The sequence below is a fragment of the Trachymyrmex cornetzi genome, unplaced genomic scaffold (genome assembly GCF_001594075.2).
Source record: "Trachymyrmex cornetzi isolate Tcor2-1 unplaced genomic scaffold, Tcor1.1 scaffold47, whole genome shotgun sequence".
Classification (NCBI taxonomy): Eukaryota; Metazoa; Arthropoda; class Insecta; order Hymenoptera; family Formicidae; genus Trachymyrmex; species Trachymyrmex cornetzi.
In genome coordinates, this window is record NW_017299509.1 from 678673 (window position 1) to 822851 (window position 144179).

Consider the following 144179-nt stretch of genomic DNA (forward strand, 5'->3'; position numbering starts at 1 on the left):
AAGTATCACTACTTACCGAATCCGTAGCATGTACATAAAGGAGATCTTTGCGTTAGTACTTGAAGATTGGAAATATTTGTGGACTTTTTTGGAGAATCTTCCGTTAAATCTATACCGCATAGCGCTACAATGTTACCGTTTATGACATTTAAAGCTCGTGATGCAGGTATTCCGAATAATCGTTGTGGTATAATGCACAAGGAAGAAAAGGGTGCCCTGTAAATACATATCAAGACATTCACATACTATCATTATTTAACATTCATATACCAGTAAGATATAAGATGTACAAGATGTATACTGACGTATAGGGCACTGCTTCGTTAATATTGAATGAAAGTTCTGTGTTGTACTGGCTGAAATAACAAATGTTGAAATTAAAATTATGAGGTTTTTTTTAATAAAATATGAAACAATGTATACAGTTACTTACGGGGAATCATTTTTGTCGTGCACAATACTGCTGAGATAAGATAACATCGCGAGTTCACGTCCTTGATATGGTGTTATGTTTAACTCGTTTCGCGCTGCAGCCTCCGACTGGGAGTAGATTAGGCACAAATCGTGTTCACACGGTCTGTTCCAATCGATGAATGTCTCGTCGCAGAATGTCCACGAACATTTCTGTTAAACGTCCTTCTCAGGAATCGATTGTTTAACAATACATACTTTATTATCAAAAAAGTTGTGTATTACCTGATTATTTACAACTGCCGCACTAAGAACGTCGTTATAATTATTCTTCTTTGTTGACGACATAATCTGTAGGATGATTGAGGGCCTGATCAGTTTTATCGTGAAGATTATAATGTTCCAACCGAGATTTTTTGTAAAACCCATTGTGTTCACTACAATAGGTAAACAAGACAGGATGGGACACTCCTTCAATTTCTCGATCAACATCTTAATGCCTTCCAGGTAACGCGTAACGCATCGGCTAACCTCCACATCATCAATGAACAGCTGGTAAACTGGTGCTTTTAGATGTGTGAAATTCGGTCCCATCAACGGCTCCTCGATCAAGCTGTACGAGATACATCCGGGCGGTGTACATTCCGCCTGTCCGGGATCTACATCTATCAAAACTACCTTCTTCGACGTGCCCAACAGACTGTTGATCAAATATCGCATACTAGTGGATTTGCCGACGCTTTTACCACCAGCGATCAGCGTGCAGGACCATTCATTCGCGCGCCAGCGATTCAACATCCTCTCCGCAATGTCCGTGGTGATACAGGAATCAACGACCAACTGTCTACAGTTAAAATTGTATTGCTCGAGGCGCAGTTTTGCTTGTAGCATTATCTCAGCTCGTTTGGGGTCTGTCCATGAAAAATAGTGAGGATTCTTCACGTTTGGAAATAATCTGAAGTATGTGAAATAGGTTTTCAGGAAGAGCGTCAAACTGTTTTCGAAATTCTGCAGCACGAGGACAGCTGTTCCTGGTTGGACGTTGTCAACGTCGATCTGCAATTTGCTCTCAGAATCTCGAGTGATACCTTTTACAGCAAGCGCTGTCCACACATCTTCGACACTGTCTTCCGGGAATTCTTCGCTAGTTTCTATGACGACATTGCTGTATCCACGTGGAGAGTATACTTCTGTGTTATCAATCGACTTGTTTAATACGGAACCATAAATTTTCACAGAACCGTACAACACTTTTACTAACAGCTTGCCAGTGAAACAGAATCTACTCCCGCTTTTCATTATGACGATGACTAAGTTTCTTAGGCAGTAAATTTTCGGTGTTTTCTCATCCATATGATGTGAGCTAACATTTTTGCGCCTTGGACTTCCTGCTTCTGTAGAACTATTATGATCTATATACTGAGGATTCTTGTTTTTAACGTGTTTTTTACGACGATTTCGAATAGGATTGCTTGTATTATTGACACTAGCGGCTTTTAATCTGTTAGCATCTTCGCTTTCATCATTTTTAGTTACATTCGATGGCACAGATGATGTCAGTTCTAAATGTTTAATTTCTATACGGTCGTTGTACTTAGAATTTACAGATATGACATTTTTCATATTGACTCTACCCATATTCATCAATGAATTTATCTTTTCAAGGGTATCATCGCAAATCATCTTCTTATCTAATTTTGTCATTTGTTCAGGTTCAAATATCTGTGGCAGGTTTATCGAAGTGACACCATCCGCCAGTGCGTTGACCACAAAAGGTATATCTAAATTTCTTTTACGAGTCAAATCGTCATCCCTATCCTTTTGCTCACTCTCTATTTTACTCTCAGAATCCAACTGCCAAGTATTTATTTCTCCAATCGTCTGCTGCTCTAGATCATCCGATTCTTTGGAATCAATTGTGAAATCTAAAATTCAAATAATTGCAAAATTAAGGATATTAACAAAAGATACCCTAATTTCATATGAAAACGAATTAGTGGTGATAATGTAAATGAAAAAATAAATTCTCTCTCTCTCTCTCTCTCTCTCTCTCTGCATTTTCTTACATTGAGTCTCAGATGTTTCGTTACTACTTCCTTTATTGTCAGAATATTTCTTTTCGTGTTTAAGGCTGGTTTGTGTTGTTCTTCTCTGTATGACAGTATCTACTGGCTCGTCTAATGAAAAAATATTCTGCATGTCACTAGTACAGGCATCATCTACTATATTTACAGTGGTATCTTTGTTCTTACGAGCGGTACGCATTTTTTTCGAGATTTTTTTTCTCAATTTTCTTCCCAATTTTTTTCTAGAATCACAAACGTGACAAAAATGAAACAATGTGCAACATTTCATGCAATACCACAAATTTTATCACGACTTCAATAGAATTCCGATTAACTTAATCAACAATTTACTAACATCTGTTTTGTTTGTAATTAATCATTTGTTATTTAATATACATTAATCATTTGTTATTTAACATACAAGAAAAGATTTGATTAAATATAACAAATTATATAATCAGAAATTAAGAATAAAAATTTTACATAGAAATTTTGCTTTAAATAATTTGATGAATTAATTAATCGGAATTACGTCGTAGTCTTCGAGTCATGAATAACGTAAACAATGAATCTACGTTCAATCTCGAATTATTTCGCTTACTTTTTAATTTTTTGAGATTTTAATTTAACTGTTTTTTTCTTCGTCCGTTCGTCGCGAATCTTCATTGATAAAATTAATATATTGTTGATTTAATATATACGTAATCTGTGTTGTTACAAAGCTTTGCACATTTAACAGGTACACAGTTTTCACTACTTTACACTCTTCCAGTATATTCTTCTCATTCCGCAATTTCCATGAATTTCGTCGATTATAAACGGAACTTAAGAACAAGTGTTGCCACGTTACCAGCAACAGGCAGCAAGTACCCGATAATTTTCTAGACAGGAAAGCTCTTCGTTGCTGCACCGTGTTACGCTTTCTACACTTAAAATCAAATAAATGTACAATTAGACGTTAAAAAGAAAAAGAAGGAGGACCAACAATGCAAAGAGTTCAGCTACAAAGAAGAAACTTAAGACGTGATAAACCAACGAATCTCGCGTTTCAACTTCGCGCCCACATTTGGTGTAAAACAGCGATTGGCTCGATTTTCCAGCGGGCGCCATTTCTTTTTGCACGATGCGACGCGACGCCCCGACGCCGTTCGCTCGTACCATGCCACCTCCGTTGTCGACGGAACCGACTTGCCACGGGAGATGTACTCGATGCTGGTGACCGACGAGGAAATCGAGGAAATGGAAACGTCAGACTCGTACTGCTTTTGCGGCCGTTCGTTACCCCAGCAGTTTATGATACAATGCGACGTGTGCAAGGAGTGGTACCATGGCGGGTAAGCGTTCGCGTGCACGTCGGGATGTGCGTCGAGGCGCGCGCTTGGAGAGCGACGTCAGTTCTCCCGCGATTTTCCGCGAACGGCTCGACGGACTTTCCACGCAGAATCACTCGCGCGTCCGCGAGCGTCCGCTCGACCCGCTCGCGATCGTCGACGCGACGCGGTCTCGACGGTGTCGCGTCGCGGACTCTGTTTTTGTTGACGTTAACATAACCTGTACCGCGCGTCATTTCGTACTCGCGTTTGTTAATGCATACGCGACGTGGCGAGAACGCTTGAATCGCACCGACAGGACTTGCTCCGCTCGATTAAAGTGCCGATCCGTGTTCACTTACGATTTTTAGATCTTTGCGTCGTGTGTTGCAATCGACACTTTTTCTTCTGTACTAATCAAGTGTTATGTTATTGTTTTGTTTTAGGTGCGTGAATTTGAAGGAATATGCGACTATAGATCTTGACAAGTACCACTGTCCACGATGCGAGCCCATGTGTGGCCCTTCACTCTGTAAGACCGTTGATTTATTTAATATTTTATATATATTTTTACACTCTTTAAAACTTTTAGAGTGAATTGTCATTTTGAAGAATAAAATGTTGCTCGTAAAGATTGAAAATTGAACCTCTTTTTCAAGACTAGCTTAATTTTCATTTTAGAATGAGATTCTACTCCAAAGAATTTAGAGAGTATATGTATGAAATTCGTTATCTTTGACGTCTATTCTGCTTTATAGTGAAAATTAGAACAAATTATCATAGACATGATTATACTGAACTCGACGCAAATGTAAAGCCAGTTCAAACTGGAACTGCAGTATTTATACGAGAGCTGAAGTCGAGACACTTTCCCAAAGCCGACGAGGTTGTGAAGCATGTGAAAGGTCACCAATTGACTATTCAGTATTTACAAAATAATGGCTTTGAAACTCCTATTATTATCGATGGGAAAGATGGACTCGATATGACTGTACCACCTTCGACCTTTAGTGTTTGCGATGCTGAAACTTACATAGGTAAGATAAATATAAAAATATTTTGGAATAATAATTTATGCCTTATAATTAATTATTTTTCATAATAAATTTGTTATTTTATATTTTTTATACATTTATCTTAAATAATTGTATATTTTATAAATTTACATAATATATATTATTTTCAGGTGGTGATCGAGATATAGATGTAATTGATGTTACAAGCCAAAGTAATCTACGTATGAAATTAAGAGAGTTTGTAGAATATTACAATGCCCCTTCCCGAATAAGAGTATTTAATGTCATAAGTCTTGAATTTACTAACACTGGGTATATCAATATTCATTGATTACTTACTGTATATGGTTTTGCAAATTGTTTTAGGATATATATTTGATAAATTGATAAATAAAACAATTGCAGCCTCTCGCCATTGGTTGAAGCACCATACGTTGCACGAAAACTCGACTGGGCTAATTCAGCATGGCCGCGCGATTGGCCTGAGGATAACGATATAAAACGACCGGAAGTACAAAAGTATTGCCTAATGGGGGTCAAAGATAGTTTCACAGATTTTCATATCGATTTCGGTGGCACATCTGTGTGGTATCACGTGTTGCGCGGCGAAAAAGTGTTTTATCTCGTCAAACCGACGCCGGCGAATTTACAGTTGTATCAGCAATGGATGTGTAGTTCGACGCAAAACGAAACTTTCTTTGGGGATCAGGCCGATGCGTGTTACAAGTGCGTGCTTAAGCAGGGTCAGACGATGATGATCCCTACAGGTTGGATACACGCGGTGCTTACGCCAGTGGATTCTTTAGTTTTCGGTGGAAATTTTGTACACAGTCTCAACATTCAAATGCAAATACAGTGAGTAGAGGAAACTCGATTGCAAAACAATTATAAATCAATCCGTTAAGGAATTTATTATTTATTTTATAATAATGTTTATGTTCTTTTATTTAGAATATACGAATTGGAGAGAAAGATGAAGACTCCATCAAAATTTCAATATCCTGGATTTGAGACAATTAATTGGTTTGCGGCAAAGAAATTATTAAAAGAATTGAAAGAATTGAATAACGATGGGAAGAAATGTCCGCCGTATTTTTTACAAGGCGTGAAGGCATTGCTTGGGATCCTCAAACAATGGAACACAGATAAAGATGTAAGTTTAGAATGTTTATATACGCGCGATTTTTATTTAAAAATATAAAAACTCCTAAAATAAAAGTTAATATATTTCATTCCAGTACAGCATGATTAGTCGTGGTCAGATACCACATACAATAAATAGTCAGAAATTATTAAAGGATCTTAGTAAAGAGATACGGCATGCGGAACGGTACTTAATATCTCTAAATCCGCCGAAACCGGAACGCGAGAGTAAACGAAAAAAAAGAAAGCCATTGAATAAAGATTTCGTAGATTTTGATTATGCCGATAAGATGGCCGATAAGATAGCTTTTAAAACGAATAAAGCCACGCTAAAGGAAACGAACAAAGCGACATTAAAAGAAACGAATAAATCGATGTTAAAAGAAACAAATAAAATGATGTTAAAGGAAACGAAGAAAATGGAACCCGCATTGATTCAACAATCAGCAAAACCGCTCACATTAAAGCTTACATTGCCGAAACCAATCATGTGTCCTTTAGTTAAAACGCCCGTGGCGGAAAAACCCGCCAATAGTAATAAACGGCAATTATCCAAGCCGGGAAAACAGAGTCCTACCGTAATTAGATTTAAGCTCGGCAACAATGAGGTTGTCAGAAGTACAAACGACAATATAAACGTTTACGGTAGCAATATTATGACCGGCTCCTTCGAGACAACGAAGGAATCGCTGCCGTGGAATCAATCGTCATCCGTGTATGATTTTCACGACGGTAGCAACGAGAGCGATTACGGTCTTGTGATAGACGAGTCGCAGAAGCGGAAACGGGCACCGAGATCGAAACGACTCAAGCGCGATTATGACGGCGATGTCGACGTATTAAACAACACGCCGAAGAATGGCATAGAAGAATTGTTGAAAGCGTCGGCGTATACTCTTGGGAATAACACTCCAAGGGTCGATGTCACGTACGTATAAATTCAGATTCATATTGTTGGCATTGAATTGTGATCTATGGTTGTAACGAAAAATAATTTCAGACCATCGACCACAATTCCACAGTATAGTCAACATATGCCGCCGCCCACTGGGTAAGTTAATTCGTCGTGGAATTCTGATCTTTGTGTTTCAAATTTCGTAGTTGTCGTGTTGCATCTCGAAACTTTCCCGATTAATCTCTCAGAGGCGTGATTAACGAAAAGTTTCAGTGAACTTTTAAATAAGTGATTATTGTAATTTAATTATTATACTTTACAAACTTCTCTAAATTTAGTTTTATTTGAAATAATCGCAGATTTGGATGAAATTGAATTAATATAGAATGAATGCAGATATATGGTTCTTCTTTGAGCATGCAAAAGTCTTCAATTTTGTTTAATGCTTATTTAAAGCTTCTTGTAGCTTTAATGCCGTACAAAGGAATGAATTTGATTTCTTGATGTCTTAGTATTTATAAATTGAAAACGGTCAGTTCTGACAGGGCGTCACCGTCCACACGGGAAGCGATCGCCGGAATGTTGTCGTTCAGCCAGCAAAGTTACTCGACAACGAGTAGTTCTACGAAATCGTCAAAGAGATCTATTAAGAGCCAACAAAATGACGACGAAGATGACGATCAGTTGATAGAAAATATCGATAAAGTTCATCAAGACGATGATTTTAGTATGTATATAATAAACAGAATGTCTTATATATTTTACTCGCGATACAATTACTAAATTTGTACTATTCACAGTTTATCCAGCTTTAGACGCTTCTGACGATGAAGATTATATTTTTAAGCCTAAAGCAAAGAGTCAAATCGACGAAGCATGGAATCCGAAAGCTAGAGTAGGCCCTCTTTTACCGAAAACTAATCGACCAGCACGGGAAGGAGTAAAGAAAACGTCTGTGGAAAAGGGTCTAGAAGCGGCTGCGGCGAAGCGAGCAAAGCAATCGGTAAGAAAATTGTTCTTATTTAATATTACTTTGTTTCGCACATTATCATTTCACAAAATACAAATAAATAGTACATTAAGTACTTTCTAATCATTGCCAGACTAATAATAATAATTAATACTCATTAATATTTATGCTAATTGCTATCTAATGTGTAATACTTTTTCATATTTTTGTCATTTATAATAAATGTTTGACTTACAACTTTTCTTAAGTACCATAATTCCGTGTTTCTTGCATATACATTTCACATAGGATGAATACCTGGATAACGACATGGACAAGGTTACCAAGAAGAAATTGGTAGGCATATTTCGATCTCTGCAATTTGATATAAAATTCTGTAGTTCTGTACTTTTTTCTAGCTTTCCAGTACATATATTATAATTACGATCTTATTCTCAATTATAGTCCTTGATTTTGCAACTTATATCTTTGTTGTTTTAGTTACCATTTAATATTAGCTTTCTTTTCACTGCACATATGTAGTGACCACCAGCTGTAATCTGTCACCATTAATCTACAGATTGGATCACTAGAAATATAATATAAAAATTTCTCTGTTCTTGGTGATACTCTACATATCTTCCTTCCTGTGTTCATTAATTTTTTTCATTTTTGTTATGTTATTGTAATAGAAAAAGCTCATAATAATTAAATGTATTTTGTGCATGTAATAGGGTACCAACAAACGTACATATAATAAAAAGAAGCAAAAGAATCCTGTAGTCCCTGCAGTAGGAACCACCGCATCTACCGCAGCTTCTGAAAATGTAAAATCCACCGGATTTGGGTCAATACTGACAAGTCCCAACAGACTTAAAGATGTCAAAGCCAAACTCGCAGCACCCGTTCCAGCTGGTAAAGTATCAATATTTTAATTATATATAAGTTAATTTTTTTATTTGAAGATTAGCAGTTTTATAGTTTATACTCGATTAATAATTGTGAAGAAAAATGGATATTCTTAAATTTTCAGAACGGAAACCGAAGAAGGGTATGAAAACAGCAAAGCAACGTTTAGGAAAGATCCTAAAACTTCATAAAATGATGCATTAGAAACATTCATAAAATGAATATCATGAAAGAAGAAGAAAACATCACGTCATTCTTCATTGTGTATAAAATCATATATTACATCACATTGTACATTACTATGTACATCATATTGTATATTATTATGTAAATATAAGAAATTTTCCATCAAGGTGCGCACCTTAAAAGCGCATTAGTTATAAAAGTTAGCGTCGTTTTCTAAGAGATACTTATATTTATTACATCGTATTTAATTTTAGGCAAATATATATATGTGTGTATGTGTGTATGTGTATGTATATATATATATATATGTGTGTGTATATATATAGACATATATATATAGAACAACTTTTGATATCTTGATATTTCAGTGAGACGATATTTATATTGTAACAATAGATTTATTAATGTGCTTTATGTGATGACTCAATGTAGTACTTTAGTTGATAATGATCTGGCAGGAAAATTAATAATTTTTTTTTCATTATTTTAATAAGATCGTGATTTAATTTATAACTAATAGTAGAGATTCAACAAATTAACGATTAATGGTTTAATTTTAAGGCAATAGATGTTCTCTTTTTTTTAGTGAGTAGTAAGTAAATACTTCACCGTCCATTGTTAAGAACGCAGAGAATTTCTCATGCGTTACATATTTTTGCATTTTTTAGAATACGCAATTAGCATGGCGCAACTATCTGGTGCAGTTTTTTAATCCCAATTGTAGTACAATTCTTCATTTTGATATAACTATAGCATGATATTTTCTTCGCATGCGACAACTGCAATAGTAGATTAATCTTTAATCGATTCTCGTAAATCCTTAAACACCATATTGCGATATGGCACACTCACCCAATTCGATTGCTTATAATTTTCATAAAAATATACATCATAAAAAATTGTTTATTTTAATCGAAATATCAGACATTGAGGAACATAGTGATACCAAGCAGATACATACAGTATATTAATAAAGAAAACTTATAAACAATAGAAACAGCAGTAGAAAAAGAAAGCTGAGCATGCTGTATTGAAAAGATGTTTAAGGATTAATTGAAAACTATCTCCATATCTAAAATAACAATTGCCACATGCTTTTTAAGTAATATATAAATCATTTGTAATTTTTGTTTACATTTTTGTGAGAAAATACAAAAAAAAAACATTACAAATGATGCAGAATCCCTATAAGCAGACAATATTCTTAGAATCTTATATAAATATTAAAATATTAATATATATTACGAGAATACATATTTTTAATTTTTTAATGTTATGGAAGTATTCTATTGATGTCCATTTCATATAATATCTTAGAAATTAATCCTTTAATTTCCATGAAACATTACTGAAATAATTATTAATATATTTATTATTATATAAAACTACAATATGAATTCACAAGTAACAAACTCTTACCGGTATAAGCTGGATCTTAGCTTAAATTATGTTTCGATGTGATTTTATGTATATAACCAATTCTATAACTGCGCATCGAAATCATTTTTAGTCTTTATACACAATTTTAAACCGAATTGATGTAATAGTTTTAAAAATTAAATATTACTATATTTTTTTATGTTCATACAATATTATATTACACTAACATTAAATACTATTATTTTTACTAATCATATAATATTATTAGGAATTGACGTATAATCATTTATTAATATTTCGGGAATATTATTTAATATTATATAATAATAAAATATTAAAATATTTCATTTAATATCCTAAGATACGCCTAAAATAATTAATATTAAGTAATATTACACGCTTATAGGGAATGGTCTGTAATTACCATTATCAATAAATTTATAATGATATAACAATGATTCATTGTTATATCATTATAATTTATTAAATTTGTTCGATGGTATATGTATCAGTTCAGTTTGCATCTAATTTATACCTCACAGAGAGAGGCTGTAGGATATTGAGTTAGTTTTTCATATACTTGTTATAAAAGTAAGAGAAAAAAATAAGATATCTGCCAGCGTGAAAACATTTTATATGTAACTTACAAGTATATGGTAAAATATATTTTGATTGATAATGGAATACTAAGTAAAGAAGCGTAAAGGATATTATCGTTTGTTGTATCGCACAGGAAATTGAGTTACCTAATACACACGTTGTACCTGTTTCCTATGATACAAAATACGAGATATACATAAAAATCCTGAAAGAGCTCTTAGTTCCCTAACATGGATTTTATTTGTAATCGTGGATCCCTTCTACTTAATGAGTTAGACCTTTCGAATTGTTTGATGTTTGGGAATAATTGACAGCTTCGTCGTCTTCGTTGAAAAAATGAAAATTTTGTAAAAAAAGGTTTTCTACTTAATAACTTGCGCGTACGTTAAAATTAACCTCGAAGTTAGATGGTTTACAGACTTCTAACGTCGAAAGATAAACATTTATTCTAGTAATATATTAATGGAATTTTTATTTATAATTTAATTTCTACTAATATAGATTGTGATAAGCATTACAAATTGTATTTAATCCCATTATTATTAGCACTGCGTAATTTATAAGTTGCTTAACCGTGTGGCAAGCAATTACTTGAGAACAATTACTTATAATGTCTGACCACAAATTCTTAATACTGGTGCATCAGTGAATTTTTTTACACAACATCGAATACACATGGATGATACATAATAGATAAAAAAAGAGCAAAATGGTTGCTGTTTTTACATATATTTTTCCTGTAATAACTTTATACAAAGAAATGATGTGTCTATTATATTCTACTATAATTCTTTGTATAAGATTACTACAGGAAAGGTAGAAAGGATAATACTTTGCTCGGATACAAACTAAGAATAGAAAGACGTTTATATACGATGCCTTCTTAACACTTTATGCTTTGGATAAGTTTAGTAGTACTCGCTTTCGTTGTCTTAAAAGTAACACGTTGCTTCGTCCCGCGTTGAAAAGCAAATTCAGGTTATACCTTTATCATTTAGCGCATTTAACGAATTTATGACAATCCGTGTACACGAGTTTTACAAAATTATAATCTACACAATTATGTAAATGTACATGCATAGACGCATGTATATATATATTTTTTCACAGAATATTAATCTTGAATTTTGTGAGTCGTATTTTAATTAATGTCTCGCGTTTTCATTAAATTTAATTGACGTTTCAACGATAGCACCATGTACGTTGCTATCCAGTAGTTCGTACATCGTTAAATGCGCTTCAAGCGCAATAGAAGTTCCGTGACAAAGTCAACGTGCGTCGCGAGATGGACTTGTAGATTTTCGATGAAGGATCGGTATAGTTCAGATGTGTTCATTAAATTATAGATGATAACGCGCAGACTTTCGATGTTCGATGAGAGTGAATACATTATTACGACAGAAGTAAAATAATAAAATATTAAACGTCAGGGATGAAAATAAGTAACGTTTATTTTCAGGATACGAGCTCTTTTATTACGTCGCTCGTAGAAGCGTAGTTAGTATTCTCACGTACAATATTATTGTAGCAATATTCTAAGTGTAAATAGTTTAAGATTGTCGCTCGATTTCACGTGATTTAACTGTTCTAAAGATTTTTAAATGGTTTTCTAATCCCAATCAAAATTCGTCATTGTTCTCATTCCCACGTTGGTAAGAACGCATCGACCCTTTAACGTGCACGATGCATTTGTGAAAAATATAAAAAGTAAATGTATTTTTGAAGATCTTGCCGGCTAGGGTGCAAACGAATTAATCGTCTTTCGAACGCAGCGTTCTTTCGCTTTACTAACATACTTAAAACTTCATCCTTACAACTCGACTTTTTACGACTCTTAGAATTTATCAAATCTTTTACAATACGCATCATTTAAAAAAGAAAAGACTTGTAAAAATACTCGGGATATATTGTAAGTCGATTACAAATATTACGTCGTAAAGCAGCCGAAAGATTTTTTCATCGTGTTCGTATTATTGCTGAATAAAATGTTGGATTCATTTATTGCAATCTTATATATGTGTGTGTGTGTACCTCTTATCCTTTTTCTTCATTCATATATATTTTCCTGTTTTATTTTTATTAATTTGTTACGTTCCAACATTTTGTTCAAAATATTGTTTTCAAATATTGAAAATATGAACGACGTTCATATTCCGAGCAAAATTAAAATTCATTTTAGCTACACATTAAATGTCTTACACCCGCTTTTACACACACACACACGCACACAAAAATTTTGAATCACATCTAATTAATTCTCACTTGATATAATAAGCCTGTTTTTATTCCTGCACTAGAATTTTCTTGCTTCTGCCAAATATTAAACGTATATCTATTTCACTTTAAGTTCTAAAAGTGTATACTAGTTTCAGCTATAGAAAACGGACCTGCGATTTTATTAGGTTTTTTGTTATATAGAAGCAAATCAAAAGAGTAATGTCAATTTTGCTCATGATTTCGCCTATCTGCAACTCTCATTCTTCTGTTCATTAATTCAATATTCAAGAAAGTTGGTCAAAATTTTGATAGTCTATTTCCAGTATGATTCCCTATCCTGAAATTAATATCTCCCTGAACCTAATTATGTTTCATCTCGATTTTTGCGGAGGTCTCTTTGCGAGAATAATCGCCAAATATCAATCGTAAGTTTCTTTCAACATCTCATATATGAAGGCGTAAACCGATCTACAATAGATGTTATGAGCCTTTAACCTTTTACTCTAAATTTTGAAGTATAAAATATTCTTAAAGTACTTACATTAAAAAATTGATATTTTTATCATTATTTTATAATACATTTCCATGTATTTCTATTAGAGTACACATTTAAAAAATATTACTTCTTACTGAAGTAACTTTTGATCCAGATGGTAAACTGTCTCTAATTGTTTTATATTACTTTTAAATAAAATTAGAGAGAGAGAGAGAGAGAGAGAGAGAGAGAGAGAGAGAACAATGTATATTTTTTCAAGTAATAAGAATTACTCACGTACGTGCCATAAGCCTGGATCTACAATAGATTTTCCAGTCTTAGGCTACGTTCCAAAACGTCCTCTCCGAGGAAAATTTTACTCAAAATATATAGTACACGTAACATATATTATAGTAAAATTTTCCTCGAAGGACGTATTGGAATGTAGCCTTAAGCTATAAGAAATTGATGAACCATAGTCAATTATTCTCCTCGCATTTGATTGTAATTGATCAATTTCTTACGGCTTAAGGCTTAAAACACCTATTGTAGATCCGGAGTGAAGAAACAAGGGCTAGGACGATAGGGCATCCCTTGAGGCGCGCCGCGCTCGCGGCGCTTCGCGTCCGACTTCGTATTTGCGCGGCAACGCGCGTCGCCGCCGCGATCAGTTAGAGTCAGCTGTCAGACAGTCAGCAGCCGTCCGCCGCGCGGTATAGATCGTTAGCCGTTGTTTCGCGCACGGAGCGTACAACGAGTGCGTGACACCCACCTCCGTGCGTCCGTCCGTCCGTCTATCCATTCGCGGCGCCGTGGTTTGTGTCGTTTCCTCGACACTCTCTGTCTTGCCCTCGGGTGTCTTCTCGCCGCTCCGGTTTTTTGCGAACGATCCTCCGCCGAGCGAACGCGCGCGCGCTCTTTTTTACCGTCAATTTGTACGAATCGCGGGCGAATCGATAGCGCGAACGATAATCGTTTTTGTACGCGTAGCGAGTCTGTGTTTCGCGAGAAGCGATCGACCTCCCGGTCGCAGTTTTCCTTCGGGAACGAGAACGCATTTGTCGACGCCATAGCGTGAGCTTGACGTTTTCAAGGTACGTATAATATGTCTATGTATATTGTGATATGTAACAGTTTCATATAAAAAGAGAATGAAAACAAGAGAGGGAAAGGGGGGGAGGAAGATGGACGTGATCGACGCGTGCACGCGCGCGAGTTCAAATTCCGCGTAACGGTCGTAAGTGTCAGTTTGAAGTTGAAGTGGATTGAGCCGTAATGACGTCCACGGTGGGAGCGCGAAAGGTGCAAGTGATATGAACGTGGCCGCAAATCGCGCGGAGGGGGGACAAGTTCAGTTCGTTCACGCGACGCGCGACAATGACGACACGTGCTTCTTTTCTTTCCAACTTGCAAATTTTCCAGCGCCCCTCGTGAAGAATCGACATGAAATTTTTCGAAATTGATGCGAAATTTTTGATCGAGTCAAGGTAGAGACTCCGATCAAACTTCGATTAATCGATATATAAATCGTTTTTCATTTACAAAACTCAGGTAATTCTCATTTGTGACGCCATTATTCATTGTCAGTTGAATGCACGTTCCTTTTCTTTCTGACAAGTGAGAATCAAATGAATTTTTTATTACTTATAGTCGGCACTAGCTCGTGTGTTTTATTGAATTTTGTTTACATACTCTCTAAATTTTTTGGCGTGAATCTCACTTCAAAAGAGTGAAATCTCATTTCAAAGAGTGAAAATATTGCCACTCTTATTTAACAAGAGTGGCAGTATTTTCATTCTTTGGGAATAAGATTTTAAACGAGAGTGATCTATTCACGTTGCTTGCACTTTTGGCACTCGACATCTTTGCTTTTTCTCTTTTCAAGGCAAAGTATGTATCTACATCATTTTAAGTGTAAAAAATTTTAAATATTTGGGAATTTCATACAATGCGAACGGAACTAATATTTTCACTCTTGGAGATTTCACTCCAAAAAATTTAGAGAGTAACTTCAGACTCAGTATCACTTGTGTGAAAATAGAAAATAATCATAGTTAACTTGATTGACACCTGTGCTATTTTGCGATAGAATTATTAACTTTTGCGGTATTTTTAACGCATTAAAAAGAACATAAATTCATGGCTAACAAGTTAAGTTTTAGTTAGAAATGTGATGAAATCTGCTTTCAGCGATTCTGCAATTGAATCAATCGCCGATTAGGTTAGTCGGAGTTGCCTGCAATGGCGTCTCTCGCTTTTGGAGTTTCTAGAGTCGTTAGTACTTTAAATCGCACTTTCTTGGACCCCTTACGTTTGATATATAACGGAATATATCCGAAAAGATCGAAAAATGAAGAAAAGAAGAAAGAAAATGAATGCGGAAATGAAGCGAAATCTTGTTAGTATGAATTACGAAATGTTGCTAATTTAGCTCGCGTCGACCAATTTCCGTCCAATCGAGCATCAGCAACTCAGGCACACTTTTTGCCGCATTACGATATTATGATATATATTTTTGCGTGTCCGCGATGTCACGAAAGAATCTGAGCTAGCTAGCGAGAGCTCTGCGTGCGCTTCCTGTTCGACGTTGTTGAATGCCGGAGTAAACAATAATCGATTGTAGAAAAACTCGTATACAGTCTACGTTTTATAAATCTATGTAAATATCTGACGGACAAAAAAGTCTAATTTTAATTATTGCAAGATTTTTTAATTATTTTTTTATTACCTCACTTTTTGTTAATTCATGGAAAGAACGATTTTGCTGAAGTATAAAAATTTAGCTACATACAAATCTGAAAATAATTTTGTTGAACCACTCAAATAGTTACGTAGAAATCCCAAGCATGATGAGTAAAAAGTTTTGATATTCTAGCAATCTATTTGAGCATCCCACATAATTATTTTGATGGTTCAAAAAAATTATTTTCAGATCTATATCTAGCTTAATTTTTTCATTCTTCAATAAATTCTTTTCGTGTTTATTTGTTGTACGGTAATTTTTTTAAATAATTGACTGCAGAATAAAGAATCTCTAGAGGTTTTGAATGAAATATCTTTATGAATATTGTACGTGTCAATTTGAATGAATGAATAATTAAGAGTACATCATACTTTATATTAGGTGTTAAACTTAATTCCTGCCGTTTTTCGTTTCCAAAATTGATTTGTTTCGAAGGGGAATACCTTAATCAAAGTATTATTAATAAAGTATTACTAATTAGTAACAAAGTAGAAGGGAAATTACTTTGATTAAGGTATTCATTCATCTTCCCTTCGAAACAAATCAATTTTGGAGATGAAAAACGGAAGGAATTAAGTTTAACACCTAATATCTTAAAGTTAGAAGGTGAATTCTTGCCAACGAAAGGCGTGAAATGACGGAGGAAAAAAACAGATCGAATGAGTAATCGTGTTGAGAACATTATTTATAAATTCTCTTTTTTTCGCTTGTGCACAAATTTGTTTGCGAATTGCAGTGTTAATCTTGTCGGAAGCGAAATTTTATGATTTCCAGAATAGAAAAAAGAAGGTTTTTAATAAACTCGTAATCGAGCTGTTGTTAATGCCTCATTAAAATAAAAAAATGTAACATGTAAAAAATAAATGAAAATGAACGATCGTCAGCGTGATTCCAACGGGATCGACAAGTTCTATAAATAGCAATATCTCGATTATACATCAAGCAACTTCTCAACAACCAGATCGTATGTCCCATTCTGCCAATTTAAAACTAGTGACACGCACAACTCGTAGTGCATCCCTGGGAATCATCTGAGATCCAATCACACTCTTTTAATCTTTTAAAGTGAATCTTATTCTGAAGAGTAAAATAAATCTCTTAAAGATTGAAAATTGAACCACTCATTTTCAAGACTGGCTAAATTTGTACTCTTTAGAGTGAGACCACTTCAAAGAATTTAGAGAGGCACAGAAATCCGAATGTGCGAGAGAGTTGCACTTCGTTACAAAGTTTTCTCGTCTTTTAGATATTTCCTTTTCGCGAAATTGTTACGCTACGTTCATTAAACTGATCGATAAAGACCGTTGCTCCCGAATTGAAGATAAGATGACGTTTCTCGACGAGACACTGACTCATTGCGTATTCACTGACGCGGATTGCTCTTCCCACTCGTAAATTTGCAAATCACGTGCGTGTCGTAAACGTCAGGCCGAAGGTCGAGAGGATATCAAGTGTTGCAGTTTCAACTTATCGTGCCCGGAACATATAGATTATTATGTGACGCATTCGACTTATCGACACTTATATCAAGAAGAGACTACCGGTACCGACTTTTTTTCACGTAAAACTTTAATAACGTCGACAATAACAAAGTACTCTTGTTTACTTCTTTTAATAAGGACTCATTTGCCCTTTCTCATAACTAGATGCAAATCAGATCGATTGGATAAATACGCGACTCGATGTCTGCGATCTAAAGATTAGAACTCTTTATGAATATCACGCTGACGATCGTTCATTTCTATTCATTTTTTTACATACTACATTTTTTTATTTTAATGAGGCAATAACAACAGTTTTACTAATTTGTTATTTTTGCGTTATCTTCGTTTCTTGTGTATGTTATATGATTATCTTGTTTTATTATTTGCTCGAGTAACAAGATGATGTTTTTACTTCTTATTGATGTTGAAGTCGTCATTAAGATGTTATTTAACGTCATCTTGCTCCTTGAATTAATTGTGTATGTACGTAACAAATTATTATGACTAATTATTATTATTATTATTATTCTCTTTTGCAGTGATGCTGGTTGTTTGGCAAGGAGCTCGCCGTTGCCTGAGTTGCAGCGGGCAGCGCACTAATCAGGGTCACCAATTCCATCAAAAGTCGCACCATCGTCGCGAGCCGATCAGCGAGAAGCTCGACCGGTATCATCTCGTTAGATCCAGGTAAATGAGCTGGTTGTTACCGAGCTTTGTTTCCTTATTATCATTATTTTTCGTTATATAATCAGTATTATCTGTTATTCTCTTCGCAGAAAGATTTTCTGATAAGAAAACGAAAAATATTCTTGATCTTATCGTAACGCAGTATAAAAATAAAACGATATTAAGAATAGATCAATGTAATTCTCCTTCCTTGAATTGTATAAGATTGACTTATTATCTTGAGACAAGAATAGAAATATTGAAAATACATAAATTTAAGTTTATATATAAATCTTTTCCCAATGTTATAATGCATGATGCTTGTGCCATAATATTTAGTACCAAATTGATGTCCAAGATTATTCTATTCCAGATTTAAGAATCTTTTTTTTTTAAGAGTAGAATATTTCACTGTTAACAATAAATATGATGTCCCTATCAGTTTTATTTTATGATGGATTGAAGAGTAATATATATATTGTATCCGGAAATCTTTTCTATGGTGCAACTATACTCGATGAAAAAATTGCGTAATAAATCCTCGAATAATCTAAACAATCCTAGACTATTGTAATATTACATGATAAAATAATTGAAGTAGTTCTGCTGATTACACATCAGTGCATGTGAGGACTTTAATGTAATTTAATTTAATTTTATTATAAATGATTTTTAATCTTTCTATAAAAATAAAAATTTCTAATTTATGGCACGTTTTTCCGCACCCTAGACTCTTATTGATCTCGAATTGAAATTATAAAAATATTTTTGTTCTTTTGTAAAAAAATTAATTAATACACAAAATAATATATGCAAAGCTACTATGTTTTATTGAAGAATAATTAGGGTGGGACAATAAAAAATATAATTATATTATTAGCATAAGATTTTATTGAATGCGTATATTTATTAATTTAAACAGACATCCGAAAGATTATTAGCAATAAAGTCGAGACGGATGTAACGGTTCATTATCCTACCGTCTGCAATCGAACCGCGTAATTGATTGAGCTAATCACGTTCGGTTGAATTTTATACATGCACCAATGTGCATGTATGCGTGTAAGCTCATGCATATGTGTATGCTGATGTACGCGCCTTGTCGCCGGACTCGAATGAGACGAAGTAATTCTCCGATGACCCGACCGTTTAATCGCAGGACATTTACGAGAGGAAAATTTTCCAACGACTCGATCCGAACGACAATTCGAAACACACCCATGGCGTATTTCATGTATTTCTCAGAAATCATCTCACGAGATTCTATCCCGCCGCGCCGAGATATCTGAGTCACCGGCTACATCCGTCGTAATATATGCGTAAAATAAAAATACCGACGAATAATCGGAAAAATTGCACCTGAGAGAGCGCTAAGATTTACTTGCGGGAAATACAACGAAGAATATTAATCATCTAAAAATCGATTGTTCAGTCATCGTTATCAATTTTTAATTCAAGTACAGCGTAATCTTTTAAGAATCACTGAATCCAGAGAAAGTAATGTTATAGCTACCATTTTTTCGGAATTCTTTTTTAATTTTATGCAATTGTTTGTATTATAGTTAAGATAAATATTACTCTTTTTTCCTCGTAAAAATGTTATACTAGCGAGTGAATAATTGGAAAATTTGTACTTGAAAGAGTATAATAAGATTCGCTTGCGGGAAATACGAAAGTTGTAAAAAAAAAACAGTCGTCGAAAAAAATCCCTTTTTTAATTAATTCCCGCCGTCAATAATTTTCGAAGTATAGCGGAATTTTTTAGGAATCACTGAATTCGTGAGGAAGTAATATTATAGTTATCATTGTTTCAGAATTCTTTTGTAATTTGACGTAATTGCCGTACAGTTGATATGAACGTCACTTTTTTCTTTCTCGTAAAAAAAATGTCAGGAAATGCACGCAGATCTGTCGTGTCGCATCGGATTTAATGTGTCATAGTCAATATATGTTTTTACAGTCGACGGCCTTACGATAAAGAAGTGAGTAACACTTAACGTATCAGACACGTGCATAAATGGGGCATTCACGCCGCAGCCACGTGTCGCGTGACATACCGCTATGTGAGCAGATTCTACCTCGGATGCGTGCATTTCCTTTAAAAAAACACATCGTGTGAACGAATTGTGTGACAATTTTCACCTGATTCGACTGCTCGAGCTTCCCATAATCGAGGCACGTAGCGCAGTACGTGTCTCGTGTGGTGTCTCGATCTCTATTATTAGCTTACTGTCGCGTCATATAAATTACATAATATTAATGTTAACACGTTGCGAAATGTTATGTTTAAGTTTATTTCGTGACTGATGTTTCAAACTAAAGAACCGGGGAAGGATTGTTAAAAATAAAGATGGAAACGGTATTTATAGCCGATATTGCCCATTTCGTCATTCGTTTATCATCACCATTATACACCAATTAACGAGTCGGTATCCAGCGTTAACGTCACGCTTGATTGACGCTTCTGCGATAATAATTTGAACACGAAATACGAAGGTAAAAATTCGAGAAGTCGAACAGTGCACTCGCATAGACCCGATGCTAGATCTAGAACGCACTGAAAGAAATGATTGGCTGAATATGGCGTAGCATTTTTAATTAGTTGCAGCATCCAATTAAAAATGTTATGCCATATTTTATCATTTAATTTGCTGCAGCAGCCAATCTTTTCTTTCGCATTAATTGCAGTAATTCATCGCCAATGAAACTTCGAGCTCGATTAATTAATTTCTTCTCATTAGGCAAGTCGCGAGTGCGTTAATGTACATAACGCGACACGTATACATAACACAGCAGCGTTAATAATGCGTGTTTTGCGACGGATCTACGTCGGAGGCAACTTCGATTGTCGAAGTGAGAAATATTTGCAGTCACGTGACAATTGCCGACGAGTACGCCGGCGATTATAAAGCACTTATAAGGCGATTGACGTTCCCAGTGGGTTAGTTTACGATCGAACGTCGACGCGCCGATATCTTTTTGTAACTCACACGTGTCGTATTGTCATAACGTATTGTGCGCTATATTCGAATTAAATTTCACACGTCTACCAGTTTCTTTGCATTTCTTCGCCATCTCGTTGACATGCCTTCGTTATCGTACACCAAAACCGTAGCCGATTCTCGGGAAATTGCATTTGTCACGTTCGAGATAAAGAGAGAAATATCAAACGAAAAATAATTCAAGGTAGTGAAATTTTTATGTTGAAAATATAAAGCACAATAGAGAATCACGCTTTCTTCCGAGTAACTTGTAGAACTATTGTTATACTGATTTATCGTTAGTGGATAGAAAATCTGCGAGAACGAAGTTTAACTTTTTCCGGTGCGCGAAATTCAAGGACTAGGTGTTTTTGTGTAAAAGTTGAGTGTGTGAACTTTACATTGTACGATTTTAAACTAGTCAAATTGAGCTATATTGTAAAGAAAGTTCATTTGCAGCTGCACATCTGTTTTCTTTTGTGCGTCAAGGTTGGGGACAAAGCGGAAAGAATCCAAGTTTACGGTACGTACAAGGTTTTCTCAAGTAGTCGATCGATTGATTGACAGATAGCGATTTATTTATCGAAAGTCTCTAGGCGACTTAATTGTATTTCGCGGTATACTGCATTTCCGCTACGGATACTCGAATTACTTCCGGTACACTTTTTAATTCTTAATTATTAGTACGCTTATCGTTTTTTAACTCTATTGAATAAATCCTTTAAAAATATGATTTTGTGACCATTATTAGCAAGCAGAGATATTTTTAAAACATTCCTTGCACAAATAGAATTAGGATGCAATTTTATGCGATCATTCGCAAAAGCTGCCGCTGCCATCTTTAATCAATTTTTTTTTGTTCGAAAATTGAAACGTTGAGGATCATTGCGATTTTCGTTGACATACCTTCAACATAATTGATTTAAAATAACTATGTACAAAACGCAAAAGCAAGAATCGTCGATAAAATATAATAAAAAATAAGCAATATTACTGCTTTAAGATGAAAACTCTATTTCTTTAATAATTTATGTTAACAAAACTTGAATTATTGCGTGAAATATGAGATAAATATGAAATCGTGTATATTTGTATTTACTCTCGTATTTACTGCAATATTTTTTATATGAATCTGGAATTTATAATGATTGCAGTAGAGCGCACATGGTATCTCTATGGTTAACCGCATTGCAATATGAAGATAGTTTTCTCGTGAATAGGGCTATCATATTTGAATTACAAGAAGAGAGTACATATGTATACTTAAAAAAAAAAAGATAATTCAGGGGCGGAAGCAGAGGGTATAATTTTTTATACATTAAATGTAGGTATTTAATAAAATAAAATTTTGAAAATATAATTTTTATTAACAATTTTTATTAATATAATTTTATAAATATAAAATTTTAATTAATGACCAAAAGTTTTACGATCTTAAAAAGAATAAATGTATTCTTAAAAGAGTATAGCTGATAATCCTATTCGCGAAGTTAATTTAAATAAGTAGGTACTAATATAATATGCAAATCGACAAGTTGGCTAATAACTTCGGGCGCGACTCGAACTGCACAATGGCTCTTTAATGAGATATTTGAGTTCATGTGATTTTTTGCTGATATAAGAGATTGTCACCCTAACCAGACGTAAATAATACGAAGATTTCGAATCTGGCGCAAAAATAGCCAAAGGTTGAAAGTCCCCTCTCTGAATATTTCTTCAGATGCAAATATAAATGAGCACGTGCTCAATAATTTTCGCGTTTCTCCGTCAATCTTCGTCCGACTTCGCGATAATCGCACACTTGACAGCAGTCGACTACACTACTCACATACACCTTGATACATAAAAACCAGTTCATTCCGGGTCGCCGACGTCGCCGTTCAGTATAGACCATGAACGATACCAGAATGCATGAAGTTTTGCTCGTCGAGGACAGAATTAGAGCCAGGAAATTTACTTTGTCTTCTTGTCGATCTTCGCCACGAGATGCTTATCGATTTTACTTTTTTCTGTTTCCTGAAATAGTATATATCTTGAAATAATCAGATCGCTATCTTTTTATTATCAGTACGTTGAACTTACAATAATTTTTTTATTCTTTTTTATTCTTTTGTCTGATTAATTGCGAAAAGTTTTGTATAAGTATATCATAATCTTGCTGTTTTTCTTCTTCTTTCTTCATTGATTTTTTCTTGTGAGGTATAATATTCCTTTTTCTTCTTCCACAATGAAGATTTTACGGAGCGATTTTCCTATCAGTTTATGAATTTTGCGCCTTTAGTCTCTCCTTGAGATTGTGATGCCTTATACTTATTAATCCTTCACTGTTAACTGGGATCTTTAAAGACACCATCGATATTTTGATTGTGAACGATTCGGTAGACAAATCTAAATTTGTAAAAAAATAAATGAAGTTATTCGATCTGACTTCTATGATGGTAAACATTCATTGTTAAAGCTTTGATAAATATACCAAAATTGTTTCACTTAAATTAAATAAGCGTTTGTAAATACACTGAACATATCAGTTTAAAAATTCATCGAGACTGATTACTGATTCTACATTTACAAAAGTTCAAGACATCAAAGACATGACCTTATATCCTCATTAGATTTCAACAGACACTTTTGCTTGACCCCAAACTCGAGTTCAATTAACACCTTTTCCTGCAGAGCGTCGTGACGAATACATCCATCTTCCGAGAAAATAAAGAGAGTAGCTAAACTACATCTGGCCGAGAATGAAAGAGACACAGGACAAGGCTGGCAGTGAACGGTGCAGTGCAGTGCCGGAGTCAACTGCGTTTGTTGCTGCCCTTAAAAAACTATTACAGAGTCTCTTTTCCTCATCGAGAGATGGACAGTCACAAATTGAGAATATCTCGATTCAAAGGAGTGCGCGAGGCTATCCTTTTCGAGGTAATACGAGGTTGCTCGTAACGCGAGTGCGAGTCCGTGCCTCGTGACTCGCTTGGCTTGTACGCGAGTTCGGCCCTGGTTCTGTGGTCAGGAGAGGGAAACAGAGACCCCGACTCGTGCGAATACTACTCGCGCGAGCAGTCAACCAGTCACGTACGTAACGCGGCACCATCGTGAGGTCCACGTTTTTCGTATCTTCTTTCATGAGGGGACAAGTTGATTTCGTCAGCGACGCGTGATTGACCTGATCGACTCTCTCATCTGTAATTTCGTACCCTGCGACACGCTTCTTCTCACACGGCAAACGTGACAAACGTCGCGAATAGTGCGCCGATATAGTGTGACCGCGCGCGAATTTCAGTGAATATCCTGCTCTTCCTCTGTCTTACACGCACACACTCTGCTGCTCCGGCCTGCTCCGTTAAAGCAAACGCGAAGGTACGTTCAGTTTTTAGACGATAGAAGAATCGCGTTACATCTCTCTGACGTGCGTTAGCACGTGTCCGAGAGAACTCCGGAAGCTTTCATGATGAGCATTTCTTGGCTTCGTTGTATGCGCGTGTGTATCTATGTATGTATCTACGGAGGTTTATTTCTTTGTGTTACATAATGCTATGCTAAGTAAAACGCATGACAATTAGAGAGTGGAAATTTAGGACCTATGCCTGTGATATGAAATTAAATTTTGAATTGATTAAAGATACTATGGTTCTGTAAGAATAAAATCACATTGGTAAAATAGAAGGGCTACGAGCCTATTTTATTAAAAACGTTTAATATTTGTTGGTGTCGAAATGGTTGTTGTTTTGTTCATAATGATCATTTTTACATTCAAATGTTAAACGTTTTTAACAAATTAAGCTCGTAGCTATTTTATTTTACCATTGTAAATTTTGAATATTAATTTAGAAAAAAATATTTTAGACTTGTACTATAAAAAGTTAAAATGCAGAATGCTAATTGATGGAAAGCATGGTTTTGCACGTGAAATATTCACTAAAATATATAAAAATTTAGTTAGATACAAATCTGAAAATAATTTTGTTTAAACCATTAAAATAATTATGTAGGAAGTTCAAACTGATTGGTGAAACATTAAAACTTTTTGCATTGTCATAAACGTTTAAGCATTCTACAATAATTATTTCGATGGCTTAACAAAATTATATTTTTAGATTTGTATCTACCTAAATTTTTAGAGACCAGTAAAATCGTTCTTTCCATGTAAACTTACCAGAGATAGAAATAATAACAAAAAATAGACAAAAGATTCTTACAAAAATTTCAAATTTTGTATCTAAAAAATAGTATTTTTATTCACTTGTAAAAATTCTTCTATTCTATAATATTGTGAAATTGTGATTCGAACTACGATATCCTCAATATTATGTCACACAAATGGAGAGAAAATATCTTTTGTGTATATTCATATGAATGACCGATTAAATATTAATGCTTATGCTCTTTTTCAAAATGTAACGTGATGTTCTCCGTCATTGCTAAGAATTACTATAAGAACGCGCATATTTTTAGATGCAAATGTTTGCTCTGTGCTTCACTATTAACGTATTTTGCTATAAGAAGTGAAGATCAGAACATATTGTTGCTAAGAGAGATTTTGCATTTTTTATATCGCGATATTATTCTCATGTCGAATTCAATTCGCATTTCGTTCGCGTGTCCGCGTCGAAGGACGATATATCATTGTCACTTAGTGTCCTTTTGAATACTATTGATGACGCTTCTCGGAAGCGTCAATTCGAAGGTTCTAATTTGCATTCGTCGCGACAGTGTAGAAAACGGTAAATTATTTTAATTAAACTTAAAACATTCTCAACGCGCGGCATCGCAAAACACTCGATCTTACATTTATCGGCAGATCAAAATCTTAAATTGAATTTTCTGTTATCATCTTATTAGATAAATTAGCGTTTAATATTAAATCACGACTGCGCAAGCGGAATATTACTTATTCTTTGTAGCGTAAATCCAGTGATATAATAGTAATAGTTTGAATTAGGCGTAAATCAATTTGCGACATATTCAAACAATGCTAATGATGCCACTAGCCGTGAAACGCAATACGAATCAAATAGTTGTGCAATCGGAATTAGCGGGTCTCAAGCAATTTTACACGTTATTTCTTTAATATATATATTCTTTTTAATTCGTGTAACTAAACAAAATTTGTGAGCAGCAGCCATTCGAACAATTTAAAAAACTTTTTGTAACAGAGATGTTGAAAAGTAACCTTGAATTTTTTAAAAGCCTAGAGGTAAACAAACTTGGGCTGGACGAAGGGAGTAATACGCATGGAAAATTAATATTATGATTTCAGATAATAAATGAACATCTGGATGACATTTATAAATTATAGAATATTCGCTCCACGTTGACGACATGAGACACTCCCAGTCTCATTACTCTAATTCTTTGCATCATGGTACCTTTCATTCTCTTCGTTGCTTATAATTATCTCTGCCACGTTATTCGTTGATCTCTTTCTCCGTAGCGAATGTGAATAAGTATTAGGTGTTAAACTTAATTCCTGCCGTTTTTCGTCTCCAAAATTGATTTGTTTCGAAGGGAAATACCTTAATCAAAGTATTATCAATAAAGTATTATTAATTAGTAATAAAGTAGAAAATGGGGGAAATTACTTTGATTAAGGTATTCATTCATCTTCCCTTCGAAACAAATCAATTTTGGAGACGAAAAACGGCAGGAATTAATAGCTACGCAGCTGAAATTAACATGGGTCCTCGCGAACGAAGAGCACGCATTTTGTGTGTCACATTGACACCGTGCCAGAATTGATGTCGACCTGCCTAAGTAAGTTACAGGGCCACGCGAACGATATTATTAGATAGGTTAGTGCGAAGCACACGTATTTCCTAACATATCACCGACGAGAATCGCGCATAGTAATATCATTTCATGGTCAGATAGAGAGAGAAAGAGATCATTTCTCGCTTTCATTTCGCATACTTGAATTTCGTTTAATAGTAGTAAATAAACACCCATAGAGTTTTTTAAATATCCGTGGACGATCCTTTTTCACGTAACATGTCGACGTCTCTTATTTTTAGTTTTTGTTTAGATCGCAGATATAAAGTATGCAGCAGCCGCATAAGCGCTGCGTCAGCGGGAATGGATGTTGTTTCGTCTGCAGCGAATGCAAAAGCGCAGTCGCCGATTGCGGTTGGGTAATTCTTAAATAACTTCTACTTATGTCAGTTACGAATAAATTTCACTCCGCAAGACGCTTCCGATGTGTTTTTCATTAATTATCACGTTTCTCTTCTGGATAAGTGGGAAGTAAATTAATACCTGGAATTTCCGTTCTACGCGATGATTTGATTTTTTTTTAGAGAGGTCATTTACGTGGAAAGAGAAGAGGGTTTCCTTAAAATTATATTTAACCTTCGTAAATTGAGCAATTTCATAATTCTCAGAACGAGCGTCTGGAATAGAACAATCAAACAATATTTAGCTAATTTAATAATTCGAAAGAAATCATAACTTTCAATATTTTGAATTGGAAGTGAGAACATTAACGTGTAAAAATTACCTAGAAAAATGTACAAATTAAAACGGGCACAATTTGTTTGTGATATATATTTTATTATGTGATAGCGATAGTTACATTGCTGGAAAGTATTTATTGATAGCATAGAAGATCAAACTTCCGGCCTTTCTAGATTGGCGACAATCTCGTTTCGAGGTATAGTCTCCCATTTCCAGTTTCAAAGAATTCGTTCGCGAACGACAACGCAATTTTGCGAGGAAGTTCCATCATCCGGTAGTACACACCTCCGATTGTAAAACGTTGCGTCATGACGTGACGTACTTTTAGTTATCACGCCAATATTGACGGAGCGTACATGTGCCGTCACGACTCGTTTTGATGAACACGCGTGATTTATTGTCGTCATGCGCGTCTTGCTCAAAGTTTGTTCGACTGGCGTAATTATCGGTACAACGTGGAATCTCTCGCGGTTGGTCGCGATAGCGCTGGAGAGAAAGCCAACGATGCGAGGTATAAGGTGCAAGACGAGCCTTCACTTTAGGTAGCTGCGATTCGTCGGTTCGGTAGGCGTTGGTAGCGAGACTGCTCGCGATTGGCGACGAGCCGGTTGGATGAGAGGCTCGTCTCGAGCGGTTCTCATCCTGAGATTTGTGACGAGTCCGACTGGACTGCTTGATCCGGTGTTAAAAGTGAGGATATGACAAACTCTAATTATTATAAACATGGTCTTATTTTCACAGTTGCTCTGTGTCTGCTGTGTGTAATAAAAGAAAAGAGTTCGAAATAATTTTTTGACAATTTTATTGGATATAATTTGAATCCAAAGATTAAATTTATTTTGAAATATTTTAAGAATTTCATTGTTATTATAATTTTAGTCTCTATAGATTAATTGATTTAATATATTCTTGCTTAATAATTGCTACATTTTTTTGCCTTAGTAAAAGGCAAAAATATATCGATGGATTGAAGGCCGCCAAGTATGAATTAATACGAGAGAATGTAAAGATTATTGAATTCAAAATAGACGATAAAGCAGTGGGCCAAAATGATTTTGATAAAATCGACCGGTGTGCAACGGCCTTTAGCGCGTCCAAAGCAATTTACTATCGGAGATCGCCTTCACTAACATCAACTCGCTCGATTACCTCGCGTCATTGGAGACAATGATATTCCCGGTACGATTGTCGCGCAGGAAGAGAATCCCCGCTGAAACTGCGACAGTTATCCAATTATTTACGGAAATTCGAACCGCGTCACGGAAGACATGTATTTTCATTTGATGCAAATGAATCGTTTAGTGACGTGACAATTAATTATTCGCAAACGACGATTCGCAATAATTTCCAGATCACAGTCTACTTTTTTTTTAATTAAATAAATTCTGATTTTCCTAATTTATTATTAAGTGAATTTAAGATTATATATCAAAATAACTGGAAATGGAAATTTATACTTTCCGTATAAAAATAAATTATATATATATATATATGTACTTCCTTTTACTACCCATCCTTTGCGCTAGTAAAAAGAATAAGAAAAAACGCAACGTATTGTGAAAATTGAGTCATAAACAGACAATGGAGAAAAATAACGATACAATTTTATAATTTAAATGAAAATTTTTTAACTTTATCTTAATTATTTTTTAAAAACATGTCTACTTATAAAAATAATTTTTTATTCTGGTTCTAAATTGATATTAAACTTTTTGTATTACTTTCAAATACAATATAGGAAAATTTGTAATTTTTTCATTTTTTGTTAAAAAATGCATAATACATTCTTGAATAATGATTAATAAATACCTCGGAAATTTATAGTTTTCCGAAAGCTTTTACTTCTCTTAATTTTTAATTGTCATGTCAAGCGCTGAAAATAAATCTCGATCTGTTTCCAAAACCGATCTCAGTTTGAAGAATCTATTATTAGACGATTGCTGAAAGAGATTGACGTTGGCGGCTAATTTAACAGTTACACTTTTGATGACATTATTTAACGAACCGGTAGGTCTCGATTGCCGTAACAATTGGAGCAATATACGTGACTTTGACCGATTTATCAATAAAGCGTCCCGGAATGAGTAACACGCGAACCGACGAATCAACCTGCTTGCACTTGATGACTTGATGACTCGCAACGTCACAGCAAGAAAGCCGCTGATTGGATAGATTGGCTGTCGGTCGAGGGGCTCGTCCAACTGGTTCTCAACCCGTTTGTTCAGACTTTGTAGCTTTCAGTTTGCAATTTGTAGACCGAGTCGTAACAGATGTTCTAACGTTATCTTAGAAATTCAGAATGAGTACAAGTAATCGTGATGCCGTTTCTACGATTAAATTTTAATTACTTACATCATCGGTTTTCACAAACGTCGCACTATATCGATATATGCGTAAATGATGTAATAGTCGGATGTACACATCTTATGGACTTTGGCCGCATATTAATGAGATTAGCAAGAGGTTTAGTCATTCACAGCTGTTTGTCATCTGATCAACATTATTATTATTTTTACCTTTGTCAGTTTACTTATTTTTCACGCAATCTGTTACAAAATAAGTCGTACCAATATAAGGAAAATAAATTTGGTGATATGACTAATAAGACAGTCAAAGGTGTTTAAAGAGATAGAAGATTATGATATAACGTGAGGACTTTGAAAGCGCAATGTGAAGTAGCACGAAGATTTACGATCGATCAAACAGAAAGTAGTGCTACTTTTACCTTTGTTAGCGACCTGTGTACCAATATCTGCTTTGGTATTATAGCGTTTCTATCGCTGCAGTTTCATCGATCAGAATCGCGGGAAGACTTTGTGGCATCTACAAATTAGCGCGTAGTTATTAACATTGTACGTATGTGTACCTACATCAAGTTTCGTAATTATCTCGTTGGGAAATATCGAGGACACAAGTGATTATAGAAGCTACAAAAGTTTTCAGGAATAACAAAGTTGCTATGACTGTAAGAATCTTATATCTTATCTTGAGAGAAAGAGAGATATACTAACAAAACGTAAAATGTATTTATTCATCTTATTCCGTAGTTTATTAGAGAAAATTCCTCGCAACAAGATTAGAAATTTATTCGATATTAGTTAATTATGTTACGTGAACAATTACGATTATTTAATATTTTATGAAACAGCACAGTGCAGCTTGTAACTAATTAATTTTGCTGCTTTGTAATTATAATTCTTCGCTCGAGTTGACTTGCAATTCTCGTCAAACGTATAACAACGTATGCACCTGCTATTTGTTTATGGATAATTAATCCGGATGACTTTAAGTCGTTAAAAATGATTCGCTCGAACTTTATTTTTAATAAATGTTGCATATACTTATTTCAAGTCTTAAATAACGTCTTAAGATCTTAAGACGACTCTGTAATTGATTTATGACATCTTAAGACTGTATTTAAGACGATCTTAAATATAAAAACCCACTACATGATTACCAGCAATATATTCAAGAATATAAGCCCAGATGCTTCTAATCAGTCTCGGATTTTCAGAGTGACTCACGTCTTCGCAGAATCACTTCGTGAGCGTTTCTTCATCCAGAATCTGAGAATGATTACATGCAAAAATCCGAATATCTGCGAACGATCGATAGTGATCTATCGATTCACTGCGAATCGCATCCTTATGTGATTCCGTATTATTAGGTGTTAAATTTAATTCCTGCCGTTTTTCGTCTCTAAAATTGATTTGTTTCGAAGGGAAGATGAATGAATACCTTAATCAAAATAATTTCCTCCATTTTCTACTTTATTACTAATTAATAGTACTTTATTAATAATACTTTCCCTTCGAAACAAATCAATTTTGGAGACGAAAAACGGCAGGAATTAAGTTTAACATCTAATACATGCGCGATGTTAAATAATTTATAGTTATAAGTGATTCCTGAACAAAAGCCATTATTGAAATTTACTACAACTTTTAAAATGATTTTCTTGAACTTTTCCTAATTTTCGAATCACATACAGACTCATTGGAAGATGTGTTCTTCTTCTGGTAATAAAATCTCAAGATTTAATTGTCTACAAAATATTTTTATTTTTACAAATTTTATAAATTATAATATAATTATACACAAAAAAAATGTAATAAGAATTATAAAAAAGATTTTTTAAAGATATTTTAATTTTTGTACGCTTTTGATTACAAGAAGAAGGATCCCTCGATCCTGAAATCTCTAAATTCGATCAGAATTTTTTTCACATGATGTCTCACGTTCGTAATTAATCGTTATTGTCGGAGGTGAAGGGTTAGTATCGTCTATCGCCTACGATCGCGAAATCAATGTTAATTGAGCTTGCGCTGATATACCGATTCACTCGTCAATTTCGCCTTGAAGATCGCTCGCGTCTCTCACGCGATTGGCGAATATATTCGTTGACGTCACGCGGCACAATGAAATAATTGCAGACCGGCGTATTCTCTCTCTATTGTGTTCTTTATTATTTTATCTCTCCCCTGCAATTGGTCGAGGCTGATTGGTTCATCGTGTTTGCGGACAGAGATAAAAATTTTCCATGACATATATTTCGCAAATATCGTTTTGCAAATGCCGTTTTGCGAAAAGTCCTTTTTTGTAATTTAAAAAAATAGCGAAGCTATGGTTTTTTTGAGATATTTAATTTGCAATAATTATGTAAATGTAGTTGTAAGTGGTGTAGTTATAAAAATTGGCCAATTTTTCAGTCAAATATTTTCCTCTTTTTCGGCTGTGAGAGATTGGTGAATTCTTAAAACCACACCACTTACAACTACATTTACGCAATTGTAGAATAAGCTTAATGCATACATATCGACTATGTGACGTATATATAGTACTAGCACAGAACGTCACAAGACTGTGCTATCGCATATTTTGCTAAATATACTTTGCGTTTTTTCAGACACTAAATGTACTTTTGCGTTTTTTATTCAAACGCGCGAAACAAATTCTAAACGGATAGGATAAAAGTACTAAAAACACGGTTGCTATTTTTGCGCTGCGTACAGACCATTCGAAATTGCACTAAATGCATTGAAATGAGTTTTACGTAAAATATGATACCTACAGTATACATTATTCGCTAAAAATTGTGCGTGGGAGTTTAACGCAGCAACGGTTTATCTTCGTCAAGAGTGTGACAAATGGACGGACAGCCTACACGTGACTGTCGATCATTCACTTTCGAATGACGCGCTCGTTTGCGAATTTTGTGTTGGCCAGAATTCGGAGAATTCTCTATTTTCGCACGAAGGAATATTCTCAGAGGTGCGTTTACGATTAGTCGAAATGTGACCAATCATAATAGAGCTGCATTTTTGTATAACTTGCAATTATTAATGATTAACAATATTCCATACTTACGAAAATTTATCAACGATTTTTGTATTTCATCGAATTAAATTATAGATAATATTTTTCTTTTTCTCTTTAATGCTCTTTTGTTTTATTTCTTTTTGATGATTTTGTAGTCTATGTGTACAAGCAAAATGCTGTATAATTTTTTGCAATTTGTTTACCGTCTTTATACAATTGTGCAAAGATAAAAGTTTGTATGTTGCAACAGGTAATAATTCACATATTTATCTTTTTTTTACCGGCTGATAAACCGTCGTCTGCTTTATCGACGGCATCTTTTATCGCTGGTTTCTTATCCATCGGTGTGCAAATCCTTTTATCGTAAGCTCGTATCAGAAGATGGCAGTACCGTTTCTTCTCATGAATGAAAAATTTGCATCTCGTAGAATTGATTTGCATAGTTATTTGGATCTAAGAAACCCACACCGAGCACGATGCACTGCGGATTCACGCACTTATATCTGTATTAAGGGTCTTATTCTCCAAAAAATTAACATAAGAAAATACTGAAACAAATCTATAATATACGTAACATCTAAGAATAAAGCAATTTTCACTCTCTCGCTTTTAAAGAAATAAATAAAAAAGTTATGTTTTATTTATTTTTCTTTAAAAAATCGAACATCTTTTTATTCTATAAATAAAGAGATGTAAATTGAAAAAGTATAGTGATTTTCAAAATAAAAGCAATTGATGTAATACATAAATTTTATTTAAAAATCTTTCATTTATACGTAATTCTTTCTGTATATTAAATTAGATAAAATATATACATAGAATCAATGTTATATAAAATATTAAATCTTTCATTAATTGCGTGGCAACAATTTTATTAATTGTATTAAAGAGAAACTGTGTCTTTAATTCAATTTCTCGATTTGTTCGTGAGTTTTTATCATTAGCCTTTCATCTGAATGTGACTTACGATACATATTCATTATTCTCAACATTGCGGAATGCATTATTATCACTCAGAATTATGTCAATCTGACGTTGCTTCCAGGGTTCAGTAGAAACACACAATCACATATTACATAATAAATCTCGCGTACGACATTTATTGCAAGACAAGAAAACCGCGAATCCAGTTTCGCCGATGAAATCGATTGAGCAATAAATTAAGATCGTTGCCAACAATAACAGAATACAGTATATTTCCTATGAGAGAATTTAATTACTATAAACCGGTTAGTCTAATCTCGATATCACGAAACATTCATCTTATTCGTTTTCGTGCGCTTTTTCTTGTCGATAAAACAATTCGCATAATTAAAAATCATACATTGCGTAATCGCGATTTGTCCTCCCTCTTTTTTTTTTTATATTTTCCTCCGACAGCCCGACGACGTTGCACTGTATGTACAAAATGAATTCTCACGCTGCCAGTCAGCTAGGAATGATTAATTCGACGACGAGCATCCTTCGGACTTCTCCTCGAAGGCGGATATGTTCGTAAATCCCCGTTGTTTTCCATTGAATCGTTCCTGAATAGTCATATATTATTTCTACGTGATTTAAATGTATTAGCGATCTTTTTAATCGACGTGCATTGCGTCATCGATGAGTACTGGGGAATGCAAATGTAGGCTCAAATCGATGACGTTACGCTTACCTGCGTCTGATGACACCTTCTTCTATCGAGACTCATCCTATATTCGCGTGAGAAAAGAAAAGTCATTTCCATACTAATTGATTGCTTATATTTTTCTAGTTTCCTTACTATATACTTGTTGACACATTTTTATAACGCTATGATCCACGCAAAGGCAAGGAATGGCTGCATTTAGTAGAAAAAACAGCTTTTCAACTGTTGTAAAATATCTTTAATATTATTTAGTCTTGTCCTTAGTTTTTTATTAGATCTACCTAAGTATAATATGAATTAATCTTATCAAAGAATCAGCTGCAAAGGCTATTTTTACTGAACGTAGTCAATCTACCGCTGTATCAGAGAGATTTAACCGACGCGTGCCGTTCATTGACGTTATTTTATCGATCGATTTTCTGATTAGTTTTCCGACTGTACGAGAAATTGATATCGTGTAGGAGCACGCAATCTCCGACGAGGTGCACATGTATTGAGTGATGGCGAGTTGTATTTACGCAGATGCGTATTTGTACTATATAGTCCACGGAAAAAACGGCTACGTTTGCCACGACCAAAAGTCGCCCATCAATACATTTTTTAGTTATAAGAACTATAGTACGATTGTAATAACCATAAGATTGGCATATCTTAACGGTTATGGCTGTAAAGATATGTTCCATCTTACGGTTATCACAATCATATATATTGATGAGCGAAAATTATCATTATTTCCGGTTGTAGCAACCGTAACATTTTTTCTGTATCGTATTGAATAGATGATGACGAGTTTCTGAATTGCTTAATGACAGTATCGTTACGGATTGCGATAATTAAATCCATGACGCCTCATAGCCGTCGCCTACTGTTATTAATAATTATCCGCTGATCAACTCGACCTTTCTCATTGCGAATTAAGTTCGTTTGCAGCAACCTCGTTCCAACTGAATCAAGTCTGAATCAGCCCAAGTCATAAAACATGACATAAACTCAATTTTCGTGAATCCATTTGACTAAGAAAAGTATGCTCGGATTAAATGTTAATTTATATCATAAGCTTGTCAAAAATATTTTCTTCTCGAAAATAGTTTTTTATACACGAAGAGAAAAAATTTGCTATGAACGCTAATCCTATGTCATAACGGCAAGTTTCATTTGCAAATATAGGGATCATAAATTATTTACAGGTGTAATAAATATTTATTCTTTTTTATACACGCTACAAAAATTATTTGCAACAAATGTAAAATATTTGTCAAATATGCAAATTTTTCTATAAACACCAAACAAATTTGACATTTAAATCTCTTTGTGGTCATAGCAAAATCATTTTTCTCCGTGTATTTTTAAATTAAGCTTACATAAAACGAGCGCAGGCCATACATATTTAACGATATTTTAATTATTCTCGTAATAATCTAAGACTAGGGATGATTGATCACTTTGGGAAAAATAGAAAGACAAAACGTAGTTTGCTCCATAATGCTACTCTGCATAGAAACATCCTTTGGATGTGCGACGAAAATAAACAGGAGTTTTACGTAATCCTAGATGTGTATGTGTTAATTGATGAGCGTGATAGATATTATTCATTCTTGTACTTAGTGACACAAGCCTAAATTGTTGCATCGCACACCTGCGATTCTTCGTCAATTTTTTGCAATGGAAACGCACCCGACTTGAGTGTATTAATTTCAATACATTGAATGTAAAAATTAAAGACACGAAATAATAAGTTAATATACATACTTAAAATATTAATCATTTTAATTATTATTGCATCTGATTATAATTATAATTAATACATAGTATAGCCAACTATTTATTGATTATTGATGATTATATATTAATTTATGTAAAAAGAAAGATTACAATTTTTTAATTACTTTAAAATGTATAGAATATTTATTTAAGGATTTTCAACTATAATATAATTTTTTGCATATGAAATTTATGTATAAAAAAAATAGATATGATAGAAATTTATTAATGCTGATTATTCCAGAAAAACTTGGTATAATCTTTGGCATATCAGTTTTATATGTAATAGATATGATAGAAATTTATCAATGCTGATTCTGTCAGAAGTTGGTGGATGAACAAGAGTCTCGACGAAAAAAAAGAAGAGAGGGTTTCCCGGAAAGAGATAAGTACGGGATGCACAACTCGTCACATAAGCATAAACACCGACGATTCTAGCTCATCACATTCAAATATATTTATCATACACGAGAACATCCATTAATCGTCGTCGTTAATTGGTCCATATTAATCGACAAACTTAAACATATCTATACCTATCTCGTGGATATATCTTTGTTAGATTTTTTATAAACTTTATTGCTCTGATATTGAAGAGCTAAGTGTTTCATTTAATTCTTCAGCTTCTTTGATCATAATGGCAAATCTTTCCGCTTGTCTTATTTTCTCTGTACTATGTAAGATATTAGATAGATCTGACAAAGAACAAAGCATTTAACATTCCCATGATCCTACGCTTCCAATAAATTACAAGGTCGTAACTAATTGATGGAAGCTGGTGTATTGCGAGCAAAATTTTGTAATTCATTAGAGCGAAATAAGATTGTTGTTATTATAGGACGGGTATGGAAACATTGAGTCGATCGAGATTCGAATTTGGGATCCTTCGAATCATCTAGTTGTATTTAGCATGCTATTTCATAATAAGATTGCTCCATTATTCTCTCGTAATTATTCTGATCTCCTATTAATATTTAATCGCCTTAAAACCGTAATCGCATTAGCAATTGCCGATTGGATTACGATTGTAATGGCAATTACTTTTCGACCACTCACAATTCGATCGGTAATCGCTACACTGAAAAAAAATTTATTAAATCTTAATACATATTTATTTGAATAGTACTGTAACTGTAAGTAAACATTTTGCTTACAGTAAATAAATATTTATTAAATAAAATTTACTTAATATTTACTTAATAAAAAAAATGATAGTTAAATCAAATTAATGGTTTTTGTATCAAATAAATATGTGTTTACATTTAGTAAATATTTACTTAAAATTATTCAAACAAATATTTATTAAAAATGTAGTTTTTTTTAGTGTAATGTGATTACAGCTTTACTTACAGATTCTTTCCGAAATATCGCATTGGTTTAAATTTAATATATTATTATGAATATTTAATAATTACATGTATTTTAATTATTTTCTGTACGATAAGCTTATCTGGAACAATCTTTAATGTCAAAACTTATCGCGATATCTAAACTAGCAGTTTCTTCGCATATCCAGCGATACTTTATATTCTGTCAACGACGTTTTTCAGTCATGAATCACTGAAAAAACATCGTTTGCAGTAATTGCTGCGACAGATTGATGCGATTCGGAAGCTACAAAGTCTCATCAACTCGCCGTTGCAACAATTTTGCGCGGTATTTTCTTCATATTTTTTTTTTGTAAGACGTAAAGAAATATGTCATTAATGCTGCGTGGGCTAAAGATTCTAATCGCGAAATATAAAGATTAGATGACGAAAAGGCATGAGGATGATTGATTCGAGCAGCGGTGATTTGAGCCTCGTGGCTCCGCGACGATACCCGCCGGCAGAAACTATTGAGCATGGCCTCTTATTGCCATCCAACCCTCCGCGCACCGACCTATTTCCGGCTAAAAATAGCCAATAGAATGATTGTCGTTAAAACGATGTCCACTCGACCGCGGCGTGTCGCGATTAATTGTAAGTGCGAAGGCGCCGTAACGCAATATCTCGTGCCACCTTTGGCTGCCTCCGTGTTCGAATCTTGCGCCTCCTATACCGTTTTGAGTCGTCTCCAAACAAGAGGGAAAAGATTTCAACGATTGGAATTTAATAATCCTCGTAAACGAGAACGATTGAATTGCAATGGAAGTTACAGTGATTTCACCGCTGGTATCTTTTATGTTACGTTCATAAATTTCGCTCAGCTGCTTGAAATCCTTATTTCTTCTGCATTACTCATTCAAGGTGTTGAGGTATAATTTATTATATGACGGCTCGTAAGGTTTGCACCTTGCATTCATAAATAGGAAATTGCTCTCGACAGAGCGATCGCGGATTTCTTTCGTTTTCAAAGCGTAAATTATCTTCGATGTGAATCTAATTTCGCAAATAAATTCGCTCTCGATGCTTAATGTATTTTCTTAGTGATAAGATTAAGACCAGCGTTATCATCAGCCCGATATCTCACACAGAATGTTAGTTTCGACACTTTCAAGTCCCACGAATATTACCTCTTAATATTTAATACGTGCAATGTATTTAATTTCACATTGTGAAGCTAGTGAGGATTTCTAATTTTTTGAATATTTTAATTCTTATTAAATTGCAAAAATATATACTTAATGCGTATGCAGCTACTACTTAGATTTCCTATTTCTAGTTATGTAAAATTATTATTGATTCTCATTTTTTGTAATATTTTAAAAATACGATGCAATCGTTAACTTTTTATAATCGGTTTTGCCATGGACTGAATTGGAAGTTTTTGCGTGCGGCGTCTGTGAAATTCTCCTCTTACTTAGCCCGCAAAAATGGCTCTAATTTGCGACGATAAGTAAGAGGAAAGTATACCAGGAATCGATTTTGCAATTTTTACGTTTGCGCAATACGTTCGATTAAAACGGAATGTTACACGTGTAAGAAACGTCACGGCATCCGATCGCGCTCGACAAGGTTCGTCTCGCCGAGGGAAAGTATTAAAAGAAAGTTCATACCCACGGCAATTAATCTCCTCCACGCTTCGCCGAACGGTAGTTAAGACGAGGTTAAGTCGGCTAATTGTTTAAGAGTATCGCGTGTCCGGTAAGTCGGTTTTTCCGCGAAAAGCAGATTCTGCTCGTCGAGCAGCGAACACCGTTAATAAGGGTTAACCCCGTTAATAAGAAACAAGCTCTTTCACGAGCGCAAATTCGTTACGGAAAGACGCGTGACAATGCGTTAATTACCTCCAAAGACTTGCAAATACGCGTAGAAATAATTGTACCTGTAAACCGTAGATAATAAAGTACTTTTAAACGCTTTAATACAAAGAATACATACATTAAGACAGCGACAGATTAATTGTCAAACAGATTAATTGTCATAATTGCTCTTGTCATGCCAATCGCACTCGATAAAAGAATTAAATATTAAGTACATTCATTATGTTGGGTATTCTTCTTATTATACGTGGAAGTAGCAAATTACAAAAATTGCAAATTGAAAAGAATGATAGTTGCGATTTAATCGCAATAGCGTTGTAAGTAAAGTTTTAATTGCATGAAATTAATCAGACTCATCGCATCAACGAGATAAGTAACTGCAATCATATTTTAGTTATCATATTAGTTCACAGTACGAATACATGATGCAACGAAAAGTAATGTTACATATTGCAACTGGGATCAAGTCATTGCACCGCGTAATGTGATCTGTAGCTTATTAGATTATATGATCGGTCATAGGAAAATTTGAATGTGTAAAGTCAAGCCGAACTGACTACATTCTACAAAGCGCACGATACGCATGATGTATCATTTTATTTTTCCTTAATTCGCTTAAAAAGAACAAAGTTAAAATGATACATCATGAAATTTGAAAGTCGGGTATCCGAATTGTCTTGAAGGTGCAGAAAAGGAAGACCGCGATTACGTAAAGCGGCGCAATTCTTGATCCAAAAATTGTTTCGACATCGCGAGAATATATGATGGTGGTAGTAAAGAGAACGTGCCAATTTTCTGTCATAGAAATTGTACACACGGATGAGATAAGATATCGAGATTAAAGCGGATAATCGAATCGAAAATAGGTGAAGTGCAATCTAATCACGGTATGTCCTATTTTGTTAAATTTTGTTAAACGAGGGCGCAATTATCCACCGATGAGTAATATTCATACGACTGTTTCATCCTTTGTCTCTTAGACAATTTGTACTTTACGGTGAACAATTCAACAAATGTCAAGCAAATGTGCATACGTATTCACCACCGTTTAAAATATTGTAACTAGCGACCTATTCATCTACAAGAAACGTGAGAGGAAAGCTCATGTGATGATTCAAAGTATTATAAAAAGGATTATATAACATTGATTGCGCAATAATAGGCGAGCTATGTGTATTTTTTCTATTTGATTGGCACGATTTACGTCGATACGATTATTATCACGTCGCGCGAATAAATAATACGGTGGCGAAAAGACGATTAACATATAATATTATCGACTACGGTGGATGATGATGTACTCATGACAATTCAACAGTTTACGTCGCGATTGTACGTTTTACTGTCATAATTAATTATCCTTCTTTCGGTATATAGTCGATGTAACCTTGAAGTATATTTTAAACACCAAGTATAAGCTTGAAGTATATTTTCTTACTGTCAATGAACCGTGGCAAACGGCCTACTTTTTACTTGCACGAATGATCGTTTTGGCTGTGTTCCGATATATACTGCCAATATTGAATCTATAATATACGTAACGTGAATTATATTTTCAGTACTGGCAGTACAGTCTTTGTCACAGCCTTTCGCGAATTTATACTTTGTTCCGTGTCGAGCGAATTTATGGACTCTCCGAGAGAAAGGAAAAAGACTCTCCGATTGCTGTAACAATCTTTTTTCTACAGCTAAGTAGAACAGTTCCTTGAACACATATACCGTATTTAAACGTCACTTCCGAAACTCACTTCCGTCAATTATGCAGTTCTCAACAATTTCGTACGATTCTGCGATACTTTCACTATTTGCGCCAGCGATCGACGTCATAAGTACCAATAGAGAAATTACAGATTTAGACGTCAGAGCTCGGTTAACGTTTACGTATGTGTTTTTTCCACATCTTGACATTTTCCTAAGAAAGTTCTAATAATATCCTTCATACAATTTTACTTGGGGTATCAAAAATAATTTGAACTTATGAATGTCAAAGGGGACGATTGCAAGAGATCCTGCAATTTTAATTCTTAGGTCGGTATTCGTCCGTTCTTATTACAAGAACATCTAAAGTAAAATCTTGAGACGCCAATACGACTCTGTGGCCACAGTATTTATAATCAGATCTTATATTTAAGACCATCTTAAGACATTACTTGAAACAATATTGGAATAAAGACCGACTGTAAATACCGGCCTGTAATGGGATTATAAAATTTTATTACTGTACTTAGGACGGTCTTAAATATAAGAACTGACTATGAATACCAGCCTTAATTTTATTGCGAAACATGACACGTGTAAAAAATGATTATCTAAGATTTCACGCTTGGATATCTAAACTTATATCCCTTCTATCTTCTTCTCAGTAAGTCCCAGACACTCATCTCTCATAACCGTCGAAAATGCGCATCCGAAAAATTTCGCTTACACGATAGCCGCGATTCAGTCCTCGGTCATTGTCACCCGACCGTCCGTCTGCACGCAACGGATCTGTTTTCGTTCTCCGAAACGCGCGGCAGCGGGAGCAGCAGCAGCAGCAGCAGCAGCAGTCTCTCCCGGATCCGGATCTCTCTCGCTCGACTCCGTGTTTCGCGAACGCATTTAAAATTTGAATCCGGCGCGGGGTGTGTGTCTCACGTCGACCAATCGACAAGACTGCCACGGCGTTGCGGTCCAATCGATGATCGCGCAGTCGGAGGCTCGACTCGTACACGGCGTGACGTAATGCCGTTTAAAAGGCGAGCCGCGTGGGACGCGCGAATCAGTCGCACGACGCACGTTGCACCGTGTGCATTGCTGGAGCTGAGGCATCGTCGGATTCCCATCGGCAAGAAAGAGAAAGAGAGAGAGAGAGGCTAGTGTGCATTGTCGGCGTGTCCCTCCCTCCCTTCCTCTTTCGCTCTTCCTCTTCTTCTTCTTCTTCTTCTTCTTCTTCTTCTGTCGTTTCTCCTCTGCTTCCCGGTTCCTCTTCCCTCGGTTTCATCCCACGTATGCCGGAGGTTTCATCGTCCAGCATCGGTGGCTACAATTAGACCAGGCACGAGATCCCGTTGCTGATCCATTACGCTCTTGAGGGATAATTTTATGCGCGACGAGCTGGCGCGCGATCAGGAGCGGAGCGATCACGCGGGCTGAAGGAAAACCTTTTAACGCAACGGTGCCTACGTTACGACTGCGTCCCGTCGCGTCGGGAGATTGGAAAGACACGCGAAGGTTGACTTGCGTGCTTCCCGTAAGTAGTTACGCGCGCATCGCGCGTCGTGACAGGAGATATACTCTAATTACAGCAATAATCGTAATTATTTATTCACTGCATTTTTATCATTTTTTTTCTGAGAATCACGAATAGACGAGATTAAAGCGGGGATTAAACATACGCAATTATTATAATTATACTATGCTCTTGTTTGTTGGAATCTTGTAGAATTTTCCTGTGTGAGATTGTGACGGCATCAGGAGGATAATATATAAAACGTGCAGTGATGAAACGTACTGCTGTTAATTTGCGATTCCATACCGTTGAATCATCAATCAAATAATTGACTACGATACTTTATTGCGCTTCGTATATTCGGAAACACAGTTGTCTTTTCTATTTTTGTTACATACTTATTAACCTTCTAAAGTACATGTCATTTAACCTTTTAAACCATATATTTATTAATCTTTTAAAGAGCATGTAACATTAAATATCGCAGAAAGATACTATTATGTTTCTGCGATACACGTGTCGCATAAATTGCAAGGTAGAATTTTATGATAGGACTTCGATTGTATTTTTGCATCTTCATTTCTACATTTTTAAATTGGACATTTGATCGCGAGACAAGAAAAAGAGAGAGAGAGCGAGAGAGAGAGAGAGAGAGAGAGAGAGAAGATTTTAAATTGCAATGACGCGAAATCAATTATTCGATAATAATTGTTGGCCGTTATTTAATATCAACTTTATCTGCCTTCTTGATTTGTACCGAGAACAAACAGGTGACACGTATAGCACTCGTATGTTGCTCCGTCGCTAAATGTAGCCAGTGCCATTTAGTGACGGAAATAAGCGCGAGTGATGTCAATTTGGTGACCGGTATTGATAAACTTAACGACCATGTCACTGTACACACGTTTCAATGGTGAGCGATCATGCAGAAAATAAAACGCGTCTTGAGACTTTCGGTCAGAATTTCGCAACTTCACATAATTTAAAATTTCACAGCCTTATCTTATAGTTTTTATCAAAAATCTTATTTATCTAATCTTTCATCATTTGTTATCTATTTAAATTAAATGAATATATTATGATAAATTTTTTTAGAACTAAATTATTAAATTTTAACAACATATAACATATTATAACATAAATAAATTATTAATAAATTGAATATACATTATTATTAAATTTTATTTATATATAATAATTAGATAATTAAAATTCCAGATTAATTTTTTCAAAGTAGTTAGATCTTCATCGTACATTCAATTAATTACAACACGTGATATTTTTAATTAATACTCCGAGAAATATTTCAAGATATTCAAGGTTTCTCATCGAGGTCAACTTCGCTCGCGAAAAACGACGGAAACCTTATCACAATAAAATTGACGGCTTTAAAGATATATAAAAGCCTCACTTTCTTTCTTTTTATTTTATTTGTTAAATCGCAATTGGGTTGATTACATCTCACGAATTCATCGAATTATTCGCGAGTTATTTGATTTATTGCAGATTCTCAGAATCGTTCCTCATTGACGGCATATTTATCGATAATGCATATCGAGTTGTTTTAACGTGACTCACAAATCACAACTCGGCACATAATTCAAATGCGCTGAGTGCAATTAGCTAATGAGAGATCGATTTACTGGTTCTGATATTAAACCTATTACATATCGCTACATCGAACGACTTTACGTTTCTTTAATAATGTGAAAACGCAGCAAGAACCGAGCAATTATCTACGCGCGTATTGCAAGGAACGTGCTACGTTCTCTCCAATTTCTGATAGTATCGTTTATTATTCCAGTATTTTGATTCGTTTTCACGAATTGTATACATGAAACACACGGTACACGTTGTATCGTAACTTCTTTATCCATCGTCTTAGATACGTCTTATCGTACATCGCGGCAAAGAATCTTTTACGAAGAAAGATATTAGAATGTTAATGACATAAGTATGTGATTGCGATATTATCTACTAGCGAAAATTCCTCTCGCGCGTGACTTCTACGTCTAATATCTGTTTTTGCATTTCATGTTGCAGGGGAGATGCGGCCTCGCTGTTGGAGCTGAGACCGTCCCGTCGGCTGCGAAAGTTCGTGGGCCCGCATCCGAAATCGATCACGAAAAAGTAAGGATCACTCGCGTCAGGATCATCATCCGCGCACTCCATCATCCTCGTATCCTTCGCTCGAAAGAACGAAGCACGAGAGACACTGTCGAATCTAGCCGGGTCTAAGCAAAAAAAAAAAGAAAAAAATAAAGAACCGGAAAAATCGAACAACAAAGGAGCAAAACGGGGGAGAAACGTTTAGCGAAGAAAGCAGAGTCGCTAGATCAAGAGTGAAAGAGGAGGAGAGAGAAGGAAAAGCGAGAGAAAAGTTAAAAAAAAAAAAGAAAACGCGCATATCGTAACATCGAGGAGACGGCTTTTCGGTTTTTTTTCGATAGAAAGCAAGGAGGGAAAGTCGGAGAGAGAGACCGTTAAAATCTGGCTTTCGGTACACGCGTTGTTGGTTATTTTTTCTCGTGTTTTCATTTCGCGTCATTTTCCCGTAAAACCTCAAGAGAAAGAGTGATGCGCCCGTGCTTGTCCGCGCGTGCTTGTGTAACGTAAAACCGGATCGCGCGATATATTCGGCCGACACGGCAGTAACAAACAGAAAGGAAAAAAAAAAAGAAAGAAAAGGTAGATCGTACACGCACGCACGTATAGTAGTACGAAACCGAGAGAGCGAAAAAAATGGCCATGGTCCCGACATGCTCCGTTTTGATGTTTCGTCCTCTGGTGCACGCTGCGCTCTTCATGTTCCTCGTCGTTCTTCCGAGCACTTCTATCGCGGATAACACGGGCACGACGAAACCGCCCCCGTGCTCAAGGTAAGTGTCTCAGAGAACCAGCCAAACGAAACTCATTCTGCACTCGATCCATCCCAAGAACTCGATTCGAACTCGCACTCTCTTTATTTTTTTTTTTTGCCCATGTCATTGTTCGCGATGAAATAACTCGTTAACAGATAATTGCTTAAATGACGTTAGAAACCGATACTGCTGCCGCTGGCCTTCGAAACTGCGATAAACTGCTGTCAAGTCACATTTTCCGTTGTACGATGCGAAAAATTTTCAACGTTAACGATCTGCCTATAATTTAAAGCTATCGGCGATTGAGAATGTTTAAATTCTTCATAAATATGTTACGTCAATTTAATCGATAAATATTCTTAATTAAAGCAACTGAAGACATTTCGAAGAAGAAATCTTGAATAAAATATTTGAAATTTTTCTACAACTGCTTTGTCATTCAGTGTGAATTTATGTAGATTCTATCATAGTTAAACACTTGAATTCGAGTGCTTTACGCCACTGACTTATACGTAACCGATATGTTAGAGGCATAATAGTATAAAATTTTATATCCCAATGATCGTACACTTATCTCACTAATCATCATTGATCGTTTGCGAAGATAGAATTACAAAATGACGTCGGACTAAATTAGTTAGAACTTAGGCATTATCGCATTTTCCATAAGTGCATTTCAAACTACAGACTATTACGTAAAAAAAAGCAAGAATTGCTTGTCATTTAGCTAATTGTTTTTACATACAACCAACAATGCTTATTTAAATATATTTTTTTAAATTTAAAACAACATAAAATGTGTTACTATGCAGAATTGTTTGCCGCGTATAAAAATATTTGTAGCTGTCGCATCTTACCTTTGGGACGGTTTACTGCATTTGATTTAAAATTATTCTATTGTAAGCAGAAATAGAGATTATAACGAAAATTCACGTAATTGCCAGAAGTTAATTATGTGTAGAAAGATACAAAGTAGAATATTAGTATGATTGCCAACAGCAATATCATCGCAACTCTCAATTTTCTAAAAAAAAAAAATTAATAAATTCAAAAATGGGTTTTTTCGAAAGTAGAATATATTTGTACCAATATTTTTTTTAACAAATAGATTGTTTGTATAAATTACAGAATCTTAAAATTCAAAATTTTTAATTTATTTAAATATATTCGCTAGTTACCAGAAAACTACGACATTAAATGAATAAATTCCGACAGCTGACCAATCTTAAGTATCAGACATCTCGAGGAAATGTCACGAGACTTCGAATGATATCATGTCGACAACGAGGCACGTTATACATGCGATAAAAAATAGTGTCATATACGTCATTCGTAAAGTTTCTCGACGGATTTGCGAACAATTTTGTTTGCAATAAAATCGCTTGTTCTCAATTTTCATTTTTTTAACATTATTTATATTTGAAATTTTTAAGATCATTTTTGTTATACAACTTCTTTGTAAAATGTATTTTTTTCAACGATGTTATTAATTTATTTAAATTATGTCATTTTTCTACACTTTATGACTTACAAATGAAGTTCGTAGCATCGTGTTTTTGTTATTTGGGACTTTGCCCAAGTGATTCCTATTTTATTTTGACATAGATGCGAATCACATGTTGCGGAAACATACGTAGAAAAATAGTCCGCTTTTCTAAAATTAGATCAATGTGCGTTTTTTTTTGCGTGTATTTTTTCTTTTTCGTTATTTCATTTCGATGTTAAATAAAATATAGAAAATTAACTATTGTTGAGAAATAAATTAAGGAAAATCAACCTTTCGACAGCAACATTAGATTTTAAAGATATAATCGATTTTTTGATTGTAAATTCTAATAGATAAATTTAAATTTGTAAAAAATAAGTAAAATACAATCCAGTTTCTATATAATAAAAATTTGCCATTTGTATAAAAATTTTCAGAAGTATGTAAGAACTTTTTCAAATTTTTACACACATTTTGGAACAATACAAAAATTTGCGCTAAGTTCGAAAAAATTGTGAACAAAAGGTAAAAATTTCATTCATCGTGGAAAATTAACGAAATGAATAAACATTAATGCGACTTCGGAGGGAGCAATATTCTGCTTATTAGATTCGAGTACGTGTGCCGCTTCTCAAATTTTGTCCTTTCCTCTTCTTTGTAAAGCGCCATTATACAGTATAATCGTATCTCTGACGTACTAAGAAATCTGTGTCGCTTTACACCGACGGGATTGCATATGCGATACTGTATTAGCAGGCACGCGTGACGCGAGCATTTAGGGAAATGACCTTAGCAATGAACGTCGTCCCGGAATCTGACGCGTGGCAAGTTGGGCTCTAAATTATCGTGTTCCGCAAGCACAATGAGCGTGACCTTTACAGCGTCTACATGTGTATGTGTGCACATGCTAATGGTGTGCGTCGAATTGCAACGGAAACTTTTCACTCGTACGATCGATGACGCCGCCAGCATCTCTATCTAAAGATTTGGCGTTCGTTCTCTGCCCACCGAGATCCCGCGAGAAACGTGGCTGGTGCACATCGAGGATTATTGTTACGCTTGTTTAAATGTAAATGGAAAAACATTGTTACACACACACACACACACGCGCGCGCGCGCGCGTATGGCACACGCTCTAAAAATATTTTACACGCGATATATAAGGTATTTTTAACCAAACGATTACTCGAAGTTGATACGAGAAAGAATCAGGTTGTCGTAATTGCGAAACTGTTTTGCTTTTTGCAGATACGTCACGGTTCTTAAACAAAGCGAGCAATGAAGGGTATCGATTTGTTAACATAATGTTGATAAAGCAGTGATTGTGTATCGTGTTCCTCATAATACTCAAACAGAGGAAATTTACTATAACCTTCGATATTCGTACTCGACATAGAACATCTATTATTAAAATTTCGAATTTTATTCTTACGTAAAATGAAGTTTATAATAACCGATTCAACTGGCACAAATTTAGAAGGAATTCTGGGCAAAATGTCAATTAAATCATGAGCATTTATCTTATATCGAGATTTCTAGAGATATTAAACATTTTCGTATGCAATCTCGTGAATTTTGGCGGTGCGCCATCTCAACAAATCTACATACTATTTTCCACAATACAGAGAAAAATCGTCCAATGAAAAAATATATATGTGATACTTATTTCTTGGTAAAATTGCTTTAAAAAGACATAATGACTTTTTTCTTAAAGTGTTCAAGGATCACGATAGCACAATTTGCTGATAATGACAGAATATGGAATTATCTGCTAATTCACGGACGCAAAATTCGATAATGTTTTCCAAGAAGACAAGGACTTCTTGTATCTTACGCATCACACGATGCACAAACATGTTTATCGAATATAAGTGTGTTGTGACATAGGCAGATCCGAATCATGTCTCCGAGATAACGTGCATCGGGTATATCCAGTAATGGGCGCCCCTGACGAAAATAAGAAACTTTATAAAGCGTTGACAACCGTTCAATGACGATTTTTCGAGAATTTTTACGCTTTCGAACTTTATAAGAACGCTTACAGAACACCATTGGGTTTAAACACTTTCAGAACGCTTATAAAATACAGTATATACCGTTTCATGAAAGTACTGTAATGTTAAAACAACGCTTTTCAGAGGACGCTCAGTAAACGCTGATGGACCTTCGTGCAGAGAGTTTACTGTCCGACTTTTCAAACATTTATCAAACGCTTTTCTTAATACCGTGAGACAAGCAGTTTCTTTCCGTTCAGCAAACGTTGTTCAAACGTGGCGAATTATCGAATCGCAGTAAACGTTTTGTAAGGCGTTTACGCAAACGGCTTAAAAACGCCCAAAAAAACGTTTTCCTCAACTTCATAACACAAGCGTTTTTCCTTCGTTTAACAAATATTCTTCTACATATCCAATTTTCAAGCAGTGTACAACATCGTTACTAAAGGGACACAATGAAATTCAATTTCTCGCATTTAAAAAACCACATCAAATAAGATAAAAAGCGCGGTATAATGAGACTTCTCTCGGTATAATGAAAAATTTCGTACCTTTTTTTTTTATAAAATTTCTACGTCCAGCAGGCTCAACACTTGAACTGAACGTTTATGTAAACGTCAAACAAACATTCATGAAACTTCTTATTTTTGAAGAATGCCTTCCAAACGCTGCAGCGTTGCAATTTCCGTTTTACGAACGTTCTACTAGCTGTTTCTAAATTCTCAACAAACTTCCACAAACACTCATGTAAACGTTGAACAAACGTTTATGAAACTTCTCATTTTCGTCAGGGGCACATTTGATTGCGACAACGATTAACTTCGCTGATCTCTGTCGAGACACATTCCTGTCTTCTTCACCGAGACGCGCATATCTCGATTTGAGCTATCCTTGATTATGATAACGGCGTGTAGGATAACGCGATGGTGTACAAAGGATATGAGAGGCGGCACGCCGAACACGCTTAGAGCTTAGTAAATTGAATCTTCCGGAGATCTTTCGAATGACGTCTTAATAAAGTGGCGCGATCAGGCCACTTCTTGGCCGAGACTGCAATAACATTTCAGTCTAATGTCCGTTTCTACCAATGTAGATTAATCTCAGTTCAACTTACTCTTCATCTTTTCATAATATTCTTAGAACTAGAAAAAGATGAAGAGTTAGTTGAACCAAGATTGAATTAATCTATACATTGGTAGAAACGGGCTTAAGAGCACCGGATTTTCGTAAGGAGATCTAATTCGATTTCGTTTGCTTATACGTAAATGAAGATTTATATTCGGGAGATTAACGAATGTGTACAGTATATCAAATGCAGATCTTCTGATGCAATACCCGCATTCACGTAGCATTAATTAAATCAATATGTAATTAAAACGATTTATCGCCGGCATCTCATGATCCGCTGCATTTGACACAGCTGTTCGAACCTGTTTGCGATAATTATTACCATTTTCCATGATAATTTCTTACGCCCAGTTTATGTAAAAAATAATGCTTGTCTGCATTGCGGTCGATATATTATTTGAGAATAATAAATATAGGTAGAAGCTAGTAATTTAAATTAGATCATTTATCATGTGAAATCAGCAATATTTATTAACTAGCAACATATCACGCATAATTGTGCATATATAAGGTTTAGTAAGGTTTGGTAACCAACTTGACAATGGTGAAAACTGAATGATTACGGTTATCGCACGAATGTGTATTCAAACGAAATTATCATGGATACTGCTAAATTACGCAAACGCTAAAATCGCACTATCATTCCCACGCCATCGTTTCCATCTATTTGAAAATGTATTAACATAGATAATCTGACAACGGAACAAATAAACTTGACATGAAAAAACTCCTTTAAATAATACTCTTCTAGGAACAACAATAACTTGACGATTATACATATCAGATCTTTGCAAAGATAGATATCTTTCCTTTTAAAAATACTCCCATATTATGCGACGTGTCTCGATTAAAAGATGCGTCCACGCGTGCAGTTATTCCATGTGGATAATTATATTTGTGTTAAAAGGATCGGCACGTAATCATGGATTAATAATCAGAAGACCTCACAAATCGGAGGCCCCACGGAAATTTTCACCCTTTTTCTGTGCTAAAAAAAAATCTGATAATAGCAAATGTTGAATGAAATTTTAATCAAATACTCTGTTAATATGATAAAAAATAATTTTACTTTTCTAAATATTTAATAATTATTATCAAATAATTGATTATATTATTATATTTGGTAATTCTTATTATAAATATTTAGATACAAAATTTAGAAAAGTAAAATAATTTTTTTAATTATTAAGTAAAATTAATAACGCCAATTAAACCAAAAAATAGTAAAAAAAAGGCTATATAAAGGAATAATAAAAGTAATTACTCTCATAGCCTTGACTTTTTATTTTTGTATTAATCGTAACATTTGATTGAAATTATTTTACTCAACATTTGATGGCCACCAGTCTCTTTTCAGTAATCAGATTTTTGCGGTAATCGTGTTAATATTACATAAAGAGGCGACTCGCGGAAATCGGTTCGGTTTCCAGCACGAACGGGAAAACCATTATCTCCCTCGTAACGTATTCGCGAGACGCGACTGTGGCGCGCGTATTACTAATGATAATGAGGCGGCACATTTCGCGAGCTGATCGCCAGCCGCCTCGCGCATTCCGTCACGCGAACAACGCTCGAGATCTCCTCCATTCCACGCACAGATCCCACAATCGATTTCATTCTTAGCCGCGAAACGAACGAGCACGTGCACACAGGGATCGCGTTTATCAAGGCCATCCAGGAAAGCGGGAGTCGCACGATTTCGCACGTACTGGTGGCCGGACTGATCTACATGTTCACGAATCCGCGCGATATCGCGCAACCCGGCGTGTCCGAGATCGCTAAAAAATAATCCACTCGAGAGAGAGGAACGGAAGCGAGAAGAATGCAAGCAGAAAAATAACAGTCCAAACAAGAACAATGCTATATTCGCTCGCGTTGCTCTCACGACAGTAGAATCTTTTTTTAACGAATTTGTTCGAAGAAATATATCGCGTTTTTAACTTAATTTATTGTGTACTTTTGATATTTAAACTCGCTACGCTTCGTAATTTTGAATAATCGTGACAGAATTTTCATATTTACGACTGTTGCCGCATGAATACGCGCTCGTTTAAATGAATACGTTCTTTTTATGAGCTCTGATCTAATCCCGGCCTACCGAAGGTATTCCCGGAAGTAATCAAGATACTTGTAACGCCTAGTTCATAGGAAAAAATAAAACGATATAATTGGATTGGAATTTTGTTACTATTAAGCAGACGAAATTTTTTACATATGTTGCTTGCACCTTCATTGACGTGTCATCGTTGTTTATGAGGATAAACGATAATATATAATCCTATTTTGCAATTCGAAGCTACAGCTCTTTTTTTTTTTCTTACAATCAGTGGCTATGACTTCCTTTATTCTCATTGGAAATTGCGCGTTTTAAAATATTTCCGGCTCAGGTGGAGGTCGAGACATTGGTCCAGATATCGACTCAACCGCGAAAACCGCGAATAGTTGAAAAGTATGTCTCATAAAGTCACTATAGGATTGCACCACAGTTCGAAATCTTAACATAGCTTCCTTTAATACAGGATTGACTTTGCACAACGGTGAAAGGAGATTTGGAGGTCGTCTAATTGATACCATATCTATGAAATTAATTAATAACAGGAACTCTTATGTCAACGATGTTCCTCGTTAAAGCTATTCATAATCGTTATCTTGTTGTTACCATAAGTCTGCATAAATCGCCGCATAAATTAACAGTCCCGTTCGTAATGTCTTCATACACGTTCGTCCTTTCTTTTTACTCCGGTGCAAAGTTCGTTCTATCGATTTCATTCACGTAACACTCCCGCCCTGGCGAGAGAGAGACCACCGTCGTGACCAATTGTACGCGATCGAGAGGGTCTCGTGCTCGTCGAGTAGCCAAGTAGCCATGTACCGTGCCTTTCCAGTGAGATATACTGCCACGGCGATCTGCTGCACACGGTACAAATGGCCGGCATATACAAGGACTCCAAGTACTTCGTCGATATGAAGATGAAACGGTCGGCAAACGAGACGTTGGCGTCGTTCTCTGCCTTCATGAAAAGCGTGAACAACGCGCCGAACAAGCACCAGGTGGAGAAGTTCGTCAACGACACATTCGAGCAGCCAGGCTACGAGTTCGAGGATTGGGACCCGGCCGACTGGACGGCCACTCCCAAGTTCCTGCAGAACATCGAGGACGACGAACTGCGGAAGTTCGGCTCCGATCTCAATCACATCTGGAAACTATTGGGCAGAAAGATGCGGAACGACGTGCGGATTAACGAGCAGCTCTACTCGATCATCTACGTACCGCATCCGGTGATCGTGCCTGGCGGACGATTCCGCGAGTTTTACTATTGGGACTCGTACTGGATCATCAAAGGCCTGTTGTTGTCCGAAATGCACAACACCGTTAAGGGCATGCTGAACAATTTCGTTAAGATAGTGGATAAGATCGGTTTCATACCAAATGGCGGTAGAATCTACTATGCGATGCGCTCGCATCCACCACTGTTGATACCTATGGTAGACGAATATTTAAAGACCACCCACGACGACGCCTGGTTGAAGGAGAACCTCTGGTTGCTGGAGAAAGAGTTCAACTTCTGGATGACCAACCGTACCGTGGATATTGAGAAAGATGGGATCAATTATACGCTTGCTAGGTATTACGAAGAGTCATCAGGTCCCCGACCGGAATCCTATAAGTAAGTATCGCGACTTTGTAATAGCGTGAATGACGTTGCGGATTTTGAGAGGAGCTAAATGATCTAGAGTTGAAGCAAATGAGTTAAAGCATATATACGCGGAGATATTATTCTTGACGATACTTATGCTTATTATCTTTACGTCAGTTTGTAAGCGTTAATTTTAGTGCGTTGCGCAATACTTGAATTGTTCACAAGAGATTCTGACTCTCTTACGAGACGTACGAAATCAGCATTAATTTTGCGAGTTCTATTAGTAATTAGCAATGCTACTCTCACTTCCGACGTCAATTCTGACAATTGATTTCCATCCTTCGGTTTTTTAATCTCGCGATTTGGTAATCAGGGAGGACTATCTGACGAGCCAAAGTTTTCGAACTGCCGAAGAGAAGGACAATTATTATTCGGAATTGAAAACGGCGGCCGAGTCCGGATGGGATTTTTCCAGTCGATGGTTCGTACACGAGGGTACCAACAAGGGTAATTATCATTCCTTAATTGCTTCCCGCGCGAGGAAAATAAAGGTCTTTATGGGTGAGCGACGTTGGGTGCAGTAGTATTATACGCGAGTTTACGAGTACGGTTTAAAATAACTTTGATGGTTAGATAAAGCGTTATTGTCACAGAGGCGACAGAATTATAAGCTCAATAATGATAATCTGTTATTTAATAAGGAAGAAACAGATATTTATATATAAAATAGACGTATGTTTACTATAAAATAATACGTATAAAAATAGAATGTAGGAAGTCCCGCATTAAATAATTCTTTTGCGTGCAGATTCTTTGATTATCCGCGATGCTTATTAGAAACTACTATCGTACACTAAAAGAAGCTAAGAGCGCAATCCTGTTTGTTCGTCATAAATTTTTTTAATAGATTGAACCGAAGCTATAACGACGTATTACACATACATGAGCAGCATTACCCACAATTATCGTGCTATTCCACATTAAACACCGTATCTTCAATGAGATCTGCGCGCACTTCAAGGCCCTCTAACTCGTTTCTTAAGTGAAAGCAATGTTCGAGGCATCGGTACTCTAAAATTTATTTTCGCAAAAACTGCACGTATTGCAACTGAAATTGTTAGATCGTGTCATTTCTTTCTGCACAGCGTTTAAACTACCCCTACCTCGCTCAATTCCATCATAATGAAATTGAAAACTCGATTTAACTTATTTTTTAAAGTGATCGTAATGAATTGCGCTTCGATATAACGGCAGCTCATAAGAGCGACTTAGCTCGTAAGAGAGAACTAGAGGCTGATAGCCAGATGGATTTCAGGTAATCTAACAAATCTCAAGACCAGATCTATAATTCCGGTTGATCTGAATACCTTCTTACATCGAAACGCTATACTGCTGGCGCAGTACAATCGTCAGATGGGCAATGAGACAAAGGCCGCATATTATGATGACTTGGCTGAGAAGTGGAAAGAGGCGATCAAGATGGTATTGTGGCACGAGGAGGTGGGTGTCTGGTTGGACTACGATATATTGAACGACATCAAACGAGACTACTTCTATCCGACTAACATTTTGCCACTCTGGACGGACTGCTATGACACTTCTAAGAGAACTGAATACGTGTCGAAGGTGCTTAAGTATCTCGAAAAGAATCAGATCATGTTAAATCAGGGCGGCATACCGACGACATTAGAACATTCCGGTGAACAATGGGACTATCCCAATGCCTGGCCGCCTCTCCAGTATTTCTTCATCATGTCGTTGAATAACACGGGCGACCCATGGGCGCAGAGACTAGCCTACGAGATTAGCCAGAGATGGGTCCGTAGCAACTATAAGGCTTTCAATGAGACTCACAGCATGTACGAAAAGGTAAAGTAAGGTTCTAATGAAAAGAAACGAAAACAAGAAAGAATATAAATGAAATGAAAGAATATAAATTTGTGTACATTGCGATTTTGAAAAAAAAACTTATGTCGCATTAAAAAATAAAATTATTTATGTCGAGAATGTTAAATCGTTTGATAAAAAAAATTTTTTGTTTATACAATTGTCTTCTGAATAAATTTCTAAAATGAGAGTAAATGGAATTTTGTTTGCAGTACGATGCGACCGTCTCGGGTGGTCACGGTAGTGGAGGTGAGTACGAAGTACAACTTGGTTTCGGCTGGTCAAATGGACTCGTAATGTCATTGCTGGATAAGTATGGTGACAGGTTGACCGCGGAGGATTACTTTTCGGCAGACGTCGTGGTTGAGAATGCGGCGTCTACATCGTCAGTCATTTCATCAGCTGGTCAAATGCTAGCCACGCTTTTAGTTATCATCATATCATTAGCAGTAGGATTTATAGGGTGAGGTGAGTATCGAACTGATAGAATTAAGTCTTTACAAAGAACAATGGGAAAGACTTACTCACATTTTTGTAATTAAACCTAATTTACAACACAGCCTATTTCTTATAAACTTATAAAATTATATCCAAGTCTTTTCCATTAATTAATATTAATAGTACATACTTAAATTAAAAGAATATTTTTTGCTTTCTGTTTCAGACATCCATGTGACCTAAATCAGCTAGCATAAAATTCGCGAAAAGATACATTAGAAAGATCGATACGTATCGATCGATGATAGTAGATACTTCCAGTCTTGAAGAAACAGAAATTGATCTAAATAATATTTCCACTCTTCTTTCTCGCTCGTTTGATTTGTATGATTTAATAATCGAACGATCGATGAAGAAAGCGTAAAACGGGTATAAAAGGACCAAATAGAAGCAAGTGCGGGCACTGTTCTTCTTATATTATTGTAAGACACTCCAAGTGTGCGAGAGGGCCTCGAAAACAGCGTCATTTTGATTCTTTTGCCACACATCCAAAGAATATTTTATAAGCCACAGGATATATTATATATTAACGATATTATTTGCATTTAAGTAACATTTTAGAAGGGACATGCATCTTTGTTGCCTTACTTGCGATATGTCATTGATATCATACTTACTGTTGTTTAAATTTATTATCATATAATATTGTATCTACCATTCCGCACTTTTTACATTCCTTATGATTTATGATTGTTTTACTGAAAATATCTGTAGTACGTATTATCTCTGAGATTATCTCCAAGAGTATATCGCCAGTATGTGTGCCTAAACATATTTGCAAACATGTGCCTTCTTAGTTATGGAATTATGTCGTTATATTATTTATAGGAATGTCTTGGCCCTTCTCACTGACGGCTAACGTAGACAGGATCTATTATCGCTAGACAATCGTCTATTACTTAATCGCTCCACCAGACGTGCGCTGTTATGAGGTATATTCTGTGATCATTTAACGAACTACTTCGCTGGTCGAATTATGTTCTATTATCCTTCCATTGCAGGAATTTATTCTTTATCTTTAGATCTAAAACTTTAAAAATACCGCAGGCGATATCTCGAATTTATCTCTACGACGTATACTATATATAAACCGATGTATATTATATTTTATTTTGAGATTAGCCATTGATACACTACTGTACTAGTATTATTAGGGTAGATAAATTATTATGTCGCGCATATCTATGTAACGAACAAAAATATCAACGTCTCCAAGATTTTCCGGAGACCGATTCCTCAGAATAAGGTTCCTCAACAGGAAAAAGGAAAGGTATAAAGGTGAGACAATTAGAAAATTAAGGGAACAGCAAGACTAGTTACAAAATAAAAGATACAACGGGAAAGATTCCATTTTCTCTCTCTTCTGAGAGACGAGTGGACTCATCTAGTCAGTTATGCGTACGGCGCCTAGCCATCTTATTTTTATGAGTCGCAATAACGACATCGTGAAGGCTCGGCGTCGCCAAAATTACTCCTCTAATCTTCGTCGTTACTCGAAGAGTGCCTTATATATAACTTGAATCTAAAACGGGCGGATAACACGAAGTATTAAACGAGTTGAGGAAAGCGCGAGATGATGGACAATGAACGAACGACCGTTGACGGTTGACAGTCCATAACGATGACAGATAGTTTGCTTTCAATTCGCGAATTGCCGCCTCTATATTTTATAATCCTCTCTTGCCCATTCGCGACAATCATTCCCCTTGTAGTAATTTTGTGAGCTCGACATATACGCAATATACTTATAAATATTGGAGCAAAATATTAGAGCTATATGATCTCGAAAATTACTATGTCTGCATTCGTCGAATCTATTGAATAAATTCTAAAGAAAAATAAAGAATATAAAAAATTTAAGAAACATATTTGAAAAAAGAAGTTTATCATATAACTGCTTAAGATAGTTTATTTGTAAAATATGGAGATCCCTAATACAATTACATATACATTTAAATATTAGCACAACTTGATAATTTATTTGATTGTAAAATTATTAATTAGCGTGCAAACAGCATTAATGAATTATCCACCGATTACTCTACGTTTTTAGTCCAGAAGAAATACCGCCACTTTTTAGAACTTTATTATAGCCGAGCGACATTTAATAACGCATGAGTGTGTACAGAACTCGCGTTTGTCTTGCCCCGAATAATATTGCACGGTTTCTTTTTCAGTCGTAATTATATAACAATACTCGAGATAATTGTTTTTATTAATCGGATACCATTTTTCCTTTTCCCACAGCTGTTTGTGCGAAGTAATGTGTTATGCATGCTCCCTGCATCCAAGTCCAGCTCCCTGAACAATAACTTTAATAAAATAAATAAAACGAATGTCTATATGTAAACCCATCCTGCGATGTACCGAGTATTGCATGCAGCCGTTTACGTTACTCTGTAACATATCCGTAAAGTATAATTACTTAAAAAAAAAAGAAACATTCCAGATATATTCGTCGAAACTAGATCGGATAAATACGCTCCTTCATTCTGTTTGGTAAGTCTGCGCCTAATGTGCAACCGGATTTGTCAAGGATCAGTTGTGAAGGATTGCATTTACGAGATGAATTCGTTAAACCAGTATTTTCTGGTATTAACACGATACCAGAAATTAAACGTAATTATGTATGAGTAATCTGTATTTGTTTTTTTTTTGTGTAATTAAAGAATACAGATGTATATTTTTAAATGTTTGCATAAGAATGCATTGCCAAGTTGCACACAAGGATATTCCTTTTGATAGATGGCATTCGAAGAGCCTTTTGTTATAGCGATAATTATCATTCCATCGCGAGTGGAAGTTTTCGCGCACCTTCGATGGAGCTTAGTGTACCATCAATAGTAATTATGTAGATAACATTCGAGTCGTGATGATCATACAGGGTGACCCAAAATATACCAGAAGGTAGAGAAGTATTCGAAGACGTTCTCTTAAAAAAAAATTTAATTCGAAGAAGAAAAGCTTCAAGTGTATAAAGATATACATTTTTGCAGAATCAAGTTTTTTTTCTTGAATTAAGAGATTTAATTTTACCCGGGAAAAAATTCGAAAATTATACGCACTTTAAAATATGACTAAATTTCCAAGCTGTTGATTTTTTATTTACTTATATGAATATCTAGTAAATATCTTAATTATAATTTAAATGAAGTATTTAGACTTCAGGCTCCTCGAAATTAAATATACCTCGGATGAAATTTTTCTTTGGAAGGAGGAACTATAATACTCACAAAATAAACAGGAAATATTACACCGGAAGGAATAAAGCTTTACTTCTTTATTCGCGTTAACTACAATATTTCTTGCCATTAGAATAACGCGAATTTTTAGACGCTCCGGATGTATGTCACTATTACATGAAGAACACATAGCCATGGTTTCGACGTTATTGCGAGAAGTGTGATGGAGCTACTAACTGCATGTAGCTATCAGTATCTCCCGTGAATGTACCGATACAATTGCCAGCACCAGCACACGTGTTGGTGCAGAGAAAGAGGAGGAAACGAATGGCCGTCAGTGAACAATACACGTGATGTAGGCGTGACTGCATTTGCCATTCAAACTTTTTGCGCAAATTCCTGCCAGCGTTAGATCGTGCTCAAGGACTGACCTGCGATTGTACTGATAAAACGCGGTAATCCCATACGAATCGAGCCGTTCGTATTGATAAAGATTCGAAGACGAACGGACATTGCGCAGTGCTGCGTAGGCGAAGGAATTATTTTCGTGGGCGGAAGATTAGTTTATTGATACAATAAATTAAGAAGAAAAACAGAAATTGTGATAAATTTTTTCGATCGCGATAAAAATGTGAAAGTGAAATCGTTCCTGTGAAAAATAGGGCTTTTATTTAAACTTATGAGAACTTGATGACATTTCAAAGAGAATCTGTGTTTGGAATCGAATTAAGGTTTTAAAATAAGAGAAAAATAAAATTTATTTCGTGTTTTTAATAAATTATATATTTTTTTTAACTGAAAGAAAGGTAGATGTTCCGCAGGAAAATACCACCTTGATATTTGAAAAAATTAATTACGCACAGCACTTTTACAAAAAAAATTTGGTATTTCCAATACAATTACAGTAATTATTAATTACAATAATCGTAATCAAAATCTGATCACAGAATTACAGAAAAACAACGCACGCAGATGGACGATAATAAAAGATTGTTATTTAATATCGTATTCTTTATAATGATAAATGATTGACATTATTGTTAATTATAATAAGTCATAATTTACGAAATGAAAGCAATACTCGTTTAATATTTTTTTTTGTAGGAAATTAATCACCATGCAGATATCTTAACTAGTTTTTTCTTTCGCAGGCTGGTCATGTACAAGAGGCGACATTATGACACGCCCGGTCCGTCGAACAAGAGGAACGTGCTGTCGAGCGGTAGCAATCTGTACCGAAAGCGGATCGCTTATACCGAATTGAAGGATATGAACAACGATTGATGACCGCTCGTTGTCTAGACCGAATATCGACTTGTTACATGACTAGTGAAAGCAAAAGTACGCGCACACTTGTAGGAGAAAAAAAGAAGAAGATGAACAGTTGGCAGGATGCATCAGGATGGAGTCGGAACGACGTCAGGATGAAGAGAAGTTCCGAAATGCTAATACAGAAGAATACACTCACAAGAGAAGAAAAATCAGCGCAGAATATTAAATGGAGATGGAAGAGCTACTAGTGAGAGAATGCAGATGCGTTCGAAGATGGAACGTAGCGTGAAGCTTCGACAAGGTCTTCCAGCTTGCAAAATCGAATAACGACAGGATTGCCGATCGTGTAGGATCTCGGAGACATGAGCTGAGGTTTATTTGATTCTAGTTCCATTTGGCTTAATGCAGAGTTGAAATAAGGAAGAAGCAGGAATAGATTTATATGTTTAATATATATTTAAAAATCAGGATAAAGAGAATGCGTGTGCATGTGTGTGTGCCTGTGTGTGCGTTGTGTAGGTACGTGAAATGACCTACTCCTGCGACTGGATTTAGTTTTAATTTAGTGGACTATTAGATAAAAGAGTATAATGGAGTTTCGTAAATTATTTATTGAATTTGCCGAAAGATACTATCGTGCGGGAGTTTCACAGTGCCCTTTTGAGCAGGATTCGAAGGATTTGAAGGAAGGAAAACATATACATTGTTAGCTTCGATATTACATTTGATATGCTATTTACCGGGCTAATATTATTATCTTTAAAAATAATTTTCACGAGCGTGAAACCGATACGCTAAACGACTATTTAAGCGTAAAGTTAAAATCTACGATGCCATCCAAAAAGATAACTGTATGTATAAAAATCAATTCTGTACAATGTTACGTATACCGGAGTAAGACTTTCTTTCGCGACGGTGAGAAAGTGCGTTTTTATGAGTATATCAGCGCTATAATGACTTACGGGAAATAATTTTATAATGAGATATGTTATAATGACGAATTGATTGGTAGAAAGAAAAACGGTAGCAAAAACGAAGATCGACAAACGTTATTTGCGAATACGGACTAAATAATGCTTACGTATAAACCTACAAGATTGACGAGTATACGATTTATAGAGTGTTATATCATGTGTGGCAGGAAATCACAAAATTATAAGTATAAATAAGTATGTATATGTGTGCATATATATACAATTTATAATTATATATATAATATTAAATTATATATATAAATCTTATATATTATACATATATAATCATATATATGTATAATTTAGGTAAATGTAGATAATTGACGACACCACAAATAAATTATTGAGGATGTTGTATTTTTGCTGATATTTTTATATGTGAACGAGCACATTTATCTCGCGTTACTAGCGATCGATTCACGGGCGTCCATTCGATTAAAAATCGGTGCGTCGTGTGCGACAATTGATCTGTATCTTTAGTTATCTGTATTAGAACAAGACTTGGCGATGTATAGGAGGTTGAAAGTTCCTTTGCCAATCTTACAACAGAGCTTTCACACGCTCAATTAGTTTTATCTGTTAACTTTAGCAACTCCATGATTTTATGGTATTTATATTTTATTTAACATAAAGCAAGGCTGCTAAGTAGAATTATTCTAAGACTATTGAAAGACCTATGGAATGTACATTTTGTTGCATCTGCGTTTTTAATTTTGCTCTCTCGTTACGTATTACTAAGCGAACGTAATGACTCAAAACGATCATTTTTGTAGGTCGTTTTTCGATGACGTCGCAGATATTGCGATTTTTGAATGTACAGAGACGAGCATTAGATGATATATATATGAGAGTCATATTTTGGGCCAGTGTGCGATACGAAAGTATCTAATATTTCTTTTGCAACGTGTTCGAGAAAGTCTATAACGAGATTGTACGGAACTTCTCATTTACGAACGTTCTACAGATTATCACCTAAGTTAATTGTAAATAATTCATATATATAAGAGAGAAATATGTGAGAAGATATCTGACTAGTATATCTCATGCATGATGTAACATACGATCTTACATCATAGTGTCATGTATAAGAAAAAATTCGATCTATTGAAAAAATATCTTTTTCGTCTTTTATGTATTCTTTTTATATTATAGACATCTAGAAATTACATAAAAAAATAATTTCTATTATATATTAATAGGGATAGAGTTCATTAAATTCTTGAGATTGTTAAGTTGTTGTACACGACACATTTAATGGAATGCCCGAGACAAATAAAACAGATAATTAAACGAAGATGCAGTCGATTTAACTGCTACTGATAGAGCGGTCTTTCGAAAAAAGATATCACCGATCTCAATATTATAAATAGAGTGCTTGGTGTGATCCTTGCTCTCGTTGCCGTCTGCTTATTTTTAGATTATTACGGCCGCACATACATGGATCATGCAGCGCGTAGTGCCAAGAAATGCGATAGATCGGCAAATCTAGGATGAATAATATTACGGAAGTATCAATCGACCAAAAATGTTTGAAATTGTTTAGCCGCAAAATCTAGGTTTTAATTAATATTATTAGTATACATCTCTGTAAATAGTCATTCGAATGATCGATATCGAATCGATATCGCCGGCGTCTTGATCTCGAATGTATCTTCGTTTAAGTAGCAACAATAATGAAAAAAAAAAGATAATTAGAGAAAGATGATAGGAAGACGTCTGCATCATGTAACATTAGCGTGTATCATTTTGATCATAAGTACGCTCTGTAAATAGTTCCTTTCTATCCTTTCTATCTGTCTCTTTCAGATACATAATTAGAGCTCTTAGTATTTTAATTACGCAGTCTTTTGCATCAAATTTTAATTCAACTTGATTTTAATTCGCATTTGTGTATATAATTATACGATATTAAAAGAGTCCGACGTGAGATGTCATCGAATTGTAATCATCTAAAAAAATCTGTTATAATGTAATATATTTACGTTATTATAGTATCGTGAAAGCCTCAAGAATATTGTCATCGAATTGTAATCATCTAAAAAAATCTGTTATAATGTAATATATTTACGTTATTATAGTAGCAAAATTATTTGATGCAATGGAATGCACGTTCTGAATTGCCAATTTGTGATTACGACGAATTTATCTTGCGCTTCTGCGCGGAATTTCGGCCTACGGCTTCATCAAAGCGAGGAATGCCTGAGGGATTCTCAATTAGACCAATTCGACGATTCTTCATGCGTTATTATTCCTTCCTACGATCGTTTATGTGGAAGCTAATACGCGATGCCATAGGGACGTGGTTGCATGTAGTAAAATTTTACACAGATACCGATTAGATATAATCATGTAAGTGAAGAGATTGAATTGTTAAACTTTGTATGACGGTAGTTTTTTTAATCGCGCGCCTCCGACGTTCGTTGTAACGAGGATCGAATTGCAAATAAACGATGTCTCGTATTGGAAATATGCTACCTCAAGGGAAGCGTTTTCTTATTTCAATGCGTATGTATACGCGGCGAAATTCGCATTTTCACGAGAAAAAATGCAATTGGCGAACTGGATTTTCTTCCCATCATGATAAAATTCTTTAAGATTTTCTCATATAGATCTATTCTTACAAAATCCGGCATTAAGCAGTAATGCAAATGTTCTATTTTAATTAGCAAATAATGTTATTTATGACGATAGCAGTATTAGCAGAAAATGTGCGAGAGTGAGTTAAGTTTCTGCTGATATGACATTAATTATGTGGAAAAAGCAAGTGATACTATGTTATTTTTCACAGATTTGCGTTAAAATAAATATCAGTTTTTCAGGAGAATTATTAGAGAATATTAATCTCTCTCGTAACATAAAAAAATTAAATTTTATAAATACATTACATATATATAAAGGATTGATGATTTTTAATTGCTCGTCAATATTTTAAGGAACAGAACAAGGTTAACGCACGTACGTACATATATATTACTTGGTAATATTTCAGTACAATGTACTGAAAAAATAATTCTTCCTCTTACGTATTTTTTTAATCTTTCGCTCAAGCAATTTCGTTCTTTATATAAAAGAATTATTGAAATAAAAATTTAATTTATTATATATGTATTATATGAGAAGAATGCGAATTTCAGCCGCGCGATAAATACAAGCGAGCAACAAATCTCGAAATTAAAGAGGATTGTAGAAAATATATGTATTATATATATGTACACTTGAATAATTGTGATACTTGGAAATAAGTAGGACATTTTTGCTGTACATTGCATTTGGTTTCTCTTTATCTGTATTACATCGAAGACAAAACCCTCAATCGCATCTAGAAAAAAACTGTCTAATGATATATACCTATAAATAGAAAATATTTATTGAGCACTACGATCAAAGATAATTCTATCTGCAATTCTTTAGAGTCATCTCGATAAAAGTGTATGTATAAATAAGTTTATATATGTGTATATACATTTATTCGGTGCCTTCATTAGTGTTAACTTTTTTAGTAAAATTATAGTTAATGCTGAAATAAGTTTATGCATTCCTCTCTTCTTCCATTAACAGAACTTAAGGATAATTTGTTATAAGGTAAGTGATGTTAAAAGCTTTAATATTGTGGATAAATAACGTACGAGATATATTGTAGATGATTATTTGTATTTGTACACAATACTATATAACAAGGAAAATACTGAATGAGAAACAGATGCCTTATTTGGTGTATCACACGGGCGCAAGCCTAAAAATCATGTCGCAATAGAGCATCTCTCTCTCTCTCTTTCTCGCTGTTGACTATATAATTTAATACTCGTAAGGAGAAAAAAACTCTACATAGACTACATTAATGAAACATACATGTATCCTCTTTTTCCTCCCCGTCCTATTCGAAAACTGCTTTCACATATCGTTTAAACATATACATTACGAGTTACACAAATAATTGGAATATTACAGACTATTTTTAATTTATACAATACTTGAATTTTACTTGTAATGAGCACATTATACTCTGCGCATATAAGACACTTGCGTAAATAAAGAGTAATAATTCATGGAAGGAATCACGCGAGTTTACGGTTAATTAAGTAGTAAAAGTAGTACTGGCTCTTCGTCTTGTGCGAATTTCATATGATTTTTTAAATTCTTTTTTTGCAATATAAGTGATAGAAAAATATATAGATTATATATATTACGAAAGTTTTCTCCCAATAATATTATATCCATTTGATGCAGTAAAGGCATTCGTTGAAATTTTTACTTTCATAATAATCACTTGCGCGTTTGAATCTTTTTATTAAACAATATTCTCGCTCTCTCTTTTTCTCCTACTGTTTCTTTCTTCTTAAGAGCATCTTCAAAAGTTCTTTTACTTATACATATAAAATGTACATATCGAATGAATCAAAATATTCATAAGTAAAAACTGTCACAAGTATACTACGAGAAAGCTATTAATATTATTAATAGTACACAATTTTATTCCATAACGACGTAATATCAATATATTCAAATATTTTAAACTGAGTATGAAATAAAATGAGATACTGCAATCAACAAAAAAATGTTTTTACATTGTTACATAATAGAAACTTCGGTCCAAATATCTCACAATCATATAGATTTCAATATGCAACTATAGAAATCACAGAGGAAAACAAAAATAAATTTTTACATCTTTCATAATTACTAATATGTAATAATGAAGAACCTCGAGATCCCCAACACAAACACTACTCAAACCCTGAAAACAACTATAAACTATACGTAACAGTACGTGGAAGATTATCCGTAAAGTCTCATGTCGTATGCGTTTCAACTTAGTCGATATTAATACTAACGAAAATGCCTACAAAAGCTAAAGATCCTACATATCTGGAACACAATGTATCTATTAGTAGTGAGCAATATTTTGATCAGTAAACGAATTAAATTAATCCAGAATATAGCGGTTTGGTGTCGCGCACGACTGCGAAGTAAGAGAGAAAACAAAGTATCTAAATTCAACACTTTGGTGCATAAATATACATCCACCCACGTTAACAATTGCGTTTTTCCAGAATGAAATATTTCTGTTCTTATATTTTCTTCTCGTTCATAAATAGCCGCCTACGCAATAACTCTAGAATAAATATCTATCACAAAAGGCTGGTCTAATATAGTGGCTTTTATAGTTTATATAGCAATGTCCTCGCGCGCGTCGCAATGGCTATGTTCAGGAAAGGTGCAACACTTGTGCAATCGAGTAAATGTTTACTGAATACATGCTACAGAGAATGCGTTTAAATGTGTTTAACGCCATAATTTGTTAAGCAATTTCCTGGTACGTTCAACAAGCGTCACATTTCGCAAGTCAATTAAGCGGAACTTTAACAGCGGAACATTAACTTGACATTTCACAAATTTTAAACTAGATAATATTCATACATCATTTTAGTAAAAAAAAAAAAAAGAAATCTATAACAGATTTTCGTTTTCGCTTGAATACTGTATGTCCGAAAAATTGTCTGCAAGATAGACCTGTACAAGCGTTGCATTTCCAGGAGACGCCAAATGAGCGATGCGCGCTGTAATACTAGTTTTATAATAGGGCCTTAATCTAACTATTTACATTTTATATCGCTCGATGTTTCTACGTCGATTGAACGAGAGTCGCGTCAATAATAAATACGATGACGATGTAAGTGTTTCGCTATCGTTTCTTATGTTGTACTTATGCCGTGACTCGCTGATCCTTATGCAATAGTAATGAATACTCTGTTGTGCATTGGACTGTCGGGCGGATCAACGTCCACTATAGGTCACTTTTTTGACAGTGGGACTGATAAGTCCTTGCTCCTCATAATACTATGGCTCGTTAATGTACACGACTTGCAGAATTATCCTGATTTAAAGATTAGCCGCGTTCACGAATACTCACTGCAGAAACGCTACAAACATTAACTCTGCTTGCTCAACTTGCGTCTTCGTTTCAGACCGCGCTATCGACGTTTTCACTCGCATGTCGCTCGTGATTCGTGTAACGCAAGAGAGGATCGTTTATAGTTCCCATTTCTTCATCGTTATTGGCAGAGCTTATCACGACCTCTTCTGATAAAAATAAGAACATAACGTTATTTGCGATAATCAATCATGAAATACATTAATGTTAAACATAAAACCACGTTGTAACAAACTACGATTTTATGATGAAAATACTAATATTTTTACAATCTTTAACAATGTAAGAATTATTTACCGGGCAAGCATAATTGTAGTTGATCGTTGCTGGGATTAGTGCTGTCTCCGGTCCCACTATCTTTACTGTGCTGTGAGCTCGTGTCCAGGTACAGCTGCGTTTGCACTTCTGGTACGCTGGTTAGTATAACAGTCGTCGTTGGTTGTGTGACGACGTCCTGCGTGGAATTCAATTGCCGTCTGGTTTTGTAAATCACGAGCACCCAGACCACAGAAGTAATGACGGCGCAAATAACCACGGTTATTATTATTATGCCTAGTATCTCGGATTCGTTCAGCGTGGAAACCGGGGCTACATATCAAATAAATAATCTTTTGTCATCATTGGAACTTACGTGAGATGTTTTCGTGTGTGCGTGTGTAATTTTTTTTTTATAATAAGATAGCTTATTGTATTTATTAAGTGCGCATCAACTACAGTGGGGTTTGTTTCTACTTGCTCTTATTATTTTATTATTTGACATTTTCAAGAGTTCTTTAATTATTTATTAATTTAAAGAAAAGTCATAAAATGTTTAAATAAGGAGAAACTTAGCGTTATAAAATCCTTCTATCGTAATATTAATAATTAAAATTACCTGGCTTGACTGTGAGATGCGATTCGCCGACGACACTACCCAATGAATTACTCATCTCGCACTCGTAGGTACCCTCGTCACTGGCGATTGTACTAACGATGATCAAAAGTTGATTTTCCGCAGTGAAGAAATGTCGTTCCGTTGTTTGCAGCGAACTACCGTTCTTGCGCCACAATAACTTCGGACGTGGCGAACCGCTGGCCATGCATTCGAGCACGATCGAGCTACCTACCATTACTTCTTTATTCTCCATCGGTTTTACGAAGGACGGTGTTTCTAAAAAAAAAAAAAAACTCTTATAAGTATTATACATATAAAAATAATTTTTATATTTTCGAAAAGTGCTTTCGACTAGTTAAAAAAAAAATAGCATTACTTTTTAAAATAGTATCATTACTTAATATTGTAAGAGTAGCGTTTGCAACAATAACACCAGCCAGATTTTGCGCAGTGCACGAATAAACTCCACTATCGGCCATTTTCACGTTTATTATGAATAGTACGTCGTCTGTTGGCATCATATGCATTCGTCTTTCCCTCGCAGCTGGGAAATCGTTCCCACCGTCCTTCTGCCAAGCTATTTGCGGGGATGGTTGTCCCTCGGCAGAGCACTCCAGACGAGCGGTGCTTCCAGCAATTACTCGTATATCACGCGGAATTTTGGAGAACGATGGGAAAACTACGAAGAAAAATGTGTAAAGATTAAAATTTTTATCTAACAAAATGAGTCGTTAATTAATAAAATGTATATATTTCAGTAGCATAGTTAAAGGCAGTGAATATATTTAATTTACCCAACACGCTTAGTTTGGCTTTGGCAGAGTATGTAGTTCCATACGTGTTCGACACCATGCACTGATATTTTCCCGCTTTAGCATGGGTAATATTAGTAAGATATAAAGTGGACGTTGCCTCGGTTACTCCGCTCTCGGAGGAACTGAGCTGGGTTTGTAAATTCACGTCACTTAACTCCACATTGTCATGTTTCCAAGTGAAATGGAGCGGTGTATCAGCGGTACTAGTTGCACGACAAATTAGTTTCACATCGTCTCCTTTGATGCTCATTTGACTCGCAGGTTCTTCAATAATCCGCGGCTTTGGATATTTATCTATAAATAAACATAACAAAAAGAAAATTTAATTAAAGATGTAAAATTATACACAAATAATGTGCAAAATATAAATTATTCACAATTTTATTCAAATGTATAAAATTATTTATAATGATACTGACCACAAGTAAAATTTGCATAATGTAATTGAGTTAATGACATGCCCTGTAACCAATGCGGATAATCACAGTGCAGCTGAGCTTCACTATATGGATGTTCTCGCAACCACATGCTTAGCCATTGAAGTCCACAGTCGCAAACCAAGGCTCCTATGTGTAAATAAAGAAGATAATTTATACAAAAAGTAGCAAAAATAAATCACAATTATACTCTTATATATTTGATATATAATGTAAGATTTGAACTTACCGGTATTCATCTTAAGTTTGCTCAGACTAGACATTGAAAGGAACGCATTTTCTTGAATTGATGTAATATTGTTTCCGAGTAAATCAAGCTCATCAACGTGATTCAGACCAGTAAAAGCATTTTGATTTATGGATTTTATTTTATTGTGTGATAAGCGTAGTTTCACCAATTGTCCGAGCGGAGAGAATGCGCCGTTGATATCTTCTACCATGTATGATATCTGATTCGAATTGAGTTCCCTTTAAAACAAAGTAGCGTTTATAACATAGTAATACATAGCAAACATTAAAACATACAAATGTTAATAACATACAGAATACGAAGGTTTGTCGTATAATTAAATGCTCCATCCGACACGTATGCGATTTGATTATGATCCAGCTTAAGTTTCTCAAGCTTTGTGAGAGATTCGAACGAACCTCGTTCTATAGAAGTCAATTCATTATGTGACAAGTCTCTGGAAATAGATGAGTATCCAAAAGTTAATGAAAGAAAAGAGTAAATATTTATAATCATTCGTATCACATCATTTAATTGTAGTATTTGCAACAAAGAGACAATAATTTATTTCATGCAATTATGAAAACATTACTAACAGCTCTACTATCTTTTGGCTCATTTCCCATGCTTGAGGTTCAATCATTGAGATTTGATTGTGTGATAAAGTTAATTTTTTCAAATTCTCTAATCCGAACAAGCCTCCCTTCTTTATAGTAGTCAATGTATTAAAGTCGAGATGTAGTAATTCTAAATCTTTAAGCGGCCAGAAAGCTCCATCATCCAACTTATTAATTTTGTTTCTTTTTAGATATAATTCCTTCAGGCTCAATAAACTTTTCAGGCTTAATCCATGTATTTGTTGTAGATTATTTCTATTCACTTCCCTGTAATATTATCACAGACATTACAGATAATTGAAGATACTGTTTACTTACTATATTTCATATGTATAAATATCATAAAGATATATAATATATAAATATTATAAAGAGATTTTAAAAATATAGAAATTCTTACAATATTCGCAATTTTCCTAGATTTATGAAAATATCTTTCAGCTGTGTCAAATTGTTCTTGTTCAAGCGAAGTTCCTCCAATGAAGTAAGATTATCCAAACTTCCATTTTCGATAATTCTGATGTGATTTGCATTTAAATTCCTTCAAATTGAAAAAATATTAGACATGGAATTAACATATAATGTAATAAATTTGTAAGATTAAAATACATACAAATGCGTAAGTCGATTAGGAGCGAGAAAAGAACCCCTTTGAAGGACACTTATTTTATTCCCACTGAGATCCAGATATTGAAGCTGTTGTAGATTAAATAACGCTGTCCCATTTATACTATTAATTAAGTTGTGGGCTCTATAAAAAAATTACAATATTGATAATTATTGGTCCACTACATAAGTTCTATTAACGATTTAATAATAACTGCTTATGAAATTATATTAAAAAATCTTTTCCAATTTATACATGCCGAGTACTTACAGTGTAAGATGAGTAATATTCTTAACAAATACAAGGTCTGGCACTTGTGTTAAGCGATTTTTATTCACTCTGAGTTCCCGTAATTGTGTTACATCTGACAAGGCAATAGTAAAATTATCTCCGAGGAAGTTAGCACTTACATCTCTGAAATTAGACAAATATGTATATAAACATTTTTGTCTTTAAATATTAAATGTTGAGAAACGGATGTTATAATGCTTACAATTTTTTGAGTTCCGTTAAATGAAGCAATGAATCAAATTCCAAATTAGGAATATTATTACCCTTTAATTCTCTGAAAAATAAGAAACATAATATAAATAAATATATATGTATATATATATACAAGGTGTCCCGACTTTTTTTGCCAATCACTTTTGTGTAGATAGAGCGGATTAAACTGAGTCGAAAAGTCACTGATAATTTTTTCAGAATTTTTTATCAACTTTTTAGTACTGCATTTTCTTATTGACAATTATTTTTACTAACATGAGAAAATATGGTATTAAAAAATTCTGAAAAAATTCTCAGAACTTTATGAGAAGAAACTAAACAATTTTTATCTCTTGCTGTTTTTCTGTAAAGTTGATAGTATTTGAGTAAAAAATTATTGAAAACCACACAATATTCAGCGATGTTTAGTAATTAATATCTTGTCAACTATTGCGAAAATTTCAAAATGGTAGAGGACTTTTCGACTCAGTTTAATCCGCTCTATCTACACAAAAGTGATTGGCAAAAGAGGTCGGGACACCCTGTATATACATATACGCATGCATATGTATATACTTAAAGTACAAAGATGTATAAAAAAATTTATATAATAAGTGTTAACATGGAGTCCAATAGGTGAAAGAAGTTCATATAAGTTTATGTCTAAAAATTCTTTATTGAATTGTAAACGTTTAAAAATTCACAAGCAGAATTCTAATAATCCGTAGACGGAGCTGTTAACTCAGAAAAAAATGACGCTCAGTTATTGATTATATATCTTGACTTTCAACTGTCTCTAAACAGTATCTTTATGAGAAACTGACACAAATAGAGAACTAACTTTGAGTATATGATATTCAGTTCGACATTGAGTTCATTCTTTTAAAAGGAAAAAGTTTCGAACTCTTGCAACTATCGTAATAATTTATAAAATCCGTTTATACGAATCAAGATATATAATCAATAACTGAAAGTCATTTATTTCTGAGTCAGACTATGGCACACAAAAAATGTAAAGTAGTAAAACATAAACAGTAAGCTGAGTAGGCAAATCGGCCAGTCACAAGAGATGTAAGATAATAACATAAGTAACAGCAAAATCAAGATGTTGATATACTTACTTCTGACATCTTACTGTTTAAATTTTTGTGTCTTAATTTTGTCTAACAAATTATAAAAATAATTCTGTTTATAAATATTTGCAAATTAATGATTCTTTAATGAAGGATTTTCGAATTTAAATTCGTATGAACTTTTTTAATCTACTTAATCTCATTAACACCCAGTATAAATTTCGTTTCAATTTTAACGAACACCCTGTATATTATCTTAAAATGATATGAAATAATAGGTCTCTAGATTTCTTATAAGATATTATATAATAATATTTACGAACATTAATGTATAGTTTGATAAACTTAATTGCAGGCTATTTCAACATTATATAATGATACTGATAAATTATGTGCAACATAAATATAGATATATAAAAATTATTTCATAATTATTTCTGTACAAAGAATATATTCTGCTTAAGACCTTTCTTCTCATTAGACACTGCACCTTTCAGAGAAAGCAGAAATGTTGTAGTTATATAATTATATATCTTAATACCTTAAAAAGCATAGACATGAATTCTTAGATATGAATTCTTCTTTCCTTAGATCTTACTATCCTTGATTCGGAGCATTGAAGGACTTAACAGTCAGTCACCATCACACATAGCACCCTATATGGCTATAGAAACCTGGCCATGTATTTCTATAGAGCCAGTTTCATCAATCTGACCATTTAGTAAAGGGACAAGCAACCCACATGCAGCCATAACAACCAATATTACTCCCTCTCGATTTGACTCCCAAACAATATAGTATAATAACAGTTATCATCCAATAAATAATAAATTGCTGCATAATAGCCATTGCTTGTGAACTTTTATTTGAGACACAAACACATGTATTGTTAACCGACATCTCTATATAAATTATCATATTTTGTCATGAAATTACAACTTTATTAGAAATTGTTAAAATAAAAATGTTTTAAAAATTATTTTAAAATAAAAATTACATTCATACTTTAGTTTCCTTTTTAATATTGTTTCAATAATTCAATAATTAAATTAATTTTTCATTAGTATATGTATATTGTTATTTAACAAATTACAGGTAAGACAACAAACAGATTTCTTTAAACATTAAATTATCATTTTATATTATAATATTTATCATTAAATATTATTTCCCAATCCTTCAACTATCTTAAAAGCACAAAAATAAATTATAAAAATCACTGATAGCCATCGTAAAGTACGTGTATCAGTGATTATTTTATTTTTGTTATAATTCTTCTATCTTATCTTGTGTTAACTCATATAACACAAGTCAGATCTTATAATCAGTAAGGTCCTCTAATTCTTTCAACATGTATAACAAAGCATTATACATCTTCATCCTGAAAACGATGAATGGAAGGTACTCCGCGTACAAGATTCATCCCCTGTAAAACCTGACTGACATCGCAGGAGAAATCTAGACGCCGTTTGTCATATACAAAGCCAAAGTCGCTATTCTATCAACACCATCCTGCCACCGGCAGGTCACAGCGTTTACTCACAGGATCTCAGTCCACGGTGGCAGTCCGCTGGGCGCCTGAATCAGCTGCAGCTCATTACAGGCTACCAGGTTGCCGAGGCAAGAGCACTCGACTGGGCAGCGGTCCGTATTGTCGTTCGGCTTGGCGTAAATCGACGATACGCTCAGCGCGAGCCAACATGCGACCAGCAGGAACACGACGTTCCATTTCTGCTCGAGTCGTCGCGCGAGGCGATGGTGCTTCTCCGAACACCACGACATCGCGCACAATACACACGCACACGTACACGCACGCACACCACCGTGTATCCAGAGTCCGACTCTAGACGGTTGTGCGACAATGCTCACCGCTGCCGCGCCGCATCATCGCCGTGGCATCGTAGGACGAATTCGGCGAGCTCAGCGACCGAGCGAGTTACCATAACACCACCGAGGAGCTGATGTATCCGCGTCGTTGTCAATTCAAAACAAACTCCTCGGCTTCACCCTCAGAAACGTTGTGACCTACGCACCATGATGACGCCTACGGAGTACGGAACGACCAGAAACGACTCCAATTGCACGCGCTAACGCCGCGCCATCTCGTGAATCTCCTGAAATGGTGGCCGACGCGATCTTTACGGCTTCCACACGTAAAACGAGGATACTTGTCACGTAAAAAAAATACACGGTGTAGCCAATCAATTTACTGTTCTTACGGAAAACGGGTAAGTTGATTCCCCGAGATTTCGGAACCGTGAAAATCGACAAAATATAGGATCTCGAAAATCGACAAAATATAAGGAGAATATATTATAGTTGAGACATTATTGAAAATGTTTCAAGAATTCCTTTAATTTTCGAGAATTGCAATTCGGATTTCGCACTGCGGAAATATAAATTCTTCAAAGTCAACGAAATATACTTGACACTTGTCTTGTGCTCCACTAGCTTTACTCCATTCTATGATCGGAGCCTAAGGAAATGTAGCGTTGAAAACAGGTTGTATTGGTCTTCGAGCTGTTTCTTCGGTTTCTTCTTATTGTGCAATTTAATCTATGTCAGTGCCATAACCGGTACCCGGTTCTGTGCATTGAATATATCGACGTCGAGGAACTGGAGAAGTTCAAGGCAGCGAAACGTTTCAAGCGTAGCTTGTCTCTGCATTAATTGCCAGATAATACGTACATGGTATATGCTTATTGCATATCTTACTCCGTAATATCCGAAATCTTCCCCGAAAGACGGTTGAAATGGAGGATAAGCTGTTGCAGATGCTCCAAGATGTTGGGTGAGTAGTTGGATTACTTCACGAAGGATTTATCTGGAGTTGAAAAGAATTGAAGACTTATATACTAATATTTAGGTTAAATCATTTTTATTACTATAATGTAGTCGCACCTTTTATATTTTTTTACCAAAAGAATGAGTTTTCAATGATGTTACAGATACACTGGGCCAATGCTTGATGCCAATAAGTTGTCGAACGCATTAAAACTTGGCGCAAAATCACCGGATTATACTAGTCTCGTAAGCTGGTTTGCCGAGCAACTGGCGACATTTATAGATGTAGATGAAACCGTTCATGCTACAACAAGCTCGGACGACGCTAGTTCCTTTCTCTTAGAGTTAAGCTTCTTTCTTAAAGAAATAGGATGTATAAATGAGAAACTGATGACTGGACATATGAATCAAAGACTAGCTAATGAATCTGAAAGAGCTATTCTAATAGAATTTTTAACAACAGAGCTTATGGCTTGTAAATTATTGGAGGTGAAATGTCCTAAAGAAGAAAAGCAAATAGAAGTCACCATTGTAAGTAGTTTTAAATGTAATATTTTAATTGTGTTTTTTTATATTGACATTGCAAAAGATTTTAATAAAATATATTGATTTAATGATATACTTTATGTTTTGTACAGGATGAAAGTGATACTGCTAGAACTTTGAAAAATATGCTAGTTGTACTGAAGTTTCAAAAGCCACCAGACAATATTTCGCCTGACTTAATGTTTTCACGGCTAGAAACTAAATTATCAGAAATTCTAAAGACTGTACCACCTAATCATCTAGATAAACCACTTATAGATGTCGAGCTGTCTGCTAAACAGTGGGAGAAACTAGGTCAGCTACAAGAAGAAATGCACAAGGAATATATAGTTCGACGTGAGATGTTGCTCAAACGTCTTGACGTTACAGTTCAATCATTTTTGGTAAAAACAAATGCTTTAAAAATACTTGTTTATGCACACAGACCAATATATTTGATGATCACTTCATTAAAAATTATGCAATTTTACTTATAGTGGTCTGATAGAATAAAGTCACAGGAGACTGAAGTAAACAATAGATACGATGAGAGAAGAAAGACTCTGAAAAATGAACCAAAAGTGACACTGGCCGATTTACTAGCAGCTAGAGACGATCTAGCAATAATTGAGAAAACAAGTAACGCGAGTGTTCGCAAGAACACACGAAGTAAAATCAACAGCGTTATTATTGGAGCAGTTCCGGACAGAGGTGGTAGACCATACGAACAAGAGCCACCTCCACCAGAGATGCCACCATGGCAGAAGGATAGAGTTCAAGGACCACCGTCATTCCAGTAAGTTAATAAAATAATATATTTTCTAAAATTTTTAGAGTGTATCTCACTCTGAAGAGTAAAATCTCTCATTCTTAAAGATTCAAAATTGAGCCATTTTTTTCAAGATTGGCTCAATTTTCACTTCTTAGAGTGAGGTTTAGCTCCAAAAAAATTAGAGAATAAAAGGACTGGAATTATAATCAAGAGAGGTAATGAAATGATAGTATATGTGCATATATGTATATATTTCTTTTTTTTTTTTTCAGGGGCGGAAGAGGAGGAAGTGGGGGTGGACGCGGTGGCGGTGGTGGAGACAGAGGACGCGGAGGTGGAGATAGAGGACGCGGAGGTGGTAGAGGTGGTGGAGGCGGTAGAGGTGGAGGCGAAGGAGGTGGCGGTGGTGGTGGTGGTGGTGGCGGCTATCGAGATCATAAAGACGCTAGTAGTAACTTTGGCCAGAACTTGAATTATCAGCAGCAATCTCAATATTCTGGACATGGACATAGAGAATGTTATCCGGATCATAGAGATGGAGGAGGATATCAGAGAGGCGGTGGTAGCGGTGGTGGAGGTGGATCTTATCGTGGAGATTCCGGCACGAGCTACAATCAAAGTTACGGTCAGAATCAGAATTATCAACAGCCGCAATATTCCGGTCAGAGAGACTCGTATGGAGGTGACAATCGAGGCGGTGGGAACTACTATCAGGATAGAAGGGAAAGCGGAGGAGGAAGGGGAGGAGGCAGAGTTCAAGGTGGATGGAATCAAGGTGCCAATAATTCTGGTTCGAATAGTTATCAACGTGGCGGCTACAGTAGGGGCAGAGATAAATACTGAAGATGTCACTTTGCTTATATTTTTAATAACGATAGCAGAAGTTTCTCACGAAAAGATAAAGTTATGATATTAAAATAATTATAGTAATTATGTTCATCACTTACGCTTATATTATACTCACGCACATAAATTTGGTCTCAAAATAATGTTTGAGTTCAGAATATTTATAATAATGTTGTTGAATCATGTTATTTTTAAATTTCAGCTAGCTAACTCAAAATTATAATATTGCACATTAAGATAGAATTATTATATTATTTATTTCTTTCTCTTTATATAGAACGCTACTTTTGTATTGACAGTTTTTAATTTCACCATTCGATTTAGACATATGTAAATATAATTACTGTTTCCTAGATCGAAAGTACAGTAACTATGTAAATACATACTATAGTTGTTTGTTTATCAAAAGTAGCGGATTGAAATTAATTTATAACGCGAAGTATGAAGACTGTAAATTAAATCATTTGAATTTTGTATTGAATCGCACATCATATGTATCAAAATGTATGAAATAAATAATATTAGATGTGTATGTACTTGCAAGCATAATACATACAAAATTTCCAATATACGAAAAATATTTCTGTACATGAATTATACATAATAATATCCTTTTTAATATTCCTTTTAATATTTCTTTATTTCTTAAACAAATTACATAAATTTAATGAAAAGTAATTTTGTATCCTCATACTTGAAAACATAGTTACATTCGTCCCAGTAATTTTTGAAATCTTACCTTCAAAATCTGGTAACTTTAAAAATACCGTTTGAAGAGATGATTCTTTCACGATGGCGCCAAGTCATAGGGTCTGTTCTTTAACCTAAAATTCTTGCACGGTTTACCTTTTCTCTTTCTCTCCAACGTGGAGAGAAAAGGAAGAAAGATGAACTGTGCAAAAAGTTCTGCTAAAAAGAACAGGCTTATGATAATATAGCGTAATATTATTGGTTAGTTTGTATACATACAGAATAAAGGTTCATCAAAACTTTTCGGAGTTGAACAATTATTACTTCGCATAGTATTAAATTAACATGGTCACACGATTGCACATTAATGAAAAAGATTTAGTTGATCGAGACGAGTCCGAGTTACATTTTATGCCATGTAAAATTCAAGGAGACGAAGCTGCGAATGTTTCCTCCTTTTTCAAGCCTTACATTCGTAAGCTAGATGAAGAATGTGAGTGAATGAAAGTTGAAAAGAGAATTTCCTCAGTATCGCATACATATAATTGTACAATGTTAAAAACAAATAAATCTATAGAACTAGACGTAAAATTTTATTACATTTTTTTTATGTGTCATTCTGTGTTGAACTTTCATAATTTACATGACACGTTAAATGAATGTAATAATTGAAGTAACAAACGAGAATCAAAAGAGAATTTAAGGTTTATGATATTAATTTATCTTTTGATTATTTAAAGATTATGATTGTTCCTTTCGTGGCTACCCGCTTCAAGGGAAAAAAATAACTGTACCTGCTGGATTCAGAGGCATGATGTTTATGGAGAATAAAAAGACAGAAATAGAAAATAAGGACAGGAATTTGTATTGCACAGGAACTTTTTCACAGTTAATGTATTGGAATTATGATAAAATACCATCTAAGAATGATGCTTTTGTGGCAGCATTAGATTGGGTCGACATAGCTAAAGTGGTTAGTTTTTTTTTACATTTGTAAGTTATAACATGTTAGTTGTTACCAATGTATTGTTCTAATAAATTTTTCTAATAATTTTTAGTTACACTCACCAGAAACATAGATGGTACCAGAAGCAGATTATTTTAATAAGATATAAAATAAATATATGTTCTTGTCGGATGTTACATTTTTATACTTTGATAGGAAAACAAAATAATAAAAGCACGTTTTGTATAACAGATTTATTTTTACGGCATCATACTTGAGTGGTTATGCCACAAATAATGACCTGCATATATTCTATGATTAAGATGTGTAAAGAAATAGTGACAGATAGTGGTAGTATTGTTATAGCCTAATTAGCAATGACATTCGAAGAATTTCCTATTTAGATATTTGTGGACTTCATTGTTTCGTTTAATGTAATAATACAATTATATAAATGCATTCTGCTACCTTTTCTTAAGTGTGTAAATCTGTTTTATGGAAGATTATATATATATATATATTTTATATGGCTTCATATTTAATTTTATATTAAATGCATTTATATAGTGTCGTCAAAATAGCTTATGACATCTATAATAAGTTAAGGATGTATCTGAGCATCCATACATGCTATCTTAGTTATACAAATGTGAGATTTACAAAATACATTTTTCAGTACGCAATATGTGCATTGAATTATTTAGGCCAAAGAATCTGATCGATTTGCGATAGCGTGTATTGTGTGCACGATGCTTACGTAATCGATATTTAAACATACGATAAAATGAAAAACATTTTCATCTTGTGTGTTATGTAGAGTTAGTGATAATGATTGAAAGTATCTTACATTCGTTTACAATCTCACGTTAATAGATATACGAAATAAATAATTTATTACAGTCTCAATTTGAATTATCTTTGGCGTTATCTATACTGAGGTAAGAGACTTCCACAATTAAACAAAAAATTCTAGATGTATATATATGGAATTATAAAAATTCTTACACGTTCGTTCGTTTCCTATATCCTAAATTATTAAAGCCTCGATAACGAAATAATAAATATAATAAAATATTTCTGACTTTCCTCGACGCTTTACTATAGACATCACTAGTAAAATAACTTTTCATAGGTTCTAGAGGACCTATTTACAGTAACATTACAGATTTCTAAGGAACTACGCTAGAAAATAGGTACGCTGCATGTCACTTTGTTTCATTCATGCAAAAGCTCTCTAATGTTTACTCGTAAAGTTGAGGAAGTACGTTGTCCTATAGAGGGACGTTAGTCTTGTCATTTTTCATATATTTAGCTAAAAAAACATACACTTTATATAATACTTCTTACATATATATATAAATCAGACGGGTGAGTACCTGCCTGTTCGATCTTAAAATCTGTAAGGCCAGGAAAGTGAAGCCTTAGGCGAACTAGGAAGGTTCCCGCCCAAATGGCAAATATAGGCAAATTCGATCTGCCCGGTTTTGTCTATTTCCACCAATGTAGATTAATTTTAATCTTGGTTCAACTTACTCTTTATCTTTTTCTAGTTCTAAAAATGAGGAAAAGATGAAGAGTAAGTTGAACCAAGATTAAAGTTCATCTATGTTAGTGAAAACGGATATTAATGTCTTTAAGCTAGACATATATATGATCACATTAGCTATAATATATTATATAGCTGCAATATATTATTTCCGAAGAAGATTATATTTTAAAGTAGATTTTCTTTTTAATATTACGTGTGTGAGGTTCTATACTTGTTTACGATTTATGGATATCGTGAAATTATACAGAATTAATAAATATTTAAATAATTCACGATTTTTCTTACTATTGCACAATACTTGTAGAATACCATTTTTTCTCTCTTTTTTTCTTTTGTACCCTGATTTCAGATGTGCATTTTCATACAAATAAGATTGAATTTCCTAAATTATGAGATATGTCCGTTTGAAAGTTCTCGAAATTGATCTAAAGACTAACGAAAACTAACGTTTGTGGCAGTGATTGCGACTGTAATACAAATCTTGAAAAACATCAGTTTATATAAAATGCAAGACATTGCAATAGGCAGTATGTAAGTAAATTACGTATTAATCTTTTTGGTATTGTCCGCGCTCATTGTTGTCTGTATAACTTTTATCCCAATTCGGTAGAATATCAAAAAACTGTTATATAAGTGCCACTCGTGAATAATATGAAGACAAAGTCGACAGTCTTACGTTTTATAAGTAAAACCTATAAAAAGTAAAACCTATAAAAATCTCAAATAAAACAACGCATTCGAACCGATCGGTCTGCGTGATTATACTAAAAATGTTTTTACTAAATTTGTACATTCATAAGAATAAAGAAATCAAATTCCATACTATTTATACATGTTGAAACGTGCCTAACTCATTAACCTGTTCCTGGTGAAACTTGTTCTGATCCTGTTGTTGCTTGATGAAAGCGCTGAGTCTGTTCAATAAGAATTGTTTATCATGACCTTCCAATACCAATTGGTTTTTCAATACTGTCACCATGTGCTTGTTTGCCAACCACATCACGTAATAGTAATAGAGAAGCAAACAGAGAATGACAAACGCCGGTATGCCGAAGGCAGCCGTACCTAAAAAGGATAGAATTGACTGCAGCCAGTTAGGGAACTGCTCAAATGTCGTGCTCAAGAATGACCAGACGGTCTTTGATTCTCGGAACGGCCCGCACGATTTCGATGGCATGATCTTCGCGATGGAATAGCCAACTGGTATCATCGCCAGGATAAAGGAGATCAACAGATTGAACATGAACAGGCAATTTGACCTACTGGCACGGTAAATTTTATTCGATGGTGTACTGTTCACTAGACAAGTAAATTTCTTGATGTAAAACAGCAAGAATGTTCCGATGACGGCGACCATGGGTAGTAACGGAGCAAAGAAGCAGCCGAGCCAGCAGACCGTTTGCGAATAGAAGATATCCAGTACGTGCTTGGGCAAGTCAAATTCCTGCTCGCCGACGAAGCGCAAAACCTTGTTCTCAGTATGACGTGCAATCAGCGACCGTGGAAAATTGATGAAGAACGTCATGAAGAATTGAATGAAAATGTCAGTGCTATAAAGCTTGATGAATTGCTGTCCCACAAACGTTTCCCAGCATAGTGGCTGTTCGGTTTTTTTATTGGAGCATTCGTCGCCCGGAATTTTGTCCCCGACAAGCGCATGCAGCGACGTTAACAGAACTGTGAGGGAAGCGAATCTAAAGAACATGGTTCTATACAGCGTCACTTCAACGACGTACGATGGTTTATAATGCTCCAGAGCGACCAAATAGCGAAAGAGAAATGGCACCGCTACGTTAAGTACGACGATACATATATATGGAAGAAATTCGAAGAACAAATTCAATATTTCGTGATCCTTTGCCAAATCCGACATCTGAGTGAATGAAAAGTCGATTATGTAATAAACGAACAAGCCGCAGCCGCCCAATACCGTGAGAATTATTAGATTAACAAACAGACGCGTGAAGAATAGTTTCGTTTCTTCTTCCGGTGTGCGATTTCGTCGCTCCTCCTCCAGCCTTTCCGACTCCAGAAGCGCTTTCATCTCATTGTACAATGCCTTGTGCTTTATGGAAGCAGATCTTTCATTGTTAATGCAGTAATCCCAGCCGCCGAATATCAAATTGCAGTACCGATAAAACTGGCCTTCACCTTCCACGATTCTCTCCCTGAAACTTTCGGCGGCCGATCGTACGATCGCAACCAGGCTAATAATAAAGACAGTAAGGATAGCGCAGATGTACGACAGTGGTGAGTTGTAATAGAAATTGGTACCTACACTCTCATAGATCTTATGCGTATATGAACCGTAGAATAGAAGAGAAAAGATCTTAGGTACACTGCTATTTTCATCGGTCTTATTTCTATACAACTCGGAGCAACAGGCTACGCTGGTGGCGTTATTGGGCGAGCATGTTTCGTTCTCCGGTACCTCCAGCACTATCACTGGCAGTACTATTAGCAAGTATATAATGGCAAATAAAAGCAGATTCAGATACATGAGCCACTTGATAAATAAAAAATACGCTACTATGCCCATCCCGAAATTTCCACCTATCTTCTTGAGACTGTCATTCCACAGCTCCATCTTGGAATAAGCTTCTTTCATTCTGATGCGGAATTGCTGCCAAGCTTTCCTGCGCTGCCATTTTAGCTGCTCAAAGCCCTGAAGTCTTAACTTTGTAGCACTCTGAAAAATACGAACAATTTAATTAATAATAACTAAAAATATGATAAAATATGAATAATTATTGTTATGAGTTATATTTCAATTTATCATTAAGATGTACATTTTCCAAAGTACCTGTAATTGGTTCTTTAGTTGTATTTTCTGAGACATGCAAACAGGCATGGCCTTGATCTGCATAATCTCCTCCCAAGTGCGCTCCTCATTGGATAAGTTTTCTGATAAATCTGGCAGCATTGACACAGCTGCGTCATGTATATTAGTTGACATACGTCTTGAAGTCGTGGTACCACGAGATCTAGTGCTTGTACGCCTCCTCAACGTGGTCTTCGTGTCATTACGAATTCGTTTTGATGTGGCTGTATCAAACACAGGTGTAAAGGAGGTATTTATTTGGTTCTTATATTTTAGACAGTTTTAAGTATAGTCTTAAGATGTCATCAACCAATCATAAAAGTCATATTAAAATTTTAAGATACTATTTATAGAAATAAGAATGGACTATAAATACTAAAACACAAAGGAACTTGCGACACGTTTTTCAAAGCAAAATAAACCTACCAACACGAGATTTCTTGCTAGGAAGTAAAGTTGCTATGTGCGAGGGATCTCTTTGCAGCGCCTGTTGCAGATCCGCCTCCATGGCTGCTGGATAACTTTCTTGATAGAATTCGGCACCAGCCTCCTCCCATCCATGCCCTCGATCACATCCTCTTTTCTTTCTCTCTCCACCCGACATTGTTAGGATATAATTTTTATCTAATCTTATTCCAAGAGATCAGTCACATGCAAAAATCACGATGCTAATCTAATTCACGCAAACAATTCGTATGGTTTGACGCATAACTTTAATAATTAATTCATCAGCTCTTTGATCCAAAGTCTCTCATTAAGCCTTCATATACTGTTTGAAAACAGCATATTGTTCATCAGATGATAATTATAGCGCGATAACTGTGGAACAAAATTAATTATTGATGGATGAATTGTTCCCCCAAAGATACTATAAGACAAATCATAAAGTAATAGAGACATATATATATATATATATGTATCTGTATGTATATAATACGTACATATACATACACATTCAAAATGATCAGGTCAGACAAGATATTTCTTGCAATCGTGGGTATGGAATTTCCGCCGATCGATACTGACTGATAGAAATCCGAATAACAATTTATCTCTGGCCGTGACCCAGCTGGTATCACACCGCGTTTCTCGACGTCGCGAAATATATGTATGTAAATGTCACACGCCGTCGGGGCCTCGCGAAGCAGCTCCTGATCAACGTGGCCGACGGCACCGCGTCCGACGCTTCGGTTCTATCAAAATTGCGACGGATGAGAATAGGTCGCGAGGGCTCATCGATGCGAGCCCGCACGTTGGCATCCTGCTGTTTGTCTCATACGTCAAACCACCAGCGAAGCAGACGGTTATAATGACGAAGTCGTCGCGAGCACAGAGAGAGAAAAATCACGAGAGTAGACATACCCGCTGTCCGCATTTTAGGTGGTCTTCGTCCATTAGCGCCTCTATGCACAAAATATGAACGTGAAAGGACATCAACTAGCCATGTCCACGAATATTTCTGATGGCTATGTCCACGATGTTTTGGTTCTGTTCTATACTATGTCTAGAATTTTAGAGTTGATATTATATGACGCCTATAAACGCAGCCATGTATACATATATTTTTTAAATCTACTTCATAGATTTACGTAACCCTAGTGATATGTATCATTTATATAAAAGATTTGATATCAACAACTGGCGCCAAGTTAAATTCTGCTAATGTTAATTTATTACTATACAGATGACCATCGTTGTGATATTTATTAAAAAACCCAAAAAGAAAGTCATAGTAACTTTAATAGTATAAAAAACTTACTTTTTTAAAAAAAAAAGATAAAGAAAGCGCTAAGAGTGCGTGCTTTTCGAAAAGAAGCATTTGTATATTTGTATTTGTAAAACTAAATGATGCGTATTGAAAAAAAAACTGCTGTACCAAATTAAAAAATAAAACATAAAAAAGTAAATAGTGTTGGAAAAAAATACAGTTACGAAAAAGGGCGATCAAATAAAAATACTGAATAAAATGTCAATTTTAATTATTTTATTAAAATCGTTTAAAGTGCGCGAGTTTTGAATGTATTTCACTATAAACGTCAGATATAATATTAAAAAATTATAACAATTATCTGGAATAGGAGCAGTTTAAGGAAATTGTGAGCAAATTTCACACACAAAATTCCAGACTTTTTTACATTTTCCCCTGACTTTTCTCGATTTTCCCGGTTTTTCAAGTCTGTGGTAATCCTGATATAGTAATCAATGTCAAAATACATGGCAATACGACGGAATGTTCTCGCAAATCATGAATTTTTGGAATTTAACGATTTTTCGTATTCTTTTATTTGCTTCTCGAGTTCCTTTATAGTCTTTGATCTAGTTCGACATACGTCCCTCGTGCTCTGTTTCTCCTTCTCTAATTTTGTCATTTTTATCTCGTCCTATATGAAATTATATCATTAATTACTATTAAATAAAATATAATTTATAAAATAATTAATAATAATGATACTAAGGTGAAACTACAGCAATCAATGAAACAAAATTGTTGTTGCATTTTTGCATATTTCTTCCCTTTTATTTTCAAATCCCTTTTATTTTCAAAAAAAGTGACTAAAATGGTCAACTGGATTCTATATGCACGCTTTGTGCACATAGAGACACTATACAGGTTTAATTTAAAATACAGACACGTCTCAGATAAAAGAAAGAGAGCGAAAATTTAAAAATATTTTTAAAATCTTATCATAGACGGTTTTAAGATTTTTTTAAAAATTCTCAAAATTATCTTTTATAATTAAGATCTTTTTGATGCATAGCATATTTTGTGATTGTAATATTTATTTCTTGAATATCTTAATTCATATTATATGATTATCAATTTTCAGCACGCTTGAATTTTGCGATTGAAAATGTCGAATTCTCAGAATCGCAATTCTTGAAGCTTTAAAATAATTCTTAAAATTCTAAATAGTATCTTTTTTGCTAGTTCTTCTTACCTTGGGATTTTGCTGTACAATGAAAGAGCAGTAATAAAAGATTTTTTTACTTCATGGATGTACGTTTAATCTATTCGTCATAACAATACATAATTCGAAAATATACTCTTTGAGAAGCATATACGTATATTGTGCTAGAAAACGGTAGCTCTACCATGAATAAAAATATGTATCTGTAAACCGTCGTCCTGATAGGGCAACGACGAAACAATTATTTTCACCGGATGATAACCAGTGCCGATTTAAAAAATATATATTTATATATCTATAATCTATATAGCGCATACATCGCCGTTTGATTTGCTTTCTCTTCTTATAGCATGACTGCAATTATATTCCGTGCGAAAAGCAGACACTTGCGTAGACGATAGCGAACAGTACATCTCCGGCTTATCGATCAGTTCTACAGTACCTTTCAGTGTTATCGACTTATTATGTAATTAGACTAGTTTGCACACTTGAGATTCCTTATTCATAAATTTCGTAACACATATTTCGCTCAGATAAGATGAATAAACAAACAAAATGTTGGTAAAAATCTGACAGACCAGAAACGAGATTTACACAAATATTACTAAATTTGCGACATTTAAAGATTTTTTTCGTCCAATTTTTCCTTTTTTAACATAACGATAGTTTCGTATAATACGATTATTGTTGAAATTGTCGTTTAAAGTTCTAAGCTTTGCTATCCTCTTCGCAGAACTGCCAATAAGTCGGTGACGAATCCCCATCGTGGATTTCTCTTTTCATAACCACAGGATCTCTCGGGACGATTATTGTCCGACCATGACCTCATATTCAGAGGAGGCAATCTCGGAACCGGCGAAAGGTATGTAACACACGTTGTGCGATGGTTGCACCTTGCCGATGGTCACGGTACCCTCGTGGTGTACACGGCCAACGAATAGCGGCTCGCCATCTTCGGTCTCGCCTCCCGGAATCGCATTCGGCGGGATGTTGCCGCCACTTACCGGCACCCAAGTGGGTTTGCAGCCGCAAAGGACCTGCGGAAGTGCAATGGGAACGTTTTTTAAACTGGGAATAATCGCACTTTGTCTATTCAATCGGTTCTTTTATACGTTTTCGATTACTATCTCTATCTGTTACTCACCTGGTAATCGGTTTTTCCATGTTCCGCGCCGCCCCAGGCGACGTAGCAGACGGAATGACCGGGCTTCACCTTGCCGGGGATGAGGGCACCCTCGTGATGAGCCCTACCGACGAACAGAGGCTCCTCGTCCTGTCCACCCTCGACCGCGTCGGGTGGTACCATCCCGCCGGACGCGTCGCACCAGCACACGCTTCCCGCGTCGAGTCCACGGACTTCCGCCGGCGCGGACGGCGTCGTGCTAGGATCTATAATTACGTCCTTATTGTTAGTAACATGAAACATTATGGAATCATAATATTGCGTTGGCACGACGTAAAAAAAGAAAAATATAAACTGTGATGTAATCGAAAAATAATAAAATGCAGGTCCCATTCATCCTCATTCCAATCAAGCCATATCCAATTTACCAATATGCGTGCAAAAGTGATTTTTTATTCCATCATGCGGTTAACAGAGCATGCGTTATCAGAAAATGCTTGAATAAAGTGACACAGAGTTAACAAAAATAACGGAAAAAAATTTAGCGCTTCGAGCAATTTAATCCTGCAGGAAAAAATTTCTAAAAGCCAGGTTTCAACATATATATGCGTGTGCGTGAAGGTGTAATAATACAGATTTAACGTCGCAATCAAGCGTAATAGAACATATCGCTCGGTGGTCCCGAGATCGCGTCGACCCGAGTTTATCAATCACGATCAGAGAGGACGCCGATCTCGGAAACGCCGGAGACGTTCAGAGAGATCATTACATTTCTTTTGAGCGGTAGGAACTGCGGGATAATGTTCGAAACGGAGCTTCCAGTTTCCGGTCGCGCCCCAACCGGTGCGCACCCCCACATAGCTCACGCCAATAGGGTTCGGGTCTCGCCATTCCATGAGGACGGGGCCGCTTGGACCGCCTGATCTGACCGTGATGAGGCCCTCGAGCCACGTGATCGAGAATCTCTTGTGCTCGCGATCGGTGAGAAGACTCGGCGTGTCCACGCGAACCTAACGGACCGTAAAATTTCCCACGTGAAAGCATAACGTACGTTGAGTACGCCGTTCCGTTTAACGCTTAAATTAATCTGACACGAATTAACGAAATCGTTTCGAACCTTATCGGGCTGTTTGCGATCGTATCTAATAGCCGACGCCTTGTTTTCCCACCCGCCGAGCATGATCTCGTACATGGGACTCGACTCTCCCTTCCGGTCGGTCAGCGCGATGTGCCCATTGCTCATAGCTTTCACGTCGATCAGCACCGAGCCGCTTCGTACGGCGTGAAACTTGTATTGTAGCTTGTTAGGGGTGTTCAAAGGTTTGCGACCTTATCGAACGTAAAAAAGATTAAAAAACAATTATCAATTTAACCCTTGCCGTACTAATATGGGTAACTAGTGACCGAGCGATTCCTGTTCGTGCAAGTTTCCCTGATTTATCATAGCCGGACGTGCTGTGCATATCGACGCAATGAATTAATAAACACGCTGCGTTTTTTCTTGGATCCGTTAAGAGCCACACAGGGACGAGTCTCCGTGAAAAAGAAACGTTCTTAATTCAGCGTCGATCACACGTGATGGGGACAGGTAACACGTGCTAGGAAAGCATCAAACGTATACTCGGGCAGAATTAACGAGCAGAAAAGCATAATCTACTGGGACGCCACGTGCGACTACGTCACGCTCTTGCATGGATCTCGTGAATTTTCTTTGCTCAATACATTACGTACGCCCACCGTAACCGCCGCCGCAGCATATGGCTGTGCGAGTGCCGCGATGCCACAATCCGAAAGGATACCAAAAAGAGAATCATCAGAGAAAATCAGAAAGTGATCAATCTTATCTACAGAAATATAGGAAATACAGGCACTGATCAATCTATTAGAGACAGTCTAATTACAAGAGTCTCGTTCTCTTAATTATTTTTCTACCTGTTGTAACTACCGATGTCTACTGTTATAATCTGTAAAATATAAGGTGGAGATTACGAGGGGAAAGCTACTGACGATTACGAAATGGAAATCTGGCAAGAAGAAGTGTATCGTTAGATCGCGGGTGCAGGGAAGAGTTCTGACTTCCTACCTTCGATGAGCCATTCACCGGTTGCACCCCAGCCGGTGCAAACGCCGAAGTAACCTATCCCGAATGGTTCCGGGTCGGCGTAGCTCAGGAAAGGATCTGACTCGCCTTCTTTGCCCACCGTAAGAACTCCGTTGTCCCACCTGTGGGTTTTGTAAAGCGAATTAAAGAATAATAAGTATATAAAATATCCAACTAATTATGTAGGACCCTTTGGATTCGTACGACATAGACTTGTAGCGAGTTAAAGCACAATAACAACGTACTATTAAGCTCAACGACTTTTTAATTATAATAAATCTGGCGATTTTTTTTTTATTATTATAAAGCGCCTACCTGATCCAGAAGCCGCGATATTCATCCGCGCTCAGAACGCCGGGCGTTTCCGTTTCCGCTACTTCCGGCTTGGTTCTATTCTTGCGCACGACGGACTTGCTGTTGTTCCAACCTCCGATGAAGACCTGAAGAGAGAAACACAGTCTTCAAATTAAACGCTCCGTTGCATTACGGATTTAATTACTACGACGCGCGACGGCGCTTTTGTGCGCCGTCATGGAGCCGAGGTTCGTCGTACAAGCCAGACTCCGATAGGATCTACGGCTCGAAAGGATATCCGCCGCTACTCAGGCATCCTCCTGGGTAATAAAACGCGGGAAGGTGCAAAACGAAATCTTACCTCGTACATCGGATCCCCTTCCTGAGGTCCCGTGGTAAGGGCGACGTGGGCATCGTTCGGCGCTTTTATCCGAAATTGAATTTGCCCGGCTGTTACGGGGTAGAAATGATACTCCAATTTGTCCTCGGTGTTAAGCGCTAGAAAAGAAAATCGCATTAAGCTTCAAGAAGCTGCAGTATAAATCAGATCGAGTGCTGCTCGTGACAAATCAGCCGAGGTCGCAGTCGACTGGCGAGCTGATTACTTAATATTATTATGGCTGTTCTACAATGTGCTTTTTGTTTCCTGTTTCTTGCTGTTTGTCTCTGTTTGTCTCTTGCCTTTTTCATCAAGAAGCAAGAACCAGGAAACAAAAAGCACATTCTAGAACAGCCATTATGGGTGTTTTCCGCATCGCGGAGACGCGTCGATACCGAATATCGAGACATCTCGACGCCAGACCGACCTGTAGCAGTTCGGCAAGCGGTCAAGAAAGTAGGACAGCGCAGGATTCGATCAATATCGCACGTTGGTGGTGATAATCATTGCACGTGGCTTATTGTTACATTTCACAATTCGATCGTAAGTTTTAATGATAGGCTCCGGAAAGGTCATTCAGCGTAATCGGGCCACATAACGGGCACACTGAAAGAAAAGATTGGTTGCTGCAGCAAATTAGATGGTTAAATATGGCATAGCATTTTTTAGTTGGCTGTAGCAACCAATTTTTGGTTGCGTTAGCCAATCGAAATCTTATACTGACATTGAGGATAGGCTAATACAACCAACAATTGGCTGCAGCATCAAAAAATTGGCTGTTGCAACCAATTAAAAATGATATGCCATATTTTACCATCTAATTTGCTGCAGCAGCCAATCTCTTCTTTCAGTGTATGATTTAAATTATTATCTATTTTTCCAAAAAGAATTATAATTAATTTTTTTGTATATTTAAAAAGTATTGCATAAAGTTAATCGGTCGTAAAAATAGACATATCGATAATTTCGATACGCGCACGCAAGGTTTTAAAATCACCTTCCGCATTTCCGAGTCGATCGAATTACGAGGTCATAAATACTCGTCCATGATGTGTTAAATAAGCGAAACGTAATTTTCTGCCGAGATCCATTCGCCGTAAAACAACATCTATAATGAGATTTTAAGGCGTAAAATTTAAGTTTAAATTTAAACCTTAAACGGCGTAAAATCTGATCAATCATAGTCGATTATTTTCTTTATTCGATTATGATTGGTCAATTTCTTATGACGTGGGCTTAAACTTCAATTTTACACATTAAAACCTGATTATAGATGCCATTTAAGAACTGAACAAATCGCTATTCTTAGTCCAGTGACATCATTTTTTTATAATTCTATACTAAAAATCCCGATAGTGTTTTAGAAGGCAATCGATGTTATTAGAGTCCGATCGAAACTTTTACCGAAACTGAAAACGAACACTTATTACGTGTTAGTTTCAACTGAAACCATATAGCTCTTCTTCATAAATAATAATTTTAATATGTGTAATTATTGTTTCAATAGGTCTGTTTTTGTGGCTAAACCAATGTACACTTTTGGAACTTAAAGTGAGATAGATATACGTTTGAAATTTGTTTAAAGCGAGAAAGAGAGTTCTAGAATAGTCTAGTGCAGGAACAGAAAACAGACCAAATAATTAAATTATGATGTTTATGAAGAAGAAGTACTTATATCCTTTGGCCAAAATTGATACACAACCGAAATTTCGATTTTCGATTTCGGCCGAAATTTATTATTGTTTCAATAAATCATGATATTTATGAAGAAAAAATGTATGATATAGGCATTATCTATACATATGGCCTTTATAGGATTCCTATTTTTTAATTTTGATTTCAGTTTCGGTTGAAATTGACATATAGCCGATAGTGTTTCGGTTCACTTTCGGCAAAAGCTTCGGTCGGACTCTGATGACTACCTACTCTTCCGCTTCTGAATTCTTCGTTTCTCGATTTTGATCCGACGAGGAATTAGAATCGGGCAGCCTTTGAATGCTATTAGTACTATCATCATTATAGTTTCTTCGCAGTGTTGATACGTGCGTGAGCATCGCGGTACAACTGCCCATTAATTCCGAGGTCGCACGAAATACAAGATAATACGACGTAGAGCTTTTTTTTCTATATATTTTCCGTTTATTTTTCCTATTTCGTTCGCTTTGAAAATCGAATAGTGCGCGAGAGCGACGCGGCACCAACTACAACGTAACGATTATAAATAGTTATAGGCGAGTATGTGTCGCGGTCAGTTCACAACGCTGACATCATACGCATCGTAAATGAGGAAGGGGATCGCACGAGGTGGCTTGGCATGGACCTCGCCACGAGAAATTCAGATCCCTCTTAGGGCACTCGTTGCGGCGAATATATATATATATACGTCGCCGATACTAAAATCGAGGCCGCCACCGAGCGTATACCAGGTCTAATGTCACCGTGCTGATGTCATTCTTATTTCGATGTCAATTACTTCACATTACGCGACGTCCGCGATCCAGAACAATCGCGACGGTCTTCTAATATGTCCATCCAAGACATCTGAGAAAGAAAGGAAGAAAGGAGATCGAGCGCTCGCAACGTCCGACAGAACGCTGATCAAATCTCCCCTAATTATCTGCCTCTCTTTTGATAATTAGCTAATTATTTCGAATTGCGTAGTGTGTTGTTTTGATAATTACGTGATTAAATTTTAAAGAATTCTTGAATGCAAACAAGAACAGAGACAGAGAAGGAGAGAGAGTTTAAGCCTTCCGTGTTGAACTTGAGAATCCTCCTATCGTTGAAAGGGATCTCATCGAGTCCTGTGATCGCGATGGCTTAAATCGCGTTAATTTAATGCGTGGCAAATTGATTAGCTTCTGTAATGTGGGTCGTGCTTCTTCCCCAATTAACATAACAACGCGAGAATTAGAGCCATTGAGTCAATTCGCATTGCGCAACTACGAATGCCGCTGGTTACACTCATCGCGCGTGCGAGCGAGTTTCCATTCGGCAAAGTCCTCTTCAGATTTATCTCCATTGAAATCTATTAGCATACCGGTTTCATCTTCTTTTTCTTTATAAAAGAAGAAAAAGAAGCCAGTGTGCCAGTAAAGAAAGGAAAAATTGTAAACCAATCGCTCCGAGTTTCAAAGAATTGAAATTAGATACGCAATTTATTGCTGTATAGGTTCATTTTTACGAGCTTTGTGGTTTTTCTATAAGAAAAATTCTTTTCACAAGCCACTATCTAAACTTTAAGTCTCAAGCCGTAAGAAATTGACCAATCACAGTCAAATATGAGAAGAATAAGCGACTATTGATTGGTCGATTTCTTACAGTTTAAAACTTGAGCTTACTATTGTAGAAACCCCATTAATTTCAATTCATGCACTGAAAGAAAAGATTGGTTGCTGCAACAAATTAGATGGTTAAATATGGCCATAGTATTTTTAATTGGCTGTAGCAACCAATTTTTGGTTGCGTTAGCCAATCGAAATCTTATACTGACATTGCGGATAGGCTAATACAACCAACAATTGACTGCAGCATCCAAAAATTGGTTGTTGCAACCAATTAAAAATGTTATGCCATATTTTACCATCTAATTTGCTGCAGCAGTCAATTTTTTCTTTCAGGGTGGAGCGACCGGTTTACAATTTTTCTTTTTCTTCCAACCAAGACAAAGCGACGAACGAGACAGAATCTGGCTGGCGCGCGAAAAAAGATGATCTTCGTAATGACCTGGCGGTTTCGTGCTAAATAGTCGCGCGCTGGTTAATCCTGTACAGTAAATCGCCGTCGATAGCTCGACGCAACGGTATGTAGAACTATTCGTAGAGCCATTCGCCGTCGTGCTGCCATTGACCTCGCATGGCAACTGTCGGTGTCGCTTCGCCGGCAAGGTGGACCACGGCCTGCAACGCGCAACGCGTTCTGCTGCAACCGCTGAAACGTGCATGGCTATAACAGGTGCCACGCCACTCTCGGTACCAATCTGCCACCTGTTCTCATGCGGAGTACGTCCTTACCGAATTTTCCCCGGTGATGTTACACCGGTCTGAACGACCGAGCTTCCTTTGTGGGACTTAAATGACGCAAGGCATGTTTTAACAATATTTGTACAACCTGAACGATCATCTATGTAACTCGTGATTGAACGTTTTTTTTAATTGTTGGCACGGTATCTTAAAGTTCCTTTGTTTTTCGAACGATACTTGTCCGCGAACTTGTCTTTCTGCCGCGCCGGTTATGTAAGTAAAGAAACGACGCGTATTTTCGCGTAAATTTCGTTTCGAGGGATCGAAAAAAAAACGATCGATGAGTTCAAAGCTTCGACGGGCGAGGCTTCATCCGTGCGACTTCGCGAAGGTAAAAGTTGACGTGACGTGAAAGGGCCCGGTCGGCGGGAAGGTTACGTGTAATGTAATTAGAGCCACGCGATAGACTGCTTCAATTTCACGGTAAGATGAATGGGAAAAGTGTCTATTCCTAGATTTTCAAAACGCTCCCAGGGATTCCGTTTTAATTATATCCGAGAAAGATGTACGAGAAGCGCAAAAGATGAAAAGATAACGAAAGGAATGAGACGTTCTAGCATCATAAACACGACGCGGTGGCGTCGATCCCAGAGTATACTTTAAAGAATATATTTAATAGAAGAATCGAATATTTTTTTGGAGAAACAGACCGTGAAGATAATTCACGCAGTGGAAGAGCGGCAGGAAATGAATCTGGGCGACGGGATGATGCGGAGGCCTCGGAGGCGGCAAGCATTACGAAACGCAATCTGGAAGTCGGATTACACAAGGACGCGGAGGGATAGCATTCTTATGACGTGATCACAAGCTGTGAGGCCGTTACACGCCTCGGACATTATCCAAGATGTACCTCTCGCACATTCGCTGCCTTCGCGATCATACCTACCCGCCGCAGTAACTGTGCAAGTTTCTCGCATTTATTCTCGCCTGTGATAAACTTTGGCGTGAAAAAGCGAGAAGTTTTCCTTGCGACGACGTAAACACATTAAAAACTATACGGCGCATGTACATACACATATCGTCGTTTATCGTGCAATTTAGCATACGACTGCAAATACCTTGGCGTCGACTTCCATTCGTATCGTTTCTAAACGTTTCACGGAACGTTCTGAAAATCCTGAATGGAAAGGAATCCTGCCTCTCTTTGGAACTTTTTTTCGGAGGGTGAATTAATGGCCTAGTTTCCACCGAAGGTTCGAACCGCATCAGAATGCTAGAACCAACCAATTACAGTCGAGCATTTCCCTATCATTCGACTGTAACAGGGGAATACTCGACTGTAGTTGGTTGGTTCTTGCATTCTGATCCGGTTCGAACCCTCGGTGGAAACTAGGCCAATTTTGCTGGGGATGTGTGTAGCTGCAGAACGCTTTATTCGCGTTGGGTCTTATTATTGTCCATAGAATTTCAAAGAATGGCTCGAACGATCGTAGAGTATCGGGATGCCGGCCGGCTTGTCAAACCGGCAGCCGCGCCCCAGCTCTATATTTAGAGAGAATCTCTCGTAAAGAAAAGCGTAGTAGCTTCTTAGAGAAGATACTGTTTCATCCGCCTGGAAACTCTTTCTATTTCCGATCGTTAGGCCGTAAGCTCGATGAACGAAATTGCATACTGATCAACAAGGGTACGAAGATCGCGAAATGGAATCTTAGATATTGACACGGCACACGGAAATCCTTTATTCGTTTTGGAGCAATGTCAATTTAGCGCTATACAACGTTATGCAATGTTACGCTTCCGTATGAATCAAAGCCTTCGCGGTCAAATAGCTGCTTTGAAATAGAGGCGCAGTAATGAATAATGGAATAGATTTCAAAACCAGTTATGGCGACAGGAGTCGTACAAATTTGTGTCAAAGGGAACAAGAAAGATAGTAAATTATTCTTATTTTACACGCTTATAGAGGTTGAATTATTTAAATATATAAGAATTATATAATAATTATTGTCTAATATATAACAGAACATAATAGAAGATTACATAATATTGTTATATTAATTATAATAAATAATAACACTATACAATATATATAACAAATGTATAAGAAATGTGAGTTTGCGCAAAAAATTTCGAAAGTAAATCAACTTACAGACTGCCATGTCGCTCTATCGACTGTATATGTAAAATCCTCCAGCGAGAGAAAAGACTAAACGAGCACAATGTGCACACCACGAAGACGGAATTCGTACTGCGACGCGGCGCGCGAAATGTTGACGTCTTTACCGATGTGCCGGCACTACCGGCAAGCTTGGCGCATGCGTGATGTCCAGGTGTGACGCGTATACACGTCGCTATATACAAGTGATAATTAATGAGCGAGATGAGTCACGCGGATCAACGCGATGTAGATCCGCGGATGGAGTTCCGCTCGATGTCCTTTGCGATGTTTGCGAGATCCTCCCCTCCAAAGAGATCCGATCCGATTAGCATTGACGTAAAAAATTGCCAGACCTAAATACGATTGCGTGACGACTAAATCATGGCCCCCGATATTAATGATCTCGTGTTTTATTATCATCTTCCACATGATAAGCTTATATTTGGATCACGTATGTTATGCCGTGCACTGTGTTTGCTCGGTAAAAGTTCATCACGTGATTCACAATATCGCGATTTAACTTTCACAGTACATCATTATTATTATTGAGCGCTTATGCATGTATTATACATTCATTATGCGGAACAGATAACAAGTGGCACACAGTCATTGTCATTATTATAGTCGATGATTTCATTTGGACTGCATCTGGCGAATAGATGAACTTTCCATTTGTTTAACAGTCTCGCAAATATGACGTGATGGTTTGACGATACATAATACTCTAATAGCACACTTTATTCGAGGGACGTTCGTGGTGAACGTTATTAGGACATAGGGATATTCTCTGAATGTTCTTTGGAATGTCCCTTGGAGGTCTGTGCTATTAGGGTAATAATTGTGAAATAATAAACTTTCATTGGGACGCGAGTTTCATCGGTTCTGTTTGGCCATTAAATCTTCGTCAATAATTCCAACTGAATTTACACGAATTATTCAAATCGATTTGTAAAACATATGCGCTTTTTTATGCACTATATTTAATTTTGATAAGGAAGCACAGTTTGAAAGGAAAACTGATCATGCAGATAATTGTTATCGTTGGATAGTAAGTAATCGGTTAATGATCGTCGGTTACCAGCTATTGTTATTGAAAAATTCTCATGATCCAATCTCCGTGTTGACCCTCTGTAGATACATAAGAAACTTACAGTTTGAAAAGTATACTACTATATTGTAGCAAGAATTTCTTTTCATTTTATGTAGATGCCGGTATCGATTTTTTACCCTAACTACAGACGATCATTTTCTGATCCTTTATTACCAATCGGTCATTTGTATCTTGAATTAATTTTCACATATACAAAAATTATTAAGTGATTCTTACATACATATATATATATATATATATATAATATGCATAAGTTATAAAATTTATTTGTTTCGTTCGTCTTACAAATATCTAAGGATCGTGGTGCGTTTTCTTTTGCTACGTTATGTTTTGACGTTATTTTCGGCAGACTTCTCTGAACCAGATAAAAAAGAAAGGATAGAAACTGTTATTCAGTAACTATTCTAGTATTAAAAAAAAATTCATAGGACACGAATGACCCAATCGTGTGTAACAATTAATCTAATAAAGTATTTTCACGCCGGATTATTCTTGAAAGATATTGCATACAAAAAAATATTATAGTATACTTTACGTATATTATAGATTTGTCAGTGTTTTTGCTATGACATTTTTCGAAAATGAAAATCTTTTTTCGCAATTAAAAAATATTTACTATAAAACTCATAAATATTTAAAAATACTTTCAACACCGCGCTTATCGTTCCAGTAACACAATCTTCATTAGTATTACATAATGCGTTAATTGCGTTTTTTTATTAAAAATAATTTATTCGTAGTGTATTGAAAATTGCGTACGATATATACAAGAACTGGTATGCAAGCTCAAGATATTACGAAATGTATAATCTCGTACTGCAGCAAAATGGCATAGAGGCATCTCGTTATTGCGGGGCGGCACCTCGTCTCTATTAACTAAGCTGCTAACGCATTTCTTAACAGCTGACAATTGACGTCAATTACCAGCTTTGTACCAGCAATTTATGCATTGACATTAAAGCCACGTCTTGAAGGTAATAAAAGAAATAGAAAATTATTGATGATATCTCGAATAGTAGTATACAATATTAACAGTTGCTTAACATTTCTTAATCCTCTGTGATAAATTTGGATGTCATATTTTATAATTAATTATAAGCCGAAATAACCTCATCTATGATTCTTTTACCAATATTAATCTCAATCAATAAATATTTATCGTTATATGAAAATGAATTATGTACATTCATTTATCAACGCTTCTCTCTTAGACAAAATATTATTCAGAACCTGATACGAGTGGTGAAAGAACTAAGCTTGTTCAACTACAAGTGTGGTAGATTCAACAATACACGTTCATCGTCAGATGCACTGACCGGTTCCGAGGGGGCCTCGTAAAAGCACCAAGACTATGCAACATAACTATGCGACGAGATCTCGACGCTAAAGCGTGTATGGAGAGATCGAGATTTAAAATATTCAATCAGAATCGGTTTATCTAAAAAAAAATTAATGGCTAAAAAATATCTGACTAGAGAATCTCGAGTTTTTAAGCTCTCAAACGAGTTGTATTAAGAAATAATCCGCAATCCTGTTTTTCAATCACTTGTTACATGGCGATTGTACCACTTTATCGCTTTGTTAATGCAGCGTGCGAGACGTAATCCCATATAGCTCTAGGGCGTTAAGGAGTTTCAAGGAATCGCGGTGAAGTCTCAGTTGTTTCCACGTGCGTCGCATCTCTGTATACGGGTTTCCTCCTCACGTCCGGCGTCCCTTGAAACTGGTCCCGACCGTGAGCACCAAAGTCAGAGCGGTCGCTGGCCTTGCAGCCTTTCGTACAGACGTATCTCGGAATAGAGCCTCGCTCGATTTCCAGAGCGAGAGCTCATTTTCAAGTGGGACCGAAAGGGACACTTGCAATGAGAGTGACAGAAAGCCGGATATTATAGTACGAAAGCAAATAAAACGGTACTTTATTTTTCTTTCTCTCTCTCTCTCTCTCTCTCTCTCTCTTTCTCTCTTTCTTTCTATCACAGTTGAGACTACGAAATATAAGCACATATCATATCATATCTCACATCACCAACAATAGTTAGAATATACATATACATACATTTATAATATATTTATAGCCAACAAATAAAAGTCAACCGACAAAATATTGTCGCGATAAAAGATGTTATCTTACAGTTTATAGAAAGAATGAATGAGCAATTCCTGAGAGCATGCATGATAAAATGTCCGAAGTGACCAACATAATAAGATAATTAGATATTCAATATATCGCAAGGTAGTACGATACGTAAAATTCGCCAATATATGGCACTAAATAATATTTACGACTGTCTATTTCAAGCGACTGTTGACGCTCGGGACTTACGACGTACAATTCATTTTATTAATTCATTTTAATCTATAAAAAATTACTTTCCTCTTACGTTCATATTATATCAGACATTTTTTATAAAAAAAATTGCCAGAAGAAACTCACGTTGGAAAGCATTTTCAAGAAAAAACTCAGATTATAAAAAAAATCTTTAAAAATCATACCTTGTCATTTTTTCAATCAAATAAATAAATAAATTTCGTACTTTTGGCATACGATTCTTTTTTTTACAATCTTAAGAATTTTCTTTATCTCAATTATTTCATAGGATTAATTGGTTTGATTTTCGAGGAGTTCATTTTAGCTTTGGACATGTCGCTGTTATTTGTCGCTACGTACATACCGTCGAAGTTTCATCCGCGATACAACGGTACCTCGCACTTGTTGCTCGACGCGCGACAAACTTTGATTATATCGCGCGAATATTTTGACAGAGAGCAAACTCCACTAAGCACGTAAGGCTTGAATGAAGTCGTACGATGCTTCCCGAGGGTCTTGCCCTTGTCTCGCGCGTCAACAGTAGCATACACGATTTATAAATACGATGCTATAAACAGCTATCTCTTTTATACGTCGCGCAGTATGTAACTGCATCCAAGATAGATAGTTGTACCTAAAGCCACTTAAAGATGATACGATGTGCCTCGCAGTCGGATCGACCGAAACAGAATCCTCATCGCGCGATACACGTAGTACAGACACAAAAAATTCATGATTCGTTATTAATATCTATCGATCTAACATGTACAATGCGATACATAATGAGACTTACCGCGCAGCGAAAATAATCGCGCCGTGTCGCAATTATCGTTGTATTTCACTTTATTATCGTTCACACGTTTATACGGTACAGGCACGAATGTTCTCGGAATTCCATGTACACGTGTTAGTAGCAGTTTCTAATTAATTAACGAGAAAGCGATATTCCCCGTACGCGCATAAAAGCGGATATTCTAACGTTGTTAGTCTACTTTTCACTCGCAATTGCTCTTGGATTAAAATGAAACACACGCGCTTTGTGCATATATATACTTATATATATTATAGCCTGGTTAGCCATTATTGAGGTGTCCTTATAATAAATGAGCTTCTTCTGTTGAAAACACTTCATAAGATTAAAAATCTATCTGACGCCCTCCACTAATGATTCAAGACAATCACGTTTGAGGAAAGGATAAGTTGATGATAACTATCGGATAAAAGATAATTAAGATTAACAGCCCATTATCTCAGGGATGCATACTACATCCATAAATATTCTAAATGACATGAATGTGAGTCCATCATCGATTGTACTTCTGAAAATTGTGTTGCTAAATTGATTGTGTTGCTAAAAGTCAATAATTATCTGTCATTGCCTTCTACAGAGTAATAAATGTTTTTTTTTTCTTTTCAATGTAAGTTCTTCTAATGATTCGTGTAGCATACTGTCGAGAAACATTCGACTGGTCAGAGGTGTAGGTACTGAAAAAAAATACGAAATTTTAATAAGTATTTTTGTTTGAATGGCTCTAAGTAAATATTTACCAAATATAAACATATTTGATACAAAAACTGTTAATTTTATTATAAACCAAGTTCCCTTCTTGGCTGTACGCTGAAGTGTAATAAATTCTACTCTACTGTTAATATTATTAACTATCATTTTTTATCAAGTAAATATTTATTTGCTATAAGTAAATGTTTATTTAGTGCTATTAAAAAAATATGTATTAAGATTTAGTAATTTTTTTTTCAGTAGATATATCTTGTTTATTTAGAAGCAACATCTCGACGAAAATTAAACGCGCTATACGGGTGTATAACGAAGGTACGAATTATTTACGTGAAATTTACCATTTTTGCAGAGTAATATGAGTTTTATAAATAGCGCTTTGGTTTTGCGTGGATGCGTTTACTTGAATTCGAATGATTCTGCGATAACGGTGTCAGTTAGATTCTAAAGCCTACTTATTGTTAGCTTAAACTGCATTAAATAACATGGTAAGTATGCGGAGCTGAAGCTATCAAATATTCTCGATACGTTTCCGCGACAGGAATTTCCTGCTTGCAACGGAAGTCTCTGTCAGCGACGGAGTCAATTACGAGAAAGCAACGAGGCGAGCAGACCGCACCTCGCGTTTCGCGAGGCGAGTCTTCGTTGATTAATCGAAAGGCACGTTGAACGCTGCGGTTCGTTAGCGGCTACATCGGTCGTCGCTACGGGATCGATGGTTTCTTAAAAAAAAACGCAGAGAAGATTAAAAAATCATCCGGTCTTTTGTCTCTTTCTATCTCTCTCGTCTCTTCTTATCTTCCGGGCGGGGGCCGACCCTCAGAAACTGCCACACTCTCGCAATACGCGATTTCCTAGCGGCAACGGTGGACGGAAGTTGTTGATCACCTGTGGAGTGTCAGAGAAAGAAAAAAAGATCGGGATTATATAAAAAACGAGGGCGTGTCGCGGTGCTTCGTCTCGATTCGAAATACTACACATTCCCGCTGGCCGCCGAGACGACGACGCGGTGGTCGCGGTCGTCGACGTCTAAGGCGTTCTGAACGCCTAAAAATAGCCGCCAGCGGCAGTATTCGCGTATATCGAGCGGAAGAGAAAGAAAAAGAAAAAAAGAGAAAACGCCGATTCGCTGCGACGATATGCATCTCCCGCGGCAGGAAAATGGTAATCACGTCGCCGCGGAGGCGTTCGCCGTGTCATGTTCATCGACAATCGGGATTCATTTATCAAACCGGGTGAAGGATATATCGAGGGGAAACGATACAGGGAATTCTCGCAACCGTTTTAGATAAGAGACAGACGAGACAAGCGGTCGCACTTCGCGATATCCAGGGGATTGACCGGAAATAAAAAGAAATAACGTCGCGGAAACGGGGAGGTGCGATAATTTCTCCGTGACATTTTTCCCACTTACCACCCCGTGATTCTCGTGGCAAGGGCATTCCTCGCCACGTGGGAACTTCCGCAGATTGCGGAAGATGTTGAGCTGATGATGGGACACCTCGATGTATTTTTTAAAGAGGATCCAAGTGACGCTCTCGTTGCACGGCGGCGTCGTCAGCGAGCCCAAGTACGTCCAGTATCCATTGTCGTCTAAATCAGAGAAGAATTGAAATAGTTTCTTGCATTTGTGTGGGCGAAAATAAAACGAAAAGAAATTTAAAGTGACAAAGAGACATACAGAGGTGCGATTGCTTAAATCAATAGTAACATGCCGTTAAAGCTAGCGTGACGCAGATTATATTATTTTCATCGCGCGTATTTTAGAACGATCGCGTTTGTATTGTGATTTTATCTTCCAACGTGATAGTAAAATTAATATCAAAATAGATATACGTATCGAATTTTTGTGATGTCTTTTAACTTGAAATATTTCCCTTCGTCTATTTATATCCTGTGTGAGTCGTACAAATCGTAATAATAGAGGAAATTGCTCAGAAAATGGAATTATACGGTTTGATTAATGTACTGTCCTCTGAAGAAGCATATTTCGTGTAGTGCAAACCTTCTATTCGTTTTATCTTTCGGTGTCATCAATAATACGAGCGACATTATTCCGAAATAATATATTGATAAATAACTCTAATGAGGACACTACCAGGTGAATATCTGATGAGATCTATATTATGTACAATAGTTGAAATATAGCCAGACATACACAACATCGCTTAGGAAATATAAAAAACTAGTTGACACTAACAATAAACAGAAATTGTGAGGATATTATATTAACGTGCTTGATATTCGTACATAGATAAACACGTACAAATACGTGTACAGTAAAATGGGAAACTTGAATAAATTGTAAAAAATGGATATAGAATACATCGCGAAACAACTATACTCACGGAAATAAATTTCTTTTATGTCGGGATATGAAAAAAACCAATTACTGCTACGACGTGCATCGTCACATCATGCCAATCATCCTGTGACATGCGTTTATTTATCCCGACCGTGCGCGTTCGGCATGCAAGGCTTCGGAAAATTGGAGGCTCCTTGAGAATTGCCTTGAGAAGACATAGGATAATCGCGCTCGAGGCGCTTTTCTTATTTTTTTTTTGTTCTCAGGCGTTGATGAAAATCGGGAGCCCCACGCTCGAGCGCGCAGCATCTCAAGTTTCTCTCTCATTTTCTCGCACGAATTAGTCCAAGGTGATACGAACCTTGGAAGTCCCATTTGTTCTCGTGGCGTGGTATGATTCGGTCGGCCCAGCGCATGCACGGATTCACGCATCTCTGCGTGCCGGCCCGTCCACCACGCACTGTGCGTGCCGTGCCGCGACGCGAAGCGAGAGCATAGAGCATATGTGAGAGATATTTCGTTAGTCGATGAGTTAATGCGGAGGCACGTGCCAAGTAATTGTTAACGACAATAACGACGGTTTCTGTCATTTCAGAGACGGTTCTACTTTGGCACCGTACATTGTTTTGCTCTAACTTGGCTGCGATGAGTCAGGAGACATTGTAAATATTGTATATATATATGTATAATATATAATACAAAAATATTATACATTATTGTATGTATTTTATTTTACATATTTAGAAATAATATATATAAATGTTTATATATATATATATATATATATAAATGAATTAGACAGGTGAGATGGAAAGAGTTTCACTTGACTAATTTCTGATTTCGCAGTCCATCGGAGTTGTTTTTTGTTCAAATTAATTAATAAGTTATGATAATTACAGACTACGTTAAGACTGATTCGATTCGATTAACTTGCACAAACAAATTTAAGCTACAATTGAATATTACAGGAGAAACAACAAGAACATATATCACGAACACTATCGACGAGTAGACGGAATATTTGATCAAAGAGACGATCACCAAATTACCCGGACGATCATTCGGTCGTAACTTACCAGGAAGAAGTTTACCGGGATCGATAGGTTCCGTAATTCCTACAATCTCGTCCTTGTGCGAGACGTACGGCAATAGTCGCGCAATCTTGTCCATTTCTTCATGAGTCTTGCCGACCTAGAAGCAAATCTCTTTCACTTTTCTTTCTTTTCGATTATAATGATACGCTTTTTCGCGTGGCTGAGACATAATTAAGCCGTTCTCTCTGAAACTCTAACTATTCTCAATTAAATCTTCCGATCGATAAAAAGGATATCGCATATCCTAAATCTAAGTTCCTAAAAGTTCTACATAATTTGCTAAAAAAAAATTCAGCGAATCGTTAACAGGCTCAAGAATTCGTTGCAAAGTTAAAAGATCCTCTCTCTCTCTTATCAAATATTTTGAAGTATAGCATACTGTAATGACCGCAAAGCTGCATGCACGAGGAACAAATAGGCGCGATAAAAACGTTCGACATTGAGCCGTTGATTACGTAACGTCATTTTTAAAATTGTGTCTGGCGTATTGTCACCGTTACAGGTGGCACATAAATTTTCTTCGATACACGTATTTCCCTTGCGTTCCAATGCGAGACGTGGACATATCTCGAAGCAGTGCGACATTACATAATCGCGATGCACCTCGCGAGGAAAGCTCGTGCCACGAGTTCTTTTTGCTCTCCGAGGGATTATCGCGTCCGTTCTTGTAACGCAATGTCGCATCTCTCTCCGGCGAGAAGTGTATCATTTGCGCGAATAGAATTTTGCAATTGCGACCCTCGCGTTCTTCATGAGATATCGCGAGCCGCGCAGCTGCAACCTAAATATTAGACACACAAAGCGCTGTGCAAAGCGGAAGAGGGTAATTGCTGTTGCACGCGATCGAGGTATTCTTTCGCTACAAAACGAAATGCAAACGATAGCGTCGCATACGCGTCTAACGAAAACGTGCATTTTGCGTGTCTCGTTTCGAGTCCGATACGACGATGGCGTAATTATGTCTACTACGTCTCGTGTTTATATAATCGACCATTGACGATCGACGGTGACACCTCCGTACCCCCACAGGGATTCTGTTTGTGCAGCTTATGTCTTATGTAAAAAAGCTTAAAAGACTATAGATAGGTTCATAGATAGACTATAGATAGGTACGATGAATATAAACGAATTAGAATCCCGAGTGGAAGAGGCTTCTGCGGACATATACTTGTATGATATTTGACGAACTAAGGTATTGAATATTTAAGATGCGAGATGCTATTGCTTTCCATAAAAACTGAGATAAAAAACATAATTTTGTACGTTTAATATCTATGGACAGGTGAGATGGAAAGAATTTCGCTTGATTAATTTCTGATTTCGCAGTCCATCGGAGTTGTTTTTTGTTCAAATTAATTAATAAGTTATGATAATTACAGACTACGTTAAGATTGATTCGATTCGATTAACTTGCACAAACAAATTTGAGTTACAATTGAAAAATTGTGTAAATAAATTAGAATAGAGTTGTAATTAGATTTATTCTAATTGTATATAAGGAAATTTTATTTTAATCATATAAATTATTTTTAATAATTATAATTTTATCTAATGAAACATTACGAACCTTAAGAAAGACTCCCAGAACGGCCAGACCGTCAGAAGCTTTCGCGGCTTCGGCGAAGGTCTTGTATTTGCTGGTATTCCAGTGCACAAGATGTAACTGAAAGCAATGTTTTTACCCTCCAATGAATCTAAATCGTTGCCTATTAAGTCTAATAGCAGAAAATCAGGGAGAAGCGGAATGGCAGGTTGACTGGAGCTAATGAATACTTAATCCCTTCAAATAGCCAATTAAGAAATGTCAATTTCTATATTTGTATCGTCAAAGAAATACAATGATTATTTTTGAATTTATTAATGATATCTTGTCTCGTTTCGATTAGCCTTAACATTAAAAATATTCTTCTTGACAGCGATTTACATCACTCGATCGCAAAGAAATTCCATCAGCATCAATAAATGATAATTCCATTTGACGGGTAGTCGTTAGAGAAATTATGTAATCAGTGCGGTAACTAGAAGCTCTTTCTGAAATCCCACGGATATCCGTGCATCCGATCGACCTGGTTTCCCAGATACGGAATTGTTATGAGCGGATCGTTTATATCGCCGTGTAGTCTCGCGATGGAAGGAATGTTACGTCGCAAGATTTCCTGACTAGGAAGGAGCTCATCCGAAGGAAGGGAGGACGTGCGTAGTATTTGAATACGAAGTCATTACGATAATCAACTGATTCGCTAATGCGTTTAAGACTGGATCGATTAAATTAACATTGAGTTCGGGCCGGAAAGTCACCTGTTAAGCGGTGCATTGAATTCCAAAAGAAATCGTTCAAGAAAGGAGTTTCGTGCCTGAATTCATATTCGAGACGCATAATCTTAAACGTACTTTGTTGATCGACGATTATGTCTATTACGTATATTGTTTATCAAAGAAATTTTCCATGCATCAGACAGTTAACAATATTTTCTTGATCTTTTCTGATAGCAGGTCAGGTTTAAGTCAACTATTTATAATGGATTAGAGACCTGATTGCCGCGTACCCGATTACATAATCAATAGCGACTTAATCGCGAGTTGAGCAAAACCGAATGTATTTTACGCTCGTGAGATAAGTGAACAAGATCGGGCGAGCTTCCGAGAAAATAGATAAGCTCGTCCATCTTGAAATCATGTCGGGAAGAGTTTTCAGGAAATACGCAATTTTCTGTCGGCTAATTATTAGTATCCTTTTCACAATTCACGAGTGGGTGTTTGTTCAAGAATTCCTTCGATGTTTAACGCGCACATCATGTTACGCGAGTCAACTATTATTCGCGCACACGAGTGGCAATTTCGATGATAATGTTCATTATCGTTTCACCTCCGTGAACGTTTATTTTTTTCCTTAGTCGCAAACCGATAAAAGCGCGGCTTTGTGGCAAACTGCACGTACAGCTGCCAGAACATAAAAAAAACCTTTGACACATCGTTGGCATTCTATCAATGCGACGATAATAGCGTATTATTTATGAGATAAATGAGACGCCCGTGTAATTATATTATTAATGTATGTCTGTTAGTAATTAGAGTCTCTGTACCGCGCTTGCACACTTCATCAAGTTTTATTTATATCCACAAAAAAGAGCCATCTCTTTCGCATCGCTCATAACAGTGTTGTGGGCGACTAATAACTAAGACTAGAGCCTCGGTTTATCCTCGGTAAAATGATCGTGCTAATAAATCGCACACGGCGGTTCTTGGACAAGGTCGATGCCATAAGCTCCGTGGATGATCGCAAACAGAGTGAATCATACTCGATGTGACTGGATTGCTAATAAACTGCTTTGGCTATCAAGCGGGATAATTGCACTCGTCATTTTTGAGTCGTTAAAATCTAGTTAGCTGAGCGAACGGTTTCAAGGGCGCGAATAGAGGCGACGCTTCGGGAAGAGATAATTATATTCTATTAGTAATTATATGTTTTATACCTCTCCGGCGAAGGCTTGTCCGTCGACCGTATGTTCAGATCCCCTGGAATCGCTGCATCCCCAGTGACAGTGATATTGCTCCAGCTTGTAGACGTCGTCCATCAGCGGTCCGCCGCTCAAAACTGTCGATAACAAAAAAAAATCGAGATATAGTATTAGATGACATACACGATACGATAATACTGCGAGATAAGATGCAAATGAATGGGTAAACGTCTAAATTGGGTCCACGTAAACGTGGAAATTTTCGGAGCACGATTCTTCGAGTCACGAACGAACGTAACGTCGGGCTAGTAACACAGACCGCTTTATTACAGGATACGCTTGATTAGCCAAACCACGCGGACGGGAGCTATAACGAGAGAAGATCATTGCATTTGCACCGCGTGACTTGTTTGCGTCACGACGTATTTTATTATTTCGTGTCTCGCCTCTGTTTAGACTACGATAATAAATTAGAGAAAATTCGAAGCGCCAAGTCTACGGTTCTCTCTCGCGGAATTTTCCGAGTGTAAATAAGACTCTAAAATTATTGTGTACAGCAGATGTGATAAAAACTTTTATGAGATGTATTATGTGAACTCTGAAAGTTATTTCAGAGATCTAAAAAAGAATTTAAGAACATGTCGCTTTAGACAAATTTTATTTTTTTAAATTATTATTATTTTCTTCTCCCTCTTATTTTGCAATTTCGAATAATATTGAAATAAAATTTGTGTATGTTGAATTCTCCTCGAAAGGTCTCTGCTTGTAGCGAGTGTCTGCGAAGTGACATCGTGACTTTATTATCGCAACATTCTATCTATTGTTTTGTGTCACATATTGCTGTATAGAGCGTTCTGCTCCGCTTCGTGCACACCACATATGAATACACATAATGCACCACGGCACGGTCGTCCTCATTTCGAATACGCCCCGAGTAGTCGGCGAAGGTAAAAGCCCTCCCTAAGTGGCACGAAGTCGACAGTGAAACCTTCGTAACGATATACGAGATCGGGTATAGCCGCGCGCGAGAATTCTCCTGTAGCCGCATGTAATTTCGGAATATATAACACCGTGACAAAACAAATCGCATCACGTTAGTTCCTTACGTAACGTGCATGATGCACGAAATTAATAAAAAGTATTACGTAACGTATTCACGCGGAAAGAGAACTCCTTCATATGGCTCGCCACAAAAGCTGCGAATTTAACGCGGCTTTAATCGCACGGCGCATTCACTACCGCTGCCAACATTAATATTTACAGAAATACGCTTAAGATGGAATGCGAGGCCGAGTATCACGAACACAATCATCTAAAATTATATTGAATCACTCCATCACTGGATTACAAACGTCGCTACGCGGCGGTTTCGCAACGCGCCGCACTTCACAGTCGCGATGATCTGCAATTCAAAGTTTAGACCGCAAACGCAGCTCCAGATTTCCTCTTGCACAAAATTTTTTCGCTTACGTATCTATACAAAGTGTTAATCACCTCATGATCGTCATTGATCGTCATTAAGGATGTATCAAGTATAATATATATCATGTCTGTAAAAAAACGACTGGAAATGGAAAAATTATACTTTCCGGAAATTATACTTTCCGTATAAAAAATAAACGTATATATAGATGAAACAGTTGACTAAGGTTAATATTTACATTTAACAATACAATTTTGATTTAAATGAAATTTTTATCATTTCATTTTAATTATTGTTTAAAAACAGCTCCTAAATCGCTGCCAAAAACTTTTTATATAATATTGTACTTTCAAACACAATATATAAAAAAAAAATAATTTTTTTATAATTCTTTTATTTTGTTAAAAAATATATTCAATACATTCTTGAATTATACTATGTATCCATGATAGCGATGTTTTTTTAGATGTTGTTTGTGCCGCGATAAATCGTATAAATATTAGTCGCGCAGAAGGCAAAAGAGAGAAGAGGCCTATGTGAAAAAAAAAAAGATAGAAGGAGACTTCGCGATTCTAAATTGCGATACTTACATGTGCCCTCGCCATCAGTGTCCACCCGCCAGCAGTAACCGGGATTGACCAACTTCCTGGATGCTGTGGCGGGATATTTCCAACGCAGGGGCTTGCTACTTAAAGCCTCGTGATCGGATTCCACTCGCTTGGTCTCAATGTTTACCGGACTCTGCCTGGATCCGGCTGCCATGGGGAATTTCGTTACCCACGTGCTAGGTCCTGCAACATTCATACATCAAGATTAAAAAAAATCAAATTACGTTGATATTAACCGAATAATGAGGATCAGTGCTGAGCGCAAACAATGAATGTCAACGAATCTGTCTCGGTGATAAGAATAAAGCGGAAAAGATAGACAATCTGTGTGTTTTTCTCTTATAATCGTTTATAATCAATCCGTGAATATAAGTCGCGATAAGAATGGCACGCGTATACCGTGATAACAAGATAGTACTACTCGATGATATGAGTTCAAGCTCAAGCAAATGAAGAAAGTTCGCACGCCAAGCTCTTGAACAAGAAACAAACTCTTTATCACGGTGCACGTCACGTGCTGATAATAGATTCAAGTTTACACTTATCGAAATTCCGGTCTACGTGGACTACCTTCATTACTATATAAAGTCTATTCTTTCTATTTAATGCACATATGCACAATGAGAACAATATTTGCAAGAGCAATAACATTTATTATATTACGATTTAACGAGGCAATAAGCGACTTAAAAATACTTCATGGCATGAAGGCTGCGTCGAAATTATATATAATTTGTTATACATTCAATAAATTTAAAATGTTATTAAAAATGAGTATCTATGGATATTAAACTGAATGTCAATTTCGACAACAAAAAAGAGTTGATCAAGCATATTATTATAATAATCTCGTGTATATCTGGCGACGTGCGTCACGTGTCGACATTAATCTTTCTTTATTGGGGCACGTGATTCCAACGCTGTTTGCTTTGTAATTTATAGATGTTGACGCCGTTCTAACATACGAAAGATCGAGAGAGCTAAAAAGAATTAACACATGAATTAAACAAATTGATCGATTAATTAATGCTAGAATGATATTTGTAACGTCCGAACCATCACTGATTTCCGCGAAATCGCATTTAATTATAAGATCATCATGTAATATGGTGTATTTGTGTGAATTGCATAAACAATCACTATATCACGTGATGACCTCGTAATTATCTGACTCGAAGTTGCGGTCAATTAATCGTCATCAGGATTCAATTAAATTAATTTTGATTCGTTTCATCATACTACATGCTAACTTATGGAGTTGTATATAAGAAAAAATGAAAGAGATTTTATATACATATATATAACTCATACAATTGTTACGTAATGATGTAACGGAAATTGAGGTTTCTCCGTTTTTTTAAGGTCAATGCATTTAAGCAATTTACTCAGGGATCGGAAATCAGATTGCGCGATGATTGAAAATGATCACAAGGAAAGAATGGATAATAATTTGTAGGAGAAATTTAGATTCCAGTCTCGCAAAGGTATCGAAGGTTATATGAGAGCTCACGCGGACTGGCTTTAAATGAAATTGAAATTGATCCAATAAGTTAATACTGTTGTTTATTAAATTATGAAAGAAAGAAATAGTAATTATATATATATATATATATGTGTGTGTGTGTGTATCGGAAGGAAACGTGAGATAAAACTTATACGAGGGGAGTGCGAATATAGTTCCTACTTGCGAAGGCGACTGTCGTGATGGACACTATTCCGAGACTATTATATTTTTACTACTACTGACTGGCTGACTACCTTTCGCAGTTCTTTTATATTCTGGCAAAGAGTGTAGGGATGTCTTCCCAGGACCAATCAACACTCCAAGATTTGTTAGGCTCTATACTCGCACTTGTTTTCTTAAGATAAGACAGCAAGGCTCTGCGTAAGCTACTCTTGACTCTACGAAAATAGGTTTTATGTTAAGAATAAAAATTCGGTTTCCTTAATTAACATCCTTATGCGAGGCTAAGTAATGATATATTCTAAATTTTAAATTGGTTTTAATTTTATTTGGAAAGAGGAAAAAAGAAAAGAAAGGAAAAAATAAAGATATTCATCCTCGCATTCGAGAAGGTCTTAATATATAATACTATACTTAATATATAATATTACTTAATTATTAGGCATGTATATATATGTTATTGTTTAATTATTATTTTAGAAAAAGGGCATTCAAAAAAAAGGAAAGATTGTAGAATAGATATTCTTTATCTATGTGATGCATAATGCTGGATTCACACTGCATCCGATTTGCATCGTACGACGCTCTACAACCAATCAGAAAACAGGATTTCGACGAGCAAAATCCATCGGAATCTTGTTTTATGAATGGTTGCAAAACGACGTACATCATATACAGCATAAGGGTATACAAACGTGAGCTATCTGTTGGTTTGAATATTTAAATAAAGGAACTAAATATCCTATAAAAGAGAAAAGGAATTTTCAATTTCGAAATAAAGATAAAATAGAGACGAAATATCAAGATCAAGACGAAATACTAACCTAGAAATAAGATAAAAATAAGGTATAAATCATATATTTATAATAAGGAAAGAGAGGATTTTATCGGGATGTAACACAATATAAATTATCCAAATATATTAAAAGATATAACGTCAGGAATATATAGAAAAAGAAAAAAATTTTAAATAGTTAATTATGGTAAATAATTACCATAATAATATGATAATGCCATTATATAGAAATATCAGTATGTTCCTGAATTTAGTCCTCGCAGCAGTATATTTCAGCATATTTATACGATATTTTGCTTAATCCGTCTGTAAAATAAAAACTTGGAGCTCCGCAGAATGAGACAAATTAGTCATTCGTGTAAGAAACCGTTCGCAGCATTGAGATTGGCGTCACGTGAATTCTCATTGAAGGATAGCTCCGTGATAGTAATAAAGCAGCCGTTTATCCGGTTCAAACCGAAAAATACCGCGATAACGATACGCACGTTGATTAGTTATCTAGCAAGCAATACGAGCCCGCATTGTTATGCGGATTTGTATTGCTTGCTAGATAACTGATCGAAATGTAAATTATCAGCGGTTTGCAAACATCGCGAGAATACTGAATGAAGATAAGTATAATTAGATAATCTATATTTTGCTAACAATAATTCTAGCAATAATATATATATATATATATATATATTATTTATGTATATATACCCTAGATAATTTAAATATTAAATATGCATCTAAATCATTCAAAGATTTTTTTTCTATTTAATTTATTATTCTCGAGAATATTATAATTGAACAATGTAAGTATTCTTATAACATTCATCAATTTCGTACAACATAAAGGATTTATCCGTTTATTAGAATCAAGAATATAGAAGATTCTTTATTCTCATAAAAAATTTAGTTTAATCTTAGGTTTAATCATAATAATAAATTATTATTCTAAACGGTGAAAAATTATAGCAACATCAATTGCCATTGAAAGATCACAACGATCCATATTAATGCTAGTCGACGAGTCAGCTCGAATCTTTGTTGCAGATAGTAAGAATGACGCTCGTTTGAAGGTTCGTTCAACCTTGTGATGTGATGATTCAACGAATCACAGGAAATATTGTAAAGTTGAATGCGGAAAACCGTGAATGCATTTGGTAAATATTTCTCTTTTTTTCTCTCTCTCTTTCTCTCGATATCGCAATCCTTTTGTGCCAATCAAGGAGCTTAGTACATCTCCCGTATAAACATGTGTACATTTTTCACGTATGGATTATTAATGTTGTAATCCTGGGGCTGTCAGCCCTCATTATCGAGGACTCGATATTACATACAAAATAATGGTCATTTAATGACAGAGCCTCGCATTCCGCGATACGTCACGCGATATTTAGATATCTCCGTCATGAGATCTCTTTTCTCATTACATTTTATTTATATCCTTAATGCGCGCTGTGTAATATTATTAGATAGTAAAAAAGTTCTATTCAATATTCACGAGTCGCGGATCAAAAGGCTGCGGCGCAGGTCGATCTTCCTTTTGAACGGCGACTCGTAAGCGAATATTAATGCTGCTTTAAAATATACGGCATATTTAACGTTAGGGAAAGAGAAGAGATAACCCGTCGTTGATATTAACGAATGCAATGTGCAAATAAGTCATTGTAAGTGGGTTTCACCTGTGCGTGCATAATAAGCGCACGCCTAGAATGGCGGCCATCGGTCGGTGGGCAATTTGCAAGTAAATCGTCGCGAATGAAGACGCGACCGCGCGATTATTCGCGAGAAAGGATTTCTCCTGCAATTCTTCGATTGTAAACTTTCTTTCTCGCACTCGGACTCATCGATATTCCCACGCGTCCGACACGATATTTACGGCACGCGATCATTCGAGTAGAAAACATGTCGATTTTCGTGATTTACGTTGCACACGTGATTTACGATGTACAATCGTGAAATATCATCATCTTCACGCACGTAATCCGTAAACCGTAGAACAAATAATGCACGAAAGACGGTCCCCTGACGGAAATATGTAAAGGTACTTCTTATCTATAATTTGCAAATTGCAAAACATAGTTCGCAAATGCTGATGTAGGATGACGATCACCGCACGCAAGATACACGTAGACAAAAACCAACCGAATGCAATGAAAAAACAAACGTAAACTTTATTCTGCATCTGCGAACTACGTTTTAAAATAAATTATATAAAAGTAACTTAAATAAAATTAATTCTCGCAAAATCGTCTTCAGAGATTTTATTTATCATACAACTTGGTGAAAACTACAAAACTGAGCGAATTTATCAGAATATTTATAATTTTATTGATCAACACCTACTCTCTAAATTCTTTGAAGTGGAATCTCATTCTAAAGAGTGAAAATTGAGTAAAAAAGAGAGTGACTTTTCAATTTTCAATCTTTAAGAGTAAGAATTCATTTTTCCGAGTAACAGTTTATTCTGCAAGCTTTAAAGAGTAGTGATTTGTTTACTTTTAAAATTTTCAAGCTGCGTGATGTACAATCGAACCGATCACTCGAGTCTATAAAATTCTAGATCACAACTGTAGGTGTTGCCCGAGGGAAAATAGAACTTTCTTTTTTTAATTTTTAACGTAATAATCTTTCTATTCTTATCCAGGATGAAACTCTCGATTAAAATCACAATTGCCTTGGCGACAACTTAAATCGATAGGAAGTACCGTGATAGCACGTGGCATTGTATAACACATGAGAGTTCTCTCATATAAAAGCCATCGATTTTAATTAATTGTTCAACTTGATCTCTCTATTTTTTTTTCTAAAAAAAATTATCTCGATTTCGACTCGATTACGACGAGCGCGTCAATTCATTAATTAATTATTGCGGCTTGCACAATCTTTCTGGGTCGTACTTGTCAGCTCGTACGTTCGTACATTGTTTACAATTATCTCATATGTATGCTAATTAACTAAGATAGAATATCTGTCTTCTTCATTCACTTACAAGCACGATCGGAACCGACGTTCCGGTACTCGTTAAGCAAACGGGTGGAATACGCAAATAAGGAGATTATGCGATTTCGTGCATCGGAACGTCGGCCTCGATTACTCAAAATCCGAATTAATCTGCATCGAGCGTAATTTTATTTTCAACATCTTACAGCGTTCTGAAGATATCTAGAACAGAATTAGAATCAAGGGTGTGTATTCTACGCATGGATCATTGGCAATCGGCCGGGCCGTTCGAAATTCTTCGATCTATGAATCGCGAGCCAAGATAAATCCGTTCGGAAAACAATCCCACTTGACAGCGGGATCCGCAGTTGTGGTACGCAATTACACGAACGGCGGATCCTTCGGAAATAATTAATGACAGCCAAAATGCATCGATCAATTTCAAGCAAAACGAGCCTCTCGCGGCCGCGACTGTTGCCGCATCGCGCGCACGTTTAAAGAGCCAAACAACTCAATCATCCCTCTCAACGACGGTTTCGCCGGTTTCGGCCTCTCGTTTTGGCAGCGGGCCGATCCCCGAGAACTCATAAAGAAATATATACCTACGTACGAATTCTCTCGGCACGCTTCGCTCCCCAGCTGCCGCACGCTCGTACGGTGCGGCGCGCACAATTGGCTGAGAGATAGCGCTGACAAATTGACTCGAGATTAAGGGCGTTTCGGGGGCATGCACGGCAACCCCGGTCGGCGGAACAAAGTGAAACTGGGTCTGCGACCCCCTCCGACACTTTCGGTGTGCGTGCCCGTCCGTGTGCACCTGTGTGCGCACCTGTACCCTTCCCCGCGCGGGAACACCGGGTGCATCGGCCTACGGCACTACGGAAGAAAACTATTGATTTTCATTTACCCCGCGGAGTCGTGCCCCGCGTTTCACGAAGGCTGCGAGGAAAGAAGCACTCCCCCCTCCTCCCCCCCTCGGTCGCTTGGCACGGCCCGTTCGCCCTGCATTCGGAAACCCGACGGAAAGACAATGGCCCCGGGTCAGTGAGCCTGCGGTGCCATCCGGAAACCGAGACGAAAATCGAACGAGAAAGGGGAAAGAGAAACGAAATAAGCTTTCTAACAGGGCTTTCCCTTCCATGAACCTCGACATGTGTTCCGAGACTCGTACGCGGATGATTAATGCGTAACATGTGAGCACAATATTTAACGCTGCAGAGATACATCGATTAAAATTGATGAACGATTTAAGGATCTCTAAAATGTAATCTGTGTATCGTTCGATTAAGTCAATATTTGTAATTATTAAAGCTAACAACGGCAGTTGTAAAAAACCAATCGAGAGTAATCGCGTGCAAATGTCTCGCAGCGAAAGATTTCTAGTAAGATATTATTATTCGAAAAATTAAGGTTGGCGAAGGATCGATAATTTCACGAGAGAAAAACAAGCGAGACGCCACGCGGTTATTCCAGAGAGCGGAGTTTTCCCAGGATCTCAATTCCAGAAAAAAAACTTTGAGGAAAAAACTTTGCGAACAGAAGAAAGAGATTTACACGTGCTGCCCATCTTTCCAAATTTCATAAAGCTTGAAGAAATATATGGCTTTTACAACGAAATGAAAAAGTTGACCGGCTTATTGTCCAACTTCTTACTTAGTAAATATTAGACGTATCAAGAGAGAAAGAGAGAGAAGAGAAATAAAGAAAGTAATCGCCAGCACAAAAGGTAAAAGAGAAAATCTCTATGGAATTTAACTGATGTTTAAAAGGCCAAGAATCAGTTACGCTCATTGTTTTCTTTGAAACACACTCTTGACCATCACATTTTTTCACGTAGAGACCTGCAAGGTTTCCTAAGAAAAAAAAATTCTATTTTACAATGAAATTGGCTCGTGCCGCTTTCGCAATAGGATTCAATTAACTGGCCGCGATAGGAATTATCGCAAATGCATTCGTCCGCCGTGGTTAATCTGGAAACGAGATACCAGCGGCTGCCAGTCCCAGCACTGATCGTAATGTTAAGCACAGAAATATCCCGGTTACATGTATATTGAATGCACGACGATTGACAAAGTGGCTAATCAATAATTTCCACGCGTGCTTATCAGATGTACGAGGGAAACGGTAACGGCCGAATGCCCGTGTGATTTACAGGAAAATTATCTATTTTATACGTATAATTAAATATAATAGCCGTGAGAATTAATTATCTAAGAGTTACAATTTCCTCTAAGATCTTATCCATTTTCCTTATAATTTCTATTCTGCACAAATACATTCGCGCGTTGTATTCGTTTGCGATACAAATTCGCATGAAATTTGCGAGTCATTCCGGACTCGCGCGATCGCGACGAAAATTCAAGTTTACGTTTACGTATAGCGAAAATCTTTAAGCGGAGCGCAATTTTAAGAAACAAACATCAAAATATTTCTAATGTTTTCCTTACCATTCTGGAAGTAGTCCCACTCGTCCTTCGAGCCCATATTCGTGTCCGGTTTTTCTTGGGAGTCTACGGGAAATTGAAGACCACGAAATCGAGATCCAAGTAAAATCTGCACTCGCTCGTCTTGACTGCTTGCGCGTCGATTCGCGTCGATCGGCCGAACGAGCACTCGCGTTCCGTGGTCGCCGATTCGTCGAGGAAGCGTCGGGATCGCCTGGACGACCACGTTAGAATCCCGCAACGTTTTCCAGAATGACGAAGGGCCGACGCGATTCGCGGCCTCCGCAATTTTTCGACTTCGCGAAACCCGCGGGTTTCGCTAAGCTCAGAAACGCGAGAGAAAAACTGATTGAAGCCACACGAACGCGTCACCGTCGCCCGTCCCTTCCGGTATACTTTCCACGCGGTCGTCGAGTTTCTCTCTAGTCTTAGCTTTTTTCCTCCGCGATCGGGAAAGCGACCGGCAAGCTACGCGTCCTACTCCGACAGCAGCAATACCGGCCGGCGCGTCGGCATCGCTTTATATCGCGCGCGGTCACGTGACGCGTGGACGCGCCAGCCGCGCATGCGCCGGTAAATATTTACACGTGCGCGCCCACCACGCGTGCTCAATGCACGTGCATGCAGCGCGGCACATGTGACGCCGACTGACGCCGACGGATCGATGATCGATAAATAATAACTGCGCTGTCTTATTCATACATGCGAATATATACAATTTTTTTCTTACGATTCATTCCGTTGTTCAGTATTAAACAAATCTCTCTGTTCAATGTATTGGTACAAGGAATCTATTATTTTCCTGAACAACTCTACTACGTTAAAGTCGCTACGTTAATTTTATTTTTAACTTTACTCGGTAATTTCAATAAGATAAATTATTCTATTTTTAAAAGAAATATGTTGAGAAAGGCTACGAGCCAAAAATGATAGATATAATATATTTAATGTATACTAATAAAAGGTAATATAAAAGCGCTATATGAAGGTTACAGCGAAGTTTCGATCCCTATTGAGTCATTTTCGTTAAACATATGATACCAATAACTATAAACATAATCAGAATAATAAAAAAAATCAGGGTTATAAACTAAAAAACAATAAAAAAAGAAAAATAGAGACTTCAATTTGATGTAAGAAACGATGGCATTACTTCTCGAACCAAAAGTAGTGATGATTACTGTAAACAGTAAGTGTGATTTATCGTTGATATCGCCATTACAATTAGTTTTTGTTCTATTTTTTTGTATTGTTATTTTTAAATGAAAATTCGCGCGTATTCAATAATGTTTTAATAAAACACATGCGATTTTTTTTGCAATGCTATGTTTAAAAAAATGTATCTTTTAACAGTTTTTATCGCCGAATTAAAATAAAACACAGTACGTCTTGTTGCTTGTATCCATATCTGATGCTGTTGATTGAGAATCATTCCCTTGAAAGAAAGATTTATCTATCTCTCATCGCGTTTGCGATGAATAATCTAATCACTCGAGTGGCACACTCATCTCTTTATCACTCATAGATAACGTCGTTTGAGATTACGTCACGAAACATGTTGCAAGCTACAGCGTCATAATTACGTTTTTAGTGCGCTAATAAAGAGAATTCCAACTTGAATAAAAATTAATGATTGCTGAAGGATCTTGTTATTAAACATCGATATGCTCAATTGTTTGAGGGACGTCTCTTCAGATGTAAATTAATTTTGCTAGGTGTTTCTATTTTTATATACATGCGCCACGAAATGTCTAGATTGTATTCAACGGCAGCATTTTATCTTCTCGACTCAATCAATCCTTGAAACGCAGTGAATTGCGACGAATTCCTTTCAACATAAGACATTGTTGTGAAACTCAATTTTAAATACGTGAGAAACATGTAATAAAATAACAAAACAATAAATACAACAGTTAAAAGATATTCGAATTTTACAAACGCACTTACAATATTTCTAATTTTTTGTCAAAATTTAGAATATGTATATTACACACATATTATATATTATATAATTTATAATATTTTAAATATATTTTATTTTTATTATTATATATATATATATATATATTATATATATCCATATAATATGTAGGATATCATGATTTGTAATACACGAAAGATAAGAACGTAAACGCTAAAGATAGGACCGATAATATGTTCTAATCGTTATCCGTCTTTGAACAAAGATGTATATATATCAGTTTACTTACTCTATTACTTCCAACAGAATTCTCGTAAAGCTGGTTACGCTCTCTTGTCGTTCTTCTGTGGCAAGACGTAACCTTGTCTAAAACAATTAATGTGAATCGTACTTATTTTTTCGTATGCAAGTCAGCATACGAAGAAATAAATACATTTGCTAAACTACTGCATGTCAACACGAAATATTAACGCGTGGAACAAATAAAGAATCGTATCGTATCGCTGTCTTGAAAATCTTATATAATCATGGAAATTCATATTACATCACTTTTAATGTATTTCTTTGGAATCTAATCTACAAGATACCGAGTCACTTTTATGCATGGATTCCTCTTAACCATCTCGGTCTTTAATATCTTTACGAAAGCTATAAAGCTATTTTTCAAGCGCTAAATTTAAATTTCCCAAGTATAAAATGTATTATAATTTATTGTAATTTATAATTTTGTTTAAACTTAATCTAATTTTTTTTATATGATAATCATATAAGTATATATATATATATCGTATATGTTGTATAATAATTATACGAAAATATCAAAAATTACGTATATAACAGAAGATTAGAATAAAGTCGAAAATCAAAGCCATTAAACGCGAGTAAGTAAAATTAATTTTCGTCGCGTGACTGTAATTGCCTGACTGGTTGTTGTGGGATTCTCGGAGATGATATCTCCAATCACGACTCACTCACTCTTAAAGAGTAAGCGCAAAGACGAATCATGCAGTATCCTAAAATGGTTTTATTAACTCTTAACTTTACACGTGTTTCTTTGTCAGTATACTAGTCTCGGAGAGATATCTGTGTATATGTATATCATTAATTCGACATAACTTTTCCCATTGATTATCCGACGAGTGTACCATTACATGGTCCCAAGATAATCGCACGCGATCCATCTCGGGGCGCAGGTTCGGTCTGATACTTTGTATCTTCGTGGATTTTGGTTCTTCCATTTCCTCTCCCTCGAGATATGTCACTTAGCGAGAAACTTAGAAGATAAATATCGATGGCTTTGTTATTCAACGGAGAAACTCATTCGTACGAAAAATGTTCCGGCCTCGCAGTTCGCGAATATATCAACGCAAATATTTTCTGATATATATCGAAAGTTTTCGCAGCGAATAAAAATAATCTGAAAATTCCCGTCGATATGATATTTTTAGGTGTATATTATGTATATAATGTACAATTACGCTATTTCATTTCGAGCGACGCTTTAAAATATCTTCATGTCTCTCTTTCTCTCTCTTTAAACAAGAGGATTAAATTCGCATAAATTGCAGATCAGTCTAAAGCATAATTCGAAACGAAATAACATAAATGCGTGTATACGTATATAACTATGTATACAACACGTTCGTATAAGCGATGCGAGATAGTTCTTTTCTTTTCTTTGTAATGTAGTGTAATGGAACTTTTTCACGTCGTGTCCGTCCCACGTTAGCCCGATTTTCTTTCAGAAAGCGGCCGAAAGTCACAGTCGTAAATAGCAATTTGCCGTCCCCTCTTTTATTATACATGCAGTTATAAAATACTTTCGATCCATTTCTCACACAGGCCAGAAAAGTCGCCGCAAGCAAGTATGCTATATTTGTGAAGTTTCCCTTTCTTCTTCGACTCTCCTAGGAGAGTTCACCCACATGTTGTCTCTATATTATAAATATCGTACATGCCTATTTTTATACATTACCATCATTTTCACAGTAACGCAAGTTGCAGCGCTTAGAGGATACGCAACGATCAGAGCGATGATATGATTAGAAGCGTGATATGGACTTGTGCTTGTTTACCGCAGATCACAAACGAATGCTCCTTCCGTTTGTGACGCATCGCAAACTCCTGATTTATCATATCCATTCACTTTCAAATATCGCTACGTTACTTTTCCGCCGTTAGCCGCATTATTACTTTGTGGGGATCTCGCCTGAAATAATAAATAGGACTCCCAGCGTGTCCGTAGCAAAATGCAAATTTTGATTTAGCAAAGATCTGACATATGGACGTCCGTTTTTTTTTAACATCCTCTCCACGCGCGCAAATTTATATTTATTCTTCCAACGAGGATCGCGCACAAAGAAACATCACAATCCTAAAGATAATCCCACCTCGCAACAGCAAGTGGGATTGCGTTGCATTCAAGTCTTAGCGTAAAATTTAACACAGAAGATCTTTATTCGTACATTATAAAAATAATAAGAAAACATACTTACACATATTGGTTCACGATATGAAAGCAATCGCGTACGGGCGACAATCGCAATCTCTCCTATTTCTTTTATAGAATTCTGCGATAAACAAGACGAGAGCGATGAAGAGGGTATATCCGCGAAGGAAAGTCTTTGACACGCGACAATGGTCGATGATCCTTCTTTGTCTTTCGAGAGCACAAAGCACAAAACGGTCAAGACTATGCATTTTAGTTATACAAGCGAAAAAGCGCGTTTCTCCAAGGATTGCATAGATAAATCTGACCAGTTTTGATACATTCACGAAGGAAAATGAAGAATCCTTACGCGAATCGCACATCACATGGCTTCCTTTGCCATGCACTTAAATCCTCTACGTTATACAAAGACACGAATTAATTAGTCGTAATATTATATCGTGATAACTTGCATATAAGAAACATTCTCGTTATTATCTTACATACGTATTAATCGTCAGCATTCACACCAATATATAGGCGCGCCCGTGAACTCGTCGCTCCGCACGTCGTTCTCCGACGATGAACGGCGTGTAGAGCTCTTTGAAAATTCGGAACGCATATGAAATTTTTTTTTACTCGTTTCTCGTATTTCCTTTTCAAAAATATCAGGAAACTATCGAGGTATCAAAGAAACGATTGCGTACGTACCCGTACCATATCTCGCACTCTTTCGCCGCACTGAATAAAATGAGTATGTGCAAGTATGTATGTGTTTGCGTGCATCGCGTGTACGCTCGCACACAACACGACAGTTAAAAAATTACAAAAATCATTGTAAAGAAATGCGCCCTAAAGAGTGCGAGCCACGTTTCTTAGTGTTCTTTTTCGCAGTTACAAATATACCTTATTACTTTACCTCTTCCGCTCTTTTTTAAATAGTAATTATTTTTTGGCTTGGTAACTATGTAAAAATCTAAATTAAATAGTCCCGTCGCTGTGTAACGTGCGCATCACGTTTTCTTTTATTTTTATTTTCATCCTGAGTTAAGCCTTCGATGCCAACTCATTCGTACGCCTTCGTGAACAATTCGCGGATCTGAGATATAAAATAAAATATTACGGCTGTTAAGTCATAAAAATTGCAAAGCGTCGGATTGTGCGTGAAACAAACAGTGTGTCTCCTTCGTAGCAAAAAGTAAATGCTAAACAACTTGATTGGTCTGGCAGTATTTAAATTACAATGTCTAAATAACTGCAGACTGACGTCTATCGAACGGCAAATAGGTATTAATATATATATATATTTATATATATATTTATATTTGTATATATTACCTATCATTAGTTTTCTTATCTTAGATAAGTTATCTGCATGGCCTACTGTGCCAATGGAAGCATTTGCTGTCACTTTGCAATGGCATTGCATGTATCATAATCGTTCCTTTAAATGTCTCAAAAAACGTTTCAATTCTCTGATATTTTCTCCTTAACTAATAGCGATCGCCAAGCAAGCTAGTTTTATCCGTTCACGAGAGTGACATTTAATTCCGTTTCATTTATCTCGCTACGAATTATCCTAAATGGAGGGTTTAGAAAAGAAGCTAGAATATATGATATTATATATATAATAGATAATATTATATTTAATATAATATTATATTATTCTCGCTTGGCGACACACCATGCATTTGTCGTTCTGGCAGTGTTATACGTTGTAGGTGCGTAATATAATTATTTCGTTAAATCCGTCATTCTTGATACCTGGAGACTCTCTGTATACAGTAATTGCGATAAATCCGTAGAACCGTATTAATTATACGTACGACTGTTATTCACAATCGGATACCCTTATTGCTTAATAAATGGCACTGATTATTGAAATATTTATGAGTATCGTTGCTGTCTCGAATCTACAGAGTCGAATAAAGTACGTTTATTCCCTACCGCTTTCTCGGTTCTACAACGATCTAAACTAAATTCGCGTATCAAGTTCGGAGCAGTGGATCCTTCCCTACAATTGAATTCTTTACGAAAGGCAACACGTGATTTGTATTCCCATACTCCCTAGAAAATCTTTCCTTTTTCTTTCGCGTGAAATATAGATGATTGAGAGAGTGTATGTCGACCGAATATCGACTAAGGAATATTTTTTCTTTTTTTCGTTAAATCGATGGTGAGATGTGCCGTTGTTGATACATATATAAAATAAGTAAAAACGCGCGCAAATTCGGAGAATGTTCTCGCGGAAGAGTCTTCCATTCACGCTATGCAAAGCAGTATATTGTCTCATACCGGGTGAATGGAGAAGGGCTTTTGTTTAAACGTCGCTATAAACGTTCAGAGTCCCACGATCGTCGTCGTCGCCAATTCGAGATTGCTTTTTATAATTAATTTGGTTTTGCTTGTGTATCGGTGAGTCTCCGAGCATTGCTAGCATATATTTTCGCGTAGGCGAGTGTACCGTATTTTGTTAGGGAGGCACGTAGGGGGGTGGTTTCCTGTACGTTGGAGTAGGTTTGGGACGATTTTGTCGATTAGTGTCACGATTCGTGGCGAATGGCGGCGGCGGTTGGTACGGTTCCTCGGAGTTCTCCTTAGGCAACATCGGCACATCAGCGCCGTCCTCGGTTTTCTGATACTCGGGCGGTGGAAGAGGTGGCTTTTCTTCCTTCAGAATTACGGGTGACTTATTGCCTGAAATCACGCCAAGTGTCAGTGATAGACAGATATATTGCCAAACTAATATATTTCTATTAATATACTGTTAAATAATCGTTACCGGGATCCGGTTTCTCTTCCAGCTCGTCCTGGAAAATCACGGGAATTCCTTTGTTCCGGAAACTCTGCCGCTCGTCATCTTGTTCACTGACGCTCATCTTCCCACTACGTCTTCGCTTGTGTAACACGCATGCAATTATTCCCGCTAGAATGAGCATAGCGGCGATAATAATCGCTGGCAGAACAAACGTGAGAAGATAATCATCATGGAACGCGCCAACGGATGTCGAATCGTCCACTGGTGGCACGTGGCTATCCGGCGAGTGAACGCCCGTTAATTCACCAAGGCAGATTCCCATGGGAATCACCGTGATCTGCTTCACCGGAAATTTCAGACCCATAACGTCCAACACCTCGTCTGTTACGGAGCGTCGGTCATTATCGCTCTTCACAAGCACGGATCGCAGCCTGTTGACTTCGTCGTGGGCACAATATGACGTAGGTAGAGTTCTGTTGTGCCATGTGATGACGGTACTGCCGTTTGAGATATTATGCAGCAAGATAGCGCTCGTGTCTCTGTCTCCGTAGAGATCACGTAGTTTCTCGATAAAATTGCGCTTCTGAAGTGCAGAATGCGCAAAAGAATCGTAGGAAATATCTAGCGTCATCGAAAATTCTACCGTATGTGCCATGTGAGGTGCTGAATGAACGACGACAACCAATCCATCCGTGGCACTTGCACCTAGGAAATATTAATTTTTGATTATTCAATTGTTACAAATATGTTTCCGGTTTTAAAAAATAGAATATTCTTCTACCTTCTTTATCGACGACAACCAATTGATATTCCTTACGGCCAATGTCGGTAATCATTGGCACACCGTAAAATTCTTGATTTTTGCTGTCAAACTGCAGCCACTCGTAAGGTGGAATAGGTCTTCGGTCAATGGTTAAAAGTGACATTTTCATGTTTCGTGACGATCCATCTTCGGCATCAAAGAATGTATCCTTAAAAAATATAGATAATTATCTACATTGTTGACATTGATAAAAATACACATAATAAAAATGTCACATACTTCTGGCACTTTAAATACAAGCAATTGGCCAACTGTCGCGTTAACATGATCAACTTGATTCCTCGGTACCGGCGGGAAATTCATTTTCGGTTCTTCGGTAGAGACTTTTGGTATCTCGGGACGATTCATATTTTCGCATTGTCCAATACCTTGAAATACGACACGCTTTACCCTGATTTCTGGAGCGAGAACTGCTTTTAGAGAAGCTGATGGATCTCCATCACTGTCGATGAGTACCTGAAATACATACATATTATTTTTTAAATCTGTGTAATTTATTGTAAAAGAAAAAGATGATACAGCAATTCTGTGTTCTTACGCGCAATAATTTGTTTATAAGTTCTCTCGGACATTCGCTACTTCTTGGAAGACTATCATTAGTCCATATGAAAATGGCTTGTTCACGATCAGTATTGATATCGATGGAACGAACTGTGATATGCTGAGTGTCACTGTCTCCGTAAAGTTCAGCCAAGTTTCGGATTACCTATAATTGAAAGATAATTAAGGATCAACGAGAAACAAAAATAATTATCAGAATTTAGAAGATACAATAGTGTCAAGTTATAACTATTTATACGTATTATACATATATACATTTAATACACACCTCAAGTTCCCAATCGATATCTGTTGGAAATTCGATTCGTTTGTCGATTTTCAAGTAAATACTAAATTCGTGATTGACGCTACGACTCAGCTTATGTTGTTGAACATGAATATCGAGACTATCAGTAACATTAGCACCTTCTCTATCGATAGCAACCAGTTCATAATTCCATGTAGATATGTCATTCTCGAGAGGCCTGTTGATAGAAAATTTGTAGAATAAAACATGTTCTGCTTTATCAAAGAAATAAATATAAAAAACGTCACATGAACTTACAATCCATAGACTTCCTGGGTATGATGATTGAACTGAAGCCAGTGTGTTGTCTTGAGTGGTATACCTTGCCAGTACAAACTCAACTTTAGGTTCCTCGTGTCGCCGTCTTCAAAATCGATGAAGGTATCGGCCGGGATGACATAACTCAATGGTTTACCGGCAGTCACTGGTATCTTCTTTAATCTCCTATCGCGTCTCGGTGGGAAGTTGACTTGGCCATACTCGATACTCTCCGTGGTAATCCGTGGTATTGTCGTTGTTGTGGTGGTTGTAGGTGCCGCGGTGGTGGTAGTAGTCGTGGTCGTGGTTGTGGTTGTGGTCGTGCTAGTAGTGGACGGTGTTGTGCTCGACATCGTTGTGCGAAGATCCGACGTTGATGGCATCGTAGTCGTAGTTGTTTCATTCGTTACGATTACAGGTGTAATAGTAGAAGCGCTAACATTCGTTACGATTGTAGGTGAAAGAGTGGTCGTGGTGTTAACGTCCGTGACGATGAATGTTGGTACAGTAGTCGGTTCTTTCATGGAAGTCGTAGTTTGTTCCGACTAGGTGAGAAAAGATTGCATATCAAAATGCATGACAAATTACTACGTTGAGAAGAGTGGTGTAGTAATTCTATGTGAGAGAAATTTGCGTAATAACGGTAGAATACATATTTAAGCTGCTATTAACGCGCCGTTAATAACAGACGATTTTGATTAGGACGATAACAATTTGTCTCAGCGAAGCGACAAATCGACACGCTACAGCGCGAGGAAGTTGGTGTGTATAGGCGGCGTGAACTATTATACAAATGAGAGAAGCGCTAAAGCACGTAAGCATTACCTCTTCCGTCGTAACATTGGTAATACCGATGCTCTCCGTCTCGATTTTGTCGAAGACACTAGTCTGGGTGGCCGATGTGCTAAAAGGCGGCAAAGTGGTTACAGGAGGAGGAGTCGTAGTAATATCCGAAGGAATGGTTGGTAAAACGGTAACGGGTTCGGCGGGTTCCACGGGTTTCGTTTTCTCCGTCGACGATTCCTCGTCCGTGGTCTCCGATCGCGGAGATTCTATCGATGGGGCTACAGCGGTGGAGCTACTAGCTGTTGCTGTTATATCAGCCGATGTGACGGTCGTTGTGGTGCTACTAGTAGAAGTTACGGTCGTTGGCGTGGCTTGGGTGGTGGTTGTAGTTGTCGTCGTGGTGGTGGAGGTAGTTGTAGTTGTTGATGGTGATGATGTAGTAAGTTCAGTGGTTCTTGTCTGCGAAATCGTTAGTAGATGCGATGTATGGCACGAAATACGAGTGGTTAGTTACGTTTGAAGGGATCAAGAAGTTGTACAAGTAGAGAACCAAGTATCAGGCTTACGTCTGCGGAGAGATTTTCGCGACGCAATCTGTACAGCACACTTTAGAACGCACGTATTGCACGGACACGGAGTATACAGTTTGCGAAAACGAAACAGAGGCTAGCGATAAAATACACAATACCCAGTAGCTATTCTAAACTTTTAAAGCGCAACGATTTTCCCGCAAGCGGTATGGCAAATGGCGAATGAGGAGTGCAGAAATAGGAATCTTCTTAATGTCAAACCGTAGTAGAGCCATGGTCTATCTCGAATATAAACGTTGATCAAAGGGAATCAATCGCAGTGGTGTTTGATTCCACAAGACACTTACCGTAGTCGTAGTTTTATTATCCGATTCACTTTGACTCATTCTCGGTATTATCTCTTGTTCATCATCTTCGCTCTGAAATGAATAAAACGTATATGAATAAAAAATATTCGATCGTTGCGTTTATTGAACATCTCATGCGATTTTCATTAAAAATAAAATAATTGTCGTGATTGTGGCAAGTCACTCGATGACATTCACCTTCCAATCAATTGTCTCCTCCCCATGATGATGCCGGTGCGGATGTTTCATGTCTGGTATGAAAGTCGGCGGTACTCCGAAGTTATCATCGTTATCATCTTCCTCGTTCTCCTCGTCGTAATCACCATCGTAGTCGTCATCGTAACCGCCGTAATCGTCCGAATCGCCGTAATCGCCGGAGCCAGCTTCTCGTCTGTTTCTCAGGAAGGAGTTCAAGTCTGTCTTGACGCGCCACGACATCACAGGAAGCTGCAGAACTTCTGCTAGAGTACCGTCCTTCGCCTGCTCGCGTAATTGTTTCACCAACTCTGTTTGATGTTTCCATAAGTGACCGTCACAGCCAACCTACGAACGCGCATAGATGTATCCAGTTTTTTTCTCTTCGGAGAGATTTAAAAAAATGAGATATCGCAAAAACTGATAACAAAAAATTATGTAAAATATCGTGATTAAATATCATTATGCTTACACATATTAAATAACCGTTTAAAAAAATTAATTTCGAATCTCACCTGCCACTGAATGGTAGTCAAATGACTTTCTTTGTTCTTATGATGCCTAACGTTCCCGGGTCCGGTAAAGATAACGGAGGAATCCAGGACGGTGGCATCCTTGAAACTTTGGGAATGCATCGAGAATGCGCTCTGAAGAACGTAAAAATAAAAAAATCCTATAATATATATAGATTCTTAAAAGACACAGGAAATTCAACAGCCAGTTGAATAATTTTTTAATCACTTTTTTACAATAAGCACGATTTCTTTCAATCTCTGAAGTACGGATTATGTCTCAAAGGAACGCGAATTTAACGATTAATTAGGTAGAATTAATACCGTGTGCATTCCCAGAAATCCGGCGAGGTTTTCGATGGCATTCACCCTAATGGTAGGCGACAGTTGGTCCATCCGCGCATCCAGCAGAATCGTAAGGATCGTCTGGTCCTCTCCATCCTCGCAATGCGTCTGCAATTAGGATCGCGCTATTTCACATCAGTCGCCAACTTTCCGTTTATGTCTAACCAACATGCAAAATTTGAAAGATCGAGGTCGCCAATCGCGGTATATGCAACGAAGCGACGCGTTATGCACGCAGCAACGTCAATTGACGTCAATCAGTTAAAGTCCGCGACGAGTAATGTCTTTACGACATTTAAACGCAACGATGCGATTGCAATGGGTGATCGCCAGACGGATTCTGACGGATTTATATCACGATGGCTCGTGGTTCCACTATAAATTCATCAAACGCGGATTTTATCGCTCGCGACTAAATTACGAGTCGAAAAATATACAGCATCCGGAAAGTAGATATCTTTTCACTCATACTTCATTCAGAACAGTTTTTCAAACGTTATTTTATTTTGTTCTTTATCAGCGTCACGCAAACGACGCAGAAACGCTTTTCGCTGACGATTAAAACGTGCAACGTTCACCAAAAGTTCACTTCTTCGTCCACGCCTTTTTATCTTTAAGTTCTATTAATCATTAGTGAATGGAAGGCACGTACAGCGGGGACCTGTTGTTCGACTTGGATAAGAAACTTGAAACGATGCCAGCGATACGTTTTCGCAGCTAACGATCCTCTCGCCAGTTCGTTGTTCGCATTCTCGTTACGGTGAATTAACGTTTATCGATATAACTCACCCTGCCGTCCTTATGCTTGAGTTCCTCAAACTTCTCAGGTATAACTTGCACGACGAATTGATCCTTGGCGGTGTCATGGTGCTTGCCGACAGCCATGACGCTCAAGTGATAATTGCCAATGTCCTTCTTTGACGGCACGCCCAAGAGAGTGGAGACAGCGTCATCCCAGTGCATCCATTGCGGCAAACGATCGCGATCTGCGATCTCATGAACCTAATGCGTTTTTAGCGTGTAAAAACCATATTCTCCCGCTGCTGTTCCTCTCGAGAGGATAATTATTTGTGCTATCGTGCAAACTTTTGAATTGCCTTCGCATGAATGGAAGGAGCGTGTCCCGTTACCCGAATAATTTCGAGGACAAAGGGAAGACTAGGGCCATTCAACCTAAGAAGGATTTCCGGCGATGAGACCTGGTGATGCCAGGAGACGGCGGGGGGTAAATTGAATCGCAAATATGGATTCAACGAGAGATGTCGGCAGGGACTCGAGAGAGAAGAAAATGACAGATGTGAGGACAAGCAAATCAATAGCGTTCAAGCAGCGGCGGGCATCGCTGATACTTGACGGCGCTACGAGGCTCGATAAATACGAAAGAAGGACGTTCTCAAGTGGTCTAAATCCGACGCGACTTTTATCTCGGACGAACACTGAATGCAAGTATGGTGTATTTAAATAAGATTTTTTTCTACTCCTCGTACAAAAAAATCTTTCAATGAGATACAAACGTTCACTAACACAATCGATTAGCGCTAAACATGTAATAAAAGAATGCCGTATTCTCTAGTCAAACGTTAAAAGGGATTCTTTTTTTTTAGATTTGGTTTTTAATTTTCTGATTAATTCGTGGGTAAACTTAACTTGATAATAATGTAAAAATTGTATTTTTCCATGGTTAATCATTAAACTGATAATTTTGTGAGTAATTTTTGAAGTTATTATTACAAAACTATTATATAGTTTAGTAATTAATCATAACTATAGAAAATACAGTTGCTACATTATCATCAAGTTGAGTAAGTTTAAATCACAACTGGAAATTGAAAAACCAAGTTTTAAAGTTTCAGAATTGATACGAGAATCTTTTTGCGGGAAGCCCACTTTCGAGATTTAATTTAATTTAAAATTCGAGTAACGTAGGACGGATATTTTTCTCATCAGGGACTCGTATAGTGCAGAACGGGTAGAGAGATGGTCTTCAGGTCACGTTCGTGGTCGAAGAATAAGTCGCGTCGCCGAACTTACCTCATAAAAATCTACGCTTCCCGAAAAAGCTTGCCGCGGTATTTTCATCCTGAAGATGTGACCGACCGGGATGACGGAGTCCGGCACGCCCCATGCCCTTTCGACCCGAGAGGCATGCCTCCTGCCATCACGAGACGACGATCCGTGCTCGTAACGATCGGATCGACCGTGAGACGTATGATGATTTATCAGGACAGACCCGACGGGCACGTTGTCATTGTCGTTGTCCTCACCGACGTCGTCGAAGACCAGGTCGTCCTCTTGCAGACTGAGGCCCAATGACAGAGGCAGCAGGAGTAGGGCGCACGCGAGGATGTAAGGATGCTTCTTCATGTTTCGGGGGAGTTCTCAGTCACTGATACCATACCATGCTGCTACGCCTGCAACGAGTCAAGCCATGTTTATTCAGTTCGAGTCACGATCGCCGTGATAAACATCGAACGATGTCAGTGTCGTAATAATTAACGCGCGCGGTTAATTCCGATGTAAAATCCCGATTGCTGAAACGGGGACACACGCTCTGCTGAAACGAGATCATCACGAGTTGAACCTCCGATCCTTAAAATGTCGCGAGATCGAACGTAGCTTTCCATTCTTCGTCTCAAATTGAGATAAACGACGATCTCTCTTCGCCACATTGTTTGGCGCGTTAAAAGACGTACGGTATAATAAATCACGTCAATCATATCAACGTATAGGATATTCCAACAATAAAACAATTCGTCTGCATTGAGAAAAAAATACTTAAAAATTTGTGAGATATTATTCCACTAAAATAAATCCTTGTTCATTTAAAGAAGGCAAAATAAAAATTTTATTCTTAATGAATAAATCATCTATTTTACTTTTTTACAGTTAATTAAAAAAGTAAACTATATTTTATAGAAATATATATATATTCCGTCAACAAATATTTTTATAATAAATATCGAAGTCACAAGTACAATTTGCTTTTCAATATTTCAAATATTTCTTTCAGTGTGAATGATAATAGTTTTTTTCCCGAAAATTACAATTCTTTATCTGAAGATAATGTGAGGTTTAAAAGATCGATAATGAAATAAAATACAATCAAACGCGATGCGTTTGATTGAATAAAAAGGCGTATTATGTCGATCGATATTAACGCCGATAATCAGACATCAGCTGATAATTATTCGACACATCTGTTTAGGTTCGGCCCGAGTCTAATGGAACATTTTCGTAACCGGAGGAACAAGCATCGAATGGTGTCCAATGATAGCCAATAAACGCCTCGCCATTACTTTTTCATTTCCCTTTATCGCTCGTACCGTCGAGCTACCGTTTCATTAATCGGCGCGGCCGGACAATGAGAAGCCTGACAGTTAAGCCGTTCACCGCTGGATTCTCTCTCGCAACCGGTAAACCGTCGATAAAACCGAGAGAGATTCAGTTTTATCGAAACGCGACTCGTACCTCTCGCACACGTGTTTCGATCGCAAACGATCGATTCGTACTATTTCGGTAACATCTGTTGAAATTGTTCGGGGAAGCCGAATAATTCGGGATAAATGGAATGGCTCGAATAATGCCTCGGACGATTTTTTTCCTGGTCGGCGTCACCGCGTGACAAATCGAGCAAATTAATCGAAACGGGGACAATAGTGAGTTTACAGGGAATTCATCGTCAAGTTAGTTTAATCGCGCGGAAGTTATGCATATCGCGCGACATTTATCGTTCGATTTTCGAACTCTTCGATCGGCCGTGACAACGATAAGAAAAGTTCCCATTAAACGCCTCCGAGGTCGCAATAGCGAATCAGACAGCAAATGATATTTTTAGTTGCCGATAATGGAAATGAAACTTTAATACGATTGACTTACAACTGAGAGTGCGGAGTGCAGAAAGGTCGGAGAAACGACCGCGATCGTTCGCATCGATTTCAAGGACCGAGAACTGCGCGGCGGGTCTGTCAATCATGTATGTAAAAGTTTGGGTCGCGCATTAATCGCGCTGATGAAAACGAGGGCAACGCGATACGCTAAACTCTCGCCGGAACGAGACTGCGAAGACGGTCAACAGACCGCGAAGGTTATACAGTGTAGACAATTGAGTTTATGCCCGCATTTACAGGCGTTCGCACGGAATATATGAGATATAGCAGTGAGCTCATTACTCCTCGCTTATACCGCGATCCGACAGCTGCCTTAAATGAAAGTAGTGGAAGGCCGGCGCGGCGATGCGCGCATATATAGAAAACAGCTCCCTCCATGATTTTATAATAATTCTCGTGAAGAGTCTATCACGCGACTGAACTATGGATGCACAGAACTATGAGCGGCTATGAGTGCTCGCTCGTTTTACGTTGCGGCGCTGTCGACAAGTTATTTATTTAACGAGTCGACTTTCCTCGCATCGCGTGACACAAATATTGAATCCTGATATCACACGACGAGCCGTGATTTTTACAGGATGAACACACGGTCGACGCGTGCTGGCCGATCGTATAGGTAAGGTAGGTAGATGAGCGTGTCTGGTGACAAACGGTTTAAAAGTCCGCGGAAAATGCACGCGGAAGGGGATAGGAGCGTTTATCACAATAGGGATTGCAAAACGATCGCTCTCGTATGCGATCACCCTCGCGTCGCGAATCCCCACGTCGGACTTAATACGATTTCACGGTCGCAATATCGCGCAACGCGAGAGAACGAATATTTATCAAAGCTTAACGATCGAATATCGCGATTGTTCGAACGCGGGAAGTGTTTTGTTTGATTGTCCGGCGAACGTGATGTGATTTTCCTGCCTCTGGTGCCTCCAGAGGATTCCAGGAATATGCTATTTAGATAAAATATATGGTCGATAATAATATATGCGTTCTCCGATCGCGTTGTGTGCACATGAAAAATTTATGTTGCTCGAAAAAAAAAGGATAAAGAATGCAAGTACTCAAATATCACTGGAAATCTATTGGAAATGTCGTAGGTGCATGAAAACAGTTTTGTGCTGAAGTATCTAAAAATTTAGCAAGATACAGATCCGCAAATAATTCCGTTGGATTATCGAAATAATCACGTAGGACATTTAAACTGGTTTCTACTTACTAGAATGTCAAAACTTTGGCATTGCTCATCATGCTTGAGATTCCTGCGTAATTATTTCGATGGTCCAATAACATTATCTCAGATCTATACCAAACTAAATATTTAGGTACTCCAGCAAAATCATGGCTGCATTCAGCAAAAAAAGCAGCTTTGCACCCTGTTGTAAAATTTAATATATTATATTAAATTATATTACATTAATAATTGGTTTTATCTTATTTCATTATATATATATATATATATCATTAATATACATTAAATTAATATTGTATCAATATTAATTTAATATAATATTAATATACATTCATTAATAATTATATATATTATATTAATAATTCGCCTTATCCTTAATTCTTCATTGTATATGCAGTGTTTTCCATTAACAAAATAAAATTATCTAGATAATTATCTAGATGAAAAAATGACTTTATCTAACAATAAATTATTAAGAATATCGATTATCTTTGTCTTATCTTAGAGATAAAAGAAATGTTCTCTTTTTCAAATTAACTAAGATTGTAGAAGAGCATTGTAAAAAATATCTATATAACTTCTAGTAGTAGTAGTAGTGACGATTTTTTTCGTGATATAGATAAAAAAAACTGGGATTAGTACGACATTATCGGTCATAATTCAAAACAACATTGAAGTACTTCCATATTTAGAAGATAAATCTAAGAAATTAGATATTTTTAATTTGTATTCACATACGTTAAATTTTTTTTTAATATAACACATTATCGCCATCATCAGCACCAGTAGAGCGCCCTTTTTTAGTTGTGGAATAAATAAATAAATATTAATTCCACGTAGAAACCATTTGTCAGATGCGAAATGTTCAAAAAACTTTTATTCTTAAAAGTAAAGATTAATGAAAAAATAAATATATTGTTTGTACCTTAAATCGTTTTACTACCTAATAGTTAGTTAAAAATTATTATCTAGATAAAAGTTTTTTAAATTTCATCTTTTATCTAGATTGATGTAAAGTTAATCATCATCATCTTATCTAAGATACATTTTTGTATGATTTATCTTATCTATACCTAGATAATTCTTAATTATCTAAGCACAACACTGTGTATACATATGTATGGATCTAAATGTATAAAATTAACCACATTAAAGAATTGTACAATTTACAGTTACAAAGCTACTGTTTCTACTGAATGCAGTCATTCCTTCTATGAAACCGTTCGACGCATATTTTTCACACTTTGACATATCCTTTGACTCGCATCGTATAATCATTCGTCTATTCACGCGCGACGGAAAAGAGATTTTGCCGCGTGCTCGAGACCTTGTCTTATGCCGCACGGTATGCAGGGCGAAAATGCGTCGCTGCAGGTGCAACGTGCCGTCGTCGCCGCGAGCCGCGAGCCGCGACGCGAGACACGCGTGCGATGAATGCGAGAACAGTAAGACCGGGCCGATATATAGACGCCAGGGAGTCGAACGGAAGTGTATAAGGAACGTGGAAATCGATAGCTCCGTAATCCCGAGAAACGACGTGGCGCGGAGTACGGCGTATTCGGCGCCGCGGCTCATTGAGCACCGACCTAACACGTGTACCTTCGATTTGTTCGCAACTCAGTTTACCGCAAATCCCATGACACAAGATCTCCACCACGATATTTCTCCTGTCGTAATAAAAAGGCGTCATATCAATATATAGAAAGTATTGCATTAAATTTATTCATATATTATAATACCGCCGCCCGTTGAGTTCATTCATAAAATCGTCGCACGCATTTTATTTCTTTTCTTGAAAGCCGCTTACATAGGTCTTTCGAGTCAGTGACCTTAAACGGATTAATCGATGCTGTCCCACGCGAGCGTATCGCTCGACGATGCCCAGAGACGCGATACGAATTCCGCTTCGTCGTGAACGGGAAGAGGAGCGCCCCGTTCACCTTCGTATAAAGATTGAGAGACGGTGAGAGGTATGAAGAGGAACGTTCTCATCCAGATATAATAATACTATAATAATATTATTTATCGCGCGCGAGCTACTTCGTCGAATCCCGGCGCCAACATGCAAGAATAAACGAACCTGCAGTTGACTTTACGCTGATAGTTATTTGTGAAAGTTTAAACATCGTCGTCGGGGGGGTCTGCGTGCGTACGGAGAATGAAATTTTTAAAAGACGTTGGAGCGTCTCGTATGGATATCATCCGGTTCCCTCGCGATCTAAATTTAAAGCGACAACGCGATGCCGCGCGCGTAGAATTTCCTTTCTCGCGCCAGATTCTTCCGTATCTTCGGACAAATAAAGGCACACAAAAACAAAACATAAGGTAGTAAGATGTAACCAGTAGCAAATTTAAAATGTCTATTTGCTTACTTTTATATAGTTACTTTTATACAGTTACATTTCACTGTTTAAGTTTTTTGTACGCCATATAGTGGAAAAACAAATTACTAAATTAATAAGAAAGTGGTTTATAATTGAAAATTATTCAAAGAAAAGAAGTATAAAACCACGCGCAAGATGTATTATGTGATATTTAATAATATATTACAAGGTTATGATATAAATTCTTAGGTGTTTCGGCCAATATTTGGCCATCTTCAGTAAATAAAAAATACTCTCGCTTTCGGTATAAGAATTATATAAATAAAATTCCGCAGTCATATATAAATTAAATTAAAATTCACGCTCTTTGTCGCATAATTCGTGATCATCCTAACAGTGGTTGATAAGCACGTAGCATTGAATGTTCAATATGCCAAATATTGGCCGAAACGTCTAAGAATTTATATCATAATCTTGTAATATATTATTAAATATCACATAATACATTTTGCGCGTGGTTTTATGCTCCTTTTCTTTGAATAAATTACTAAATCTTAACACATATTTCTTTGAATAGTACTAAGCAAATATTTACCTACAATAAATCTATATTTATTCAATAAAAAGAATAATAGTTAACCCTTACCGTACTAATATGGGTGACCGAGCGATTCCTGTTCGTGCAAGTTTCTTTGAGTCTTTCGGTAATTATAAATTATACTACATTTTATTATTTTCCAAAATAAAGAGTCAATATTTATTCTAGAAAGTTGAAAGTACGTTGGTGAATTTTTAGAGATTTTTTAAATTATTTTGAAGAGGTGAAAAAGCGAAGAGATTTGAAGTGACCCTTGATGGTATGGATGAGGCACCAAATTATAGATGGTATGGTAAGGGTTAAATCAAATTAATGATCTCTGTATCAAATAAGCATTGTTTACATTTAGTAAATATTTACTTAGAACTATTCAAATGTTTATTAAAATTTTATCAGTGCAGTCTTTCAATCAAAGAAAAAAATCAAAGAGCGGTGAATGATGAAAAAAATCTGACGTTGTGTGTATATAGATAGATTCAGTTGCAGGTCTTCAAGAACGATTCCAAGTGCTAGAAAAAGAAATGACGAGCACAGTAATCGCTGTGCACAAGGAATAATAGTATGCGAGAGAGCGCATTGATACGCTCGGGACGACTCTAATTATAGATATCGTATCACTAGCGCATTTATCCTCGTTAGCAACGCTCTGTTGCGTAACGTAACATCGTTATGCACGTGATTCACGCTCACGGACAAGTCAACCGCGGCAGTCGGTCAATAATATCAATCGTCGTCTCCATCACATCGTCTGTCGCATGTAACGTATTTTTCCCTGCCCAGAAAACTCCCGCCGCGAAATGATAACTTTGACCATTTCGGGAGAGTGTGATGCCTGCCTAACGAGTTTCGGCCTGCCTCGAGTGTCGTCGCGATAACCGCTTTTCGTGGCTCGTGTACACAGGGGCCAACGTTTACATAGTCTTTATTCTTCCAGATGCTGTTGCGGCAGTCTTGGAAACACAGGCGAAGACGTTAACCCTCTTTTTACTCGATGTTGAAAGCAGCATCCTGTTTTAGCGTTAATCACGTGGCAAGCCTTCTACACGGAGAAAAAGTAATACGTGCTAGAATTCTAGTAAATTTTATGAAATTGGCAAGTCCATATACAAGGACAAAAGTGTCCGGTTATGTAAAATATACTTTACTTTTCTGGTAAATAAGCTATCGTCGTTTAGTCACTGTAAAGTATTTTTTACCGCATAGTAAAATAAATTTCGTCTTGTTCGTGCTTGTACAGTCTTGAGTATAATATCATTTACTTTAATGTGATGTAACTTGAATGGATTTACACTCTAAATTCCTTACACTTTAAATCTTACTCCAAGAAAATGAAAATACAACCACTCTTGAAAAAAAAGTGAAAATATTTCACTTCTTGAAAAAGAGAGACAATTTTCACTCTTTTTAGAGTGAATTTTCGTTTCAAAGGAGTGAAATTTCACTCGAAAAAAGTGAGATTTCATTCTAAAAAGTGTGAAGATGGTCACTTTTTTTTTTCAAGAAGTGAAATATTTTCACTTATTTTCAAGGGTGATTACATTTTCACTCTCTTGGAGATTTCACTGCAAGAAATTTATACTATAATCGTAATTAATTTTTTTACAGTATTTTTTACACTCAGACAAGTACAGTTTGTCATAAGTTCGGCATTATTTAAAAATAGCGAGGATATGTTTATTAGTCTCTCTCTCTCTCTCTCTCGCAAAGCAAAAATTAATCGATTAATTTTTCTCCATGTAGCAGCAACATCGCGCGATAAGCGACGCGGATAACAAGCTCCGCGAGCGATATATTTTATTCAACCGGAAATGAAACAAATTGTATAACAATCCAAACACATTCAGTCTACTGATATATTAGATATTATATGGATTACTGATTGTTTAATACATATCAGTTTACTCAATCACAATTCGGATGGATTAATAAATGAACGTGTTTGAAAACAGTAACAACACGTGCAATACAACGACCGCGCAGAATCACCACCGCGATTTCCGCTCTTGTGCTAATTCAGCGCGAATATGCGCGGCTTCGCGACAAATATTTGCGTGCGCAGCGCGAATAAGGCGCGTCGGAGCTCGTATCGCGGCGGCGACGATCTTGGCAAAGGGAAGTAACGCGATACGTCGCTTACTTACTCGGTCTCTCTGCGTGTAAACTACCATATACCGAGAAGGATCTTAATTACACCGAGCGCTACAATTATGCACGGCGACAGTGACCATGAAAATTTATGAGGTGAATTATTGGCGGATCCAGAAACTTTTATCAAGGAGGAAAGCCATTGGCGAGTTGCGAGCGAAATTTTGTTTAAGGTCAAATATGAAATGATAAAATATTCAATTATTATTTAAATTATTACGTTGAAAGAGTATTTTTTTTTATGTGTAACTCATAAAACATTTTATTTAGAATTATATTAGCATAAAAAAAAAATAATATAATGGAATCTATTTTTTTTTATTTAGGAGTTTCTTAAATTAAAAATATTATATAACATGTTAAATTAAAAATATATTATATAACATTTTGTTATAAGTATTTTTTAAAAAGTAAACTTTGCCAGTGAATCAAATAATTGAGAATGTTCGATCGCGACTTTTAATGGGAGAACGATACTGTAAAAACTACGAGTTGTTAAAGTGTATTTTATAGAGACTTTAATGTCTCAAAGTCTCGCTAGTCATGTGCGAATTCTGTCTCGAACCGACCTACGGCACTCTCGAGTTCTTCGAATAGAATGACAAGGAGGTTGAACTCTCACAGAGACGCGGAAACTTGAGCTAAACAAAATATTCCGTACAGTATCAAGAGAGAAAATGGCTTTGGCAAAAGTTAGCGACTCACGTCCTGGCGAAAAGAGAACAAAGTGGGAAAACCGTTGAGCTTCTGAAATAAAAGAAAGTTATGCCGGACTTTCAGTCGATTTCTTGGCCGTTTAAGCTGCAAGGGATTAATATCTTATAAAATATTTTAGAAGTAATATGCGCGAACGAAGTATTCATGCCATTAAATTACCAGAACGAAGAATTGACGCGGCGTTCGTTACGCAAAGAGTGCGACAAAATATTTCAGATCGAATTAATTTACTTCGGGCACGGAACATTCTGGGTTAACGAAAAATTATTAATGTACGTCCCTCCGTCAGGAGCGACGGATGAATTAAATCATAAAGTGGATTTAATAAAGCTCGACCATGCTTAGCTTGTTTTCATAAACACTCAGGAATTAACTCCTTGTCCCACGGGATAAGGTAAAACCATTCTGCACTCTCGGTCCGCTTAATGTAAAATACGACGAGACGCACCGGTGTCCAGTGTTGAACAATGGTGGCACTCCACAGGAGAACAGCTAAAAATTCTTATAATTGTATTACTAGATTACATGGAACGATTTTGCTGAAGTATTTATACCAAAGGAAAGATTTAATTAAAGTATCTATTTTTAAATTTAGGTATAAATACAGATTTGAAAATAATTTTATTGGATCGTCAGAATAATTATGTACTTAAGAGGCTTAAGATAGTTACTAGAATGTCAAAACTTTTTGCAGCATTGCTCATCATGCTTGAGATCTTTTCGTAATTTCGATTCAATTAAATTATCTTCAGATCAAATTACTTTCGGTTCGATAAAATTATTTTCAGATCTATCTATCCAGTTTGTAGATACTTCGAAATCGGTCTTTCCATGTAAAAATGTAACTAGATACCAATCTAAAAATAATTTGTTAGATTATTAAAATATAAGGCACTCAAGCTGGTTCCAGAATGATTACTATATTAACCTTTTTCTAGCACTGCTTATCGTGTTAAATTTTCTACACAATTATATTTTGATAATTTAACAAAATTATTTTAAGAATTGTATCTATGTGAATTTTCAGATACTTTGACAAAATCATTTTTTCCATACATGTATAAGTTCCACATACGTGAAACGTAATTATATACGGAGCAAAGATTCTGAGTTGACAGAATTATTTAGTTTATCGTTTTTTTTTATTTTAGAATTATCACGAATGAATCAGAGCGATATATTAATATTACGAAATTAAATAAAATATAATCAACGTTATCGATTTATATATTATATATATAAAACGAACGGATGGTATTATCGATTTGAGAAAATTGGTAGAAAGGAATAATATACGTTGTCGTTACAACTTCTCGCAACGTTTGCCAAATCTTGGCAGATATCTTAAGACTATTTTAGGCGTGCCGGTATAAAAGTTTCCTCGGCCCGGATTAAAGCTCCGTTAATAAAGCAATCGCGTGTTATCGCGTAATAGCGGAACGACGGCTTGTATCGGACGACCTGTGTGCGCGCGGACATCCTGCGTTCAAGACCTGACTAAATTCGGCACGCCGGCCGCCTCTGCATGGCATAATAATAAATTAATAACGTACCACCTCGCGTTGTGCACCACCTCCTTTTATGCCTCGGTAAAGTCCGTTACACGTAAAACGAAAATTCATTACGCTCTTTATTGTGCGCGGTTACGGCGGCAGGCAACAATCAAATTACAGCCACGCTTCGGAACGAGTGAATCGCAGCGTTCAAATATTGTACCGGAAACAATAAAATATACATAGGTATATTTATATTACATGCGGAGAACGCTCACTATTTTTTACTCCTCTTTGAATTTCTCGATTGTTGTGATGAACGCGATGAATAGAGCTTCGAATAGAAAAACAGATTTCGGACAAACGGTCTTTGTGTTAACGTGGCGTGCGTAACGAGAATAATAGACAAACGATAAAGATTCGTTTTATGTAAAAAAAAAAAAAAAAAACCTATCTCTCTCGAGTGGCTCTTGCGAGAGCCCTCTCTAGACATCGACGTCGCATCGTGAAGAAGACGAGCTCTTTTATGGAGGGGATATTGGACTGGTTTCCAATATGTAGGGCGAAAATATTATACTTTCCGGATGCTGGACGAAATGAAAATCGAGCCCCCCCGAACATCGATGAATTTCTCAGCAGCATCATACCCGCCAGTCGCTATGCAAACGTTGATGTAGTAAGTCGGGGAGGCGTCGAGGAAAAGGTTGGTCCTTTTATATCTTCCCAACATGGTTGGTCGTGAACTCGGATATTGACAGACTGCATTTGCATATATTCGCGGGAATCGAGGTTCCCGAGAGAGCACTCCGCGAGGGCAGATGCGAGCGAAACAGGAAAGAGAAGGAGGAACGGAGAAGAGAAACCGAATGGACGTGACAAATGTGGAGGTCTGGAGAGAATTTTCTATTTCCGGAATAATTTTTAATCCCTTGGATAAGACTCTCTGCATAAATTAAAAGAATGTTTGCGAGCGTAGAGAACGGGTGGTTTTTGGACATCTCTGAATATCTAGTTGAATATTTTTTTCTTGATAAAACAACGCAAATGTTTTGTTCGCTATTAATGTAAAAGAGAATAAGATAATGCAGCTTAGCATTAATTTGTAAATACAACAGTTATTGATCGTATCAGTAAGTCGCGCGCGCGCGCAGGATCAGAATTTTTAATTATTCCGATAAAAACTGTTCTCTAGTCTAGTTTCTTGTAAATCAAACGAGATTATTTTCAAATTTGCAGAAACTGGACTCAATATGTATAGCATAGTTCTAACGATTTCAAAAATCTCGCATTGTAACTTCGCGATCAAGCAAAGCAGAAAACAACCCATGTAAAATACGCCCGATGTAAAATACGATATTCCATCAAATTCACAAGTTACCAACTCTGACGATAAGCCTGGCGGATCATCACCGTACGTGAAATATCATGATAATCCCGCGTAACCCGAAACGAAGTAAATCAGACATTAACCGGAGTTGGAGTTAAGGTACTTTAGACGTTATCTCGTTCGCGTTGTAGTCGATAAAAGTCGCAATAATTTTTGATAGATGCCACGGAAGTTTTGTCGAAGCCGCGAAA

At 36.4% G+C, this 144179-nt stretch overlaps 11 protein-coding genes across 25 annotated transcripts in view; 5 read left to right on the forward strand and 6 right to left on the reverse strand.

Annotated features, from left to right (window-relative positions):
• Window positions 1–3346, reverse strand: part of LOC108765121 (polynucleotide 5'-hydroxyl-kinase NOL9) — a 3774-nt gene extending 428 nt beyond the window's left edge. Inside the window, exons 1-6 of the mRNA XM_018513686.1 lie at window positions 3079–3346; window positions 2478–2719; window positions 697–2336; window positions 434–624; window positions 306–356; window positions 17–216 (exon numbers count right to left, since the gene is read on the reverse strand). Of these exons, the coding sequence (XP_018369188.1) occupies window positions 17–216; window positions 306–356; window positions 434–624; window positions 697–2336; window positions 2478–2719; window positions 3079–3143 (2389 nt within the window). The 5' untranslated portion in view covers window positions 3144–3346. The remainder of the gene's footprint in view (window positions 1–16; window positions 217–305; window positions 357–433; window positions 625–696; window positions 2337–2477; window positions 2720–3078) is intronic.
• A 236-nt stretch (window positions 3347–3582) lies between these two features.
• On the forward strand, window positions 3583–9088 carry LOC108765122 (lysine-specific demethylase phf2). Of its 3 annotated transcripts, none has more exons than XM_018513687.1 (13): window positions 3583–3811; window positions 4234–4319; window positions 4546–4824; window positions 4974–5115; window positions 5209–5658; window positions 5755–5956; window positions 6042–6874; window positions 6947–6997; window positions 7378–7568; window positions 7642–7844; window positions 8100–8147; window positions 8525–8705; window positions 8824–9088. In XM_018513687.1, exons 1-13 carry the CDS (start codon window positions 3678–3680, stop codon window positions 8901–8903), a joined length of 2880 nt encoding a protein of 959 aa, XP_018369189.1. In that variant the 5' UTR covers window positions 3583–3677; the 3' UTR covers window positions 8904–9088. The 3 variants fall into 3 exon arrangements, with proteins under 3 accessions (XP_018369189.1, XP_018369190.1, XP_018369191.1); XM_018513688.1 differs by having other exon boundaries at window positions 7387–7568; XM_018513689.1 differs by lacking the exon at window positions 8100–8147.
• Window positions 9089–14252: 5164 nt separating this feature from the next.
• On the forward strand, window positions 14253–45228 carry LOC108765070 (uncharacterized). 2 transcript variants are annotated; one of them, XM_018513580.1, is made up of 3 exons: window positions 14253–14651; window positions 18324–18471; window positions 45021–45228. In XM_018513580.1, exons 2-3 carry the CDS (start codon window positions 18326–18328, stop codon window positions 45109–45111), a joined length of 237 nt encoding a protein of 78 aa, XP_018369082.1. In that variant the 5' UTR covers window positions 14253–14651; window positions 18324–18325; the 3' UTR covers window positions 45112–45228. The 2 variants fall into 2 exon arrangements, with proteins under 2 accessions (XP_018369082.1, XP_018369081.1); XM_018513579.1 differs by lacking the exons at window positions 14253–14651; window positions 45021–45228 and adding exons at window positions 15036–15108; window positions 21891–22008.
• A 474-nt stretch (window positions 45229–45702) lies between these two features.
• On the forward strand, window positions 45703–62069 carry LOC108765068 (trehalase). Of its 3 annotated transcripts, XM_018513577.1 has the most exons (7): window positions 45703–45856; window positions 53332–54114; window positions 54461–54594; window positions 55403–55956; window positions 56187–56437; window positions 60806–60847; window positions 61965–62069. In XM_018513577.1, exons 1-7 carry the CDS (start codon window positions 45720–45722, stop codon window positions 62011–62013), a joined length of 1950 nt encoding a protein of 649 aa, XP_018369079.1. In that variant the 5' UTR covers window positions 45703–45719; the 3' UTR covers window positions 62014–62069. The 3 variants fall into 3 exon arrangements, with proteins under 3 accessions (XP_018369079.1, XP_018369078.1, XP_018369080.1); XM_018513576.1 differs by lacking the exon at window positions 61965–62069 and having other exon boundaries at window positions 60806–61026; XM_018513578.1 differs by lacking the exons at window positions 60806–60847; window positions 61965–62069 and adding an exon at window positions 56639–56992 and having other exon boundaries at window positions 56187–56442.
• Window positions 62070–66489: 4420 nt separating this feature from the next.
• LOC108765114 (leucine-rich repeats and immunoglobulin-like domains protein 3) lies at window positions 66490–75409 on the reverse strand. 3 transcript variants are annotated; one of them, XM_018513675.1, is made up of 15 exons: window positions 75294–75409; window positions 74511–74992; window positions 71905–71976; window positions 71682–71825; window positions 71418–71555; window positions 71205–71345; window positions 70784–71071; window positions 70501–70644; window positions 70188–70426; window positions 69941–70087; window positions 69501–69815; window positions 69083–69385; window positions 68707–68982; window positions 68130–68420; window positions 67863–67981 (listed from the first exon to the last, which is right to left on the reverse strand). In XM_018513675.1, the coding sequence occupies exons 2-15, from the start codon at window positions 74747–74749 to the stop codon at window positions 67863–67865; spliced, it is 2856 nt and encodes a 951-aa protein (XP_018369177.1). In that variant the 5' UTR covers window positions 74750–74992; window positions 75294–75409. The 3 variants fall into 3 exon arrangements, with proteins under 3 accessions (XP_018369178.1, XP_018369177.1, XP_018369179.1); XM_018513676.1 differs by lacking the exon at window positions 75294–75409 and having other exon boundaries at window positions 66490–67981; window positions 74511–74749; XM_018513677.1 differs by having other exon boundaries at window positions 69104–69385; window positions 74511–75408.
• A 1-nt stretch (window position 75410) lies between these two features.
• On the forward strand, window positions 75411–78011 carry LOC108765115 (protein FAM98B). Its single transcript, XM_018513678.1, has 5 exons — window positions 75411–75758; window positions 75916–76282; window positions 76390–76680; window positions 76774–77072; window positions 77321–78011. The coding sequence occupies exons 1-5, from the start codon at window positions 75721–75723 to the stop codon at window positions 77889–77891; spliced, it is 1566 nt and encodes a 521-aa protein (XP_018369180.1). The 5' UTR covers window positions 75411–75720; the 3' UTR covers window positions 77892–78011.
• An 826-nt stretch (window positions 78012–78837) lies between these two features.
• LOC108765044 (ribonuclease H2 subunit C) lies at window positions 78838–79722 on the forward strand. Its single transcript, XM_018513536.1, has 3 exons — window positions 78838–79077; window positions 79325–79557; window positions 79643–79722. Exons 1-3 carry the CDS (start codon window positions 78930–78932, stop codon window positions 79661–79663), a joined length of 402 nt encoding a protein of 133 aa, XP_018369038.1. The 5' UTR covers window positions 78838–78929; the 3' UTR covers window positions 79664–79722.
• Window positions 79723–81276: 1554 nt separating this feature from the next.
• On the reverse strand, window positions 81277–85252 carry LOC108764992 (transmembrane channel-like protein 7). The gene is made up of 4 exons (XM_018513442.1): window positions 84852–85252; window positions 84327–84719; window positions 83883–84124; window positions 81277–83768 (listed from the first exon to the last, which is right to left on the reverse strand). The coding sequence occupies exons 2-4, from the start codon at window positions 84502–84504 to the stop codon at window positions 81906–81908; spliced, it is 2283 nt and encodes a 760-aa protein (XP_018368944.1). The 5' UTR covers window positions 84505–84719; window positions 84852–85252; the 3' UTR covers window positions 81277–81905.
• A 2325-nt stretch (window positions 85253–87577) lies between these two features.
• On the reverse strand, window positions 87578–97015 carry LOC108765092 (uncharacterized). 4 transcript variants are annotated; one of them, XM_018513625.1, is made up of 8 exons: window positions 96818–97015; window positions 90689–90825; window positions 90349–90473; window positions 90016–90155; window positions 89050–89261; window positions 88702–88942; window positions 87954–88198; window positions 87578–87846 (listed from the first exon to the last, which is right to left on the reverse strand). In XM_018513625.1, exons 1-8 carry the CDS (start codon window positions 96825–96827, stop codon window positions 87616–87618), a joined length of 1341 nt encoding a protein of 446 aa, XP_018369127.1. In that variant the 5' UTR covers window positions 96828–97015; the 3' UTR covers window positions 87578–87615. The 4 variants fall into 4 exon arrangements, with proteins under 4 accessions (XP_018369127.1, XP_018369126.1, XP_018369128.1 ...); XM_018513624.1 differs by lacking the exon at window positions 96818–97015 and having other exon boundaries at window positions 90689–90859; XM_018513626.1 differs by lacking the exons at window positions 88702–88942; window positions 89050–89261; window positions 96818–97015 and adding an exon at window positions 89664–89693 and having other exon boundaries at window positions 90689–90859.
• A 4948-nt stretch (window positions 97016–101963) lies between these two features.
• CAH1 (carbonic anhydrase 1) lies at window positions 101964–118983 on the reverse strand. Of its 2 annotated transcripts, XM_018513700.1 has the most exons (8): window positions 118508–118983; window positions 110632–110832; window positions 108634–108755; window positions 106728–106823; window positions 105143–105257; window positions 104428–104526; window positions 103176–103354; window positions 101964–102649 (listed from the first exon to the last, which is right to left on the reverse strand). In XM_018513700.1, the coding sequence occupies exons 1-8, from the start codon at window positions 118542–118544 to the stop codon at window positions 102581–102583; spliced, it is 918 nt and encodes a 305-aa protein (XP_018369202.1). In that variant the 5' UTR covers window positions 118545–118983; the 3' UTR covers window positions 101964–102580. The 2 variants fall into 2 exon arrangements, with proteins under 2 accessions (XP_018369202.1, XP_018369203.1); XM_018513701.1 differs by lacking the exon at window positions 104428–104526.
• Window positions 118984–124524: 5541 nt separating this feature from the next.
• LOC108765091 (dystroglycan) overlaps window positions 124525–144179 on the reverse strand; it is a 67375-nt gene continuing 47720 nt past the window's right edge. For 3 of the 4 annotated variants that reach the window (XM_018513621.1, XM_018513620.1, XM_018513622.1), the window contains exons 2-15: window positions 132286–132665; window positions 131044–131256; window positions 130234–130362; window positions 129913–130044; window positions 129401–129745; window positions 129203–129274; window positions 128365–128784; window positions 127540–128084; window positions 127264–127459; window positions 126973–127140; window positions 126654–126890; window positions 126393–126582; window positions 125636–126316; window positions 124525–125550 (exon numbers count right to left, since the gene is read on the reverse strand). In XM_018513621.1, coding sequence (XP_018369123.1) covers window positions 125327–125550; window positions 125636–126316; window positions 126393–126582; window positions 126654–126890; window positions 126973–127140; window positions 127264–127459; window positions 127540–128084; window positions 128365–128784; window positions 129203–129274; window positions 129401–129745; window positions 129913–130044; window positions 130234–130362; window positions 131044–131256; window positions 132286–132618 — 3885 coding nt within the window. In that variant the 5' untranslated portion in view covers window positions 132619–132665 and the 3' untranslated portion in view covers window positions 124525–125326. The remainder of the gene's footprint in view (window positions 125551–125635; window positions 126317–126392; window positions 126583–126653; window positions 126891–126972; window positions 127141–127263; window positions 127460–127539; window positions 128085–128364; window positions 128785–129202; window positions 129275–129400; window positions 129746–129912; window positions 130045–130233; window positions 130363–131043; window positions 131257–132285; window positions 132666–144179) is intronic. The other variant, XM_018513623.1, reaches the window with a different exon arrangement.

Coding starts and splice junctions, on each gene's coding strand:
- LOC108765092 (XM_018513624.1), bottom strand. CDS start 90,844: ATGCGATTTTCTTTTCTAGCGCTTAACACCGAGGACAAATTGGAGTAT. Junction 90,474..90,688: donor AAGGGGATCCGATGTACGAG/GTAAGATTTCGT, acceptor TTCTCTCTTCAG/GTCTTCATCGGAGGTTGGAA. Junction 90,156..90,348: donor TATCGCGGCTTCTGGATCAG/GTAGGCGCTTTA, acceptor CAAAACCCACAG/GTGGGACAACGGAGTTCTTA.
- LOC108764992 (XM_018513442.1), bottom strand. CDS start 84,504: ATGTCGGGTGGAGAGAGAAAGAAAAGAGGATGTGATCGAGGGCATGGA. Junction 84,125..84,326: donor TAGCAAGAAATCTCGTGTTG/GTAGGTTTATTT, acceptor TGTTTGATACAG/CCACATCAAAACGAATTCGT. Junction 83,769..83,882: donor AACTAAAGAACCAATTACAG/GTACTTTGGAAA, acceptor CGTATTTTTCAG/AGTGCTACAAAGTTAAGACT.
- LOC108765114 (XM_018513676.1), bottom strand. CDS start 74,749: ATGTCGTGGTGTTCGGAGAAGCACCATCGCCTCGCGCGACGACTCGAG. Junction 71,556..71,681: donor AATATTACTCATCTTACACT/GTAAGTACTCGG, acceptor ATTTTTTTATAG/AGCCCACAACTTAATTAATA. Junction 67,982..68,129: donor ACTACAATTATGCTTGCCCG/GTAAATAATTCT, acceptor TATTTTTATCAG/AAGAGGTCGTGATAAGCTCT.
- LOC108765068 (XM_018513576.1), top strand. CDS start 45,720: ATGGCCATGGTCCCGACATGCTCCGTTTTGATGTTTCGTCCTCTGGTG. Junction 54,115..54,460: donor CCCCGACCGGAATCCTATAA/GTAAGTATCGCG, acceptor TTTGGTAATCAG/GGAGGACTATCTGACGAGCC. Junction 55,957..56,186: donor CTCACAGCATGTACGAAAAG/GTAAAGTAAGGT, acceptor TTTTGTTTGCAG/TACGATGCGACCGTCTCGGG.
- LOC108765122 (XM_018513687.1), top strand. CDS start 3,678: ATGTACTCGATGCTGGTGACCGACGAGGAAATCGAGGAAATGGAAACG. Junction 6,875..6,946: donor ACTCCAAGGGTCGATGTCAC/GTACGTATAAAT, acceptor AAATAATTTCAG/ACCATCGACCACAATTCCAC. Junction 7,569..7,641: donor TCATCAAGACGATGATTTTA/GTATGTATATAA, acceptor TACTATTCACAG/TTTATCCAGCTTTAGACGCT.
- LOC108765044 (XM_018513536.1), top strand. CDS start 78,930: ATGGTCACACGATTGCACATTAATGAAAAAGATTTAGTTGATCGAGAC. Junction 79,078..79,324: donor TCGTAAGCTAGATGAAGAAT/GTGAGTGAATGA, acceptor GATTATTTAAAG/ATTATGATTGTTCCTTTCGT. Junction 79,558..79,642: donor GGGTCGACATAGCTAAAGTG/GTTAGTTTTTTT, acceptor AATAATTTTTAG/TTACACTCACCAGAAACATA.
- LOC108765115 (XM_018513678.1), top strand. CDS start 75,721: ATGGAGGATAAGCTGTTGCAGATGCTCCAAGATGTTGG. Junction 75,759..75,915: donor CAGATGCTCCAAGATGTTGG/GTGAGTAGTTGG, acceptor ATGATGTTACAG/ATACACTGGGCCAATGCTTG. Junction 76,283..76,389: donor AGCAAATAGAAGTCACCATT/GTAAGTAGTTTT, acceptor TGTTTTGTACAG/GATGAAAGTGATACTGCTAG.
- CAH1 (XM_018513700.1), bottom strand. CDS start 118,544: ATGGGCTCGAAGGACGAGTGGGACTACTTCCAGAATG. Junction 110,833..118,507: donor GTGGGACTACTTCCAGAATG/GTAAGGAAAACA, acceptor TGAATGTTGCAG/GACCTAGCACGTGGGTAACG. Junction 104,527..105,142: donor TCCCGGTAAACTTCTTCCTG/GTAAGTTACGAC, acceptor CGGCACGCACAG/TGCGTGGTGGACGGGCCGGC.
- LOC108765070 (XM_018513579.1), top strand. CDS start 18,326: ATGCTGGTTGTTTGGCAAGGAGCTCGCCGTTGCCTGAGTTGCAGCGGG. Junction 18,472..21,890: donor TATCATCTCGTTAGATCCAG/GTAAATGAGCTG, acceptor GTTCATTTGCAG/CTGCACATCTGTTTTCTTTT.